Here is a 124,409-nt window from a genome sequence, read left to right on the forward strand (position 1 = left end):
CATCTTTTATTTTTTAAGAAAGATTATTGGAAACATGAATCCAAACACGAAGAGTCAACCTGGAATTGCACGAAGGCACCCCAGAGTACCATACAATTGTAAAAATTAAGAATGGAAAAGCCATCTAAATCCATCCTGCTGCCAATGCTGAATAGCTCCCTACAGGATATTTACAAGTTTTTAGTGCCTTGGCCTTGTGCCTCACGTGCACTAGAGACATACTTCCAGGGCAATAAATCATCTCTTGTCATGGCTTAATGCTGTAAAAATTAATTTATCACTAATTATTTCCTCTTTTAAAGCCCTGCTCTTTGGATAGCTGGGGTGTAATTCTTGAAAATCACGCTAGTTGGAGAGTAGAAACGCACCATCCCCTCCAGCTCCCTGCCCATAAAGGCCAGCTCTTCAAATGCTTTTCTTTTCCCCGTTTAGTTTCAGCTCTTGTAGTTGATGGGCCACCCTTGGGACCCACCTGGCAGCCTCAGGGACAGAAAACAATGATCACTAGGGTGCTGGTGGACAACAACTTGGCTCCTCTCACTGCTCCTGCTTGGGCACCTCCAGGCCAAGGGTTCAAGGTGCCCATGGGAAGGACATTTCCTTTGTGCTCGTGCAGTCTAGGTTAGAGAAGGGTGCACCTCTTCAGGTTTATCGTGGAGCTAAGCCTGAATTCTGACAAAATGAGGCCTGACAAAGTAAAGATGAAGTATTGACTTAAGTGAGACCTACGGAAATATGATTTCACTTTAAATAAGTCTCTATTCGTCTCTCTCTCTCACGTACGCACAATCCCAGCCTAAGTGATTTCATCTTTCATAGTTGAAGGTCAGCCATCTCAACCCCGTATTTTTTCCATAGTGAGTCACAGTTACCATCCTCCTGTCAGATCTGCACAATCGACATCCTAAATAAAAACCACAAAAGCGAGAGAATTTGAAGTTATTGGACATTTTTATTTTAATGTAGCACCCAGTTCCATATCACATACATTTTCCAAAATTAGATGGGCAGAGTATAGAGCACTATACATTTTGCAGCTTACCACATGGACGTTCTGCAGCTGTGAAAACAAATTGCTTAAATCTGGCTATCTACTTTATAAGTTAAAATTCAAATATATAATAGCCTCAGGGTATTTTTTTTTAGATTAACAATGATAATGCTCGCAATACGATTTTTACATCAAAAAAATCAATAACAGAGCAAAACATTATGCGTGTGTCCATAGCACATTATCAAGAAGATAACTGGAAAAAGCTTCAAAATACATTTCTTCTCAGAGGTACTACATCATTTGGAATTTTGTTTGCTGAAAAAATACTTCTACTCTTTAGTCAATAAAATATGTCTTCACTAGGGCCTCTTTCCCGTCTGACTTTCGTAACACCGCGTATTTTCTTGTCAAGGACTGTGTGCGCTGAGGGCCAAAGGGCTGACGGTGCTGGAAAACTGACACCCCTCCGCCCCTGGCTAGAAGCTTCTCGACTGTCTTTCTCCTGTCCTGGAAGCCCATGTGGGAGGAAAGCCGCTCACGTACCACCGAAAGGTGATTTCCATATCATGTCCATCCCAAATGCTTCCTGTGAAGGCTTCCAACCCCAGCCATCCTGGTGGGGCCATTTTACGACGCGAGTTGTCATCGCCCTGGCTGGTCAGCCCTGACAGCATCAGGCGGTGTATGCCTGGATGAAAGCTGAACGAGTTCCTCTCCCCAGCGTGGCTGCTCAACTCCCAGCAGCAAAACCACTGCCTCGCACACAGGAACACTTTGGAGACAATCTGGTAAGTTAAGAAGGGTATTTGCTGACTTAACGACAGGGCTGGGTCCACTACATCACTCACATTTCTGCTACATCAGCAGAACTCTCTGGAAGAGAGAATGGAAAACTCTCTGGGAAGAGGTGGTGATGTTTCCTCTGCATCGAGTATTAATTTAATAACTCGGAGAAGGACACTGATCGTTAAGGATTAACGTTTGTTCATAGGCCGTTTGTTTAAACAAATGGAAACTGCTCACCTCACGTAATTACCAGGTTATTGTTCATATTTAAAGGCTCAAGTAAAGATGGCTTGATCTACAAAGGCAACCATTCACGGCACTTAGCTGGGCATTTTTCTTCTTTCAGCACTGAACTACCACGTATTGAAACAAATCTCTCATAGAAAGGTATCAGATGTAACAAACATGAACAGATCTATAAAGAAATGCCTGATCAAAAGGAAGATATATGAGTGCACACATATACATACACAGTCTCACGCTGTGGAAAATCCTTATCTGGGCTGTAAGCAAGAGCCTGTTTAAGACCCTGCTCTACCTAGTCTTGTCTTGTGGACAAAAATATTTGATTGTCCAAACAAATAGCTGCAGGAAAGTGAAGACTTAGAAAGGGACACCAGGCTCACAGCCAGCACATCCTCTCAGACACGAGGAAGCCAAGTTCTAGCTTCTGTTCCCAGTTACCATCCCTTGCTGGAGATGCTCTGCACAAATGCTTGCAGAAACTGTGAATTAAGGAAAGCAAGCTTGATGCATGGGATAGTGCTCTTGCTCCCTGGCCGGGCTCCCAGGTCTTAGTTGCTGTTCTGGGCCAGGCATGTCAGGGCTTAAAGTTGATCATTCTCCCAGAGCCCACTGAAGTGCCCTAAACCTTGAGGAATCTCCTTCTGCCAGGTGTTCTGCCTTAGGTTTAGGAGCATCTCCCACCCAAAGTTTCACAAAGTAAAGTTTCCTGCAAGAAGTGATGATTTCTCTGTACTCACATTTTTTTCCAAAGGATTTTTGTTTGTTTGTTTTGAGAAAATTTCTTAATACTGGATTTAGATGTGAATTTTGACCTGTCAGGCCCTGTTAATAGTTGCTATGTACATGGCCACATGGAGCATCTGCCAGAAAGAGAGCTTCCTTATGCCTTCTCCTCTCCTTCTCAAGATGTTAACAGCTTCCCAAGAGCAGACACTTTATCATTTTGGATAGGATATGCACGAATGCTTAAGCACTGAGACATACAGAAGAACAATTTCATGCAGGATATGTATAACACAGCACTTCTCCATGAATGTCTTGATTTAGTCTCTGTGTCAGCTGTTGTATCATCATCACAGCCAATACTACATCAAACAGATTACAAATTAACTCACTTTCTAGGCCTTGAAGCTAAGTATGGAATTTGATTACACCCCTCAAAGTACAACCTCAATGATAGTTACATTTTAAATTTATTAACTCCAGTGGCAGACTAACCACTAAGCATTCCTTTGTTGGTAACCAGGTATTTTAAGGTTGAACGAACACCTGTATCTTAAAAAGGAAACATCTGAAAAGGACATATAGAACAGTCTTTTCCACTCTTTCTTTCAATGCCATCTATTCAATGAATAACCTGAGTGAAATAAACAGGGTCTTCCTCTAGTGTGGTCTTCCATCACACATAAGAAAGTCACTCACTGCCGTAAAAATACATACATGCATATTTCTTTGTCATCATTGAAAAGCATTCCTTAAAAATCACACAGAAAAAACAGAAGGTGCCAGATGATTATTTCCAATTTGAGTAGCAGACGTTTATTAACCAAATGACAATGCAATAACTAAAAAGCAAACAAAGAAAGAGCACTTAGCATCCTTAAAAACTCAGGAACAACTCAGTGTTAAGGGCACATGAAATAAATGACGACAACTTCTGAACAGCACCACTGATAGCACAAGGACAGTAGCTCTTCTGCAGCTTCCTGGAAGTTCGAAGCTTTCACATTTTGTCATTGACAAGGAACGATCATCTGACTCCAGCTACGCCAACAGTCACACCAAAAAAAAGTTCCAAATCCAGAGAAATGTCTGTTGCTCATTCACATAGTGACATTTAGATGAATTGAAAGCAATGTATTACAAAAACAGATTTTTTTTTCTTTTTTTTTTTTTTTCCTGAAAAAAAAAAATGCTTCTTTTCACCTTTAGACCTCTGGATCCATATCCCACATCCATATCCCTTTCAGCAAAAGTAACCTCTTTCCTCATCACTTTAAACATTCCTGTTGAAGTCTTTCCTACTTATCACCCAACAAAACTTTTGGCTGCTCCCATGTCCTCTGATACCTCACTGCAGCCATGCCATGACACAGCCTGAATGGAGGCCAACTAGCTATTTTAAACCTATTTCTCCTTCTGCTCTACCCCAGAGACATCCTAAAGCTACTGTGAGGAAGCATCAGACAAAAAAAAAAAAAAGGTAAAAACAACCAAAAAAACAACAACAAAAAAACCCTGCTGCACAGTTTTTGCATGCTGTGTACTCAGGTCATCGAGCAACAGGATACAACAGGATACGAAACATGCAGCATCATGTTTAAGACGAATAACAAGTAGGTGAACTTGCCCAGCAGTGAAGCAAACATCATCTCTGTGAAGGCAGCAGGGCTGATAGTATGTCTGAGGCTGTCCAGCATAACAGTATTGGCCCAAGAAATAAATCAATGTTGCTTAGCCAGCTTCCATTGCAAGAACTGAGACCGAAGCCAATGACCACTGTCTCCACGGAAAAAAAAATCCCAAAGAGTTCAGTTTGCCTTGAAACAGACCCAGGTTAAAAAAAATAGAAATAAAAAAAATCTGTGCTTCTTCACTTAGAAAACAGATGAGCATTAGCAGCTTCATCCTATCAATATCATCTCCAGTGAGGTGCAAAGGAACCTTAATGAAAGCCTGCTTTAGAAGGCAATTATTTCCTTCAAATGTTTTATAACCTCATATGTAGCAGTTTTGCTATCTTGCTTCTATTGGAAATACAGTTCTTGTACACATCCTTAAAACAAATCAGCAGCCATTAAGACAACAAAGCAGACTAATATAAATATACTTAGAACAGCCTTTACAAAAATGCCCGGAATGCATTTTTAACACCTTGTTAGAAATATGCTGTTGGTTTAAAAAAAAAAAAAAAAAAAAAGTTATGCAGAGAAACTGGCAATTGCAAGCAAGTGATAGGAAAGAGTTATAGCTCAAAAAACAGTTTTTTTTTTGTAATTTCCAAAATAATACAATTTTAATATTTTTTACTGTTCTCTCTTATGATATGTAATCTATAAAATACAACTCTAACATTAAAATACATCCGTGATTGAATAATAAACAGTGCTAAGAAAATAATTATCTTACACATGATTGCTGATAAAGATTGCATGTCTGGTGAGTTTTATTCCTCTTGTACGTTCAATCCACAGGTCCTTTACCATCTTACAGGAATCGGTGACAACCAGGAACCCATCTCAAAGGATGAGTTTTAAATTTAAGCAAGACTTCTGGAATGATGTACCTCTCAAGAATCGGGACAGGAAGCGTTGCAAGAGTGTGTATCAGTGGGGAATTCTTTACATAAATAAAATACTCTTAGGTTACTCATTTCAGTGGTAAACCGCATTTACATGTCAGGCTGGGAAGAGGGAGTGGAGAGGGCAGACACCCACATCCGACAGTTTGGTGTTTGCTTTCTGTACCTTCTTCATCTGCAAAGGCAAGCAGGCGCAGCAGGGTGCGGAGGAGATGCGAGAAGCCAGCCACCTCACCACGGTCCCCTCAGCGGATGCTCCACGCAGCTGCTCCGTGCCGTGGTCGTAGCAAGGCTCTTGGTGCACGAGCTCTGCTGCTGCTGCACGCCCCGCCGGGGGTCACAAGACAGTTACGGGACGAAGCTGCTCCAGCTGCGTTTCCAAGGCAATTCGCTCCTTGTGGACCTCCTGGAGGATGGAGAGAGACGTGCCCTCACTTTTTTTGGCACTTGCATGCACCACACTGCACCAGTGAATGGCAAACCACTGGTGCTGAGCTGCCCAGGGGCATGGGGCTCTGCTGTTTCAGTAACTCTCCTTGCTGTCCTGAAACATTACCACACAGCCACCCCCCACAGCAGTCCTTGTAGCAGGGCGACATGGAGGCTCAACTACGTGCTCAGGCAGTCACGGAGAGGAGAGGTCCTACATCAGCCAGTGGAATGGCCTGGGATGCAGTGAAACAGCTAGAACTCAGCACTTTTACCAAAGAAAACCAACCAGTTCATTTTCAAATCACATTTCCCTCAAAATTACTTTCTGAGAATTCTTGGTTCATACAACCAAACTCTTTCATTTTGCAAATGTACAAGATCTGGCCACTCTGAGATGAAACGGGCCTTGCAGTCTGCCTCTTTGGCAGCCCTGGCAGGGAGAACATCAGCCTGGGTGATGAGCCGGCTGTGATGGCTTTGGGGAAAGCCTCTCCTGGCCTCAAGGCTGCCCCTGCACTGAGGCCTGGCTCTCGCTGATGTCCCATCAAAGAGCTGTGCTGATTCCCCAAGACGTCAGTGCCCTCAGCAGCGGGCAGGCCTCCACCCCTGTACTCTTCCCCGCCTCAGGGCAAGCTCACAAAGCCTGAGACATGCCCATAATGTCTGCTGGTTCCTGTAAGAACAAGGCCCTGCTTCAGCAGAAAGTTTCCAGGCAGCAATATGACTTGAAGGACAAGCTCAGTTTTCTGCTCTTCTATGAACCTAAATCTCTCCATCTTTCCATGGTCCTGCAGGTAAAATGCAGGGAATAGCAGAGGTCTATTTTGTGAAGGGACTGGAAATTAAGCACACTGAAGATAGCATATGGAAGAAAATCAGACTATAGATACACTGAACTAACTAATGATGGCAATGGGCTGTCATCAAAAGCTTTCATCTCCATGCTTATTCCAATTGCTGTCCTATATTTTGCTATGATTTCAGAACAGAGCATCCACTCTGCATTACTCTTGGGAGACCCCTGAAAGCTAGTTAAAAAGTAATATATATTAAAGTTGAACATAAACAGACTTTCATCTTGACTGGAGAAGAAGTGTAACTGAGGGTTCACCTCCCTTTTCAGTCAAGCGTGTTCATAACATGCTAGATAGAAAAAGCTGTAGCAGATGAAAAGCTGAAGTTGGTACTATCTTTGAACTGAGACAACAGAAAAAACAGATCTGGTATTTATAAGAAAGTAGCTCCTTGAGAACACGCTTAAAGAGAAGTCAACAGACAACACTAAAAATCAGTATTAGATGTTCACAAAAAGAGCATGGCTTAGCCAGTTCGTGTACACCAGAAGACAGCTACGTAGCACAACCGATCAGCAGACAAGGAAGCTACACCTTGAGTTGCTCTCTTGCACTGGGTGATACCATCAGATTGCCCAAACTTTTCAGAAAGACAAGATTCCTCCTTTAGACCTTAAGTGCCAATGGAGCTGTATGCACATAGGTTGTAACTCTTCCCAGAAAGTCTCACTCTAGCCACCCATACAGTGTAGTTATTCTCTTCCAGAAACCGACTGCAGGGAGGTTTGTCACTGACTTTCAATGTGTTCCTTACCTTCAGCTGCTGCTGGAGCTCACTGTTCAACCTGGCGAGCACAGCATTGGCTTCTTTGTTTTTTCGTATAGCAGTCTGAATAGCCCTTTTCTGCTTGGAAGACTGTCTGCCAGACAGATAAATACAAAACATTTCAATTAAGAGCCTCAATGGTGGCTGATGCCAGAAGACCAGTCACCCATTTTGTGTGTCTATACCCTATACACACTAGACTACATGTCAAAGACAAGGTACAAACTACACATTTAAGAAAAGAAAAACGTAACACTAAAATAAGATGACTGAACCAGGTGGGCTATTTGAAAGTAAAATGGCCACGCTTGTTAATCTGAATGACAGAAACCTTTTAGGCTGTCTCAATTATTTTAAAATCACTGCAGTTGGATTCAGCTTAAGAATAATCCTTGCATAGCTGTCCTTATTGCAGTATCTGTCCTTCAGCTGTTTTCAGACACTTGTAGAATTTAAAATTCAGGAGTGGCTAAAAGAAAATATAAAAATCACTCTATTCAGAAAGAAACGACATCTGCATGAAAATGCTGTCTCAGATTTTTCAAGGCTCTGCTGATTCTGATATTGCTTCACTTAAAAATAATATTAATTTTCTTTCTCAAAACAGTCACTTTTACTGAAGCTACCTGATATCACAAACAGAAACAGGCAGATGACTTACGGAATTGCCTCATCTCTTTTGCTGCTTAAATAAAAGATTTCTCTCTTATTATTATTATGACTCTATAGCCCATGGTGACTGGTGTGGAGGAAACTGCAGTCAGGCAGATGGGTACAGAAAGTGCCAACTTCGTACATAAGGACCAACTGCTCTAAGAGATAGAGGTAGCGAGAGCATAAAAGGAAAAAAGAAATACAGAAAATACTGGCTAGATATCCAAGCCCTTTTTCACAGAGATTATTTTAAAGTTTTACATGAGGCATCAAAAGCTATTTAGTGACAAATTTAACATAAACCAGATGTCCTATTCAAATAAGGTCCATAATGGTACACAGTCCCCGTTCTTTCTCTTGACAGAGCTAATGGCACTGATCTTTGCAACAGGGTCTACTTCACAACACAGTCTGGTCTTTATGCTATTATCTTCCAGTGAACTGTCAGGTTTTGCTTCAAACCACTCTCTGTAGACTATAAAGTAATAATTACAGGAGGAAAAAAAAAACAAAAAAAAAAAAACAAAAAACAACACAAGGAATTACAACCCCATGGTCATTTAAACATTTCAGGAAAGATACAGACAAGACGGGATTAAGTTGAGATGTTAACAAATGCTATTATCTGTTCTTTGAACCTCTATGGAATATGCACTCCCAAAGCACAAAATAGCTCTTTAAGGGCATCCTAGGAGTCTTATGATTTATTCTAATCTCCATTTATGCAGCACAGATTCAGTCTGCTGACAAACAGTTTGCCAAAAACTGCTCAACTGATTTGGGCATCTCGGTTTTGCTTCAGATTGAACCAGGTGCCATTGCAAGGCTTTGGGCAAAGGCAGGCTGTAATGTTTGCACAGTGTTTTGATTGAGGGAGATGTATAGACCCAAAAGAGCTTCAAGTACCTTCACTTACCATTTGTGCAGCCCCTTCAACACTGCTATTAAATAAATATATATAATGAAATCCTCCAGGTCTTTGCTGTTGAGAGCTTCAACAGCTGTACTTATGAGTACTTATTAACAAACAACACATGTTGTGTTTGGCAATTATTGGATTGTTACAAGTGGCCTATGGCTTACACCAGTGGTAAGCTCATTTCTAACCTTCCTTGTGATGAAGAAATATCACACGGGTATGACCAATATCAAGTATTTCATGACTCAGTTTCCTGGGCATTTAATTGGTTCTATCCATCCAAACAAATGAGCAAAATTCCAGAAGATTTGTGCAAGGTAAAAACATATACCCATGGAGTTAAAATGAGTTGTGTTAGAGATGCTGACTGAACAAGGCTTGCTCTTCAGATGTCTACTAGGTAGGGCAAAGCAGTAACTTTTCAAGAGGCTTACTGACTTACAGTCACTATAAACTTAGCCTGCACTGGATTGGACAGATGTAGATTTCAGAGACCTGCATCTTTTGAATGTTCTCAAAACAAGAACTATTAAGCACAAAATTATGCAAAGAGCAAGCCCTGCCACATCAGATCTCACAGTGCATTTTGGCGTGTGTGGAACAAGTTGTTTACTTTTGGACTGGGAGGTGAGGCTTGACTGCTTGCATGGAAGAAGTCACATTTATAGTGGGAGAAAGCTCGGGGGTCTCCAGCCCTTGTGTCTCCGTCCGAAGCTTCCTGCGGGCAGGTTTGGAGGGCGGCTGAACGAGAACAACCTCCTGCAAGGGAGAAGCACAGCAAAGTTAAGTCAGGCCATATGTGTCCAGTCACTAGGCTGGGGAGTGCTTGTGGCACAGAAATTGCTGACATCTGGCCTAAGGTTTCATAATTTAAAGTGGTACAGGGCTTAATTTAAATTTGGTAATAGCCTCTTGGGTTTTTGACTTTGTTCGAAGAAACAATAACTCCTACAAACCCTTACCGAATGAAACAATTACGCTAGCTAGATGAATTTTGTCTTCATCTGGATGACAGGCTCCTCAGAACTGGATTGTATAGGTCTGCATTTGGGGAGGGGGTATGAACGGATGTACTAGCACCCAGTTGGCTCAAAAATATTAGGACCACTGCAAGACTTATTTTTAATTATGCTCCCAGTTGGTAAGGATCAATCACTAGCATAACAGCTTCTACCTCAGTCCCTTGGCACACAGCCCCTCTCTTCTTATCCCCTACTCTCTTACATGAAGCAACACAGAAATGAGCTTAGAAAGGTGCATGTTTAAAATCATCAATGCAAAACTAACATGTTGAAAGTGTAGAAGTCCGGTTATTTCTCTTGGTAAGTTACATCGAAAAGAGTCTGGACTGCAGGTAAAACAAAAAGTCTTAATGCCTTTAATGAAGAAGTGTTTTCACTCTTTTAAATTAAGACATCTTTTCTTTTGCAATGAGAAGTGGTTTTAATGTTTTATATCTGTTTTAATACTGAAAGATAAACGTGCAGTTTTCAGTGCATTTTATTATTAGGTCTCTTCTACAAGTGACATAACTATTACTGCCCCATTTCAGGAATGGGAAAGTTAAACATTTTGTTTGAAACAAAGTGATATGACAAAGGTTACACATTTAGTGTCACAGCCAAGACCAGAGATCAAGTTTTACTGTCACTCGCGGAGTGTATATTACTGGGTCAGACTATCTTTCTCACTATGTTTTGGCCAACTGTTAATAAAACAAGAAAAAAAATAAATAAGGAAGCATTTAATGACTGAGCAATCATAAGAAAAAGAACTGTAGTAAACAGCCTGACCCATCAGAAGAGGTTACTATGACTGACACAGTATGAAGAAAAACATAAGACCATCAATAGTTAGAATTAGAAGGATTAAAATTATTAGAGGAATTAGAATTATAAGGACACAAGGGGGTTAGATGTTACAAACACTTCTGCCATTACTTTAAACGCAAATTAAAATATCAGAAGATCTTTTAATCAGGACATCAGCAGTGCACAGACCTCAGATAATACTGTGCTCTGAAATCCTATAGCTCCCTGCAAACTCACAATGCAAGGTACTTGTGTATGCATTCAACACCTACAAACTGGTGGGATTCCAAATACGCAATCCCAGCTGACCTTAAACTGCCAAAACACTACAAAATCCATAGGAGTAATCCCTTTTCCATTTCAAGCACAGTACTGGAAGAAATACCCAGTACCTAAAAGCAGACCCCTCCACAGGGGGCTCTTTGGCTGGCTGTCGTTGCACCAGCCCTTCAAAAGGGAGTCAGCACTGTGCCAACAGCCTTGCCATGGAGCAGGGAAACACTCAGAGGCGCTGCCAGGGCTGCTCTATCCATAAGCCAGGCTCTGTGAAGAGCACCACTGCACCTTCGGTGATTGCTTCATACAAAGTATGTGTTCACACAGAAAGAAGTTAGAAATCATACCTCCTAAGCAAATGTTTTGAGCAAATCTTTCCCATTCTGTGTACATTTCGAAGCAGACCCTGACCTCACAGCAAACAGGTGTGTTTACATCAAAACCAAACCCTTAATAACTGGAAGCAAGAACCGCATCACAACTTGGAAGGCTTACAGTGAGGCAGGGGTCAAGTACAACCAAACTCCTTTTTTGTGTCCCTTAAGGCTCCACAAGCCCCCGTTGATTTGAAACAAATGGGAAGCTGCCTTTCTTAAAGCACATGCACTGATGTGTGCATACTAAAAGCCTTCTCAATGATTTATCGGAGCTGATGTCACGCACCATCCCGGTTCCCTCTGGTGTCTTGACCTCCCGAGAAAGCAAACATGTAAAAATGTAACCCTAACCCCCCAGTTTAATTGCTTTAAAACTTGAAACAACTACATTTGTTGATGAGGGCAAATCACTCAACAATGGCACAACATACGCAGGTCTCACCTTTTTTGCTGAGCTGTTTTCTTCTGCCTGCGACGGGGGTCTGTTCATCTGAGGGTGTAACTCAACCTCAGATACTTGCTCTGTCTGTAACAACAAATCAGTCACTGCTACACCCAGAAAGTGACTAGCAGTCACATACAATAACGTCAATGAGAGGAAACATTATACACAAAAGAAAAGTTACTTTAACAATTCAACAGTAGGAGAAATAGAGGTCTAGGATGACAGCTGAATGGATGACATATGTCTTTTCGAGACTTAACAAAACTCTTTTCTTGCATTTTATTGTGCTAGGAAAACAAGAGAAAAGTTTTTCTGCGAAAAGTTAGGGATCGTGTCTCTGAATATAAATGACCTGGTAACCAGAGTTTCTTCCAAAGCTATCCTTATGGCCTAAGCGCTCAAAGGAAAAACCAAGGTGGGGTGGATAAAAGCTGAAAAGACCTTGGTTGTGCCCTGTCACCTTATCATCTCCTGAAACTGATGAAAATGCATTGGGGTAAGCTTCTGTCTTTGAAGCTGGCAAGGCTGGAGTGAGAAAAGTATGAATTATACCAAAAATTCCAATAAAGGCACTGAAAACACAAGTCATAAAAAGAAGCCAAACAATCTTCTTCCTTCCTTTCCCCCTTCTCCTGTTGCAAACAGAAACCGAGCTGAACCCTCAAAACACAGCTCTACACGGCAGCAAACCACAACGCCCTCCCCCTGGAGCATCTGACACAAGAGAAAACGAGCAGAGAGGGCTAACCCTTGGCTCTGCCTTGGAGGATCTTGCCCCGAGATCCTCCAGCACCTTCCCGTTTGCCCCAGCAGGACGTGGCAAAGCACATCTGCTACGGGAGGGCAGCGGGCTTCGGAGCTGCCTGTCCCCGGGCATGCTGCAGCAAACACGGTGTAAACAGGGCACGGCTGTTTTCTGTCTAGAAAGCATCAGCTGGCTTTTGAAGACGGGGAAAGCAGGCAGCAGCAGGGAGGCTGAGGGCACTTGGCACTCGCAGGCTGCCTCCTCTCCTCTCTCCCAGCTCCTGTCAAGTCGGAGCCAAGCTGACAGCGGCCCCCAGGCAGGGCAGGCAGCCTGCCATCCTGCTCGCTCCTCACAAAAAAAAAAAAAAAAAAAGGCTCGCTTCTACCCAGGTGAAAGCTCAGGTTTAAAAATAAAAAGTTCAAGGCAAGCCTCAGACTTTAAAGGGGCCAGGATTTTAGCCAAAATAATAACCTGTCACACACTGAAGAACCGGATTTGCTCTTGCCAGGAGGTTTCTGCCTAGACCCATCAAGTTGTGGAGTGGTCACAAGTTTCACAGGGCTTAACCACAGGTTAAAAAATGACAGAATGGACACAATGTAGTATATTTTAAAATATACTTTTTTTTTTTTTCCCCCCCTCATAGCACTTCCGTTTCTTTTGTAACAACCAGTAAGAGCTCTACAGAGAGCTGCAGGGGAAGAGCAGTTCTGTCAGGTTACTGCTGCTCTTCAACCATACAATGTTGAACATCTATACAGAGCAGCGAGATTTGTGATTTTTTATTTTATTTTTTATTTTTTAAATGCGTGTGAAATTCCACTGGAAAGGAGGAGAATGTGTCTTGGCTGATAAGATCTCTCTCCCCCTCTTCCAAGTGTGCTACATCTGTAGTGTTATCTGATGGCATAATAAAAATAAACACGCTGTGACTTTCCAGTAGTATTTGAATATTAATGACTTAAGTATTTGGATTTCAAATAGCTATTAGATACTAACATTTCAATTCTGGAAACCTTTTTTCACGGATTGAAGAGCTTCTTTTATATCTGTTGATTTCTGGTACAAATAGGAGAGCAAAATGGAAAAAGCAATCTTTTTTTTTTTTTTTTTCTGTCTACACAAATCAAAGACCTTTAAAATGCATTTAATGTAACATAGCATTTCTTTATCAGCAATGTGAATAGCCCATAACCTCTCTGATTTGTACAACCACTTTTGATATATCTGAAAGAAATCAAGGGTCTGGGCACTGTTAACAGTAGCATGGGAAGATCTATGGGGCTTTCATGAATGATTTGGGGATAGCAAAGCTCAAATACCCAGCAGAGCCACACAATAAATTTGGTCCCAAATCACATCACTTTGATAAATCACTTATTTAGGGGCAGCAAGAGTAAAGACAGTCTTTCAGAGAGCTGTGTAATATGTACACTATGAAGCCTTCATGGTATAGCTTTGCTGCAAAACGAGTGTGATGACAAGGACATGTGAGAGCCAGCTCTGAATGACCTTCCTTGGACTGGGGGCTCCAAACACCCCCTAACCTGGCCAGACCAGCAGCTTCTGGTGCTCATACTCTTGTTGGAGTCTGCATTAAACCCTGCATCAAAAGCAAGAATACAGCACCTTATTCTACAGCGTGGAAAAAAAATAGCAGAGGTTTGGTCTCCTTTCATGTGTAGATAAAATGCAGCTTTCAAAAACTGATGTGTTCGAGCAGCGTAGAAGTAACTAAACAGAGATGTACTCTACAATGTCAATTGCAAATATGAATGAAAATTGAAGTTAGAATAAGATAAATGACCTGCAGGGAAAAAAAGGTGGGAAAAAAAATAAAAAGCTAAAACTGCTTCAGAAAAACTGATCTTAAAAAGTGGCCTCATTGCAGGAGAACACTGTTTTAACCTGTAGAAAACTGAAGGGAGAAAAAAAGAGTGAACTTTTTGTTCTAGTGAGAGCAAATATAAATTGGAGTACTGATGCCAAAAGGGTGAGTTTTCAAAATTTCCAACAGTTTGATAAAGCAGTTCCCAACGATACATCATCCATATTTTTTTTCAGCAGCTGAGTGCTGCGATGTGGCTGTCAGCCTAGCAGCTCTGGCAGCTCCTGGTCTGCAGAGCAGTGGCTGGGCCACCGGGCTGGCGCAGGGACTGCAGGCAGGCTGGCGTGCAAAGCTCAGCAGGCAGCAGGGCAGGGGCTGGCTGGAGAAGGCAGATGGTAAAAATAAATACATAAGTACATTTGACCAAAAAATTAAAAAAAGAACTAGTTCTGGTGATGCAGCTCATGCATAATGAATAAAACCAAGTGACTGCCATGTCCCTCAAGTGCCACCTAGTGGCACGTGGAACAGGACATTTCTGAATGCTTGGCTTAAAGAAAAAAAAAATAATAAAAAAAAATAGCTGTCCAAATTATTCAGGGCCTGCAGAGTGATCCTGCCCTGTGAGGTGTGCAGACAGCTAGTGCTGGGCAAGGTAGGCCTCGGTGCTTTGGAGTGTGTCTTGTTTGCTGGTCACACAGGAAAAGTTCCCAGTCCTCAAAGTGATGGGCCTCTGACACAAGTGCCCGAGCATAAAAAATCCTATTATGTTGCTGCAGTGGGTTTTGTTCAGAGACTGACACCACTTAACCCAGGCAGAAGTATTTCGTGCAACTGCAACTTGCATCGATGCAAAGAAGGTTTGCTGATTCAACAACCAACAGAGTCCCCTAGGCGAGGTTTGAGATGCTTTACAAATATGTTTGCAAGCTGGTTCCTCCCCACTCACATTTTAAAAGAAAAAGTCCTCCAAGCAGACATGGGAGGTTTCCAACTGCAGTACAAGATTTGGGAGCCTGAACTTTCTCCTTGCAGAGTGTTAACTCCTGCCTCTCTGACTACCGAGAGATCATGGAGAATATTCCAAAGGAGGAAGCTTAGTCCTCTGCAGGGAAACAGTCCAGTAATTTTGGACAAAACATGGCACTGACAATGGCATCTGACTCCTGGTTTTTGTTTTGGCAGAGGGATTCTTCACAGATTTCCTCTCCTTCACTGATTTGGACACAGGGTGAAAGCCAGTCCCTGTAGCCTTCTGGTCACAGGTCAAGTGAGACTGGCTCCAGGATACACCAATCTGAGTTCCTTTAAGTATAAGGAAAAGGTGATCCATCAGGATCAATTAAGGTGGATTCCCTTTATTTTTGTACTGGTTTTATACCATGCTTAATATAGTATTTGGGCAACTCATTTCTCATTCAAAAAGTCAGCAATAAACTGCCTCCCTCCATCACGGTAACAAACGCCTTAAAGCTTTCCCACATCTTGGAATCTTCTCGCTGTTATATTATTGTTTAAAATTATTCAGCAGTGCTTTAAATAATTCAGGTTTCTAAAGTCTTATCTACCCAGAGAGATTATGCTGCTTATGCAATATGGTCTTCCAAGGGAAAATTCAGTTACAATAGGGTGAAGGTGCTTAGATGGAAGTGTCTCAATTCATGGCCACAGAATGGAACAAGCTGGCTGACATAGGAAGGGTTGATATGGTTGGGTCCACATCCAGGGTTATAGCAGCTGGGTAAAGAAAATCCCGTTCATGTGCACTACCAGCAGCGCAAAAGATAATTTCCAGAACATGCCTGAGAATATCTTGATTATGGGAAGAAGAGTATATGATCACAGATAAGAGCAACACCGGGTGTTCTTCCAAATCTCCTGAAGAGCTTCCCTTTGTAAAGACCAACATCCAGATATTAATAGGTGATATCTCCTTTGCCCCCACTCATATATTCCCCCACTGCTGCATCTAAGAAGAGTCTTATCCTCCTCATTCTTCCTAGCAGAAGATAAAAATGGCCAACAAAGTCTCTGTAGAATGGCCTCAGCCAGAGACCAACCCATGGCCTACGACCAATATTGAGCAGTAGGACAGACAATCCCTCATCGTTAGGGTGAGTATTAGGAACTGCAAATGCTTACAATCTTGTGGTCTGATCCTGGAGCAGCCACTCAGTCTTCTAACTGCTCCATGTGACAATACTTAACAGGACCTTTCTAAAAGAATATGTAATGCTCGCTTAAGCATTAAGTGCTTTGAAAGAATCAGATGAAAGATTTTCATAACTGTAAAAGAATGCACTACTTTACAACTAATTATTTTTTTTTTTGCTTACATTTCCAGTTCTTTTGATTAGCAATGCTGGATTATATGTAGACTTCACACCCACTTCTCAAGACAATCTGTAACTGGTCTCCCAGAACAGAAAGTCTTCATGGATCTTTCATATTTCTGTTACCTGAGAGCCTTTTAGCAAGAGTTAAAGTATGTTCAGTCTTCCCCACAATTCAGTCTCATCCACGCTTATGCTCCAGGCTAACTTTACACGTGGAAATAGTTCCATTGTAGTCAATAGCACCACTCACAGAAATGAAATTATCAGTCTGCATTAATTGGAATAGCCCATAATAATTACCTATACAGTGCCACTGCTTAGCTTTGCGAAAAAGCATTGAGAAGAGCTTATCTGTATAAAAAAGTAGGATACTAAATATGCTTAACGCTCAGTATGCGCCCACTGCAATCTTCTATCATCTCTACGTAAGTTCATTTAAGAGGCATTTTTCCTTTTTCTAAACATTCTTATTTTTGTGCTTAACGGCAATTCTGAAGAAGTCAAGATGTCTCAATTCCAGTTTTTGTGAGTCTAGTCTACCCAACACTGAATCATCAATTCTTTTTATTGCTTGTTACAGAAACTGAAAACGATAAGACAGAGAGAAAACCCATAGGGATGCAAATGCAACAAGCTGCCAGGGTCTCAGCGTGCTGACTGCTTCCTCAGCACTGTGCAGCTCTGAAGTTTTGATAAGCTCTTTCTCTCCCTGAGCTATCTGAGGGCTGGCGATAAGGTTTAGGAAAAAGGCAGTAAATACAAACAAATTGCTGCAGCATTCAGCCCATTCGCCAGGAAAGAACAGGACCCAGATGGAAGCATTAGCAATCTGTTTTAATACTCCACTTCTACAAAACCAGATTACCATAAGCTAGAAAGAGGTATGTGCCTTCCACTACAGATACAGGCACTGGATTCTTGGCTTGTTTTGTTGTTGTTTTTACAATGAATGTTCAAAAATTACTACAACACGTTTTAATTAAGATACTTGCCCTGCTTCCGCTCTCCCAGAAACCTCTTTAGAATGGATTTTATGGCATCCATCAACTACTCCCCAAATTCAATTCTAACTGTGCTAGTTTCTGCCACTTCTTAAACCATAATTTACTTTGTCTGGCCGTTTTAGATTTAATATATAATTTTCACGACAGAAGAGGATAATCCGTTTGTATTATATTAAGTGGCAGATGGCAAAGTCTTTCATGTTACAGAAGACTTTCAGTTTTATTATTTAGAGGCTTCTTCAGTACCTAATGCACCGATTATACAACATATGTTAATCTGTGGCCAAAACTGCAAAGATGATCAACCCCCCCAACCATTTTCTTGCACAGCAGTTGTAAATGCAAGCTAAAAGAGTATTCCTTCGGTTTAATATAATATGGTTGCCTGGGAGAATACAATCATGTACACGAATTGCAGGCTGCCAAAAGCAAAATCTTTTTTTTTTTTTCTTTCTTTCTTCTATAACAACAAAGTTCCTTCCCATAAAGGTCCAGGTGTCCCGCCAGCACTTGAAATTCCTCACATAATTTTGCAGTAAGAAGGCACTTCAGCTGGCTGAACATTTTCTCCAAACAACACTGAACCCTCTCACCAAACCCTCTCTCATCCTCCATACAACTCAGGCTTTACCCAGATGCCATACAAAGAGCTAAGACAATACGAGGCAACCTGGGAACCAGCAAGTACGGGGTGTTCCAGTCAAAGAGGGGGGAAAAAATTCAAGACCCACAGGAGATATACCAGGATCTGCCTGTCAGGACTCCCAGTTTTAACTAGGCAAAGTTAGACTTTGGCAGAGGGGAGATGTCAGGACCAGCTCCCAGCACGGAGCCGGCACGTGGCCATCCCACGCAGGAGACGGAGAGGTCTCAGCAGGATGGATGGGAGCCTCTCCCCTCCCCACCCCTCGGCCTCGGTGCCGCAGATCAGCATGGGCACGCTTAATTTGCTGTTACAGACACATTTCTTGAACTGGGTCCCAGTTTTCACTTGCAAGTCTTGATGATGAATGGCCAAAGGGCTTGAAGGAATTATGAAGTATCAAGTAACATTTCGAGAGCGGAACATTCGATATATTAAGAAGAATATTATCTCAGCTTTCCAGCAACGCCAGGTGCTTGTAACTGGGAAGGGTGACCCACCTATCATCCCTCACAGCACTTTGTTTCCGTGATTTCACCAAATCATTAATAACTAACGCTAACGATGGCCATTAAACCGACAGCTTAACTCTGAGCTCATATAACACAGCAAGATTTTAATCTTTGGAGCTGCAAGGTGATCAGGATACTTCAGTTTGACTATCTTAACAATCACCTACCCACTCCGACTTCACTTGACCACTTTGCCTTAGTCTGTAATTGTTTTCAGGGCCCATCAAAACCGCCAGCATGGAACCAGTGGGGAAAACAGGTTCCAAGGTCTCTAGGAAATAAAAATCCAGCACAAACCAGTGCTAATTTACAAAACCAACAGGCTTAAAATTTAGACTCTGGGAAAAAAAGACTCAGAACATCAGATTTTTCAGCCAAGATATACAAGGTTTTCTTCCAGTCCCGCTGTTTTCAAATCCCCTTATATAGTACAAACAGGATACCCCATTAAAGGACAGGAAGGTACCGAAATAGAGTAACTTAAATAAAGGAGTGTTGATCCAATTGGGCAATGTTGCAGATAGTGAGCTATGCTGGAAAAAATCCTAAACCCATATTTGCTCTTCAGTGTTCATCCATAATTCCTATTAACATAAATATGTCACTAAATCTCCCATAGTAAGCAGCAGCAGTAAATGGCTTCTGTAGGCTTAAAGGCCAACAGTAAAAACTATTATTTTGTTTTCCATTAAAAAAAATAATAATAGAGGCTCACACAAGATGTGCATACACATGTTCGGTTCCAGCTCAGCTCTGGTGGAATGTTATTCATGAGCACCCAAAGTTATTTCCTGTTTGAAATTTGTGTCACTGAAAATCAGTCATGTGTGCTGCTGGCTTCCGAACACAATTCTTAGCACCTCTAAAAGTTACACTGATTTTCTGTGTACACCCTGGATCAGCACAGAAGTTCTGGGACCACTGTTATTTCATTTCTCTTTGATGAGTAGTGTTTAATTGATGACTTGTGTTCCATTAAGTTATGAACGCAGGATCAGGTCCGGGGCCACTGAATCCAGTCCTCTACAAGCCCAGGAAATAAATAAATAAATAAATAAATAAATAAATATATACACACACACTGGATATTTCAACAAGCTGTAGGTTGTCTGGTTTACATACCATCATCTGGGGAGTCCAAAACCCCTGATAATTTGTGCCTCAAAAAAACAAGAGCAGAAAAGCCATAACTGTAGCATGCCATGTGAAGTGAACAAGAGAGGTATAAGGACATTGCCAGTGTTCAAAGGCTGTTCAATAGCTTGCAGCATATTGTTTTTAATCTGAAGATGAAGGAAAACTGATACAAATAAAATTATTCTGAAAACCAAGCAGCTACTACAGATTTGCTAAGTGTAAGACATGCTACTAGGGATTACAGAAGGTGTCAGTTAAGTTACACACAGGAAAACACTTCAGAATAACATATTAACCAAAACAAAGCTCTAGCCTTTATATGAGCCTGCTTCCATACAGTCTTTCCAATTCCAAGTGCCCTTCACAGAATTTAGGCAAAACCTGAATTATTTTTTTCCACAATAGAAAAACAATATGAATCGAGGATTCTAATAAAGCATTTCATACCACATTTCACAACATCTTATTGGAAACCTCAATTCAAAACAGCTTGCAGAGCAGAGAGATATGAGTTGGAATTTGAATTAGAGGATCATAAATCAGGTATAATGACCTGCTGCAGTACATCTCCACACTACGTAAACTTACCTTTTACCCATCTTTATTTATTAAACTTATTCAGTCACCTCAGGGACTTCAGATGATATATTTCTCCTTTAAAGAAATGTCTGGTGAATGGTCTGAGGATAACCTGGGTATAGTTTCTGGACTGATGCAGATGTAAGTCTACAAAATGCTGACTTTGGCAATGAAGAAAAATATGGAGGAGATGGATTTACCACAGCCTTTTAGTGACCATCAAGAAGAAAGAAACACGTAATCAATCCACCAACCTTCACAGCTGGTGTAGAGGTAAGAACAGCCATAGCTGCACCTGTAAAGGTGTCTGCCTAGTAACGATGTGAAACAGCATGGGCTGGCAGCAGCAATCCAGAACAGTGAAGCCAGCCCCACTGCTACTTCCCTGTGAACTGGTCAATTTATCACAGGATCACAAGTTTGGAGCCTCTCACAGTAAGTTTGTGTACCCACTGAGCTACAGAGTCAGTGCCACATCAATAGTATCTCTAAGCTTCTGCTTGTGGTCCTCTCTCCCAGTGACCCAGCTCTTCTCCCCCACTATTTAGCTGGCTGCGCTGTAGAGGCAGAGTTGGATGTGGTCATAATTTAAGAAGGTTTTGATCCAACTGGAGACATTTGGCATGCTGTGACTAACCAGTGTTTCAGTAATTTGCTGAGCTTGATGACCTTGGAGGGTGTGACAGGAAAAATAATGCCTTCTGAAAAGTTGACACAAATTCTACTAAAAGCTACAACAACCTTTGACCAAAGTCAAGACACCATTTCTCTATCACTATTGATTAAGCTCACAGGAAGACTCCTGCTCCATTGAAATGTACTACCTATCCCTTGGTACCCCTCTTTTATGCACCTTGGCTTTTGCATCCCATGAGCCCTTTAATCTTGCTCTGAAGAGCCAACAGGTCCATGCTGCTCCTCAATCATCCATACAAAACTGTAGTCCTCAGAAGAAATTGTTTCCCTCTCCTCTTCCATCAACTGATTTCCAAACCTGAGCCAAACCAACCACAGCACAAGCATAGATAAATGGTGCACAGCCCCTGAAGTATGTGGGCCTTGCTTCATTTCCAAGCTATATTTATCATTGGCAGTATTTAGCTGCAGGCATATAATAAAATGTTAAGGCAATAAAATAGGATTTTCAATGACACTGTTGAAAAATAAGTTAAGATGGAAATTTGAGAAGAGTTTGGTAGATTCAGAAACAGGAAAAGCTGAATGCGTCATTTCAGCATCATGGTTTTTCTTCAGATTTTGATCCTCTGTTTTGAAAGCAGATCTTCCCTCCTACTTCATGCTCTTTAAACCAAGGGCCCCATTGGACTAACGTAATCCATATGCTTACTATTGCTTACATGCTATTTGTAAGGGTCAGCTAAACTGAATTATGACCCCACCGCACATACTTTTCCTACTTTCTATTACTTGTGTCGCAGAAAGGAACGTTTAGAGATAAATAAAGCAGAATGTAACAAACAAGAAGTTTATTACTTTTTCAAGAACTGGTTTTATGTATATTTTTGCTGGGTCAAAACAAGAATATTTTGAGGAGATATTTGATTATGTACCCTTTTTAATCATCAAAAATGAGTAAAGGTAAGTGATGCATGTAAGCAAAGCACCAGCTATATATTAAATAATGACCAGACATATAAACCACTCAAATTAATTAATTATTCGGAAAACAGACTTTTGTATTGGAGAGAAGTAGATCGAGAAAGGTCCTATACCACAGATGACACAGTAATAGTGGATACAAGCAGCTCAGGATGCTCTCCAGGGAATACCAGACAAAGCAGAAATGTGATGGGTGCACTCAGGAGCACGTCGTGTTAGCAGTATGGCTATGCCACACTGTCTTGGGGGAAGCATGCAAGTTCAAACCAGAGCATCCTACAGTCCTCAAGACAAACACCAGCTGTGCTCAGCTAAAAGGGGCTAGGGCGAGGAAGAGAGTAACGAGCTGCTGGTACAGCTGGGGGTAGCAGCAAGGCCTTTATCATTTCCATCATAAGCTCAGTGCAGCAGGAGGTGTTCACCAGCAGCCTTGTGTGAGTAGTTCCAAAACTCAAGTGATGACTGTTTCTGGCCCAAAGAAAGTGCCTTGCCAAGTTTTTATGTGTAATGGGCTGTTAGCTCCCCCGTGGCCCTGTCTTCTATTAAACACCTCACCTAAAGGAGTAATATGTGAAGCAGACTGCTGCCTAAGACTTCACAGAGCCAACAACATCACACTGCCTAAAATATGAAGCAGTATCTGGATGCAGACACGCACAAGTTCTCCAGTTTGCATTGGGCTGTGATTGTGTGACGCTCTAAATGCAAACACACAAAAATCATCTAGAAAGGAAAACGAAATGCACCGGTAATGGTTTCAAACTTAATAATGTAACTGGCAGGGAACTGAATTCCTTTCAGCATTGTTTTTCAAACCCATGGGTGAAGCATACTCTTGCATGCTATAGCTCCCTTAACAGATGCCCTCCGAGCATTTGATGCTTGAGAAGCAAATAGCAGGTATCAAGCCCATGCCTTTCAGGCATCAAGCTCTTATTAGGAGACCAGCCTTACTAGCTTTGAATTTACAGCTTTGTCTAGTGGGTGCATGTCAGCTCCACTACAAAGAGACTTAATTAGCCTGTAATTTGACGCTAAAACACGCTGGCTAGACAGACCGATGAAGGACGTGTACGGAACTGCAGAGCAAACTGTGGAGTTGCGCTAACTTGGAAGCAAGAATGGCTATGATGTCCACGCCAGCAACACAACTAAGCACATAACGCACAGCAAAATGCTCAAACTTTGTCCATACCTGAGATACAGAAGGTCGCGGGGGCAGTGCAGGTGGTGGTGGGGGCAGCCAGCCAGACCTCACAGCTGAACAGGGAGAAAGAAAAACAAACACATTCACTTAATTACAAATAAAACCAGATTTTATTTCCATGATAATCCATTGTGATGAGGCAGTATTCAACATTTTAATAACAGAAACCATACTTGATCTTTATTGAGCAAACCCTGTTTGAAATAACTTTCTCCAGTGCTTACCATTCCATAAAATGAGCAGTGATTTAATTGCTGTAAAAAACCACAATGTTATGATAAAAAGCAGAGATGGAAGCCAGTCAGCCACAAAAGCTGTAGCTAAAGAAATCCAATTCTAGTTAAGAACAGAAAGAGCACATACTTATCCTTAGTACTTTGTTCTCTGTCCTTAACACCACTGCCTTTTTTAAAAAGTAGTGCTTAGCATTTAATATAGATATTAGAGTTCACAGAATCACGGAATAGTTTGGGTTGGCAGAGTCCTTAAAGATCACCTGGTTCCAACCCCCCTGCCATGGGCAGGGACACCTCCCACCAGACCAGGTTGCCCAAAGCCCCATCCAGCCTGGCCTTGAGCACCTCCAGGGATGGGGCATCCACAGCTTCTCTTGGCAGCCTTTTCCAATGCCTCACCACTGTCATATTACAGAATTTCTTGCTTATATCCAATCTAAATCTACCCTCTTTTATTTCACAGTCATTACTCCTTGTTCTATCACTACCAACCCTACTAAAAAGTCTCTCCCCATCTTTCTTATAAGCCCCCTTTACTTATTGGAAGTCCACAATAAGGTCTTCCTGGAGCCTTCTCTTCTCAGGCTGAACAACCCCAGCTCTCAGCCTTTCTTTGCAGGAGAGGTGTTTCATCCCTCTGATCATTTTTATGGCCCTCAGTTCACTCCAGATACCACACACTACACAACAGAACACAGCCTGTAAAGAAAAAATCTGCCATAGAATTAGAAATACAAAAGCTTAAACAAACCCCGAAGAAATCACTTTATGTGTTGTATCTGCATGTTATTACTCACTGGTGGTATTTTAGAGGGAAGAAGAGAAATAAAGGGACGAAGACAAACCCTAATAATCAGTTCAGGCCTCTTTAGCATAACATGATTTCATCTTTTATCTTGAGCTAGCATAAAGGGAGGGTAACAATAACACAGGTCCAGCTGCTATAGTTCTCTGTTTCTTTAAAATATTTAAACCCAATCTTAGGACACAACTGCAGGACAGATGAGGTTTTCCAAAGGCAGCTGCAGAGGAGAGGAGGGCAAGGCTAACACAGAGACATCACCAAGGACTGATGGGACTCCTTAGGTGGGTTACCCTCCCTGGGTTCCTGTGGCATTGAGTGCTCAGCACTTGTACTGCTGAAGAGATGAGATAGTCCATCTTGCACTGTTGGTTATCTCTATAGCCCCAAAAATGCAATATTAAACTTAGAAATGCCTTTTACCACAATAATACTAAGCAAGCAATTACATTTATACACTTTTTATTCCTATGCATATTTTAGAAAGCCACAAAGACCATTATGTGCCTTGTTACAGCTTAGCCATTTACATATTTTATACACCAAGCCTAAAAATCTCTTCATGGTTGAAAATTCAAAGACAAAAAATATTAACCATTAAGTCAGCGACATGAGAGTAAAAACGTGTGGGTGAAATTAATGGGAACAGTCACATTGACTATATACAGCTCCAAATAGGCTTATAATATGTTGGTTTTTACATCTTTTGTATCATCATCTCTTGAATCAGAATGAAGCCTAGTATCACTGCAGACAATGCCAAAGAGCAGACAATTAAAACCCAGCCTAGGTTAAGGATCTATTAACATATCTACAGGCATAAGAGAAATATGAAAAAAAATAAGTGATTGCAATCCTTTCCCCTGTGTTAATTAGCTCCATTTATAAGGTCACTGCAATACTAGCATGGTGTCCTCTCCACAACACTCTCCATCTTTTCCACGCAACTGGTCTACAGAGTTGAACAGTGGACTATGAAGGCTTCCCTTCTACAAATTTCAGTGTTATTTCATTTATCTGAGCACTGGCTTTGGCAATTACAGCTAATAACAACACTTGAAAACACAATCTAACTCAAACACAAGTGCTCCGTAGGTCACTCAGCTGCATGCTTTAATAGCAGACAAGTATGTGTACTCAGTGAGATACGTTTATCTTTGGGAAACCCAGGGGGAGCCTCACTGCAATGCTCGCTGGAAATATCTGGGGGCACCTCACCTTCCTGCCACCACCAGTGGCTGTCGCTGCGAGATCATCTGTGCTTGCCCAACAGCTGAGGCAGGGAGCACAAGCCATGCAGACCTCCTGCTGAGCCTAAGCATGATGCCATGGAGTGTGCTGCAGCCACGAGTGTGAGGATCTGAAAGGCAAAGCCCCAGGCACCGACCCCAGCTGCTGCTCTGGCCATGGTGCACATACGCAGCCCCCTCCCAGAGCCCATCTTTTCACATTTGCTGGCTTATGCTTCAGCAGGCCCTCAAAAGCAGTACTACAGGAGCTGTGTCCATTGAGAAATGGCCCAAATGTCAGCACTGCTCTAGAGATACAGCACCTATTGTCCTGCTCCCCAGCTCTTTCAACTCTCTAAGAAAGCAGCAGGGGATTCTTTATGCAGAAAGATGCTGGTTTAGCTGGAAAAACACATCCTGATGTGGTTGCAAAACCCCATGCTATAAAGCTCCAAAAGACTCCTGGGATTTGCTCCCAACAAAATTCCAAAGGGAAAAGTCTTATTTTCCTGTAAGATGGTCAAAATAACAAAAAATCTTCTTCAGCTTTCAAAATAGGACATGCATTAATTTAGCATTAAAGAAGTTTGATGCTTACACCACGAGATTTGACCCAGTTTCCTCTTTTTAATCCTGCAAATTCTAACTTAAGCTACTCATGAAATATTCATAAAATTCCTGCTGTTGCAGAACATCTTTGGCCTGTTGTTAGAAAGAAATCATGCTTATGTGAGCACAATTGCTAGACAAGACCAACTTGGTTGACTTTTGGGGACTAATAGCAACTTATAAAGAAAAAAAAAGTCACTTTTTCCCCACAGGGCAATGAAAAAAAAGAATAACTGACAGATGATACAGGCTTCAGCCTTCTCTGGTAACACTACTCTAAAAAAGGGGCAATATTCAGAGACACTCATACATTTTTATGTGTACCAGCAGGTGACTTGTACTATTAGGCTACTTTATAATGCCTCCCCTCCTGGGAGACCGTCCCACACAGACTGGTTCTTGCTGTTAGTGGTGGTGCCACAATAGCTTTGAAAGCAAAAATAAATACAGGGGGAGGTCTGTTCCCAAAATGAAAGCAAAGTGACTTGGGATTGAGCAGCAAACAGACAGATGTCACATTTTGAGGTGCATGCCCCAGAGCTTGGGTAAGCTGCACATCATCGCTCTTTGAAGACGTCTTCACACGTTGCACAAAAGCAGAGAGAACTGGGGGGAAGTGGGCACACACAAAGGGACCATAGCGTAAGATGGGGTAATTTCCCTTCATACAGTTATCCATGCTTGGTTTGTTGCTGTCCTTATGTACTGCCCTACAACTTACACCAGGAAAACGTGGTAATCCTTCCTTTCAGCTGCTCTGAAAGCAGCAGGGCCCCCGCAGCAGCTGTGCTCCCCATGCCAATTCCACCAGCGGTGATGGGATCAAAAAGGCCTGGAAGCTGCGAGCTAGACGCACAAGCCCCATTTCCCCAGGCTTCTGAAACACCTCCTTGCATCAAACAGAATGAGCAATGACAGAAAAGCAGGGAATTGTGCTGGGTGAGCACACCGCTCAGTGGTGTAGGGAGCAAGGGATACCTACAGGTTTTCCTCGCTGAAGGATGGGCATTCACAGTCCAAGTTCTCGCACAGGTCGCCTCGTTACTGTGCAGCTTGGTGGTATTCACGCCAGAGTAAGCAACGTAAACCCAATCTTACAGATAGCACAGTGGAAGGACTGTTCAGGTACCAGTAAAATAGATTTAAGTACACCCAGTGTCTGCCTCGCACATATTACTGAAAATGATAGCATTTTCACGCCCTAGTTACTCCCACAAGGGCAGCGATAAAGCTTTCAGGACAATAACCATGGCTCTTTACTCAGTGTGTTTACACTTGATGGTGGACTATCAGCAGGGCAAGCTGCCAGGACCATTTTCCTGCCCTATTTTGGCAATTGCGAAGGTCTAATAGCACTAGCAGGACACCACACTAGATAAAAAAGCAGGTTTTCCAATCTGAAGCTAGATAAACATTTTCAAGCAAACATCAGGATGTAATTCCACAATCTGAGAACAGGCCATGCCATCCTATCCGGCCACGCCACTCTGCCTCCAGCCTCCCTGGTGGGGGAGACAAATCCTCAGCGCTTTTGTTACCTATGGGAGTGGAAAAAGACCAATTACAGTTTTCAAGTGGATGCTACTGATCAGCCCACAACCTGACTACCATTGCTGGATTGAGGGAGGGAGATTGATGTGAACCCATGATGCAGCCAGTTTACGCTGCTTCAGAGTGCTGAGTTCCCAAACCAGGTTTAACAGAAGAACGACCAATTAATTTTGTGAAGAGGCATAATCTGCAATACAGAAACACTTCCAAAAAGATATGCCAAAAGAATGAATTACTCATATTATACTGAAAAAGAAAGGGTTCTCACCAGTTGCTTCAGTGCCTTAGGTAGTTTGGGAAGCTGGCTATTTTGGCCTTCCACTCTGAGGCTAGCTTGTTTGGGATACTTTTTCCTCTTCTGTTGCCAAAGGCAGGTCACAGAAGAAAGTTCCGTGTCTATGCTTGAAATCCAATTCCTGTTTACTTGTTTTATAAACTTTCCTCTTGTTCACTGAAATTTGACTACTTGGATCCTTCTCTGCAACCCTTCATTTATTTACATTCCTATACTTTAAGCACAGTGATTGTGAAATAACTTCAAGAGACCTGATTTATCAATTCCCACTAATATGCCTTAAGAAAGCTGCAACAGGAAAAAAAAATCTTAGAGCCATAGCCAGGAGCCAGGCATGCAAATTTAGTGAAAGGTCCTGATGCAAAACAGTCCAGGCGTCTGTTTTAATAATTCTCACTAATGTATCTGCAGAGTGTAACAGCAATTAAAAAAAAAAAAAAAAAAAAAAAAAAAGATTACTAATAGTAATTTTGTTATCAGGTTTGTAGAAAGATCACAGAAAGCATTGCCAATGCCAGAATTGGAGCTTGACTGATAAAACCTCTCTTCTCAGTTAGTTTGGGGAAACAGTTCAGCAACAAAGTTTTGTTTTCCACAGCCAGCGATGTACACACGTACTGTCACAGACACACTCCTGCTACAGCTGTTTCACGTGCTAAACACACTGAACATCACTTCTACCCTAATTGCACGCAAAACTTTCTAAGTACTTTCCAGGTGATTACAAATAGAGAGAGCCAGCCATGAAGCACTGTTGTTTCTGTACTATGAACTCTCAGGTGTGCGACTTCATGTAGGACACTGGCGTCCTTACAGGTTTCATGAGCCACTTTCACATCAAACAAGGAAGACACCATTAAAGGTTTTTTATTTTTGCGTTTTTTTTTTTTTTTTTTGTGATGCCTTTTTTCTTTAATGCCCAATCTATGCAATTTAGCATGTTTTCACTGTAAAGCAGATATTTTTTTTCCAACGTCCGTCCCGTCTTCTGTTTTGTCATATATCCACAGCCTCTGTATTTTTAACTTCCAGTCCCTCATCTTCCCTAAACCATTTCATTTTCTGGTTACTCTTTTCTCTACCCTTTTCTTTTCCGTATGTTTTTGTCTGGAGACTGCATCTCCCTCCCCCCTGCTCCGTGAAAAAGAGCTATTTGTGATTTTGCTCTCTCCCATCACGTTTAGCTTCATTCTCCACCCACAGGGAGGCAGAGTCCCTCCACCGAGCTCCGACAGATCCACGCTGACAGTTCTCTCACCCCGAGGGTTTCCAGTGGGACTTCTGGATGCTCCAAGAGAGGCATCATCTGCACTTGCTGCCTGTGACCATGTCTAGCAGAGATCAACCCTGGCACGTGGGAGCCAGGAAAAGCAATGGGCTGCCTCCCACCATCCCCATCCCCCAGACTTTTGGCAGTATTTGCATCCGCAGTCTTCCTCACATGGGAGGCAACTTGCCCCCCTTTTCCACATGAGAAACAAGAGATCCTTTCCTGCAAATAGACCTTGAGCTCTTCTAGGATGGATCAACTTTTTTTTTTTTTTTTTTCCCATGGGATATAGCATGCCAATCAGAACTATGCAAATAGGTCAGCCAAGGTCACTGGGGCTGGTAGGGCAGTCAAGAACTTTTCAACTCTAATCCCCGAAACTCTTTTCTAGTGAAAGTTGTTAAGAGTTTCATAAAAATATTTCACATTTCTGAAAACCTGCAACAGAATGAAAACAGCACAAACCATTCCTCAATCCCAGAAATGCAAGTGCTACAAGTAGCAAAATGGAAAATGTCACGTAGAAGAATTTCAATTTACACAAATTGTCAAGAAACAGTTAGACTTGAAAGGCCGGCAAGATTTACCCCATTTTGCACACAAGTGCTTTCTGGACTAAGCCCTTAGAGATAAATGTAGACATTTAAATACCTAGAGATGCTGAAATAAGTTACCCCATCAGATTCCTAATGTTTAATAACGATAAACGATAGGAATAACGTTTAACCATTCATCCATTTACGTCCTATTTTCTTCAGCCCATTCAATCTTGATTATGTCCTTGTCCATCTGGACAAAGAAATTAGCTACATAGCTGTAAACACATATATCCTTCACAAAAAAATCTAAAAGGCTGAAAGGCATAAAACTCTTCCATGCAAATCAGAGGACAACTTTCATATTTTATTCACAATATGCTCAGTTCAGTAACACATATATTCTTAAAGGGAACAGGACTGCAAGGAAACAGCAGCTTCAGTGAAAGAATGAAAAAGCTATTCTCTGCTTTAAAAAAAAAAAAAAAAAAAAAAAAAAGGCAAAATTTATGTTAAGAAAGCATTTCCACATATTTTCTTTGCAGTGGGTCAGTGGCTGAGAAAAAAGTATTATGAGTATCAGCTCAGTTTTGGCTTTTCTGTGCTTTGGTTTAAGCGTAACAGGCATTTTTTTTAATTTTAATTGTTACAACCCTTACAATTGAACATGTTAACTGGACTCTGCACTCTTAACTCTACAAAGCTGACATCAGAACTCTTGTATATTGTGCAAACAATATTCAGCAAAAGGCAATATTATGCTGATGATCGTAGGCATTATTGCTCTGCTAAAATAAAGGTCGTCCAGAATTGTCACCTTCCTAATTTAATCTTTTGGACCGATTAACAAACACAGGACAGCAATATGAAAGACAGCACAGTACTACAACATGAATAAATTTCTGCCCTATTTATTACCCAAGAAAGTAGTTGGATTTTACTAAATAGAGAGCAATATAAGCATGATGAGAGGAAGGACTCATGACAAGTAATTACTTAATTAAATTCACTGTGATTTAAATTCAGCATTAAAAGTGCGTTATTATTCTGGATTCCTCTTGTCACTTCAACTTTGAACCAAAAAGTTAATTGGGAAATTGTTATTTATGGTAACATAAACAACATGACTCCATAATTCCTTAAGAGCTTGTCTTTGGTAGCTAAGACTTACAGCTAACCTTAATAGATACAGATATTTCCTAGAAAATACCAATAAGCATAAATAATACAAAAAATAATGCAATAACCGTAGCTATGTTAACTTTGTCAGGTGTTTTAGTACCCAGTTCTATGTGCCCAAAGGAGAGTCACCTGCATTTGCTCCCTGAGCTACAAATATGATGTAGCTGCAAACAGCTGAAAACAGTATTTGGGTATGTATTTGGATCAGTTTCCATAAAAATGTGTATAATAGCGCAGCAGCATTTTAGTTCTCCACATCCTCTCTCCTACACAATTACTGAACTATTTTATTTGATACCTGGACTAAAACCATACAGAAATAAACAAAAGTTGTCTGTGGTTGGGCAAATCTGAAAAACATCTCAACAGATTCCTGCTCTTCAGAAAACTCCACGCTTAGAAAATAAACACCCTAAGGCCATACATTCAAGGAAAGGTTGTGCTGGTTGAACGAAATAAGGAGCGCTCGATGAAGTAATGGAAGCATCAAAGAGAGGACCCTTGCTCTTCAAAGGTATCAAAAAAAGGACTTTTTTTTCATACACTAGGGTGTTCCCTCTTTACTGAGTATGTGTGGTACTTAACACCTCACACGGTGAAAGAGAGAAAGAAGTAAATGTATTAGCCCTATGTTACAGGCTGAAACCCACATCCCCCATGGATCAAACCCAAGTTACACCAAGTGTTTGCTTACATGCCCACGTATGAAACGGTGCCTGTGCTGCACGTGTTCCTTACTGCAGGGCAGCCTCCGCAGGAGATAAGGTTCATAAGCAGACGAGGACTGAAAAAATCCAGTCTAGAATTCATTCATAAATAGTTACAGGGCTGTTTTGAAAAATTACAGAGAGACGTTCAGCCTGCTTCCACATCAACATGAAACTACGCTGCCTATGACAACTATGTTGTTTCATCAAAGCAAATCCTCTTTTCCAAACACGTTTCTTTTGTTCTACAGAACTGTTAATTAAAAGAAGTTACAAAATTCAAGAATGGAACTAAGTGGGAAATAAAACGTCTTCTACTCTTTGATATATTTTATTTTATTTCAGAGGCATCAGTGTCACCCTAACAAGCCCCAGACTGCTGTCACCACCCAGAATTAAATTCTTTAGTAGTTGTCATGGGCAGAAAATTTAATTGAGCAAAATGCCTGAAGACATCTTTTGGTTTTAATCGTAAAGCTGGGACTTGCCCCAGCCCCTCTTACCCTGAGGCAGACCCTGGCTTTCTGCTGCTGGAGAGGGCGAAGTGTGGCTATGTGGCGGACCCCGCAGGCACCATGCTGCAGCAATGCTGGCTCCCTCAGTGCCTGATCCCTCACCTCATCAGTGGGACAGGCAGCGGGGGGCCCAAGGAACCCCCAGAGGAGCTAATTCTGCAAACACCTCTGTGACCAGTGCAGAAAAGCTTTGCCGGCCACAGGCTCTCAGTGTTCACGCTAGGAGCTCTCGGCTTGTATCTGGCTAGACAGCAGGCTAGAGGAGAAATGAAGATGTAAACCAGGTCACGCACGTATTTAAACTGACATTTTTTTTTGTACTTAAAACCTGCTGTTGTCTTTCCAGGAATGCATAAAACCCAGCCAAATATTTTCTTCATGTGTACATAGGACAAATGCCAGAGATTATACATTCAACAAGAAGAAATACACCGAGAATCTAGCTGTGCTGAATTTTTGTCAGATGCTAACACGGAGACTACATGATAAAAAAAATAGAAAATTTTAATGAGTCTTAACAGAAATCATTGTGCACTCACACGATAGGCTGGTATGCAGTGATTTTGCCCTAGTTAAATTCAGTAACAGCCTCGTTCATGGATACTGTGGGAAAAACTCTTCAGGGACTAGTGGGGTTTTAGAAATCCTCTGTCTCAAGACAGTGAAACTTTCACTGAGGCAATTTGTTTGTGCAATGCTTGAGAAAACATGCATCACCCTTCAAAGCTAAGCAAAAACCAGGGGTATCCCAGGACAGTTTGGGGGAGAAAAAACTGTTAGCAATAGCCATGATGCTTCACTGATGCCAGTAATTAATAACCCTAATGTTGAACTTCCTGAGGTTTCTTTAACGTAAAATAAGGTCATTCTACTATACATGTTTTCTCAACTATGCCAGATCACCTGAGGAATTATTCTTCAGGTCACAACTGAGAAAAACCAGCACAGTAAATGATAAAATACACTCCTATAGCTTGCCACACACACATTATCTTCTAAAATTACTGTCATCTTGACTCGTGGCCTTGACGAACACAAACAGAAGGGTTTTTATATATATACATATATATATATACTTATTTATACATATATATATACACACACATGCACACTTTTTCTTTTTTGCACACCCACATCCACACACACACACAGATAGATAGAACAACAATACTCTTGTGTATACAACTCAAATGCCTATCTAGAGCAGTTCAGTAATTATAGGAAATTTGAAAAGTTAGGGTTTTAGGTTATCATAATATGGGTGGTAAGCATGATATAGCACATGCAGTAAATGAAGCAAAACACAAACAAAACAGAAGAGGGATCTGCCACAGTCATTGGCTGAATTTACCTGAAGAGAAGAGACTTTTCTTCTTCTGCCCTTTAAAAATGAAATACACCCAAAAATGCTCCAAACCACAGATGGCTTTACAATTAAAGACACGATAACCATAGGTCAACATGACCAATGAGGAACTGAAAGCAAAACTTAATACTACTGAGCACTCTTGCCAGAGCAGATTATTCACCAAACTCACACAATTGTGATCATTTCTGAACAAAAATTAATAGGACAAAATCCAATGTACCAGAACAGAATTATTCTAATCACATAGGATGCACCCTGAAAGCTGTTAAAATGGCCAATTGTACTGTCTGTACTGACACTAGGCAACACAGTGGTGCTAGAGGTGCTAAAAGGGATGGCCATTCCAGCTGCTAATTTATGTGGCTCAGCTTTAACAACGAGACTGTTTTTTAAAACCTAGGAAGAAAGGAAAGCAGATAGAAAACATAAAGCAAAAAATCAGTCAAGAGTACATTAGGACAGAAGGTAATTAACTAACTTGCTGATAGACACTCATCAGGTTCGATATTTATGCCAGGATATATTATCCCAATCACCAAGAAACCTAAATAGTACATTGCCACCACATGATCTATATAATTGTATCTTCTGATTGCAGATGGAAACTATTCTAAATTCATCCTTTATACTGTCAGCAGAAATAAGAATACAGCTCGTTATTATACAAGTGTCAGCAATTTACTTGACATGAGCATGTACACTCACTTGCTTTTCCAGGGCTCTTTGGTTTAAGGTGACAGCTCTCAATTTCTCTGCTGTCTTGCAAACTCTGTTTTTAGAAATTGCACCTCATTAGAGCATTTGGCTATTAAACAATGACCACCCCATGAGGAAGAACTGTCTTTAGATGACAAAGGTTATCTGAATACACAAAATAAGACTGGAACTTCTCATGAAAAGCAAGTCTAATAGAGAAAGAATGAAAAAAAGGGAGGTGGTGAAAATAAGATATGTAGAAGAAAATAAAGCAACTGTATAAAGTCTTATTATCAATAGGATGTTACAGAATAACAAACGTTCGGGACTTAATGATGGAAAAGAGCATGCTCACCTTTCTCCGTAGAATAAAGACCTTAAAATAGCATTTCCAATGCAGACATTTTTAATGAAACAAAATAAGGCAAGGTAAATGCACCACAGTACCTGGGGGTGCTGGGATGGCTTGATTTAATTCCTCCTCTTTCTGAGGATGCAGACTTTGAACTGGAACCCTTATTAGCGGAAGGCTACAAATTGTTTAAGAAATTCTTCCTTAAATCCTCTAAGGCAACAAATTTCTCCTTATTCTTCCACAATGAGTATTTACATTTTTGATACAAAATAGAAGAGCTCCATTAGAAGAGACTGAAACAAGGCCACCCCAAACATTTAGTATCGCCACCAAGGCACATTCAAGAGTGCAGAAAATTGTAGGCCAAGACCCTGCAGGCAAAGAAGGAAGCTGAACTTCTGGAAGACTTTTCACATTTCTGCAATTTGGTAGCACACAATATTTCAGGTTTTGTCAACCTAGAGCCAATTCTCATTCCAGCTATAAATATCTATAATTTTGAACTGAGTATGATGAATAGTTTTAGGGTATCGAATGTACTTTATTTTCTTTTTTCCTGGTTCCCAAATGAGCAATTGCCTATCCCCTATTACTTGTCCCATTTCCAGTGATGAAGTCCTACAAAATGTATCGATAAATTATCCTTTCTCTGTCGCTCATATTTTATAACACTTTCAGTTTGTTAAGTTACCCAGAAGAATTCACTTTACATCAAAAGTAATGGTGACTTTCAAGAAGATCCATTTCAAAGCAAGATGTTACTTCTCATTCACAGATTGATTTCTTAGAAAATTTACATTCTCCTTTCATTCGTGTTCCAAGAGAAACTTAAATCCAAGTTTATTTCTTTCCAGCTATGCTTTTTATCTGGATTCTGAGAATATTTGCTGCCTTAGGAAATGTGTACTTGGCTCCATTTGTTTTCTTTTTGATGTTAACGAAATCAAAATTGGGGGCAATAGATCCCTGCACAGGAACCACAGTCAAAGATTGAGAATTGCTTCTCTGTGTAAGGAAAAAACAAAATTTGTTTATTCCTAGTGAGTTTCAGGGTTCAGCACATATAACAGGACTCTTGAATTCTGCCTGGTGTTTGCACAAAAGAATGTCTTATATAGCAAGAGGTGAAACTCTTTCCTTTCAACTCCAACAACCACATAAGAGAACCCAGTTAAAACATTCCTTGACACAGTCAGACCTTGGCGTTCCTCTGAAGCATAAACATGACCATGTTTAACCTAGTCCTTGAATCAGATGATTGGTGTGTGCTGCATAAACCTCTGGCCTGGTTCAAGGACACTGGCAGAGCACAGCAACGCTGGGTGCCTGCTCTCCTGAACAAACAGCTCCTCTTTCCACCGCTCGCTGTGCAACACAAAAGCAACGCTCCAACACTAAAGCACTGGAGAATGGTTTCCCTTCATTTCCCTCCAGCCAGTATTCTATGTCTTTCTCTCCCCTCATCATGTACCCATGTCAAAAGAAATTTCCCTTTCTTTTTAGTCAAAGAATGGTTTCTGATTGCCCCCATGCATATGGAAGACTTTAACATCGTAAACGTTTGCACACGACAAATTACACTTTCTCCCAGTTTAAACATTCAGGGTTTTCTTCCTGCTTCTGAACTACAAAAAAATAAATAGTAATAAAAATCAAATGTATTGTAGTTACTGATGAGAACTGTTTAAACAGCAAGGCTAGTTATAAACAGTCAGTGATGACAGACTACCATATGTTAGGCTTCCTGTTATCGTGCCAGAAAACATTATAATCACCTTAATTATGGCAACAGAGTGATTTTTCCCCTCACTGGTGATGTAATGCAGTAAAGTGCAACTTCTTCTGTTCCACAGTATATTACTGTCTATAGCACAGACAAGCATATGTACATATTGTCAAGCATTCGTGCAAACAGATCAATTTGCCAAATACTCAACTAACCTAAATGGTCTCAAAAGAAGGAAAGAAAGCAAACTTTACCTTGTGTGTTTTGTTGAAATATTTTGTTCAGGTCCAAAGAGGAAGCTCTGGAATGTGATTTCTGTGGCCTTGGAGGTGGAGTGGGGGGCTCTTCTCCCTTTTTCATGGCGTCTTCTATTGATGTGCTAGAATAAGACCTAAGGAGGGAAAGATTTAAAAGCAGAAAATATTTTATTTCAGAAATTCATCTTAAACAACTACAGTGAACAGTATCTAAAAATACACTGACCAGAACTCAAGTTCATGGTGGAAATCCCTCGCCCTACTGACTTAAGTTCCCCTTATAACAAGGCAGATTTATTTGGCAACAGAGGGAACCATGCATCTTGGGAAATGGATGGGTCACACTGATGGCTAATATTTTTTAAGGCTTTTTTATACCACAGTTTCAGGCTCTTCTTGTGTATCTTTAACTGCCACTATGATAATTGCAGCAACTATTTTGAATAAATGCAGGTATAAAATAATTTTCTTTACAGCTTCTTTTGCTTGCCTTTCACAACTGAGAGTAGTGTTTATAGAGGTATAGCTTCAACTTGCCTCTTGCAAGTACATATTTTGCAAACTGTGATATTCTAACTACCAGAGTAAATTTTTTCAGAGCAAACTGTCACCAAATTCCAAAAAATCCAGAAAAATGAGTGAATCCAAAGCAACCCCCATACTGTTCAAGTATGTATCTCAGTACACCTTCCTAGGCCGCTCCAGGTAAGTCCATATCATGCTAATCCCAGCGCAGTGCATTTGCTAAGAACTCTGATTTTGCTGAGTAGTGTCCAATATTTTTCAGTGGTTGCAGTTACCATTTTTTTCTGCACGACCGAGAGCTTTGTTCAAAATGAGCATTGACAACGTGAGATGTTATACTTACTGTAATACATTATGCATGACAGGCAAGACCAAAAACACATTCGAGGAGAACAGAAATAACTCCCACTAATGGGAAACGGATCTTTTCTTGCCAAGCAGGCTGTTGTTAGAACACAGCTATTTAGCGGGACAGACATTTGGCAATGCTGATCCTGTATTTCTGATGTAAACTTTAATAAATACAGGAGTGAAAGCTGCAATTGCTTCAAAATTTACATGTGACACAAAAACCTCTGCTGATGCTGAATTTTTCAATCTTGGTAGAGCTCTGAATTCCATGGCCCTATCATTTAAGACCTAATCCAACCCCTCTGAAATAAATGGGAATGTTTTTTGTTGGTTTTGTTTGCCTGTTTTTTACTGTCTTATACTTTTATTTTCCATAATATGTGGTGTATATTTTACTTGCCTTACAATTGTACAACCTAACAGTTTGAGATTTTTTTTTTAAAGAAAGAATAAGACAGCAACTACTAGATAAAAATATGCCTGCTGCAGCACTGCCAACACATCGCCCTATGACAGTGAATCGCTGCTTACAACAGGCAGACCTGGGCACCTACGAGTAAGCAGCTAAGAGTCTGCACAGCTCACACTAGAGAGCCAGCCTCCTGAGCTGGGAGCTCTAAGAGACTTGAATTGTAGCCTCTGGTGGTGAGACACGCATGAAGACAGACAGCCCAGAGGCTGTAGAGCCCTCCAGGCTGTACCAGGCTGAAGGTCTGGGTGCAAGGATGTGCCTAGGGAACTTTTGCCCCAACTTCTGCATTGACACAGTGAGATACAGTCACATGTGAGACAGTCATGTGTGACACAGTAGTCACATTCAAGTGACTTGTTCAAATGTTTAAACAATGCTTGCTATTTTATGCATTTTTTTTTGTTTAAATGTCTTTGTGTGTGTCTTACATAAAATATTTTTATGTATATTTTGCATATTTGCACTTCACGATTCAGTAATCATCAAGAGAATTTAGAACAGTGTGACAACAAAAAAGCTTTGGCTAGGAGCAGAAAAATGACAGAAGGCAGTTCAGCCTTTCTGGATGTGGGTCCTAAGCACAGAGGATTTCCACCTTCATTCATTATGTGGATTGCTCATCCTCTCTTATTAGCAGCCCTTGACAAGCTTAGGAGAGAGCTCTTGCTATACTCTTATAGCCTAAGAAAAAGAAATCAAGCTCCCCAACCAGCTCAAAAAAAAAAGCTTTAAGGTGAATGAATGATAGGGCTGTACAACAGAAGAGACAAAAACAATACATAATATATACTTTATACATAACATAATACTTTTATACACAGTATTTCTTTGCACAGGTCTCCCTCTTCTTTAAAATACCCAAATTCAGCAGGTGCCATTTCCCTCAAACAGCAGCGTTGATTCCATAAGCCTCTTCCACCACAACCAACCAGCCCCAGTCACGCACACACACACCAACAAAAGGATGCACTCACCCACACCTGAGAGCTGAGCTGCTGCTGCTGCAGCGGGAGCGTGAGGCATCTCCCTCCATACGCAGCCACTGCCCCGACTTCCACAGGAACACCACCCCGAGGAGGCAGCCGGGATGGGCAGGTGGGCAAAAATGCCAGTGTCTTGTGACCCAAGACCACAGGGTGCTAGGCAGTGCTCCTGGGGCATCCAGAGCTTACAGATCCCTCCTGGTAAATCTCTCAGGTCTGAGCAGTGCTTCCAGCACGGCACCAGTAAAACATCGCGACACCAGTTATCGTGTCTAACATCAGAGGAATGTATGTCTTATCCCGAAACTGAAATGAAAGTGGTACCTGGATCTGGGTCTGGCTTTAAGTGCATTAGGTTCCTGAGGAGCTGAAAGAGAAAAGAAAATATCACCTGCTAAAACAAATCATGCTAAATAAGAGCTGTGGGATCGGTGTTTATTAAAACTGGGAGTGTGGCAAATGTGGATGTGAGAGCTTGCTCATCCCACATGAGCAATGAGGATTTGTTTTCACTTCTCCTTCCCCTTTCCTTCTGTAGTGTGTAAATGCCCTAAGAATTCAAAAGCTCAAACACAGTCAAAACCTCACCTTCTACTTTGGTTAACACAAAACAGGGAAAGCAATAAGTCTGATGCTATTGTGACAAAGAAGTGCTGGCAAGCAACACAGAAATAGCATAAGCTGTCCATAGAAAACACCTTCCTCCTGGTCCAGACATCTATGTGTTGTCCTGCATACCGAAGCACAAAGGTTTATGTCCTTCCTAAATTCTTCAACTAATTAGTATAAAAGCCCATGTTCTTGCCACCCACAAAAACTTTTGACACATCAGGTTGAGGTTACTTTGACACTGGGGTGGAATGATATTCAAGGTAGAAAGTTTTCCAGGCTAAGCGTTGGTAAAAAACATTTTTATCAATGTAAATATCTATTTTACTTGGGTTAATCCTGAATATCCTGCCACCCCCAACCAGGCTTTATGTGATAGAAAAACAACAGCACTGAATCACCTTCTCTGGGTTATTCCTCGAAGCTGTTCCTTGGTTTACACTGTTCATAGAATCATAGAACACCCTGAGTTGGAAGGGACCCACAAGGATCATCGAGTCCAACTCCTGGGTCCCCAAAGGACCACCAAAAAAATCAGACCATGTGTCTGAGAGCGTTGTCCAAATGCCTCTTGAACTCCAGCAGGCTCGGTGCTGTGTCCACATCCCTGGGCAGCCTGTCCAAGGGCCGACCCCCCTCTGGGTGCAGACCCTTTCCCTAACCCCCAGCCTGACCCTCCCCTGTCCCAGCTCCATGCCATCCCCTCGGGTCCTGTCACTGTCCCCAGAGAACTATTACTCTCCTTGCTCCTTGCTGACATAAAATATTCTTGACAAAATATATCTCTGTGATTGCTTTCAAATTCAGCCCACTGAGATACCCTCAAGGTACTGCAGCAGCATAAGTGATCCCAACGCACAAAGTCGCTGTACAGCACTCCCTGAGAATACAGCAGACTCCCCCAAACAGAGCAGGAGCTAGCTGTGGTAGCAGCTGGCAAATACTGACCTTCCAATGGCTGGCACTGTGTCACTGCATAGACCCTACACAAGAGGCTTGAGGCATACAGAATGCAAGAAATAGCATATGACACGTGCAGAGCCACACACTATTTCTTCATAAAGGAAATACGCTTTCAGGGTCATGCAGTACCACACTGATACAAAAAAAAAAAAAAACAAAAAAAAAACACACACTCATAAATCAAGTTCTAGTAGATTATTGTCACCAGCAAACTGGCCCACAGTCATTCCAGCCTTCTGTGCAACAAACTCTTAGTAAAGAAGAGAGAGGGAATTACTTTTAAAATATGCAGTGGTGATAATCCCCCTCTCTGCATCAGACTCCCAGAGAGCACAACTTTAGAAACTGCTTCCCTACAGCCAAGCCATATGACCCAATTTTTCCGATGTTGAATTGCTGATTATTAAATTACATGCACAATTATTAAATAAATGTCATTTAGAAACAGGAAGTATAAATTCTCTCCAAGCTAAGAAATGCTTAAGAACCATCAAGTTTTTCTTCTTTTAGAGACAGTAATTCTGTTCATACTTCTTTTAGAAAACCTTACTTCTAAAAAACTACAGGTAAAATTGAACTCTTTGAACTGAATGAGAACTCTCTGAGGACATCTTGTTGAGGTAAACAGGAAAACACAAAAGGAAGAGAGAGACCTGATATGACTACTAATAAAAAATTATGGCAATATAATATTACTGCCAAGGATTTTCTTATAAGCTTTTGAAAATCAGGAAATTTGAGGCTACAGTTACACAATACCCAGACCTAGCCTTAGTGTGAACCTTTCATAAAATGAAATATAATGCTATTATAAAACAGGTAGTTCATTATTAGGGCATGCAAACAAGAATTGTGGCAGCATTTCTGTACAGCCTGCAGACATTTTGGTGCACTCTGTGCACGGTTCATGTGTGAGCTGCAGGTTTACACATACGCACAACATAAGCATTCAAGATGATACAAAAATATTTAGCCAGTTCACAAGTTTTCCCTATTTCTATGGCTATGAATAGAGACGCTTACGTTACATGAGACTAATAAAAAAAATAAAGCTGTTGAGTAAATTGAGTACAGTTAGTATTTAGAAGTTTGTATTATTCCTGGCAAAGTCTGATGAATTGAACAGCCCCATCTGGACCAATTAAAATCATATATGATGATGAACTTATTTATTCTCACACACCAGAGGAGAGTGTGAAGGTTGCCAGTTTAGGCGTTTAACTGCTCCCAGCCCCTCTCCCAGCACATGTTCACTGTAACATTCCCAAGGATGCTGACTCCGTGACTTCTGGCTGGAGCCTAGTGGACTATACATATCTGGTGCCTCCCTGCTTTACAGGATGGAACCTTGAGTGGAAAATTGTGCTTTAAAAGGTGCAAGTATGCTACACTGATAAGGAAAAGAAAAGAATTCCCCAGTTTAAATCACATGTAGTGACTCACTTTTTATCTCTTATTAGTGGCCTATGCAGAAATACAAAATTTAAATGTTCACAAATTTGGCTCTTAATTCCTTAAAGTCTAAGGCCAACAATGATCTTACACTTAGGAGCCTAAATAAAATAGATTTGCAGAGATGTTGAGCACGTGAAGGTTTTACTGACTTCAAATTTCTAGTCTGATGGCAAAGAAAACTTTTCCTTAATGAACCGCAGCAGTATCATCTTTCCTGAATTTACATAAATAGCCCAAATGAAGGATGTAAATTTTCTCTTGCTTCATCCCAACTGAATCTGCATCCTGAAGTGTAATAATTATGATGACATTTCAGAATGATGACTGATTCTGAAATAAGCACTCAGTTGTGCTTTATCTAGCACACTGGATAGATAAATATTTTGACTTCTAACATCAGTCTTACTGTGCAACCTCAGAATGTGCTTGATCAGATCCTTAATGTGCAGGACCACACAGGTGAAACTCCCAAAGCAACAGGAGTCAGGGCAATGGGGTGGAAATCTGCCACTGCTTCCCTTGGTATGCAAACACAGCAGCATTGATAAAAGAATACAGTTGGCACCCAGAACAGCTCCCTTACAAGGAAATAAAGGACACAGGGCAAAAAAAAACAATAGTGGCAAAGGTGATGTGCAGGTGACAATTTTTTATTTTTTTTTCCCTAAGCATACCAAAGATGGAAATGCTGAAGTGAAAATAAAACTGCTTGGGGTGCTCCTGGGCAAAAAGTGGTGGGCAGAGATGGGGGAGAACAGAACTGAAAGTGTCACTGGCCCCCCTTTCCCCTTTAGAGGGGGTGCTGTGTGTGTGGCTTGCTGGCTGTAGGAGAAGCAGCAATTGTTCAAGAATAGGAGCTGAAGATAGGACATCTGGTAGCTGCCAAGTGTTTGGGAAGAAGCCAGGAAAAAAAAAAAAAAAAAAAAAAAGGTTGGGAAATGAGGCATGCAGCTGTTGAGCAGCCATGAATAAATCGAGCTATAAGGCAAAACTGCTGTGACAGACATTTGGGGTCAGTTTTCTTAATCAAGGATATCTTCACGAGTAAAAACATTTATGCAAAAGAAAAAGAAAGCAAGTCCAAAGTTTAGCTTCCCTGGGACCTTGCCAACACTCTTACCGCTTTAGGGAAGAGGTTAACAGAGAAGAGGGACAAGGAGACCTGATGAACTGAACTGAATGTATGGAGAGTTTCTGGAACAGCTAAATAATTTTCACATATGACATTCCAGAAATACATTTTTCCAGTATGACAAGAACACGGATGGTATGTTGGAGTTGAAGAAAGAAAAAACATTGGTGGTTTCACAAGAGAAACACCCTTGAATCAAAAGGATGTGTCAATGCTTTATGTGCCACAAGATCTGTTTCCAAAACTCCTATAGGAAAACACAAAAGCTCATTTCTTTTCAAAAGTAACAAGCCACTTCAGAACAGTCACCAAAACATTACATTCTTGTTTAATACTGGAGAAGACCTTTTTATCAACAAAACACTATTGCATTTCATTTGTAGTATTGAAAAGCTAAAAACACAGTCCTTTCAAAATGCTACGCCATAAATATTTCCCACATGTGAAGAACACTCATACAGTAAAAACAAGAGAAAGAAAGCAAGAGAACCTTTTGACATCCTGAAGTACTAAGATTACGTGTGCAAATTGTAATCATTATGAGGTAAAAGCTAATTTCAGTAGTATAATATTACAAGAGGAAAAAGGGTCTCAAAAAATTACATCAAAATACATTAATTTAGGTTCACTGTGATACAGAAACATTTGATTGAAATTCTAATGGCAGTAAGAAGTGAATGGTTTTCTTCTTACCTGTTTTCACAGTCAAGTGCTGAAAATCCTTTGGTATTGTCTTGACAGCGGTGCTTACTTTAAGAGCTTATTAAAACAAACAAAACGAAAATTTCTTTAAATATGTGCAGGTAATATCTGTAGACATAGCTCTGAGAAAGCAACATCTAAAACAGTATCAGTTGGAATGTCTAATAAAGCCAAGCGTACATGAAAAGAAACCAAAGGTAGCAAAATATCCTCAGAACACCAAACACCCAAAAGCAGTAACTACTCTTAGTAGCACAAAAGTCAAGAACAGAAAGGCCTATGCCCAAATTGCCAAATAATCCCAAATTTTGAGAACTCGGGGTTTGAATGCACAAAAGGAAGGACCTGTGTTTCAGCAATGCAGCAGTCCTGCACAGACGGCAGCCAGCAACACCTGGCAGAGCTGGGATGCATCTCTCTGAACCTACAAACCTCGAAACCCAAGGCACAACAGAGACAACAGCTTTTGGTAGTTGAAGCCTCGCCAGCTTGCTCCAGGGGATGTCAAATGGCACTGACAGAGCCGAGGCTAAAATTTAGGAGATCACAATGCTTTGCACTTACTCCCGTTCCATCCATGTCTACGCATCTTTTATTAATTACTTTCTTAAGACATCCTTGTAGCATATTTTAATGCAGTGTAATACACCGTATTATAAATGACCACTCGGAATGAAATCTCTCATCTCCATCTGCCTTCATCAAATAAAACATATGTGGGAAAAGTCTGGTTCTTGGATCCAGTTCTGTTTGCACTATCTCCCCCACTTAACAGTATTAGCTCACAGAGTCGAGCTAATTTACTTGTATCGTTTTGAAAATGCAGGGAAATTTGCTTCTACAGTCCTGAACTACAGATTCTTGATGTCTGGGAACTTCTTCCCAGCCAGGACAGCAATCTGCTCTTCATTTGCCAGAATAGCAATAAGTAGTAGAACGAGAGCATTTGTTCTTTGGCTGAAAAGGCAGGAATCTCTGTCACAAATACAGCAGATCCTCAGCCGTGAAGGACTGCATGCACCAAAGCAGCTTCCCATCTGATTTCACATGTCACCTATCCAGAACAAAGCACAAGTTCTTCGCCTAAACAGGGAAGAAAACAAATTCCTCAGGTAAAAAGTGAATCTTCCCTCAGCATTTGAAAGCAATAACCTTCATGGTTCAAGTCCTGCTTTCACACTTCATGATTTACAACAAAACACACCTTATCAACAAAACACAATTTTTGTGGAATATGCTGACTTACCCAAACGTCTTACAAACTCTGACAACCTTTCTTTGACCCAGAGATACTGGGAATCTGCCAAACTTGGTCACACCTGTAACTGGAAGGAATGTGGACTACCTGGTCTCACAGTTCCTTATCATGGGGACAAATGGGAGGTCAGGATCTACACCAACCCCCTTTTTTAATTATTATTATTATTATTTTATGAATGTATAATCCAGTTCTGAGAATCAGACAAGAAAATACCCACAACTGTTTTAGTCCCACAGCTGAGGGAGAGGGACAACAAGTGAGAACCTGAAAGGTCAATGAAAAGAGAATATAAAAGGCAATGACTATGCTATGATCCAGTGCTAATTCTGGAAGCCCTAGTAGCTGCTGATTGCAAAAACGAAAAGATCACTTCAATTTCACATGGCTTGCTGTTCCCATATTTCAAGTGGCATAAATGAATCAAGTATTTTCAGTCCTGTTTGTCTAAAACCTTTGTTTTGCAAGAAAATATAGGGTTGGTAGTGGTTCCTTTTTTTTTTTTTTTAATGGAATCAAAACTAATTCTGAAATGTTGCTATTTGACGAAAAAAGGGAAATCCCAAATTTGGCACAATCTAGCTTTTATTCTTACAAAACTCCTGATAATGACAATTGAAACTTTGTTGAAATATGAAGTAAAAATATTATTTGCCTTTGGACTAAGCCTGTTTTAGAAGGTGTACTGCATATCATCCACATGTGATAAAACTGATTTTGAAGCAAACCCATCCATATATTTTTCTTCAACTCAGCTGCTGTCAATAGCTGTCTCTTTAAACCTACAGCAACATACAGCTAGCTTAGAAATTAAACATACCGTTTCTTCTATCAGCTGAAATATGGAATTACGAATTATCACACAAAATTTAAGCTAAAAAGAAAAAAAAAGGAAAAAAAAACATTTGAATACCTTGTTTGTCATCTTTCTTTGTATCTTGTAACAGGGCAGAGTTATCAGGCACCTCTTCAGCTGATGTCTTCTAAAGACAGAAGATTGGTTATTACAGTGATTGACATAGCAGACCCATGCATTTCCATAGTCAAATAGCTAAGAACACAGACCAACACAAATAAAGGTGATATTCTCTCTTGTACCAAGACTTGCTTTATATGATAAAGAAGCACAGAAGAGCTTTAAAAAGACAGCTATACCTCTCTGCTTTTAAAGGTACACCAGTTTCACTCCTGAAATTAGTTAAAGAAGCAATTCAACAATGAATCACAAAGAACTAAGGACTACATGCAAAGAGATACTTCCCAAAACAGAGCAATGACATTCTGTGTTTTCTTTTTTTCTCTGGGTCTAACACCTGTACTAGGGTTGAAGAAACCTTTCCAGCCTCTTCACGCAAGTTAGTCTCCATGAGAAAACTCTTTTCAGCGAAACCTCAAGCTGTACTGCACTGTCAGTAGTTCTGCATCTAAAGTCTGCAGGCTGAGGTAGCTGACTTGGACTGCTCTCTTCTTTCTGCATGCATTCACAGAAATGGGGAAAAAAATTTCATCAGCATGTCAGCATTCATTAGCAGTCCCATTCAGGCCTCTGATGGGAAAATGGGGAACTTCACACCAGTCTTATTCCTAACTGTTCTTTATTTCAGCAGCAACTTACACTATAAGCATTTGTGGTTCTTGTAACCTCTGCTGCATAGCTTACCAAGACGGAAAGAGGAACAAATTCTACTACCATTATCTATAAGAACAATTCTGTGGCAAAAAAAACAACAATAAATCAAACAGCAGAAACCTCAAGCTTCTCTAAATGTTAAGCAATGCTGTTTGTTGTTGTTTTTTGTTTGTTTGTTTTGTTTTGTTTTTTTTTAAGACCCACTGGAAAAAAAAGAATCCAGAAACATAGAACTTGCAGACATTTTCAAAAAACCTCAGGTCAGGGCCAAGTCCAGAGTAAAGGGCAATGAAATTTGTTTTATAAAGTTGCCCGTGGGATTCCCTAATGCTTTTGAGGAAGGAACATACCCTAACCATAGCTTTTGGATCATGAAAATGTTTGAGCAAAACACTTAACATCCCTAGTTAGCCATGACACTATATATTACAATCAAGGCTACAAGGAAGGAAAACAAAAAGGTCACCAATTGGCTTAGCTACAGAGCTTGCCACATCTGAAAGAACCAAGGGTTCTGGACCAGGTGGCTCTTCACAGACTACTTCAAGCTGATCAAACAAAAAAAAAAAAAAAGAAAAAATTTTGGGAGGAAGAGGCACAGAAGCAATCCAGATTTGAATGTCTCAAAATTGCCGGATCCTATTATGATTCACACTCATCTTTTGACGTTAAGGATTCATGTTTCAAGCGCACAATAAATAGCAACTCTTGGTGCTGCTATAGCATGGGAGTGGATGAGACGTGACGCTATTTTCTGTCTTGGTTTCATCAGCTGTTAAGAAAAGAGTGTCAAGACTAAAGACCTAATTCACTGCATGCCTGAATCGATGGAATGACTCACAAATTTAAATGAACTGTGAGTATGACATTACTGAGAGAGTTTAGAGCAACCCCAGACAGTCATTTTATGCATATAGTGAGAAATCTTGTGTCTTATCTTTAAGCGTTTGGCGGTGAGAAGGCTTGTGGAAAGGAGCCAAAAAAAAAAAAAGACCAGAATCAGAGTGGGAGACAAAAACTTGAGAAAAAAAAAAAAAAAAAAAACAAAAAGACAAAACTCTAGTTAACAAAAAGCAGTCGCTCTTGTCATTCTTGAGCATACCATTACCAGAATTTGTGTGCTTTTTAAGTTTAACAAAGCCTACTATTTGGTGACTCGTCTCCTGCCATTAATTTCTTTATAGGCATTCAGGAATTGTCTCCACTGTACTGTAGTACTGTAGTTCAGCAGTCACAGTAAAAATGGTCTTCTGAAATTAAATTAAACAGTCTGAATTGATGAGACATGGAAAGACACAAAGGCACAGAGATAATGCATAACCGATTGCATTGATAATACAGTATTTCTAATGGAGTGATCAGGTATCTAAACTGCATTTCCTCAAATAGCCAAGCTACAAATTAAATTGCAACAGTGAATTACTGCGCTTCCCACAGAGTGAGATGAATGGGAGGTGAATCGCTGACCTTCCAAGTGAAACTCTTTCAGGGCATTTATTCTGATTATAGAAACATCAGCTGAACAACAGCAACAGAAATTAAATCAAAATCATTCTCAACTCAGGTTTCAGATGAGATTTTGTGCTCCACTAATTTTGGATAACAAAGGACCAAAATAGCAAGGCCCTGCAACAAACTGAGAGCTTTGCTCAACACCTCTAGGTCCCAGACAGTAAAGAAACAGAGCAAAGACAGGCAAATAACCATGATTTACTCAGGTAACACTATCTATTCTCAGCCAACAGGCAATCACGTAACAGTTTCTTCTTTATTTTCAAGCTACCCATAAAAAAATTGATTTTGCAGAACAGAAATGGAGTAGCAGAACACCCAGCTGTTCCCCCCAAGAACATTATCTGACTGTAAACGCAGCACAGTAATCTGCAAGTTATTGGCATTTATGGACAGAACACCTTCAGAAGAAGAGAGCAGAGATAAGGCACAGGAGGTTTGAAAGCCTTAAATTTTGGAAATCAAATGAAAAATTAAATGCAAAATGGAGGATTTGTTACTCTTTTTTTTGTTATTTTATTTTTAATATTTTGTGCTGTATAGCCTGTGAAACTATTTAGTTCTTACTATGATGTGCCTGCTATTATTATCTCCACTGCAGCAGAAAAATCTAAAAAGCAAAAAAAAAAAAAAGACACAATTTAACTGCTTAGATGATCTCCTTTTAGATTTATCCCTACTCTGCGCTTATATTGAAGGACCACAAACAAACAGAGCCTAAAAAACGGACATTTAATAAGATTATGGAATTGTACTGGTTAGGTTACTGAAATGACATCTTATAACTAAGAAACACAAGATGACTCTGAAAGCAGGACTTCTGAACTTTCTGAAATATACACATGAACGCTGTAATCTCACAGTCCCAAGGGTTGCGCTACTGAAGAACAAACTTCTGCATAACTCTGCACTAACAGAAGACTATTTTGCATATCTGGGTGATCATTTATGAAGCCAGCATCCTAACTGGAATGAGGATGCCCTAGGCCACAGAATACCAGGATAACAGCACTGCTGTCAAAACCCAATACAACTGCTGTGCTTTGGTCGAGCTGCTGTACAAAAGCAATACCCAGCAAGCGCACTGGGGAGACCCAGGCGTATTTTAACAGTTTCAGAAGATAGCGTGGATGTTAAAAGCACTGACTGCAATATTACCAAGCATACATAACAGTCAGATGTGCAGTTCAGGAGAGCCTGCCTGGTGGGGCTATCAGCCGAGTTGAATTTGTTGACAGGGGATCTGGGTTCTGACCCAGTAACACCCCAGAACCAGACACGAGGATGAAATAACTGGAGAGACGCCTTACTGAGCTGAGCTGGCATGACACGCCACAACTTTTTAACTTGGCAGCAGCATCAGAAGGACTTTCTATTCAATCACGGCAGCAATCCACAGCAATTTTCAGAGTCTTAACAATTCTGAGCTGAAAGCCTGTTCTTGCAGTCAGCTTGCCACTTGATTCACTGCCTTAAATGCTAAACCCTTAAATCCCTCGGCGCGTATATTCACAGCTACAATATCCAAGCACAACTCAGTGGCCATGGTTAGTTCAACATGCAGCATCTTTAAAGCCTCATTTTTTAACCTCAAGAATAAACTCTTCTCATTAACTTAGTTTTGCTTGCAGCAGTCTTTCATTACAAGGCTGACATCCATAGTTACGTTGTTTACAATGGATCCCTAAGAATCCTTCCCCCTTCCTACACCTCAAAACACTCTTTCCAGCTCCTTACAATTGCTACATAAACCCTTAGATGCTAGTTCCTTAAACTATTAGAAGGCTGGCCATGAAAATGGGGACTGAACCACCTAGACCTGAGCTATGCATGTCTGTACTGCATAAAACCAGGCACAGTTTCAGTCCCCATAGAAGCAAGGTAGAAAGAACCAGGATAAGCCAAGACAGTTTTCATCTGCATGTGTGTAAATGGAGCTCTGGAAATGGAAGAAAGACTCAAAAGCTAGGTGGTCAGGAAACCTAGGACAAGGTCTGCACGTGAAACGTAGTATTTCTTACCCACTCAGACTCATGAGAAATCTCCCCTAAGCATTGCCCTTGTGCCAGAACAGTCCCCCTCCATCACGGGCTCTGCTCCGCACTCCTGGATCCCTGCACAGGAGGGCCAAATGCTGCCCAGCAGGACACCAACAGTAAGCTTTATTTCCACAGACAGACTCCAGCATCAAGACAGGCTGGAGTCCATAGATGCCTACTGCAAGCTGGATTCTGTGGGTTATCTCTTTCGAAAAAAATCTGCCTGCCCTTTCCATACACAGAGGGAATGGCTGAGAGAGGAGTGTAAGATGGCTTAACGCTAAACTTGGACACTCTGTAAGTCCTCTTGAAGACTCACAGCTCTTGTTATGCATACCACAGCAACCGTGAGGCTGTCCTATTGCTCTGTGCTCTACAGGTAGCTGCCCTGCTCACACCTCCTCACCTCTGTCCGGCTGAAGTCCCGAGTCTGTTGGCTGCCCGGCAGTGACTCAGAGTAAGAATCAAACAGTGCGCAGTCACGTAGAGGCTTCAAAGAAGCTAGAGGAGAAAGGAAAACCCAAAAACAAAAGAAGGAAAAAAAATCAACCAGAGCCACGACAAGTATTTGGTTAATACCCTCTTCTAAAAACCTGTTCTGACATCATTTTGCCCTTCATTTCTACACATCAGAATTGATATACTAATGACAGATGACAAAAGTATGAAGAAAATCTTTCCATCCTGAATCTTGAAAAACACAATGTCCTGAAAGTGTTAACAAGTATGATTTCTGTTGCAGAAGGTATCAACTTAGTTGGCCTTATAGTTTATATCCTGCTGTCTTAGTAAGGTTAAAGGTACATGTATTTGCCAAATGTTCAACTCTAATTTTTGGTATTTTAAATAATGAAAAGTGTAGTAAAATCTACATTACACACTAAAATTGAAGGCCAGTAAAAAACAAGCACACACTACTATGTACAAATGTACTAATGACAGTCATTGCTGCAGTATATATCATCTTCAGTATTTCTTAACTAAACAGCACTGAGAGGAGGAAAAAAAAAAAAATCAACAAAATCAACCCTGCAACTTTTCATGGCGATATTCACAAGAATCACAGTTCTAATCTGTAGGCTCAACTCCTTCCATGGTACCACCACAAGACTACTAATTCTTACATGAATCTGCTTAAAAAGCTGGAAAACCTTTTTTCTTTAAGATCAATATATTGAAAGACAGAATAACCAGTTCTCAGGTCAAATTCCTAGTCTCTGGGTAGCATCTAGTTCAGACGAACAAATTAAGCTCTTGCAAATCTGTCTTAATTTAAAATACAGTGGGTTACATACAGGGCAAATAGTTTTATGGATTTTCTTTAATTTGTTTTAATAAAAACTTTCAGAAAAGAAGGCGGTGGGTCAAATTGTCAGTGGAGCTGTGCCAGGACAGAATTTGGCCTTGCACTTGTAGTTTATAGAACAAGCCGTAAAACTAGCAAGATTAATTTGTTCTAAAAGTCTTATGCTCCAAGCCACTTTATTTGAAGCTTTAACAGTCTTATCAGATGTGAACATTTTGCTCCAATCAAACCAGGAATGAAACAGCCTGTTTTATTCTGAACTTAATACAACCTAATTAAGAACAGTTTCCAGAAATCTTTATCATGTTCCTAACCAGACAAATAAAACCTAAGTTTCAGAGAAATAAATACTATGAAAACACGAAAACAAACAAACATATATTTTGACATTTTAGGTAAGTATATAATGATTTGCTTATTTATCAATGCTTTTATTTCAGAAGTTGATACAAACAGGTCTGTATTCTTTCTTGTGATTCACTGTGCTTCAATGTGTTGAGATGTGGCACTTCTTATTATGCAAGTCTTCAGATTTCTGAATAGGCAGCAAAATACCGTAAGACATTTTCTGATCCTCAAACTAACAGCATTAGCTTATTACCCATGGTATTTAGAGTGCCTGGAACAAATAGTCCTTTCCACTCTTTCACATAAATCGGTCTGAAATGCTTGGTTGTGTCCAACACAATAATCACAACAATCATCTACAGAAGTGATAAGGGCTCAATGCTAAAAGGCACAAATTATGGAAAAGAAAGAAAAGGAAAGGCTGAGAGACCTGGGTCTGTTCAGCCTTGAGAAGAGAAGTCTGAGAGGGGATCTTATCAATGTTTATAAATACCTGAGATATGGGAGACAGAAGGATTTGGCCAACCTCTTTTCAGTGGTTTGCGGGGACAGGACAAGGGGCAATGGCCACAAGATGGAGCCCAGGAAGTTCCGCACCAACACGCGAAAGAACTTCTTCACGGTGAAGGTGACGGAGCACTGGGACAGGCTGCCCAGGGAGGCTGTGGAGTCTCCTTCTCTGGAGATATTCAAGGCCCGTCTGAACACCTACCTGGGCAGCCTGATCTAGGGAACCTGCTTTGGCAGAGGGGTTGGACCCGATGATCTCTTGAGGTCCCTTCCAACCCCTACAGTTCTGTGATTCTGTGAAAAAAGAACTCCCAGAGAACAACCACAGCTTAACACCTTCCTTCCCTGATGCAATGATTTGATACCACCGTAGACAGTTATTTCCATTGCAGAGTTACCCAAAAACGTTTAATGTGAAGACATGCCAACAAGAAGCATGAAGAAGCTTACAAGCTATTTTATGATGAGATCAGGAGTGAGGCTAGCAAGCAAAGTGGTGGTCCTGGTGGGAGAAGGGTAGCTGTAATTACGACAAGAGAATGTCATAATTAGAGAGACTAAAAGTGATGAAGACCTGAAGGTGCAGGTTTTACAGAAGCTTCTTCCCTTGGATATGAAGTAACATGGACTCCATCAGAAATTATTTCACAAATCTGATACAGGGTGAACATTTAATTTTCCTAACTGCAGCTTGATTTGCTCTTTTCCTGCCTTTTAATACATTCAGTGTCATCAAATTTAATGGAGATTTTATTAGGTCTTAAATATTATCCCTTAGCACTATAATTATCATCTGTGATTAATCCTCCTTGCCCTAGAAAGTCATGCACATTTTTCAGATGGAACAGTATATATTTCAACGTTCATTTATAATTACAAGAGACATAACTGAAGAGAAGAAACGAAAGGGCATGTCTCTCGCTGCACTTTGTTACTGAGGTATGTTGTATTTTGGATTAATTTATCCTCGTTCTAGACAAACCGCTGTAATCCCTCTGTCACTAGTGCAAATTATTTATAGCAGAAGATATATATATGCATATATATATATAAAACGTGAATTACAACAAAATTCATCCTTTGGTACAACTGATGACTGCATCCAATATACGTATTAGCACAGTAAGTTCCAAACCAGTCCAGCACCATTTTCAGCATGTCTTCAAAAGACAGATACGTAAGGGAAAATCACCAGGAGTTAAAAGCCATACACCTCTTGCTACAGGTAATCATCTGCCACTTTAGCTGTAATGGCACCTGAAGCACACGGGAGCAGAGTGACAGGCATTAAGAGGCAGACAACTGGTACATTTCGCATCTCTGTTTTGTGCTTTCAGGAATTCCCTCTTCAGCAATCGACTCATAAACAGAATTAAAACCTCATGATTTAAAAAGCAACTGGGGAGCCATTAAGCAACGAACTCAGCTCTACCTGTGACATGGAAAACGAAGCCTGCTTTAGAGGCATGTCGAGTGTCTGAGGTGGCCACAGGACCACTGCCTGCCACAGGGACATTACCTGCTTGGAGATAATCCGGCAGCAGCGTGTCGGGCAGCGTCTCGGGCAGCTGGTAACCATTCTTCCTCGCAACCACCAGGTGGAAAGCAGCACAGAACTCGGGGAGCGTCAGCGCCCCGTCGCAGTCCACGTCGCTCAGCTCCCTGCAGGGACGAGAGCCGCACGTTTCCCCAGCCGCTGCCTCAGGGAAGCGTGCTCGTGCAGTCACAGGAGACACAGAGATGGAGCTTTTTGAGGACGGCTATTTTGATAAAGGACAAGCACCTCTATTATTTCTACTTGATCACAGCTACTACAACTCCCACCCACATGGGAGTGTCTATTTCTGAGTCCTGAGGAAAATGGAGCTAATTTTCTAATACTGATTTGCAGCTTTTCTTTTTTAAGGCGGTGTATTTTTGTTATACATCTTACCATACAATATAATGCTATGTTTATGTTATGACATGAAATACATACCCTGTGGTTCTAAGGACGAAATTAACTTTCCAGTGGTTGAAAGCAGTTTTAGATAATCCATGCAGGATCTTTAGCCAATTCGAGCAGACAAAGTTAAAAGCGGACTTCGGCAAATGTTTAATTAGCAACATTGACTAGCTTCAAGAATATTAAGGTAAATTAATGTTCTTGACATGTTCAAATGTTAGTGTTGAGTGTTTGTTAATTAAATCTGTTGTCTCTTTAATTCCTGCATTCTTCTCAAACAATAAAACCAGACTTCTGATACTCATACTGAATAATTTGGTTTTATAAATCAACTCCTCTGCCAGAAATAACTATTACATTACTATTATATTAGCACAGTGACTAAAATACATAAATACATAACTTCCTACTCTTTGAAAGTAATGAGTATTTTTCAAGCTGTTGAGGTTATAGTGGCAAAGTCTGAAACATCCCATGTGTTTAACGCAGTGACATGACCTGATAAATTATATCATTACAAAATTATAATCATCTACTAGAAAATAATGCTTTTCTTTGATTATTTTTTTTGCAGAGAACTGCTTATGTCAGCAACACAAACAGAGTGTTTTGTTACATATTGGGTTAATCCATTCTTCATATATAATCTTTCATTTAAATTCTAATATTCACTTCCCCCAGTATAATGCTTCTTCAGTTGTGTTGTTTTTTTTTCATTATTTCATGACTGACAATCCGCTTTGAAAAGATTCCAGACATATTCTTTGACCCCAACAGATGTTTAGGCTCTTGGAAGCTTTTCCTCACATCTATCCTCATAAAAGCATATATAAAAGTAAAAACTCTATCAGCGTTTTTAATCAACATTTTAAACTGTTTGCTTTTCCTATCTATATGGAAGGATGACGCTGAATTACAAAGTGCCATGTTGTTTATGAAAATGTAATAGAATTCTTGTCAAATTTTATCATGTACAGTTCCATCTGCAATCATTTCTAAATAAGTTCATTAAAAGTAAGTGTACTGGTTCATTAGAAAAGCACTGATGAATTATGCAGTTGCACTTACTAAAAATTAGGTATTAATTAGGCTTCATCTGACAAAACACAGCCAGAAACATAAAGCCAACAACACAGCTAAAACACTCCAAATGTGCTTTTCCTCCACATCATTTCATGAAAAATGTCAGTTTGTTGAGCTAATGATGTTGCTTACAACACTCTTAAGAACAGCTCTCGGTTACGTAGCTGTTCAAACCTTCCCCGTCCTGCTGAGTAGGCGAACATCTCTACAGAAAACAAGCGTGTCGGGAAGATCAATGAGCACCCTGCTGCTTGGGTCTGAAAGTGATTCTGGAGATAAGAGCAATAATTACAACTGAAGACACTTTTTAAAATTTAACAAGAACTCTTGAATTAGGTATCTTCTGAAAAACAGGATACACATCCCAAACGCTATTACAGTACTTACCAGATGTGAGAAAGCTCTGGGATGGGCAGCTTTGATTTCGTGAAGAAATTCTTTGCCACGGAACCTGTTGGGAAACTGTGCCTTATCAACTGTTTGAAATTAAATCTCCAATTATTTACATTTGGCCAGGGCTGCTTCACCAGAAGCAGCTGGGTACTTTACGTTCAACAGACACTCAGATTAACTGAGACCTAATAGAGCTGTTGGACCATTTGTCTCTTGGTGAATAAGTGACTAAGTCAGACAGAGCTGTTGACCTCATTTCCCCATTCCCTCCAAATGGGAAAAATAAATAGAGGACAGCAGCCCTGAGTACAAGTGATTCTAACCAGCACATTACCATGACACCAGTAATGAAATATCAGACACGAATGTCTCTGCTTCACCCAGAAGCCACGTGTGTGGCAGAGTCATGCTTCTCCTAGCTAGCAAATCCACTATTTCACCATCCCGCGCACACAGGCTACTGAGGCAGCACAAGTTCCCCGTGTCCTGGAAGCCCTGCCAGTATATAGGCTTATAAAATATATGGCAATATTTTACATAATGTAAGGTAACACAGACTTCTTGGTCAACACCCCTCTCTCCTTTGTGCATTCAGGTCAGATCACCCACTGCAGCGCATGAGGAAGGCTGTAACAAGGACGGGTACAAAATTCATCTACTGCAGCATGTCCTCTCCTACGCCAGATGCCAAGGGAGGAGTACAAGACCATGACAAAGCCACATAACAATACAGCTCCAGAATATCCCCTCAGCCTCTGACCAGCAGTAGGATTGAAATATTCAGTAACTTCTGATGGATTTTCCTATCATGGATTTCTTAAATAACTTCCTAAGCCTGGACAAACTCCTAGCGCTTGTATCACCCTGCAGCAAGGATTTATACAGTTTAATTATTTTAGGATGTTGTGTGAAGCTCGAATTTATCATTCATAAAAAGTAATTCTGGATGTGCAAGGACTGCCTGAGAGTCTCACACAATATAAAGGCAAACGCAAAGCTCCCTGAAAGGTTGTACATGAATATACACACACAGTCACAGACCTATATAGGTGTGTAAAGAAATACAGTGTTGTTGAACAACCATTTCCTCTCTCAAGCAAATTATACAAAAGAGACTTAACTGAGGTAAAGAACTGCTAAAGCACTGATTTATGTCAACACCAGATATTCCTTTAAACCTTTGGCTGCATCTGAGCCTCCTGAATCCCAGATGCTGCTGAAGAGCAGCAATATGTAGCAGGACTCGGTAAAATGTAAACCTGCGACTTCTTCCTTGCCAGACTGTCAGTACCTGTGGGGATGCCTCTCCCAGGCAGCCTGATCCTCCCATTCACGATGAAAATGCAATCTCAGTACACTCTTACAACACTTTCACCATGTGTATGCTCTCCAGCATTTGCTTTTAACCACCTGGAGGTCGAAATCTCAGTCCCTCAAAGCCATAAACACTCAGGTTTAACCACCCAGGAGAGTTAAACACATGCTTAACTTTCATCACACAGATGCTGCCACTTTTCTGTTGGGAAAGTAAGCCCAAGACTAGGGCTTTTTCAGCTCAATACACACTGCAGGTTTGATCTACGAATACAGTCCCTTAGAATAAGAGTCCTTTTTAATTTTTTACTGAACCCCAACACTTCTCCTTACAAGTAAGCATTTTCCCAAAACCAGGACCAGTTCAGTGCTGCCTCAAGTCTGAGCAGTGCTCGTCCTCTCAGCAGTTTCAAATCATGCACTGGAAATAGATAACCACTTTGTTTTAGTGTGAAGTCACAATTTTTCATGTCATTTTCCCATAAGCTCTGCAGTCAGCTTAACCACGGGCAAAAACCTGATCCTCATTATTACTGCTGCCTTTTTTTTTTTTTTTTTCGGTTTTAACTGCCAACAATTACACCTGTGTAAGAGGACAACAGGACTGCGGATGTGTAACAAAAAGCAGCATTGGGATTTCTGAGCATGATGCACAAGGGAGAGGAAAAAAACACCTTGGCCTGATTCTCAGATGGCAGAGTAAACCTGCAGGGACTGACATGAAAAGGAAAAAGATCTGCAATATTAAAGTGTATCTGCAAAATTGAAGTACGTGTGATGTATTTTCAAATGGTCAGCTTTTAAAACAGAACCACTTCTGAAAGAATTAATGCTCATATTTAGGCAAAAAAACATAATGCCCAAAGAATTGGTTTGTTCTTTCAGTTGCTTGCCTTTGAAAATAAAACACAATCAACTCATTCACAAATACACTCTAGGGAAAAGGAAATAATTAAGTTATCTACTTAATACTTCATGTCTCTCAGCCTGGCTCCTCTACTTGACACAGACATTTCTGGTAACACTTACCTGAAATAAAGGAGTTCAGGTCAGGCTGCAGGGACCTGAACTGGTTGACATAGTAGTCTCGCTGCTCCTCAGTTATCCTCCAAGGGTCATCTGAGTAATGGGCATTGCTGTCTGGCTGCTCCCGCTCCACTGAAAGAGACTGAGAGGAGGGCCACTGGCACCAGCCAGAAGGTCCAGACTGGGCTCTGGAAACCTCAATGGACCAGATTCATGCTGTTCTGGTAGCAGACATTTTAGAAAGATGAGAAGCAGGAATGGCCATGTGATTACTGCCTCTTTACTTTTAAAACTGACCTAGCAATATATATACCTAAAATGGGACTAATAAAGGACCTACAGCTATATATATGCAGCACAGTCCATGACATATTTAGTTCTGCTAGGAAACAACATATTTAGCCTTAGAGAGATGCTGTAACTACGGAGCTAGACTGCTTCTGGATCCATAGCTCACCCAGGTAACTCAGCACGCATTTTGCTCAAACAGACTTGCAAGTCCCAAGGGATCTCCTTGACTTTCTGTTGTTCCACACGTTTTCAGTAAAATAAAAAAAAAAAAAAGCTGAGGTTTGGGAAAAAGAATATTCTAGAGGAGGACATTTTATCAATTTATTTATATGCTTTTCTGATTGACTCACTTAAGATAGGTCGCCGTTTTAGTTAGGTTGGTGGTGGTGCCTAGAAGAGGTCTGCCAATATAACTAGTGTCTTTGTTAAACTGCAATAACTTGGTGTTTAAGATGCTTTAGGCCTGGACAACAGCACTCTTAAAGAGGGAGGGGGCAAGTATGAACAATAAGTAGGCTCTAACCAACTCCAACTCTGACATCCATCTCTCAATTTCTTAAGAATCAAAGCAAAACACCAGTTCTGAAATACATCAAAAGATCCCTGAAACAGGTAACATCATAAAGTTGTAAATTAATTTTCATTTCAAAGCACTGAACAAATGCACTCAATTTCATTTCAAGTTAGCACAAATTACGTGACATTATCTGTAGAACCTTTCCTGAGCTTCAGGTGACATTTTAATATGGGTGTGGATTGCTGCATGTAACAGAAGAAGTATGGATCCCCTGCCCTGAGTCATATTTATTTAGGAAAAGCTCTCCCTTAGGAGAGCTCTGACCCCCCTTAGGGCAAACTACCTGTTTGCATAATACACAGCAGGCACATTGGAACATTAGAAAGATATGCTTTTCCAGCCAGCAGGAGAACATAGGACTCATATAATAAAAGCATACAAATGGCCAGAGATTTGTTTATTCTGTTTGAGATGCCATCTTATAAGCTGGGGTAAAAACAGTAATACAGAGAATATTAGAACATAAATTTTGTGTATGTGTTACAGATGACATTCTAAATCAAGCAGGAACCTCAGTGAAACCTCATGTATTTCAAATGAAAATATTTTACTTTTGCTAGAATAACCTCAACAATTTTTTTTTTAATTTTTGAACTAAAGATTCTCAGTCCAGTCTTCCTATCTGTGCTATTTGCTGCTTCTCATTTTACTTAGCTTCAGCAATGTAATTATACTATTCATTTTAATTTCTTCTTCCTATCATCTTTGCTTTTTTATTTTTCATATACTAAAAGGCACACTTCAGTTTCTTGTCTAAAAATACCATGGAGAATTCTTTTGCTTTTTTTGATTTTTTGTTTTGTTTTCATTTATCTGTAATTTTAGAAGTAACATTGCTGAAGAAAAAAACACATGCAATTCATTACCCGACCAAGAGTTGCACATGCGTGTGCAGGTTTGGCTCCATAATTCCCTGATGACGATCCATCTTGCTGGTGAGTTGAGTGTCTGACTTCATAAGGAGCTATAGACATTTAAAATAAGTATATAAATGAGAAAATAATCCAAAAGGTTCTACTAGCCTAAAGCAAAAAGTTAAATACTGCAAGGTCAAGCAACAGTGACCCCACATCATAGTATCAAAGTAGATTTTGTCTTCAACAACAAAATTCCAGCCACACACTTGTCTTTCCTGTTACATCATTCTTCCTCAGACATTACTGATAGGAATTGTCATTGCATATTATTAGATAACAGAAAGCATTGTTCGCAATGTGGAAGTAGCTATCTATATAACTTGCTTATATCTTTATACATTTTATGTACTTACAGCCTTATATAGCAGAAGGCATTACATGAAGCAAGAAATAGTAAACTGAGATGTAAAAACACATGCTTTGACAACACTATCTAACAGTGAAATCACAAATCTTCTATATATTAATCTTCCATATGCTCTTCTCCTCCCCCTCCCTAATGTCTGTTGAAAATCAAAAAATGTGACTCACCACTTCACATTTTTTGGAGTAAAGTTAGTAAAGAAAATTACTCCTTTTGCTAAGTCGCTTGCATTCTACGGCAGTAAATATAGTAAGCAGTGACATAAGGGCACATTTAAGAACAATGTTTTAGAAACAGGTCAAGTATGCAAACACAAAGGCAACTCACTTGCAAACTTTTACAGAGTGAAAACTTCTGCTGCCAGCACATTTAAAATGTGCCACAACAAAGACAGTCTGCGTTAGATAGACAGCATTTAAAGGAATCTTGATGAGAAGACTTGGCATTTTTGAGCTCAGGAAGACCTTAAAAATTACATCCCGAAACCCCTCGCTTTCCTAAGTGGTCTTATCCTGGTCCCTATTTTTGTTCCTGTACAAGTTCTAATTTCAGAAGAAAAAAAATACACAGGAAGGAAGTTGGAAAATATACAGAAGCACTTCAAGAGGAGATCTAAGTGCAAGGTCATACTGCTATGTGTTTGCTAGCAAGAAAAACATAAAAACTAACAAGAAAAAAGTAAACTCCACTGGTATATAGCCATAGTTGCAGTGCAAAAGGCTGACCTTAGAGACACTTTGTCCCAGTTTCAGAATCATGCTTTCAGTACAAACTAAGTCTAGCAAGATCAGTTCTGTGAAGTTATCACCTCAGACACATATGCAAGTGCTGTTGTTTTCAAGCCTAGCCTTTTGCATACTCATCAAGAAACTGGAAGGTTCTTAATCTTAAAGGCCAGAAGGAATCAGCAGGTCATCTAGCCTGGCACTTGGTACAGCACAGGTCATAACATGTTATTCAGTTACTTCCACTGAGAAGACGTTTGGCTGAAGAATTTCTTCTGGAAAGGCATTAGGGGCTGAGCTGAAAAATTCTATGCCCTTATTTTAATTTCCAGTGATTCCTGGGAAGTAAGAATAGTGTTCTACACCTCCAAGATTTTATCACCTCAAGCAGCTGCATGATTAATTTCAGAAGAAGTTGATACCTGAGCTGGAGGCTGCTGTCTACGCACTACACAGCTACCAATTCAACGAGAAACACTGAAGTTACCACTGCATGCAAATTCAGATACACCTTATCCCTACTCTCTCAAAAAAAGCAAGTCACTGACAGAGCCTGAAAAAATTCCCAGAAAAGAGTAGAGCACACTACAGGTAAACATGGGCAGCTGTTCCCAATGGCATCCTCACTCCTAGTGCACTGGTCTTCAGGGTATATGCTGTCTGCTGCAGGTCTTATTCACTAGAGCAGAACATGTGTCGTACAAGAAGACAATCTCACTAATATTGCTTTTTTCAGAAATCAGCCATCACTCAGCTGTGTTAAGAGTGGGATGGGAAAAAAAAAAAAAAAACCTCAAGCTCCTCAAGCCTTTGTAAGAACTGGCTTCTGTCCCACTACCCTCTGACTAAAACCAGAACATTTTGCCACCTACTCTAAAGGCAGTAAGATCAAGGACACAGCATCATTGTAGTGCCTTATTTTTATCTGTTTTGTCCGTGTTACACTGTGGGACTGCGTTTACATTCATGTCCTATTGTTATTTCCGTTATGAAAGTGGAGAGCTTATCATCCTTTCCTGCAAAGGAAGGTTCATTGTCAATTCAAATAGTAGTAGACCAGCTACTGAAATCAGGAGTGGGTTTTTCTTCTAACTATACCAAAAGCACCATACGCTCTGAAAATACTCACAAATGCTCAATCATCGAGATACATTGCACGTAACCTTGTCAGAGACTGGGTATTAGCATTTATCTGTGAGCAGTGACACATAAATCTAACTAATTTACCAGAAAGCAAACAGGAAGACAGGAGTGAACAATCAAAGAAAAGCTTTTAGGCAAAATAAAATGACATGATTGGATCATTTTCCAAAACTCAGATATAATTACATTTTAAAAACACTAGGCTGACTGCTAGTTCCATTTGAAATTTTGATGCTTCTATGAAAAAAAATATGAATAATTGAATACAGTGTGCACATTCCAACTTTTACCCTACCTCCATGCTGCTGCTCCAGCCCACTTCTTGATTTACTGTATCCATAAGTCAAGGGTATTCTCTGGTAAGTAGACGGAGAAGCAGGAGGTGAACAGATTGGAGACATCGGTGGAGACTTGGGTTCCTGTTCCAAAAACACATCAACGCAGAAAGGAACTCAGAGATGACAACAAAACAGCCAAGTAATTCTGCACCACAATCCAAGCAAATGCAACATGATGGACAAAGAAGAGGAAAACACTGCGATTCCCTCAGGCTCTCTCTATATCCAAGAAAATTCTCATTAAAAAAAAAAACAAAAGAGGGTAAAGACAGAATTTGGTATTGAGCCTTCTAGGGATAAAGCGTGGCAACGGCATAGCGAAGCTTTACAACAAACAGCTTAAGATATCCCACTTCCAAATATGCCTGAAGGAGTGAGTGCAGAAGGCTTAATGTGAGTGGGTATCTTTGGATTTACATAACGCGTTTACTCAGTGTGAAGGCATTATTTCTGAGAGAGCATTCTTTGTACTAAAACACATACCAAGTATTTAAAATAAACCTCTGAATTGATATTTTAAGCACCTGGTGGATTTGTAGGCGTTATTGGCTCTCTCGCTCACTCTCTTGATTTTACAGAAAGTGTTTAAGGGGATGCGATCCTGAAGCAATTTACTGTACGAAAGGAAAACGCAACACAACAAAGACAACCCAGATGGAGCCAGAGGTCTGAGGGCAGTGCTCTGCTTCAGTGTCAATGCACACAGACAGGAGATGAACGCACTCCTCTTCCTCATCCTGCTACACCAGCTGTGCGTCTTGCAGCAGCTTGTTGCTGCAGGTTAACCTCTGGCTGGGAACGCCATCACCCAGGCTGACACAGCGCTGTCATGCTGTGTCACACGTGTGTGAACAGTGCAAGGAGGTGACATGTCTGCCATGGGGCAACCATGGTATGACCCCAAGCATTACCCTAAGAGAAGGCATTATGCCTTGGGAAAATTGTGCAAATACTGCTTGCTCTGTGAAGTTGCATGTCTCTGAACGAGCACTCTCAACTCTCCCAAATGCAAGAAACACAAACCTCCCTTGGCCAGCCTTGTTATGCTAGCAGTTGAGAGCATGAGAAGCTGGAATGGTGTTTCACTGAGGACAAGATAAAGAGCTTTCTTCTGGACTACCCCTGGGGGAGATTAGTAAGGAGGGAAGCACGGTGGCCTTATCCCACCCAGAAACAGTGGCTCGCGACCAGCTCTCCCCCTTTCAGCACCTCTTATCCAGCTAAGTATTTCTGGAGCGACAAAGGATCACGCTTGCCATGAGAAATCGCTCACTTTCCTCCTTATTCCCCCTTGAGCAGACAGATTTCTTTCTGTCCCCCCTCCTCTTGTACTCTCCAAGAAATAGCACTGCACAAAGGAGGACTACAACACTGCAAGAACTTACACAGAAGACTACAGGGCTGAGTTTTAAACATGCTCATATAAATAAATTCCCTTCAGGGATGTGACTGGTATGAGAGATCTTCAAAACAAGAGCACAGTCCCGATGGGGATTATTTTTCACCTAAGGAGCTCATCTTCAGCACTGTGCTGAAAAACTGTGTAAGCTCACATGAGTGTCATCACTTCCAGGGCCGGACCCAGAAGGAGAAAGCACAATGACAGCAATGAAAGCACTGGCCTGAAGGAGACAGGCCTGTTACCTGTTTGTCCCCTTCATCTGTTCTCTTGTAGGAGTTTTTTTCCAGAGTTGCGTGTGGAACCTGAAACTTAACTCCATGGAGCTCTGCTGGAGTCCCATAGCGTACGTCACTGTCATTTTTCAGCGCCACGAACCGCGGCAGAGGCAGTTCTTCATTGAAAGAGAGAGAAATTCAGTTGGGACTTCAGAACATTAACAGTCTTTGAAGCAGCACCGTACTGTGAAACCAATGAAAAGTTCGTCTCAAAGAGCACTATTTATATTTTGTTACATTTATAAGTGTGGAACTCCTGTAATTATTTTAGATCTTATTATTTTAGGTCTTAATAAAGATGTGAATGTTACAGAAAGCCACATTTGCTAGCCTTACAGATTATCTCTTAATGCACAGAGAAAGAAATAAGCCTTATGCACATTATTAAAGCAAGCAGCAAACTCATTTCCTGCCTTGAAAACGTTGTCTGTAGTAAAAAGAATAGTTTCTCATAGAAACTGTGGGACTGATGAATTCATTAGGTCAGGGTGACAGTATTCTCAGTGCTGCCATCATACACGGAGCAAGTTATAAAGGTGGGGCTCAGAGAGAGCCCTCTCAGGGCCTGGTGAGACGGCTCCGCCGAAAGGTCCCATTTTGCTTCTCCTTTGCAGAGCAGAAGAGTGACACTTTTAAGCAAATGCATCTTTAGGGTAATTTGCAATTAGTTTGAGGGAATATTCACTATAAATCATTATTTCTTTTGTACATAGTCACCCCCAAAGATCAATAATGATAGAATTAACAGAGCATAGCCTTCAAAATTGAGCCACGCATCACCTCTGTAATCATTTACACCTACAACTGCTACCAGGAAGAAAATGAAATCAATTTAGGTTTGCTGCACGCTACTCATCCCACTCTGAAAGCACCAATATATTTCAAGGGAAGATGTAATTAGCACTGGAAGTGTTTCAGGCTGAGTAAGTAAGCAGGATACCAATACAAGGACCCTCGTTTGCTCAGACTGGTGGATGATGTGCAACTGCTGTACTTGTGAAATGTGCACAGTAAATCTCACTTCAGTTCAGGTTTCTAATTTAGCTTGATTTTTCTCAGACTAACAGTGGCATCCTTAGAAAGATGCGCAACGCAAGACATCACAGACAAGCCATCTGCAAGGAAAACAGACGGACAATCCCTGATGCGATCTAAGCCCTGCTCCCATTGTGCCAGGATCTGACCCTTCTGCCTCACCAGCAGCTGGGGTGAGGGGCTTGGCACACGTGGGTCTGTGGGTGCTTTCACTTGGGAAGGGGCAGATCTGGAAACTTTGCAACTCATTGCCCTCAGCAGAGGCAGCTGAGCTGAAGCTGTGCCAGCACTGCTGCCCCGATCTGCATGTTTAATAACATTGTCATTCTTTGCAGAGAACAAAGCTGCTTTAAATTACACCTACCATACGTTTCCCTATCTAACGTCAGGGAGCATTATTTTAGCACAGCTCCCAAAGCACCTCTCCATCCCAGCAGCTATCAGCCCCCGCTGCAGACAGCCGTCAAGATCAGGGGCTGAAGGTGACAGGGAAACGCATCCACAGCACCGACCAGCTGCCACCTGGCAATGCCTTTAGAGAGGGGCTGTAGGAGTTGGACTCGATGATCCTTGTGGGTCCCTTCCAACTCGGGATATTCTATGATTTCTGATGCTAATCTCAGCTCTGCCACACGTGTCATTCAGTGCAGTTTTCTACCAGTCGCTTCCAGAAAGTAACACTGCCTTCTGCCTTCTTCTGTTCCACAAAATACAATGCTTTCACAGACGAGCTAGAAGGAAAGTTTACCAGCACAGAGAGCTTGCAAGCATTAAAGAAAGCAAAAAAACAAGTGCAAAGTGCTGCAGGCAAAATTTACTGCTTACCATTCTTAATGCTCTCAATCCGTACTGGGAACCCCGACTGTGCCGCTGCAATTAACTTCAAAGCAATGTAAAATTGAGCAGGACCAAAATAACCCACGCGCTTGGCTCCACAAACTTCCGTAATCTAGGAGAGAAAAGACGCATTGCTGGTAAAACGCATTTCACTTTTTCAGGGAACGCAAGCAGCTCTGTGCAAACAAGCAAAGCAAAAAGTCCTTACAAAGGCAGAACGCGTGTTGTGTTTACAGTTAGCTAGCAGAAGTGTTTGTTCCAATTCGGGATGTCGCTGTTTGATCACAGTCCCCTTAGAACATCAGAGAGAAGTTGTTATTTATTACCATTTTTAGGAGCAGCGCTACCCTAAAATGATTCGTGTACTTTCACACGAGGTATGATTCCAACAGCAGGTGAAAGGATGGCTTGTCACATACACTGTCCAGTCAAACCTTTTCACTGCAGAAGCTATGGCACTCATAGAAAATCCTGCTTACAGTTAGTCCTTCCAACAGCTCAGACGACTGCTGTCACCAGAACCTAAATGCAACACGGGCAATTCCCCATCCCGTCGCTTCAGCAGAACACGCTTTGGGGAAAATTAACTCTTGGTGCCGAAGCTCTGTTACCACACATCCTTGACCAGGCTTCGGCCACCTCCTCCATGAAGCACACAGCTCCACTTCTACACGCTCAGACACCAGCTACATGAGCAGCAGCTGCCGGCAGGCTTGCAGCACAGGCCCTATTCCCCACCACACTGAGGTGATCACAGGCCGGCTTCATCAGGCCCTGCAGTTGGAGCAAGCCCCCCCATGCTGCCCTCAGACACAGAGGGAAGCCCCAGGTTGTTTTGCTGTGAACGAGCATGGATCAGCAATGCCTCCCAGCTGGGGGGGGAAATGGCAATTCTTAATCATCTAAGAAAATTATCTTCAAGCAAAGGTATCTCTGGATGTGGCTTCTGCTGGATGAGCTCTGGTTTTGTTCTCTTCCTGAGAGTTTCTGAGATGCACGGCTCCATTCCTCGACCACGAGATGCATCAAGCAGCTTGCTTTTCTCTGACTGCTTGATGTAAAGGGAGGTTGGTTCTCTGGACGAGTACAGCTTCAGTAAACCAGCAGGATGTGCCATTCCTTTTCCTCTATGCATTTTTTTTTCCTTGAAGCCACTCTGATATTATTATTTTTTTTAATTTTATCCCTGTAGCTGGCCTTACTGCTTATTTTACATCCAGGTGGGAGCCAGGGTCCTGCAGCAGGACCCAAACCCACACCATCAGCTTGCCATGAGTTACCGGGGCACTCTTACCAGCAAGAGGCAATGCTGAGCAGCAAGTGGGGCTTCAGCACAGGGACCAGCATTGTGGGGAGCCACCCGAAAAGAAGCTAAGAGTCGCTTCTGCACCCGTGTTTCTGTACCTTGAAATATTAAGGCTGCTGGATGTTGTAAATGATCTGCTCCCCTCCTGATACAGAAACAGGGGCATTTTGTTCTGATAAAGCAGACTTAAAATAAAAATAATAATAATTCTTTTTATCAAGGGTACACCATCTTTCAAAAATACCATGCTTTTTCAAACTATCTGCCTGGAACCGCCTCTTCGTATAATTTCCATCTTCAGTAGTAACAGAAGAAAAATGTTTTGTAGGCACAACCTCCTCTGTGTTATTTCTGCAACTAAGCCCTGATCTCTTGCTAATGGCCCGGAGCAACAGATGGAAGCTGCCACAGTAGCCCCATTTATGACACAAGTAATTGCAGCTATTCACATAGATTAATTGTAGGTACAGGCATTTGTTTTTATTAGTGTCCCCGTGCAGCTAAGGCAGAGGGATGCTCGCTCCCTTCCAGCCAGCAGCTCACACCACCTAAACGAGGACCCTGCTTAGGGCTGCGGGCTGGAGCAGCCTCTCTCTGCAGCAGCAGCAGAGGTAGGTGGCAGATTAGCCTTCACCCAAAATTAAATCCTCAGAATATGCTGCTCACATTCCCATAGCAGTTTAAAGTGAATACTGTCTTTTTTATTTCCTGATTTTACCTTTAGCAGGGTCAGTGCACGTAGTCTCTTGCTGGGCAGATTACATTTAGTGATATTCCTGAAGTTAAGCTAGTTTGTGCCAAGTGCTATTAGGACTCTCCAAGATCCATCTGAATTAAAATCACCGTATATGACAATGCAAGATGGCATTTTTTTCAGACTAGACTCTCTCCAAAATAAAACAGAGTACTTTGGAACTAAGATATATGAAAATATCCCCTGTAAGACAGGGAAACATCAGGACTGCTTTCCTTCAACTGATATTTAAAAACAAATTCTTTTTATCCTCTCCTGTTGTCAGTTTAGGTTATGTTGTTTTCAGTGAGAGGGCAAGGAAAGAACTGGGATTTTCTATACACAGACTGCCAAACAGACACAGATGTAAAACAAAATAAACTGCACACCTCGATACCGCATGGGATCTTAATACAGAACTATCGACAGTCACTTTTCATTGCTTTTTTTTTTTAGATTCTTCAGCAGAAAACTGCAATCCCCCAGTGACAGCTGAATGTGGAAGAGAAGTTTAATGCAGAACATGTTGGAAATGCTTTTTCGTGGTGGTAGTTACCGCTGTGTCTTGCCAAATCTAACCTCAGGGTGATAAACAGAATTAGTCAAAGACTCATCTATTAAATGTTGTTTTTTTTTGAGGCAAGAACATGATGCTGAGTGGACCAGAACTGAGTTTAAATTTCTGCAAGGTGCAACTGCTTAAATGGAACAAATTCATGGGTCACTTGCCAATTGTGAAAAAAAAGCTCATTTCACACAGCACGCGAAAACATTTCTCGGAGAAGGATGGAGAGCCACAATACCTAACCTTGTGCTCGTTCTAAGTCAGTCCTGGAACAATGCCTGTATATTCAATGGCATTTCAGCAAAAAGCCTTAAAACACATGTTCTCTACAAGAATCACACCACCTTCCCTATCACGCAACCGTGAATGATGGGGAGAAAGATCGAGATCTATACACCTGCACGCCCTTCTGATGGGCCAGAAGTTCTTCTACAGTTGTAAAAATAAATAACATTTCTTCTGTCTTCTCTTTAAAATAACAATAAATAAATAAAAAAAACATCTCTAACTTATCAACATTAAAATTTAAGACACAGCTATTGAGCTGTTTGGAAGAGTGGCTGTTTTAAATTACTGTTCTCCATGTGAACTCCTATTAGGAAGGCTTTACATCTTGAAACGCTGGAACAAAAAGCAGATTTTTGTGTTTACTATCCACTCACTGCTCTGCTCTATCGGCTGACAGCAAGTGTTACTTTTGTAATTGCTCCTTGAAGACATCCCACGTGAAGCTGCTTTTCCCAGCACAATCTGACATTGTTCCAGCCCTCCCCGGTTCTCTCCAAACAAGTTTCCACCACAGCCTCCAAGAGCGCTGACCTCTCAAACACCCTGGGCAGGACTAATTCAGATTGCAAGAGCTAAACTTCAGGAACCGAGCCTAGAACTGAAGTTTGTTTGCTGTACATAGGGAAAGAGGTATAATCAGCAACAGCTATTCAGCAACCCTAGAGCAGGTGGGCAGGCTGAAGTGGTCATCCTCCAGCTTCAAGGGAAAGTTTTTCACCTGTAAGCATAGGTAAAGCTGGGATTTTTGCTTTTTTACTTCATCATTAACAATGCTATGTTGTCCTCTGTATCTTGCTGGCATCCAGTTTTTGTCTGTTCTGCTTCCTTGTCACAATCTGCCGTGGTCACTGCCTGTCATTTGTGGGTAAACCCAGCCCAGGAAGGTGAAAGCCCCTGTGAGTGCTGTGATGCTCTGAGAGGAACGTGTATAAGCTGAACGAATGTCCTCTGAAAGAAAAAGGAAATAAGCAACCACTTTGCCTACAGGATGACCAGCTGTGCTGACGCAGCTCCAGGCTCAGCCCTCCACACCAGCTGCCCCGTGATAACTTCTACAAAGACAAATATTTGCAGCAGTTCCTTATCAACAACTTATCTCAAAACCATATCATGCCTCTGACCCACTTCGCTCTTTTTTTTTGTTGTTGTTGTTTAATTTTCTGTTTACAGATTCTTTGATCTGCTGGTCGTGGACAAGTTTCGCTGCATTCTTAAACAGGTAATTCTTTCTGAATGGATCATTGTTCAAATACCTGTACCACTGCCTGGAGCCCACGGCTACGTGTCTCTTATTTATCTAAAGCGAAGTAAGGAACAACATGTTGTGGACATAGGAGGTGTGCTGCCCAGGAAGGCAGCAGGAACGTGCTGGAGCAGCTTCCAGCCACCCGGAGGAAGAGGCTCTGCTGTGGACTGGGGGTTGTTAGCCTTGCTCTTCTGCCTCCAAGGTATTTCTGTAACCATACATTTACTCCGCAGCCTTGTCTTTTAAAAATTGACGCTTTAGCCGGTTTAGGCTCTTTTAAACAGCACCTGAGAAGCTCACTAAAATTTGGCTGTGTTGAGCAAACAGGGTTCTAGCATCTAAAATGAAAGGAAATAGAAATGGCTTACTTTATGACACACAAGTTAACACATACATAGGGCACTTTTGAAGACCTAGCTACAAAATCTGACCGTCTGTGTGACCCCAGTTTAAAATTACAGTGTCCTTTAAGCCAAAGTTGTAAGGCAAGCTACTGATAAGCTACTGTAGCTCAGTTACCGCAGTTGTAAAAGCAGCAGGAAGCAACCACATCTGCTGCATAAAACGTGCCGACAGCCCCACCAGAGCTTCCCCAGACCCCACTATGCTGGCAGGAGGCAGAATCACACACGTCTGCATACACAAGTGCTCCACGCACCTCCCCACCTGGGCGCTTCAGCAGGACGAGCTCTTCCCTCAGGACGGGCAAAGCACTTGCCAGGCAGCCCCAGGCAGAGCATTTGGTGCCGACCCCAAGAACTGCAAAGTTTATGGTGCAGAGCACGTTTGTGCACACATACACATGCACTCACGGACTAAATCACATGTGAACACTAAAAACGTTTTCAAATTACTCTAAGTCTCATGTTAACTTGGTCAAGGCAAGGGTCTAGGGAATCCCCTATCCTGTATCAGCTGCAGACACCTGGAGAAACTGAAGCACACAAATCTCACAGTTCTTCTCTTCACAGAGCAGGAGCGGCAATGCCAGCACACTGCAAGTTACAGAAAGTATTGATCTGAATTGTGCAGCTACTGGGACGTGTGAGTCAGCATTGTTAATCAAAAGACTTCTGCGTTGGCTAGAAAAACTGCCCGGGAATAAAAGCTGCTGATGCAGCCTAACACTTATAAGCACAGATCTGCACCTGAAGGAAATCCAGTCTCCTCTGCTCAACCTTTGGTATTTAACGCACAAACACTAATGAATCTTTTTGCTTTATCTGTGTGTGATGTGGAAAAAGGAATCACTTTCATCTGATGTCACTCTTACTGGGAAGTTTAAGAATCACCATTCCAGAGAAATCTGGATGCCACATAAACAAAATTCTTTTCACAATAGCAGAATAAGGTCAGAGGCTGCTATGCTTATTGGCTGATACTTCATTCTGTCTTCTCTTTGAAAGGAAAATCTACCATCATCCTCACAAAACACATGCCTTTAGGAGCGTGTAGAAAGCCTGCAGGGGTGAAAGAGATGAAGCGAATACTTTTCAAAACTTGCTTGCATTTTTCGTCCTCCCATTTGGCAAATGAATACTGTATCTGAGAATTCATCCATCTAGAAGTGTTCAAGCTGTGCTTCATATTCACTAGCTTGTATCAAATTCATACACGCATCGATCCAGGTCAATAAACACAGCTTGTGCCAATAAATTTGTATAGGATATGTGAAATTTTAATAATGCTTATTACTCCGGAACACAAAAATAAAGAGCCTGAAAACTGGTTACCGTGGATTTAAGAACTCATCATAAGCATACCAAAAAGCAGTACAGATTTTTGTAAAAGTATAATTCCACTTACTCACTGAACTGTTTCACGTTTTTTGTAGGCAATCGTTCCTAAGCATTTGGCTATGGAAATGCACATATTCATCAAGCCACTCCCTGAGATGCTGTACACATAGCCTTACTAAAATCACTATTAAATCCCCAAATCCCCTGGAAATCTGCAGAGCATGCAGAATTTGGTTACAGATGCTTTATCTGCTTTTCAAATCTTACTGCGGAAACAAGGCAATAAGGGCAACATCCCAAGCACGATGACAAGTAGAGAGCTGTCACACCGCCCCATCCACACAAGTAGATTGCAGGAAGCTTCCAGAGAGCTTATCCGAATTTCTTCTGATACTAGGCACTGCCAGGAATGTTTCATTCTCCTGGACGTGAGACATGAATTTCATGGATCCCATCCTGCAGATGTTTAATAACATACACTGTATACGTTATAAATAAGGCACTAGTCACTCCAAGGACTTCTGTTCATTTTCCTGCTCACCTCTTCTCTTCCAAAAACTTATCTACAGAAATAATCCCGAGAAGGCTCAGGACACGAGAGAGGGGAGCCCAGACCCTCCAACTCTTGCTAACTCAGCCGAGACGTGATGCTAATAACCCCTGTACCCATGAGCAATAAAATGCACCAGGGGAACTTGACGTAGACTTAACTATCCACACGGGACCTGGGCCAGCACTGGCCCAACTGAAATACGCATCAGTTTGTAAAACTTTCATTTTCTGGAGGCTGACCCAAAAATCGTATACCATTCTTATTAGTAGTGAGAGTGAATGGAGAGTTGCACTTGAGCTCAAGTAGAATTGCCACGTTTTGCAAAGAAGCTGCACTGGCGACCTTTTTGGAATGAAAAAACAGGGCAATCACATGCACATTAAAGGACATTATTTTTTAACAAGGACACATTTTAAGTACAGGTAGCATTTCCTTGAATTTTTGTAATTTTTGACCACTTCACCAACCAAGTTGTTAATATTTCAAAGAGAATTTTGCATAAACATCATTTTCATTAGCATATGTTCATCTTGAGAATACATTTTCACTGATTTAAAATATAACAATCATTGAAAACTTGAATTCATTATCTAGAATGGCAATTATTATGAACTCCAATGTATTTCAATATGGCTAAAAAAAAAAATAAACTCAAAAACACTCTATATATGTACACAATTGAAACTAAATTTAATTTGAAGCATGGTCTTAACAATCCCACACTAATAGGAAAAGTTTCTGCAATCTGTCCAAGGCTTTTTTTATACAAGAGCAGTCTCTCCATTTCTGCAGTTTAGATATGGATTAAAACATATAAAAGAAATTGATAATTCTGAAATTTTATAACGGAGAATGAAGGCATTTATAATGCAAGACTCCTCAATCGTACAAAAGAACATTTGACTGACCTTTGCAGTGTGTTATTCGCACAGACAATCCTTATCCTACCTGTTGTCAAATTTCAGTCTCTTAATAACACTCCACAGACTGCGAAGTCAATGATTGTTTTTTCAGAAAAAAATCCCCACTGATTTGGGTTGAAGTAACTTTATTTGCTGAAGTCAAAATTCAGTCAGATGCATGAGTATTAGTCATACAATACAAATGTTTATTACAGAAACATCCACTTCATTTTTACCGTTTCACCATAACATGTTTCTAGACATGATTTACCTTCCTCTCCAAAGAATCAAACATCAGTTCTTTGTTGCAGCTTACACTTCAGTAAATAAGCTGCCCTGCAAAGCTTAGCAGTGCAATTCCATTTTGTTCTCGGGTTGAAATAGCATCATAAAAAGCCTCAGTGTAAGTAACACTCAGTTTGTGAAAATACCTCCCTGCCATCAGTGAAGCAACTAGCCAAGCTCACCTAATGCACAAATGGAACTTGCAGCTGCTGAAAAACTGAAAATCTTTGAACCAAGCCTAAGGAGATGCCTCCTGCAGATGTTCCACATTTTCTGAACAGACCACCAAAATACCCTCTCAAATTCTGAGCTTCTTCCAGCACAAGAGCAAAAACAAGGGAAGCACTTGCTAGATAAATCCTAAAATCAAATGAAGATAACGGGCAGAAAGGCACATAATCTTTTTGCATCTACAAAAATTAACTGCTCTCATAGGTCTTTTGATACTTCTATTGGTAGAGTTAAGGCAAAGCTACCCAGTATACGGACCTCCTCTGTTAGATGTCCCTTTATTTTCGCATTTGGTGGCAATGTTTAAAGATTTCCCTCTGTCAGAGCACATCATGTCAGTACGGGCAAATCCAGGCAAACAAAGCTAATTTAATTTTAGCGTATTATCGCATCCAAGAGACCTACACGACCGTCCACAGGCAGGACCACAGTGTGCTTCGCTTGCCTCCCCAACAGCTGCCTTATTATTTCCACGTTTCTTCGCAACTACAGAAAAGAAATATTTCAAGAGTTTAGCTCTCAGATGCTATGCCAGAATAACTTTACGATCTGTTCCATTTGGATGCTTTTTCACAGCTGAAATTACACCAAGGGCAGCTGACAGCATACCTCATGGCAATTACCGTTATCTTTACAGATTCAGGCAAAAACATTTCCCGACTTATTTTGGAAAGCGAGTCGCCTTTTCTTCTCAGCCAGTGCACTCCTACTCCTTGATGGGATGCAAACCTCAAGCCCCACCACCATCCTGGTGCACCCTGCCGTACCTCTCAGCTGAATAACAGGTATATCAGTCCTTAATCTCAGGTGATAATGAAGCAATGCACTTGGCATTCCCTCTGCACCTAGCCGAGCCACTTGAATACAAGACTCATGGGGCCACAATTCAGCTCACAGGACTCCTGGGGGATGCACCACTTGCAGGAGATGACAGAACCACCTGAAGTTAGCTGGAAAGATTATAGAAAGATATCTGAAGTTTACATCTTCGTATTTCAGTGTCAGCTTAAATAGTTAGAGTACAATGTCTGTGAAGAAATTGAGTCTTCAGGCTTGAAAGTTTCTGCATACAAATGAGTTTCTGCTGTTTGAGATCTATCATACATGATTTTACCTCGACAAGTGAGGTGGTCAGAGAAATGAAAAAGCCACAAGGAATAACAGCTTGGAGGTGGCCATTCATATCACTGTCCAAGGCAGCACTCACAACCATTCCCTCTGCCGCTGCCAGGTTTTTACCCCATTTTGGCAGAGCTTCTTCCATTCACAAGTGGCAGTAGCACTGCTGACTATACAGCTGCATCTGCTCCAGTATGCTGCTCCATCCTTCAGCTTTCCTCCAGTAACGCCTCAAACAGGAAGCAGCAACCATTATACATATTTCAGGTGTAAAATCCAGAGTTCTAGAGCAGTATAAATATTTTACTTGCTTTTTTCTTGGTTTTGTGGTGATTTTTTTCTTACATTTAGCTGCTTTTGCCTCTATTTTACTTCTAGACAGAGTTAAAGCAAGCATTGCTCAATGCTGCTCTTAAAAAAAATTAAAAAGGACTGATTTTCTTTCCCAAGACACTCAGGACAAATCTTTTAAAAACAGAAAGAGAGCATCCTTCAACAACCAGCCAAAGGAATGGGAGCAGTCTTTAAAAATAAGCAGAGGTGGCCAACCAAAACTGAACTGAAATCTGAATTTTCCACAGCCGCACCACGGATAAGTTGCATTGCCACCATTAGCTCCAGCTACTCCCAAAAACCTGCCCACATTGCCACGGCTCCTGCTGGCTTTCCCAGCACCAGCTCCTTACTGGGAAGCATTCCCAGCCCCATTGAAACACCACGACCCCAACCTTAGTGGTGACTGATACGGTGCAGAACCAGCCAAAAAATATAGCAGCAATGTGATTAACCCCAGGTTAGAGGTTCTGTGCAGAAAGCCTGGCACAGGGATCAAAACAGGATGTCCCCTCCCATGCACAATTCAGTTCACAGCAAGATATTCCTACAAAACAGCATGCAAGTTAATCCCTCTGTATCTGTTTGTCTTCAGCGTGCCTTCGTTCCAATAAAGAAAAACACGAATAAAACATATGTGACACATCGATGTGTCACATATAACTTGCATCACCCACCTTTTAGCACCAGATATTTTTTAACTTTGGCCAGCCTAATACAGACGAGAACCTAAACAATCAGTCCAACAACACCTTTACGTTTATTTCCATTTGACTTTCCTCCCTCATCTTTAATGGCCTAGGACAATTGTAGGATCCAAATAGCACGACATGCACAAACAAACAATACACCACTTAAGAATCACAGCTCTCTTGCAAAATCTTCATAGCATTACACTAAGAGATTATCCAACATTAACATTTAGTAACATGAGTTAACATTCAGAAAACTATTCAGCAAAACTAATCTACCTTTTTTAAAAAAAATCCAAAACCCCTCAGAAAATGATTTTCTGTACATTAAAAAAGGAGGAAAAACATCACGTGGAGTGCTTTAAATTGTATCTATTCTGAAGTCCCAGAGGGAGCAATTGATGAAGCTTGTTTCCCAAGCCTTTCCTTCTCGGTAGCAGCCTGAAGATTTGTGCAATTTAAAATTAATTGAGACATTATAAAGAGTGTCGCACTCAACTGAAACGGGCATAAATCGCTGACAGAGAGGTAACTCTGGAGTGAGATCCTGTAGAAGGATTATTCTAGCCACCAGGATGGTGGCAGTTTGGGCGAGCAGCCGAGGTGGGCTCCCTCAGGAAAGCCAGGAGCTGCCCCAGGCCTAGCTGACTTCTCCATCACCGATGCTGCGTCATATCACCACATATCACCACTGTAGACACCCTGACAAGCCCCTCTCCGGCCTTTGGATAAAGATAAGGACAGCACAACTTGCACTTGTGAGACAGACCACCAAAAAGTGCTTTGGATTTCTAAGACCTTGACCAAATAGTGCAAGCCCTCTCACAGCAGCCTGTCCCCACATCAATCTTCATGGCTTCACACAGCTGAGGGGAGCAGCCCAGTGGCCAGATGCCAATCTCCATTTAACCTCTAATTCCTCCCCACAACTTTCAGCAAACACTGATGGCACAAAGTAGAATAAAGAATGATTTAACACATCGGGTAGAGAAAAGAGTGATGATGTGTTTGGCTGTGAACAGATGGCTGAGGTGGAGAGTGATCCATGGCTGGTATCACATGGTGATTTTTGGAGCTCCTAAGGCACTAGTGATCACTGCAGGAGAAATAATACTGTCTGAAGAACAAAAAGAAAATATCCAATAAAACCTTATCCATTTTCTTCAAGTAGTGGAATCCTCTCCCTCTGCCCCAACACAAATTTTAGGAAAGATTTTGACTTCATTTCTCCAAAAATATTGCAATCATTTCAAAAATACTTCCTACGCCTGCGCTTCCTCCTGCTACGCGTTCACAAATAGCACAAAAAATGTCAAAATGTTAAGTAAATGAAGGCTTCACTCCCTGCCTTTCATTCCCCTATGAACATTTTCTAGGGATCTGAGAAGTGTATGTGACCTAGGTCCCGTTTCACACAGGGTCCACGAGCCAGAGTTTACCTGCAAGCCTGCCTGTCCTTCAAAAGGAGCTCTGTGGGGATGCACCAGGGACGTGTGGCTACTTCTCACACCACCAGCCTCTCATGACAGACAGGCAAACAGACACAAGAAACTGAGGCCATGCCGGCACCCATCCCAGCTCTCGGCGTGGCTGTGAGTGCAGAAGTTGTTCACAAAACATGTGAAATGCTAAATTGCTCAGAGCTTCTAGTTTGTTTGGTCTTAATGCAACCACTAAGAGCATGCTTATTGTAATAGACCTGTGTTAGTAGGGTGAAACATCGCAGCAGCCAAGGTATTAAAAAACATCAGCTGTGAGGCTCTGATGACTCTTTGACAGGACTTTCTGGAATTAATCTAGAAAAACAAAAAGACATCTGTACACATTACTACATACTACAATAAAAAGGATTTGTAAAAGCTTATCGCGTGCAGCTTTTCCAAGTATCTGCTCATTTTTAGCATTTCTTTCTTTCAGCATTGAAAATCAAGCATATGCACCAGTACAGCAAATAAACTATTTACCAGTCATTTTTTTCCTTTTAATTGCTTTAGTTTCTTTCCTGTTACTTAATATTGGTAAGTTTTACATTTAAGACTGAAACCGTTAGGTGAATTGTTGCTTAAAACAAATGAAAACTGGATACCAAAACCCGTGTTGTGTGCCAATCTGCATCTTACAGGCAGCAGCCTCTTTTCCTTCTCATAAGCCTCTGCCTTGCACTTTGTACGAGATTTCTGCACTAAATGGAAAGGAATCGTGTGAAGCAAATGGTTTACCGTGCAATTAAAGCCCCAAAACATGTTCACGAAAGGGGGCCAAAGTGCAGCAGCTTTAAAAAGGTGAAGCCACAGAAGACTTAATAAATTTATATTTTAGTAACAGCGTACTCCATATGGCCAAGCTGGAAATCCTTTTCTTACATAAGAGCTGTACAATTCAAAGGATTTCTCTCCGAGATCCGTATGAAATAGTCCCATGTGAATTCACTAGGAATGCTCATGGGCTGGAAACCCCTAAGTTTCTTAACTGCTTTCTTAGTTCGGAGCCTGACTGAGAATAAGCAAAAGCATTCGTACTTAACAAACATACACTCTTTCCCCTATTTTCCATGTCTAAATCATTTGAACTCCTGAGAGCACAGGGGCTGATTAAGCTTTTAATTCCCTCAATGCTTTTGCACAGGAATCTGTTGGCTTAGCAGACTTAACAACAGCTACTTTGTTAAGCACAGGGAGCAAGATTGCATGGAAAGTCCTGTTTCTGACACTCCCATTCCCCCTGGTCCTACCTAGCAAGCATTGCTCTACCTGCCTTTTGCTGCACAGCAAGAGTGTTATTGCAGAAAATCAAGCTTGCTATGTCCTAAGCTTGATTTGGCACTGGAAGGTTAACTTTCAGATATTATTATTCCTATCCGCTTACAGAAAGTAAGTTTAAATATAGAAACAACTTGAAAACAAAATCATTGCTTCATTTCTTCACTTGAAGTCTTTCAACTGTGGTTTAGTTTTATTTTGCTGTTGAAACTGGGTCTTCAGTCAAGAAGTGGGAGTGATTTCTCCACATGTGTGAGTACTTAAAATAAATCTAGATTGCATTTCATCACTGTTTTTGGGGGGTAGGTCAAGGGTAGGAATGAGGAGATGAAGACATGATGGATCTTTTTTTGCCTTACAAACTGCTGGAACTTGCATGGGGCAGGCGAGAAATGCCAGTTTTACATCTGCACTCCTATATGACCCATCCCCAATATAACCAAAGAAGCCCATCCATCCATGCCACACTTCTCACCACAGTTGTGGGCTGACTGCTGAGTACTGCAGAATGGAGTTCCTCCCCCAGCTTTTAGTCACACTCACTTTCTAAGAAAATTATTATATAATACACAAATGAACGATTTTCAGCCTCTAGAAACAACAATTATTTTGAGCAGAAAACAACTCCACACTTCTCCTCATAAGTACTTTTTCTTCAAAAAGAAACAAAACACTACATGCACATTTTGAAACAACTTTTTAATCCGACTCTCAGATTTTATAGGAAATGATGTATTAAGGTAAGATGTTTTTTAAAATAACCTCTGATTAGTTCTGAATAACCTATGTTAGTTCTGAATTAAAACAACTTCCCTTTAACTAGAAACAAGAAAATTAAATACACCACTGAGTATGAAACAATAAAAATGTAAATTTCCTCAATTCCTGAAAAATTTCTGGTCGGTATAAGATGCATTTGGAAAACAAACAAACAAACAAACAAACAAACAAAACAAACAAACAAACAAAAAAACTCTATTCTCAACATGTATGGCAGGTACAAATGAATGAATAAATTCATTACAGTTTCAAAACTCCATTTAGTATTGATGTGTCAAATGATTCTGAATCTGTACGCTGTTTGTATCTTATTAACACAAAAAAGAGTTATTTGTTACTGGTGGATAAAGTACAACTCTGAAGAATAGTATGACTGCATGCAGACCTTGAGGTATGCACAAAACCAGGACGATTTTAATTTTGATAAATGAAGACAAACTGTGCTACCTTTTTCTCCTAAATGGAGAGAAATACATGAATCTACTGTTTACTTCTATCTTCCTAGGCAAATGATCACGGAAAAATTGTGACAATTGCAATCACTCCATTGAGCAGCAAAAACAAGCAAAACACCACCAAAACAATATCACACATTTTTGGAACAATAAAAAAAAAAAAAAAAAAGATTTTTCCCCAAAATATCTGCAATTCCTTGAAAAAGCCACAGACTTATAGAAACCTACTGGTTAACCTGCCCATTTCATGCTTCCAGATTCAGATACACGGAAAAATTCTGGTTCACAAAGTCATGTGAAAAGGATCCAAATAAACTAGTCTACAACAGAATATTGTATTTTGTACCCTTCTTGTTAACATCACAGTATTTGGGCACCATACCATGGCCTCTCATATTTTTTAAATCCCTCAGAATTGCTTTCTCCAAAATGATTCTCACAACACTGAAAATTTTTGGCTCCACACTTCAATGTCAAAAGGAATTAACTCAGACTGAAAGAATACAAATACTTTTGTCCTCACACTTTTGTATAAGAAATTTTAACAAGGTATGTAATTGAATTTATAGCATATCAAAAGCACAAAATTTGTATTGCATAACAATACCGGATTTTTTCCGGCTTGGTAAAAAATAAATAAAAAAAAAATATTGGAGGCATTTCCGTGGAGTATTAACCATAAAATCTTGACACTCCTCACAGGAAATTGATTTTCTACAAAAACTTTGGGAAGGATTCGACTTGGGATTCCCGTGCAAGATATTTACATTCCACTTACGTCCAATCTACAACACGGCCTACAGATGAGAGCACAGCACATAAAAAAAAAATAGACACATTGAACAAGTTGGAGTCAAATGAAACTTCAAGAATAAAAGTCTCAGAGGAACAAAACATTGTAAAAAAAAAAAAAAAAAAAGTTAAACTCTGTTTTTTGTGTGTCTGTGTTTTAAATCTTGTTATTAAGCATTCTACAATAAAATTGTTTTCAGGTTAGTTGCTGGTCTTCTGAAAGTTTTGACAGGAGTGTAAAACGGCCAGCATTCAACTTAGCTTGCCCCCATGGCTCATTTTTCAAGGAATGAATAAGAAACATTTCCTACTCAACAGGATATTTACTGTGAATTCATTCCACCAGAAAAGGTCTAGATATTACAGGGTGGTGCCAGTATTTCCAACAAAATTGAAAACTGGCCTCTGATAAATACGTCTTTTTTTTCTGGTCCTCGGCCAAGGTTGGTTTCAGGGGCAAAGAGTTTGTGACCACAGGACAAAGTCGTGGCACTAGAAATGATGTTTTTAAAAACTAGAATTTAAATGGGAAAAAAAAAAAAAAGATACTGGCAAACACATTAGGCAATATTAGAATCATTAAGGTTGGAAAAGACCTTCGAGACCATCTGGTCCAACCACCACCCTACTACCAATGTCACCCACTACACCATGTTCCCAAGCACCATACAATCTACTGTCTCAACTGCATCTAAGGAAGATAGGACCGGTGCCTTCAGAGCATGCATGGAGCTCGCTCTAGGCTGGGCAAGCTGGTTGAGCACAGGATATATGACAGTTTTCAAAGAGACCAACAACAGGGATCTTATGGTGTCTGACTAACACATTGCTTTGATTTTTCATAAAATTTAAAGACTTGTTAATCTTAAGCAAAAGCATGTGTATTGAGTAATATTCATCAAAACCCCAAGAACATATAGAACATTAATAACAATATATTGTTTCAGAAATTATCTTGCATTCCCAACAGTCCTTCAAACAAACCATGTCACAAACGTTTTGTGTAGTTTAAAACCTCAAACACATTTACGAAGTCAAAATGTACATGGTCAGGTAAAATTTGATTCATTACTAGATTTTGTTAAACATTCCTTTCCAAGACTTAATACTGGCAGAAATGCTTCTGCAATGAGATGGTGTTGTTTGTTATTTTTAAACGCCATTGGAAATAGTTACACATTTTTTCTGCAAGGAAGCATTTCCCTGTAACACTTATACCTAAACATTTCTGTAACGAAATTTGGAAAATAAGACAAACTTTCCTTATATGCTAGGAAAAAACAGACAGCAGAGACATAGTAGGAAGTTAAAGAAAATCTATTACTGATTTCTATACGTAATTACAAAAAAAAAAAAAGAAAAAGAAACATACATTAAAAAAATGTAAATGCTTTTAAAAGGTGACTTGATGCTCTTAAGGGAAAATGAAAGAGATGTAGAGATAAATAATGAGATATACCCATGACAATAGAAATACTGTGCATTAAGACTTAAGCTTACTGCCAAGGAAATTCAGGCAGGCAGCCTGTCCTACACAGCAGACAGTGCCACGAAGCCAGCTCTTACACCAGAAGAAGTGAAACTTCTTGAAGGGAAACCACTGGAGAAGTTGCTGATGAATGATCTAGGTGTGCTGAAAAAAGGACTGGAGAAATCAATGTCTCCTTTGGAAAAAAAAAATACAGGAATGAGAATGGGGTGACAAATCTAGGTATTTAATTCAGAAGTAGCTTTAATTGCAACACACTGAGATGGCACGTTATTCACATGAAAGGTTCACCTGCTTGTGGTGTCTCACACAACCTCGCTGTTCATCTGAACCCCAGTCACAGGATGAGGCATCTCGTGGGGTACCAGGGAACCCTGAGTCCACGAACAACAAGAAGGGCAATGGGCGCACTCTCTCCAATGCCCAGGCAGATTCCAGTAGGCTGGAAACACCAGGAGAAAATATAGGCACAGAAGGAGCAGGAATAGTGCCACCACGTAACATTCAGCTTCCAGAGAGAGAGTTAGAGGGAATTTATAAAACTGAAAGCAAACAACTTCCAAAGCAACACCGAGAACAAATTCGGGCTGCCCACCTACACGCGTAGGACACCTTACAGAGTGCTGCATGACGGAGGGGTGTATGCGAACAAAGCACAACCCCTGGGAAGCCTTTAGGGGACTGCATCAAACCTCTCAACAGCAACGGTGTATTTAACAGTGGTTAAAATGAGAATCCAGCTCCAGTGCATCCCTGTTGAAGCCCTTGTGTTTTTCTCAATGCCAAAAAACTAAGGAAGCCAAGGCAGCGACAGGATCCAGCTCCAGTCTCAAGGAAATTTTCTCACAGTGGTACATTTTTGCGAGACGTACAATTAAAAAAAAAGCCCTAAGCAGAGCCGACAAAAAGAGCAAGAAGGCATCCCTTCCGTTTCTCTTCCCGCTCTTTATGTATTTCCTGGCAGATGCCGAGAAGCGCTGAAGCAGCAGCTCTCTTGGCTCCCGTAGGTCGCCAGCTGGAGCGGAGGGGAACAAAGAGCAGTGCAGGTGGAGCCGTGCGGGGAGGGAGGCACCAAAATAGCATCCCCAAGCAGACACGGAGAGACTCGCCTTCCACTTTTGCACCTCTTTACTCACCAGCTCAGCGGCTTTTAAATCATTATTCTGCAACCTTTCTCTTAGCTCATGCCCAAACTACTATTCACATCTACATCACGTCCAAGCAAGAACCACCCATGAGCAGCAAGAGCAATGAATCCCAATTTCCTTGGGATTCCTGCCTTGAAGTGACATTCCTAAACAAATTCTTTAACGTGTCTTCAGTTCACTCTGAGAGCTTTCCTCTACCAGATGAGTTGTCTTTCATATAACTTAGGAACTTTACCTCTTCAAAGTCTCTTAATTTTCCGTGAAGTTTTGTTGACAGTGAACAGATTCAGAAGTTATTACTGGGCTGAATTAACAGTATTATTGCTCAAGCCTAATCTTATTTCAAAACCAGGCCAAAATAATCCGAACCCATGACATGGGAAATTGGCAAATTTTAGATTACATTACGAAAGGTGAAGTGGAATAAGCAGCAATAAAGGAAGCTGTAAGTTATTTCTGTGATCGTTTTTGAGCTGAAACCATGCAATTACGTAGGAAATGGCAAGACCTTTCAGGAGGACGTGCCCATGGGTAGTGATGTAATGGTAACAGGAAGACCACTAGCTGCAGGTCATTCTCAGCAGCAGATGAAACCCCACGTTGCATAAAGAGCTGGGTGGCATGTTAAGCAAGATCCTTGTGGAGAACCAGAGGAAAGACGCTTTCCCCACAGTGTACATTACATGTTCAGAAACTCAAGTGTGTTGTCAGCCTTTTAAGCAGTTAAAAAACAGATGTGAAATGCTGACAGCCTACCTTGGTATCTAATGAGACCGATGGGTGCACACACAAGTATATAAATAACATTCATATTCTGCTCGCAACCTCGGCAATAAATGAAGTACTCTTGCTGTGAAGAAAAGATCTGAGCATTCCCGCTGCAGAGGAATACTTCTAGTACGATGCTCGTAGCAATTCTCCCAGGTGGACCACAAGGAAAGGCTAAGTCAACAGAGTGAAATATATCATAACAAGGTATAAACAGCACGGACAGGCACGTGTCTAACAGAACAGAAACATCAGCAGCAAGCCAAAATAAACAATTTTTATTTCATATTTCATGGGAAGAAAAAGTCATATTAGATTAAAATCCATTAAGCTTTAATGTGGGGAAGCGGTTCACTATGATAACGTGTATTATTAGTTAATGATACAAAACTGCTTTTCCTTGGAACTACACAACTCTGGTACGCTCTTTCATTACAAAACTATTGCCTCACCTGTTTTATAGCAACAGTGACCTGTTTTTGAAATGCCTTAATGTTCTTCTACATAAGAAAATTGCTGTACAGTGTTGCTTGGAAGAAGTGTTGTCTTGCAAAATTATTCAAATATTTATCATTGGCTCAAATGACTTAATTTCTTGGGACAAACTTAGTGCTTCTCTGAGCTCTGTAGAGTCACATACTGATTATTTCACACGACTAGAAAGTGCTGTGGAAACTGCAGAAACACTGTTTTAGCCAATTTGACCACAGAAAGGTCCTACAACTACTTAAGGCACCATACTTTACCAGAATTCCTATATCCTGGTTTAGAAACCCTATACAGTATCAATCCAGATCATGGAAAACTAGATAGCACTTCTAATCCATTACTTTAAAAGTGTCTACAGTCCTTGACACATTGTTCCTCACTAAAATATGTCAAACACTCTCCTATTTTGAAACTTAACTTACACTTGGGTGTCTAGAAGGTTACTAGGACCCAAATACTGCTGTGCTTGTCTCAGTATAAATTTGGCTGTTACCGACATTTGTATTTAAACACTACCAAATACTTTAACCTATATGGTGCATTAAAAAAAATAGCTTAACACACTTAATCTCCACTTTTGCTCTTTTAGATGTTTCTTCTACTAAGAGATATTCACTTTAAGACCTGTTCTTCAGTAACTGAGTGCCCTGTTCTGCTGTAGGGTTTAAATTCAGTGATTATACTGACACAAAGTGCCTTGCTAGACTGAACTCAAGAGTCTTTCCTCTCACACACATCCCCTGCAATCAAATATGTATACAGTAAATAATGCAGTCTTTAAAAAAAAAAAAAAAAAAAAAAAAAAAAAAAAAACAGTTAATGAGTATTTGTAAAGAGAAATAATCCTTTGGAGAATAACCGCCTCAAGGAGGGTCCAGACTTTGATTAGTTCAAATAAAAGGTATAATTACTATGATACAGCTGAGAACAGAGAGAGAGAAGAAAAATAAGTGATGGATAACTCAATATAAATAACATTAAGAATTATTTTCCTGCTGACATCAGTATTGGCTGGTGCTGCTCCTTCTTGTCCTGAGACAATATTTGCCCTGACCAGTTGCACTGTGCAGTGCCAGGTGCTGAAGACTGTGACATCCAAGCTGCCATTCAGGTTCCTTCCTCTCCAAACACTCAAAACACTTTTTGAAAGGCATGACTTCATAGATGTATTACTTTACAAGTACAATACATCTCCAGAATACGAACGTGGTGCTGTTCTTTTTAAAAAGTCCCCACTTAAGCATGGGTAGCAGCAGGTTTACAAGTGCAATAAAAAAAAAAAAATCCAAGCATGCTTTTTGTTGAAGTGGTATAACACATGGGGTGTGGAAAACAGAAACAAATAGACCCTCAGCTTTCTAACTCCGGTGCTACAACATGAGATTGCATTAACATAAACAGGATAAGATGTGTGATTTTTTTTTTTATTTTGCCTTCTATTTTTTATTTTTAAACTACTGATAGGCTTTTTATGGCACTTCTCTCAAGGACTCCTTGGGAAGCTTCAGCCATCAGCATAATTTTAAACTTTACGTTACCCCCTTTTTACAGGTTACCAGGTTCCAGTCCGTTTCATGCTGTATCTGCAGCCAACATTTATATTTATAACCTGCTCATCACCATGGTATCTACAGCATCTAATAAAAACCAGAAACAAGCAGCTTCCTGGTCTCTGCCTTTCATTATTCAACAACAGAGAACAGCAGTTAACAATGAAATTGGGATTTATTTATTTTTGCCTTCTGGTCTCCTCCCAAACCAGATATTCTTCAACATGCACCTGGCTGACTCTTCCAAGCCTCCCTCCTCTCCAGCCTCTTCCACAGCCACAGCTTTGAACGAGTTTCACTGCTGTCCTTCTACATCCTAGCACTCTCATACTTGGGTAATGTCTCCACTTACATTCTTATAATGGGAAAAAGTTTCAGTCTACCTGTTCTTTACACTTCAAGTAGCTAAAAATCACAACAGTTAGTATTCAAGAAGTGATGACAAATGGATAAATACTCTTCAGATAGATGGCAGCGACCAGATCTAGTTATCTTGAACTAAACTAACTGAAAATACTGGAAAATCTTGAGTTTCATCCTGAAAGAACATTCAAATTTCAATGAGATTTTCAAGTTTCTCCTTGAAATATTTTGTTCCAGGATGCATTAATATAAAAGTACCACAGAATCTCGTGGAAGCTGTAGTTTTGACAGTTCACACCCTTGCTCTCACAGTTCCTCAGCAGATCACATCCAGGAGCTGCCTGGCCACCACCACAGCTCCACCTAACAGCAGAATCAGTCTAACCAACAAGAAGGACCAATGATGTACGTAAATGATTTCCTTCCCAAAACTTACCCATTTAAGATGCCACAGTGCTTTAACACCTAAGCAGTTCAAAACAATGTGCTTTGATTTGGTTCAGTAAATTATAGGTTTTTAAACATTTCCAAATCAACTTCTTTTGTGACCATTTCTCACATTTAACTCTGCTTCAGAAAGTCTGGCTTTTTACATGGAAATGTAACTCTGGGTTTTATTCCACTTTGCAGAGAAAATGAGACTCTACTAATATAGAGGAAAACAGAGACTGATGCATTTTTGCCACAAAGAGAAACCACATAAAGCCTGTTATCTCCTGTTATGATCTCCCATCATAATCTTTTTTTTTTTTTTTTTTTTTCCTAGAGTAAGCCTTTTTCTTCTGAATTTGCTGTGATGTGATTTTCTAGACGGGCAGCCCCAAAAAATCTTGATGCTCCCTGCACCAATCCCGTTTTATCACATTTGGCACATTTCCTGAGTTCATTTCCTTAGTGCTTACAGCAGGTACTTTTTAAAGCAACACAGCAAGTATCTAAACACTACTCTCTTCAGTTGTGCATTTATCTTAATCCATACCACAAAAATTAAAATCGTCTTTCATTGAAATGTATGTATTGTTTTTATATGACTGAAAAGTTGTCAAAAGACTTAACTGGAAGCATACCATTTTAGCTGATAACTTCATTGCATATAGTAGTGCATTCAGAGGACCCTTCCTGCCCTTTCTTGATCTTACACCTTATTTACCTACAGTTTGAATCAAGACATCACTTGGAAAAGCAGAATAACTTTCTCTCTTCCACATCACTAAACTAAAACCTAAAATTATCATCATGTCAACCAACATGCTTGCACTTAATGTGTTGAAATGCATCATTCAGTCAGCAAGAGCCTACTTGGTTTGTGTCTAAACCAAGTGTTCATCCTCAATTCTGCTAAAGAACGCAGGACTCTATAGCAGCCACATTGCACAGAGTCAAAGATTACATCATCTCCACTGCTCGTGCACAGTACGAGAGCATTTAATAGCACATTTAGTATCATGGCTTGTATTTGCACTTCTATCCGTAGATAGTAAAGGAAAGGCAGCCTACATCTATTAAAACAGAAAGATGTTCTTATAAGGGCAGCAGTTATTCCAAGGGGAGGGAAAGCAAAATAAACGTATACATAAATCACACTATTGAGTTGTTTTTGTCTCCCTCCCCATTTACTTTTATTTTGGGCCTTTGAAACTTCTAAGTACTTCACCTTTTACTCTTCCACTGCCGTTACTGTTGGTAACGAAATAATTCTGACTGTATTTGTCAGCCCAGAGTTCTCATCTTGTTTTGCAGAAGACTAGACACATTGTTTTATTCTGAAAGAGCATCATATTGGCTTTCCATAGGCCATCATTGTGTAAATTATGCCATAAGCAAAGAATGCATGAAACGTGAAACATTACCTATGCCAAAGCTGATCTAATGTTCCCTGGTATGGAAAGAGAGACTTTCAGAAGAGGGAAAAATAATAATAATAATATGAAAGGCTGATGCCAAAACCACTTGAAATTTATAACAATAATACAGCAACACTACAGACATTTGCGACTGAAGGTAGAACTCAGCTTCATGATTCATACGGTAATGAGCAAGCAGACACTACAGGCCATGTACAGACAGCTTAAATTCAGGCTCAGCCACATGTTTCCCATTAGCAGACTCTGAATTTTCAGTGCCACCACGCCAATGGGAATTTTAAGTTCTGGATCCAGCATTTCAAGTATGACCCTGCTCAAAGGACTGGTTCTTTGCTATCTCCTGGTGCAGAAGAGGACCGGCTGAGTTGCACATGAAGATTACAGGACTATGCAGATACAAACAGGAGATACTGGAAGAACCATCTGCAAGTTTTTTGGATGGGGGAGGCTGCTCAGGGCATTGGAAGGAAAAATAAAGGAGAAGAACACAGCAACTAAAAACACGCTTTGGAAGCCAAGCTGTTCAAAGCTTCTCAAGACCCTTTCTTAAAAGGCAATCCCTAGCCACCTTGCTCCATGCAGGGCACCCTTGCAGCTGTGCACAGAAATTTATATTCATTAGGAAGACCACTGAATGACTCATGCAGGGACAAGAGACCATTTAACAAGCAGCATGTAACTTGGGGCAGTATAAGCAGGCCTCGATCCAGCTGGCGAGACCTCACACCCAACTGCAGGCCTCGCCACCGCCAAGTGAACCTCGGGCCTTCCTCCCACTCACGAACAGGCTGGACACACTCAGAAGGTTGTTAACACCTTCCACTGGCCTACTCTAATCCCCTGCCCCTCAGTTAACGCACATCATGCCGTTTATAGAGTGGTTTTAGGCTAGCACAGCACTGCAGAGCCAGCCTGCTCAGAAGTGAGAGCCACACACACATGGCTGCCATCCCCAACAGCACCTGCCAGCCCTCGCCCAGGCAAGGGGACACCAGGGCATAATTCTTTTTTGTTGTTTTTAATGTATGATAACATTTTTGTTTTTATTAATAAGTAGTATATTTAATCAAATCTAAGCCGCTACGTACCTTACTATGAATCTTAATTTTTATTTCACAAGCAATTTGATTTTTTATGTTCTTTAATAAGAGATACACCTGTGATTTATGCAAAGATAAATCTAGATGAAAACTGGAATTCACTTAAAAATAAACAGACTATTTTCATCTGCTAGAAAAACTATGTATTTCTTATGTTTACAAACACTTGGAAGTTTATAAAAACATATTTTCTGTTTTAAGTATTTTCCTAAATAAATTAAGTGTAATCTGTAGTTAGTGCTTTAGCTGATTATTTCTGGTCACTGCGTCCTACAAGTCACAGCACTAATAGATCTCATCCTCCCACATGCTTCCACCTCATTATCATATCTGAACTGCATAAAAACAACCAAGTTCTTCCCAACAGAGTTTTCAGCTTGTATGCAGTGGTCACTAAACAATGCTGCTGAAATACACTGGAAAGGGGAAAGTCTTCCCTCTGTTCAGGAAGAGGAGGTTGTTATTGTCCAACAGTTGGTTTTCTACTCCAGCAACCTTTTGTAGTCAATTATGCACTAGCTCATCCGCTGAACTTCTGAAGACAAACAAATGAACTAGTATGCATTGCTTATTAATTTTTTATTTTTCTACACTGTCAGTATGTTCAGATGTTAATACATCAAAGAATCTTGCTTTACAGATGTCATACCAAACGTATTTCTCAATTCATCGTATTTTAAATTTAAATAGGTTATTTATCGTGATTTTTTTGTCACAGAAATGCTTACTCTGTCTTTCATGAATCTGTCTCTGCTAAGTTTTTCGGCTCTCCTAAATTCATGCTTTGAGTTCACACCAACCCTGTTTTATGGGGGTGTCTGCACTATATTCCCCCACTGAAGCAGGTGAGTTGCAACACATTGTGAACACCAAGTCAGTCTGCAGGCAAACATCAGAATAATGACAGGATGTTGCTGCAGATAAATGCAAAAAAGTAAGAGGTTATATTCAACTGTTTAGTGAAACCACTGCATTTACACAAGTATCATGACAAAAGCACTCATTTAAAAAAAAAAATAAAAAATTCTTCATCATCATTGCTTTATTCTGCAGCACTCTCTCGTAGAATGAAAGTTATTCATTTTCATCCCAATGGACCTTTTTCCTCCATCCCTCCTGTGCAGTTATTTTAAATCACTCGTGGAGCAAAGCATTATTGTACTGGAAAATAAAATAATGAATCCATACTTAGTTGTAACGAAGGTCAATTAATGAAGGCTACAGGTCTTGACCAGGCTATTTGTAACCATCAGCGGGAAGTCTATGTCAAGCAGGTTCAGAAGTCTCTGGTTTTACAGCGTGACTTGAAACACACTTGAGAAGAACCAGCTTATACTTTTTTTTTTTTTTTACTGTACATCTCAACACTGAGGCACTCTGAACTAAGCTGTAAGCAGTGACTGCTAAGTGACAGTTTAAACTGTCCAACAACAGTTGAAAGATGTACCAGGAACTCTGAATGTTTTTTAATGGAATATATCGTTAAGACTGCTTCAGGTGGAATTTTGCCCTTTACCTTGGTACAATTTAGATTTTTTAATTACTTGTTTTTAAATACTACTACTATGTTTTTTACATCTGGGTTTTGGATGTTCTTACACATCTGCTTGTGACTCTTGAAAGGCAATGACAGTCTGGGGGATTGTGGCCAGAAGTCCTGATACTGAAATGTCAAGCTTTCTTTTCTTGCTGTATCACTTACATAAAATTGTACCTCCCTCTTGTTTCTTCCTGACTCAAAGATGTCAGCTGGATGTAATTTCTCCATGTGCCCTCCTAGCTAACACAGCTTCTTCGATGTGCTTGCTGTTCATCGTTCAGCTCAATTGTATTTCCAGCACTGAGAACAGCTTAATGCCAAATTCTGTACAGGGGCACAACAGAGTGAATTTTACCTTTTGTGAAGTAACAATAACTCCAGACTTTCCTCACTTGAAAAGCTCATATTTTAACTGCCATCAGTTCTTATTCTTTTCTGCCTAGAGAAACTGTTTTAAGCTAACACCGCCCCAGCTATCATGCAGGTAGTAATTTATGCTTATGAAAAATAAATGATAGAAAAGCCAACCCTTTACTGGCACTTTTCCAATGAAACAGAATCTTAGCAACTTTTTTCTTTTTTTTTTTTTTTTTTTTAATCTATTCACACTTCTGCTTTTGAACACAACAGGACGGTTAAACAATTCATAGTAACTATAGAGACAAGTCACCAAAATAACTCATGGACCATGCAGAGGAAAAGCAAGACTGAATTCCCTATTCACACAGAACTGGAAGGAGAGGTCCAACTAAAAAAAAGCAGTGTCTGTGTAGCTCCAGAGTCATACAATTAGTACTTGTCAACCTCGGAGCTCGAAATAACTCAGTTTGTTCGTTTGTAGAGGAAAGAATGCATTTTCTTAATAAAATTGGATCTCTGTGCTGATACTGCAAGTCCGCAAGTAAAATTAAGGTTTGTAAAACCAGGAATTAAAGATACCATCACACAACCAAGTGAGAATTAATTAAATACGCGAAAAACTAATCAAAAAGATAAGGAGTTCAGTGTACAACTTGAGCCCCATCCTTAGTTAAAATCTTCAGAGATCCACAGTAATACTGGCAAACAGCAGAATTACCACAAGGCACCTCCTCTTTGCAGACCAGTGGGTAATAACTGTATAAAGCACTCTTTTATCTGAAATCCATGCAAACATCAGTCCATTGGCACTTGGCATACCTAACGACAGCACTTTGGGATCACAGAGTCAATAAGCAGAGGCTGTCCTCACTGACGGCTAGCTTTAAAATTGGATCACGCCTCATTGCCACAGTTGAAACAAGGCTAAATGGCCACTGCTGCCACTTGTGGCACGGGGGTTACTACGGAGAGACTCATCCCTTATCCCCAGAGAGAGTTTTCCCTTGCAGGCATGCGAATCTTGCTGTCATCTCCTCATGGTCATCAGTGGTGCCGTGCCTCCTGCCTGAGATGCAATCCTGCAAACATTTATTTTTCATGCATGTTTTTTTCTTTGCGCAAATTCTTTTTCCTTCTATTATGAGTCAAAACATAGGGAACATCCCTTCCAACTGGACCAACGCTAAATTTATACGTGGCTGATGCCATTCAGTTTCCTCTATTTCTGAGCCTATGTAACAGCATGGCACATGACTAGCCTGTTCCTTCCTCCCCTGACATAAATATTAAAAATAAACAATCCTAGCGTGGATCTTTCAGGCAAGAGACTGTAGACATTTCACAGAGTTATTTTAAAAGACCCTGGTGAAAGATTCGCTCCAGGCTCTGTGCAAGCCTAAATAAAACCTTCGTGGTGCTGCCTTTCAGCACACCAAAGGCTTCCTCTACACAGGGAGGAATGGACGTGGTCCTGGGCAGCCTGCTCTGCATGTCCCTGCCTGAGCAAGGGGTTGGACCCAGTGACCTCCAGAGGTCCCTGCCAGCCTCTGCCATGAGTCTGTATGATTACACAGCCCACAAAAATCACGCTGCCCTGTCCCTGCTGTGCCCTTCCCAGACCTGTCAAGCGTCTTACATTTTTAATTCCAGTTATAACTCCAACCATTTTTCCAGAACTGAAATAACTCCTGCTGAGTTCGCTCCCTGGCCCCTTCTCTAAAGCAAGTTAAATTGCTACAGTCTCTGCTGTACTCTATGGTCCTGCAGAATAGCTGATTTTAATGAGTCTGTATGTAATGAATCTGTGTTCAAGCATTTCATTCTCAGCAAGACTCAGGGCTCTCGGGTGCACACCATCTGCTCCTTCTGACCTGGCCACTCTTGGATTTTTTTCCTATTTAAAACAGCATTTCCTCTTCTGGAATGTACTCTGATGTTACCTGCTCCCTGCTACCTAGACTATTTCATCTAAATTATCTCCCGGATCGAGCCATTGAACCTTCAACCAAACAAAACCATGCCTCTTCACTGTTTGGGAGCACACGTCCTTGTTTTTCCCCACAGGAATTGCCATATCCAACAGCAGGGCTCCCACCTCGCTGCACCCGAAACACCTTTGTCGGGACTGCAAACCCTGACGCTGCATTCAAGGAAGGTGGAAAGAGATTTCCCATAGCTCCTGTGAGCATCCTCCCGACCAACAAGAAACCTCCATCAAACACTGTATCACGAAAGGCTCCCTCCTTCTCACAGGTTTATCCCACTTATTGCACAAGCACAAAACATTGAAGGCAACAGCGCAGGTTCAGCACTTTGCCATGGCACCAAATGCCAGTTCTGGAAGCACAGCTTTTAGTAAAACCACTCCTCGTGAATACCTCGAGGACAAAAATGCTTAAGTCACGCAGAGCTTACAAAATGGTCCACGGCCACCTCGTGCTGTAGCCCATGTAAGGGCCGGGGAATGGTGCTCAGTACCTTCTGTACTGCACGGGCTCAGCTCACTTGAAATCCAGAGTCATTTTCCAATCCAAATCTCCACATTTCCGACACGACAAAACCCAGCACGAACATTTCTTGATGGCTCTGTAGAGATGCCAGCTTACGAAGCACTAATTGTGACAGATGGGGATTTTGAAAGGATATGTTTTGTTTTGAGAAAACTTCATGGTCAACAGTCATTTCAAAGAAAACATGTTATCTTAACCCAAAGGAGTTACCTCTGCCTAAAACGGGTGTTCCCAGCAGTAGCAGAAAACAGCTACCATGAACTGCGATGCCTCGTTTCCACAATTATTAGAATGGTACTTTTTATTTTTTAAACAAAAACTATGAAGTTTCGTTTTTGGAGGATAACAAAAGACCAAGTGTCAGCACATATCCCAGGAAAATCAATGTCGTGGTTTTTCCCATATCAGAAGATCCACGTTTCCATTTTTTTTTCATCATGGCAACTCATTTTTTTCTTCAGTTCCAGTAAACGTTAGTAAGAATATCTGACAGCAGTGGGCTTGGTGGATAGGAGCTCCAGCCACAGACCACAGCTTCACCGTGATTAGTGCCATACAAACAAGAGGGGCAGGGCAGGAAGGAAGAAGAGAAACAACCCCAGATCCCAAAGGTCTTATTATCCTGAAGATTCCTGAAGCCAATTACAAAGTTGTTTCCCAGTAACGTTCTCCCCACATCATAAATATACCTGGAAATAATTTAAAATATTAAAAAAAAAAACAAAAAAAAACAAAAAAAAAAACAAACATTTCCAGGCTTAAGTCGCATGTTACAATCCAAACAAACTCCAAAGAAACCCCCAGAACAGACTGTGATAATATGACAACCAAATTCATTTAAATGATAGGATAAGGATCTACGTAATAAAACTAAGTTTTTTTTCTGTAACTCTTTGGAAAATGAAATGGCTAATACCAAAGCCACAGAACTTTACCAATAGGGCTTTAATACACTTCTTCAGTATGCTGTTATTTGAAATTAGATGCCCTCTCCTTCCTCTTTGCAAGGACCTGCTCTTGGTGCTGGATCTGTGATACCTTTGCCTTCCCATGAACTCCCCTGCAGGTCAAAGGCCACGGCGTGACTGCAAACAAAGCACTGTGGTGCCTGGTCAGCTGTGGTTTGTATGTCTGGTAAACAGTGCAAGTAAGAGAGGAAAAGCATCCTCTCAGTATCACCTTTTTCATTCAGAATCACCTAGGTAATACGGATTTATACAAAATAAAGTTGTTGAGAGACGACCTGACAGTCAGGAAAGAGAGTGGAGGAGCAGTCCTGTTCCCTCAGGCTAGCCGTAACTACACTTCAGCCCCACTTTGACATGATTTTTTTCTGCTTGAAAATTTCCATCTGTGGGTCAAATCGCCCACCTGCAGGCAGGGAAAAGCAGAAGCCCATGCCTTCAGGGTGGCAGGGAGCAGCACAGCCCTGGCTGCTCCTTGCAGTTGGGAAGGGTTTCATGGGAGCCCCATCACCTCCGTGGGGAATCACTGCTGGAGCTCTGCTGCTTGCAGGGGCGAGAGTCCCCTGCTTCCCACCTGAACGCATTCAAGTACAGGCGTACTGATGCGACCCCATCGCTTGGTGTCCAGCTGCACTGAAACACCCCTCGAAAATCACGGTGAGGGCAAACTTCCACACGCTGCATGCCCTCTGCAGCCCGGCCGGCTCTTTGGAGGCAGCTCATGGCATTGCCGAGCTGCCCTGCCTGGGAGGCTGCATGCAGGCACGGGGAGCTGCGAACAGCACTGCGCGTACCCCAGGGGCTCGACATGGGGGCGAGGGGCGCAGCGGCCACCCCTAAGGCACCTGGGCACGGGGGGGGGGGGGGAGAAAGGTGGGTGTGTGCAGCAGCAACAGCTTGACTGGAGAGAAGGCAAAATAAAAAGAAGAATAAAAATAAAAAAGAATAAAAATAAAAAGAATAAAAAAAAATAAAAAGAATAAAAAATAAAAAAGAATAAAATAAAAAAGAATAAAATAAAAAGAATAAAATAAAAAGAATAAAATAAAAAGAATAAAATAAAAAGAATAAAATAAAAAGAATAAAATAAAAAGAATAAAATAAAAAGAATAAAATAAAAAGAATAAAAACAATAAAATAAAAAAATTAAAAATAAAAAATTAAAAAATAAAAAAATTTAAAAAAAAAGAATAAAATAATAAAGCAGTAAAACAAAACAAAATAAATTAGAGTAAAATGAACCAAACCGCAACGAAATGAAAGAAAACGAAAAGAAACGAAGCAGACCGGCCGGGAGCCGCAGCCCCGAGCCGCCGTGCCCTCCTCCCGCAGCGCCCGGCCCCGGGGGGGGCCGCCCCGCGCCCCGCGCCCCGCTCGCCCCCCGGCCGCCCGGAGCCCCCCGACCCACCTGGTGCAGCGTGTCCGGGGGCAGCTGCGAGGCCCGGAACAGCTCGCCCACGCTGCTGCCCCCGGCGGCCGCCTCGGGGGGCGGGCAGCAGCGGGAGAAGAGCTCGGAGTAGCGCTGCTGCTCGCTCTCGCTCAGCGGCAGCCCGGCGGGGGCGGCGGCGGAGGTGGCGGAGGCGGCAGCGGGGCCCCCCGGCGGCCCCGGCTCCATGTCGGGTCGGGGCGCTGCGGGGCGGTGCGGGCTGAGCCGCTCGGCGGGCGGCGGGGCCCGAGCCGCCGGGGGAGGCGGGGCGGCGGGAGGGAGGGAGGCGGCGCTGAGGAGGGGAAGGTGCGGCCCTCGCCTCAAGCACCCGGGCGGGTTTGGGGTGTCTGCGGAGAGGAAGAGTCCGCAGCCTCTCTGTCCAGTGCTCTGTCACCCTCACAGTAAAGAAGTGCTGCCTCATATGGCGGTGAAACCTGTGGTTCAGTTCATACCCATGACCCCTTGTCCTATTGCTGGCCACCACTGCGAAGACTTTGGCCCCATCCTCTTTACATTGTCCCCTCAGGTATTTGTAGAGGTTGATCAGATCCCCTCTCAATCTCCTCTAGGCTAAGCAGCCCCAGCTTGCTCAGTCTTCCCTCCTAGGACAGATGCTCCAATCCCTTAAACACCTCCGTGGCTCTGCACTGGACCAACTACTCCTGCAGCTCTATGAATGGTCCTGTTTAGGCCAAGCACCTCCCTAAAAGCCTGTCAGATCACAAAATCCCAGCAGAGAGGCTGCCTGTGGGCTTATGTTGCCTGCCAGGCTCGCCTCTCTTCCCGACACTTCAGCAGACAAAGTAATTCAGGGTAAGGTCACTCAGGGTAAGGTAATTCAGCAGACAAGGCATAAGGTAACCAACCTTCACCTTTCACTGAAGGTTGCCTTCGTGAGTGCCAGCAACCCTCTGAAGGGCGAGCATTTCTCTTCCTGAAGGCTCTGGTGCTGACAAGAGGCCTGGCCCCCAAGAAACCAGCTGGCCCCGTATCCACTCGCGCTCTCGTATCTTTGACAACACATGGCTAAAGCCATTGGTTGTGCTCCTGAAATAAAAAATGCTTGGGAAATAAACATGTTTTAGTTTTTATGTGCTCGTTTACTATTCATTCTGGAAAAATATATGTATATGTATAATTAAAATAATTTCATATAATGTTTTGACTGGAAAATATTAGGTTAGGGTTACTTCAATTAAAGTTGTTATCAATTAATTTGTCTATAAAGCCAAAAAAAAAAATTCCACTTGCTAGCACATCACCAGTGTCTTCATAAACAAGAACTATTGTTTCCTTTCAAAATTACTTGATCCTCTCCACACAACGTAACCATGCCTCCTTCTCAGCACAGAACAGGAGAACCTTTAATTCCTCTAATCCATGACGAACATACGTGCCGGTCTTCTCACTGTCCGCAGTGCTGCACAGGCTGGGATTTGCAGTTACTGTGGGGAGCGCAGCTGGTGATCCCGATAAAAGATAGAGGGTGAGGGAGCCAATGGTGAAGAAAGCTTTGTTCCTCTAGGGACAGAGGATTGCCGTGGTATTTTGTCATTGTAAGACACATAATTTGGAGAGGAGGGTGGTTATATCTCAGAAAGTGAATCTTGAAGCCTGACTTGGAAAACTCAGAAAAATTACGCGAGTCCTCTCCAGAAGGCATTGCAGAGCAAAGAGTGAGCTGCACCAGGACTGCCCGGTCCTGGAAAGCCCAAAGATGTTGTTCGCCTTCTCTGTGCCTTCAGTCAGGTGCAAGGTACAGGTCAGGAAAAGGTAGCCGCACAATGGAGATGACATGGGTCATTTTTACCTAACCATAGGCATTTTGAATTATACGGCTCTTGTGAAAATAGGATAATATCTTCAGATTAGTGTGTGGAACTACAGCTGTCTTACAGCTGAACTTGAACACGAGAGATGTTATTCTGACAGGAAAAAAAAAATGCTGTCAACATCTTGTGCTAATTTTGCATTTTGCTGTGACTGAAGATGCTCGATGAAATTTGACCAGCTCAGTACTTGTGCTACTAACATCTCACCCTGACAAATTCTCCCTTCTCCGATGCCCCACCAGGCACCACTTGACGTTTTGTGATGCGTTGGCCTCAATTTTTCTGTTTTTCTACGGCGGGCATGGCAAGGAGATACTGGAAACACCCATTTCCCCTGAACACAACAGTCTGTCTTACCAGCCACACTGCAAACACAAACACAGTTTACAGAGGGTCTAGTGTTCAAAACCAGCCTGCCCTGCTACTGTAACCTCCAAGACTGCAAAGGACCAAATGAGCTGAAGGCAGGGCAACCAGCACTGCTCCTCTCTGCACACAGCAGAGGGGATGGTGCCATCCCTTGGTGCCAGCTGTGAGCTGAGCACCCCGTGGGGCTGAGCACACCCTCAGGTCTGCCTGACACTGATTGTAAGAACTGGAGCACCCCAAGAAACCATGTGTGTGTGCCAAGGACGTGCAAAGCATAACGGCAGTGGAAATATTTGCCTGCAGTACGTGGTAGTCTGCCAGTACAACCTTTCAATAGTAGCCTCATCCTCCTCTCTGTACGCTGGTATTGACAGACATCGCATGTCTGAAGTTCTTGTGAGGGCACATTAGTTCAGGCTGAGAGGCACCCAGTGGTAATAGAAGCCCTGCAAGTACCGTAGGAAGATGGTTTAAACCTTCCTGTTTACAGGGAAGTTGTGATGTCATTATAGGCTACACGTGTTTCTTGCAGCTAAGAACCTCTACCTATCAGTAAATCAAAACAATGTAAGTATTTATTGTTTGCTGGAAAGAAAAATAATGGCAGTAATGTAAACTGGATTGAAATCCGACTTATCAAAGCATGCTTTAGATCTGTGTGTGGTCCTCCTTTCCTCCCTGCCTCCCCACCCAAATAACAACACAGTGACTTATTCTAAAAACAGCCAGCAGCAGTCCTACAAACAATTCCTTGATCAAGTGTGGGAGGGAGATGAAAGTGTTACTGAAAAAAAAAAAAAAAAAAGAAATGTTCCTTCCAAAGATTTGCTAATAGGAATTATACTAATATGTATAATGGGTTTTTTCATAATGAAATTGTCAGTATAGTCAGTCATATATAGGACATGTAATATGCAATTAACGGTAAAAAATCCCTTCTAATATGGTAGTATTTAGGGGATCCTGGGAATATATATATATATATATATATATTTTTTTTTTTTTTTTTTTTTTGAGCAGTACGACCCAAAGATCAGTCACTGGAACGTGTACATTATTTCACTTATCATAGGGCTCAGACCGTGTTAAGCCTGCCCTGGCCCAGAAGACCCAGCTGACAGCTGCGTCCTGTTGACAGTGACAACACCCCGCGTATCACTAGGCGAAGCTTCAGAAACGCAGGCAAATGTTTGGCTGGAAAACTGTCATCTAGATTTTCCCAAATCATTCTGAGTGAATCACACCCCCGGCTACTAATGACATGTTGGGGTTTTTTTATTTGCTTTCTCTGGAAAAGGAGAAAAGGCTTTGGTGACAAGTAGCTGGTTGCGCAGGTTTCGTACCCAGGGCATCAAGCATGCTTGGAATGCAGCTGACAGCCTCGTAGAGCCATGTAGCAATTTAGCGTGCAAATACTCTTGCCGAGAGTACAGGTCCCTCATTATTCACATTGCTGCTTGCACGAAGATGTTCCATCTCCAGGAAAAACAGCAGAAATGTTCAGTGAGCTGCAAAATTCGGTTCCTTGTCTTCCACCTTGTTGATGCCTCTAATGCATGAAGAACACCTAAGCAAGAGTAGCAATTTCCTAGCTCTGACCTATTCGTTTTCCAAAATCGGATGGCATCGTAGGTGAAAACTGCCTCCTCTGAGCAGACTGGGGAAGATACAGCTCATGACAGTTTTTTGTCTGTAAGCAGCCGAATCCATAGTAGAGAATAACAACTGAAGCCATAAAATATTTGACAAATATCCACATATTTATTATTTCAGTAGGGAGGAAACAAGGAAAGACGACCACACACAGCTTTAAAACATACTTTGATAAATCAAATTTCTATCTAGTTTACGTAAGTGGCATTTTTTTTTTTTTCCCAGCAAATAATAAATACTTACATTGTTTTGATTTACTGGTATGTAGAGTTTCTTAGTTACAAGAAAGTTTTGAAAGCTTACAATGATATCACAACTAGCTGTGTTTAGAACAGTCTTCATAAAAGTCAAAGTCTTTGTACAAACACTTAGACATGTAGTATGAGCTCGGAGGCATAAGGCTAGGCCCATGCACACATCTTTATAAGATGAAGGCAAAAAATAGTAGACTGCTTTTTCAGTAATTTTCCAGGAAAGTACAGGCTCATTTCCATTAATTTCCATCAAAGTCCCTGGTAGTTTGTTTCTTTTAAAATATTGGCTTCACATAAAATTGAAAAACATAATATTTTAGGTGCACATTTGCTGTATTTTTAGTTTTATTTTGAGAGATTATCCACTTCCTTTTTTGGTCTATAGATGTGAAAGGTCACTCAGCACACCAAATACTAAAACGTGGTTCCTCTATCATTTGTGCTTTGATTTAGGGAATTCATGGAGCCTTGAGCTGCAGTCAGTGCATCTGGTTTCAACCAGAACACACTAAACCTTACCACATAGCAGGGCAACACTTCCTAAAGATCTTATCACCATCACCACACCTGAAATCCTGAGCCAAGAAATGCTGCTCAAGGAAGACCTGCACAATCCTGAGAGTCGCATGCAGAAAAACGTAGATTGGTGAGGACATAGGACTGTCTTCTCCCACAGACGTGAGTTAAAAGAGGGGTCTTGCAGCACAGCCTGAATGTTAACCGCGTTCTCATGGACAAGGAGGGAGATGTGTGTCACGCAGAAGGGCGATAACGAGAACATAGATAATAATTAAAGAAAATTTCTTAGTGCTTGGTGGGGTGGCTAACGTTCCCTCGCTTGTTAAGTCTAATGAACTGCTACTGGCAGCCACGCTCCTAAGTGCATAATCACCACAGAAAGGCAGAGAGACTTTACTCATTGCAGGGGAGCCACTAATGCAAAGCAAATGTGTATTTTCCAATTGAAGAGGTAACAATTAAATAAAAAAACACACTGCACATTCACTTTTCTGTGTGTTTTTCAGCTAATTTTCCTCTCAAAAACTTTGTCTTAAGACCTGGAAAAAAAACCACCTCTAAGTATTCAGTTACAAGATAACCTGCTGACCAAAAAGGGCTTTCAATGCTGCTACTGCGGTCTCATGCTTCGTATGCAGTTTTGACCTAAACGAGTTTCCTTTGGGAAAATAGTACGCCCTTATGCCATTTTCATGGTTACATTTTAACAGAGAAAATAGTCCACCTCGTCCTCTAGGTTAATTCATCAACTTGATATAAAGCACAAACAAATCAGCTGCAAAGTGCTACGGATTCTTCTATCACCACTGATAGCGGAGATAGCAGCAACAATAAATTATTTTTACTACTAATTTTCCCAGACCAAATACAGCTACAACAGTGTCATTGCACTTGCAGTATCATCGCAGGCATTTTCTGCAGGAACGTGCAGCGTGCCATAACGCTTGTACCCGGGGCATGACACATCTTTTTGTCCGCCAGGTTGAGAAAGGGTGCACTTGCACTGCATCGCTTGTTATGCCAAAGCTGCCGTAACTGAAACCCAGCCTGCAACGTGAGAGCAAACTCTACCTCCCAGACCTTGCATGCAGAGAGAGAGAAATGCGCAGCTGGCCCGCAGCCACCAGCAGCCGGAGCTGCAGCTCCCTCCTTCGCAGCACTGCACCGTGCCCTCTTTACCTCTCCTAACCCAGCCTGCAAGGCAGGGTTTGCCTGCGAGCAGTGCCAGGAGCCGTGCGGCTGTGTCTGCTGCAGGGCTGGCCAAGTAAATGCTCAGTGCCCTCAGTAAAGCTCAGCCAGCGCTGCTTAGGGACACACCAGCTGCAGCCTGGTTGCAGAGCTGCTACTGCATCATGTGAGCAGCTCCTCTCCCTGCCTAGCTCCCAACAGGTACTTGAGACATTGCTGTGGAAGGAAAGAAACCTGAGAGTCCCGAGTTGCCTTAGTTTGGATCTGGCATTGCTTCTCAGCAGTGCAGGAGAAATTCTTGTCGTTTTCTGCAGCAGGGACAGCCTCTGACCGTCAGAGCCACAAACAGGAGGCAGCACAGGAAAGATAACACTGACCACAGCTGGGCTCGTACAGCCCCTGCTAGCCCAAATGACCTTCATTCATCTCCTGCCTGCTCATGGTCAGCAATCTGCAAGCAGGGGAAGGTAAATCATTGCCCCTCTCCATCCAAAAGGCAGAGCTGCAGAGCTGCACACAGGAGATCCCACACAGATCTGGGAGCTTGACCCTGGCCATAGCGAAGGCAGAGCACAAAGCAGTTTGCAGCATGTCCTCAGGGACTCTTCTCCCACTGAAGGCTCTCACAGTGGAGGGCAAGAAGATCTTCCCAGACCCCTCTTCAAGGTTTGTTTCCTGCTTCCAGAGTTCAGGAGGGAGCACGGCTATCTGGTCAGCTCATCAGAGTACTGCCAGCCTGCTTCCTCACTCACCTTTGCAGCAGCCCCAACAGCTTCTCTGAAATTATTCTTCATTTACAGCAGTATGAGAAAAGAAAGGGCTGGTACTCCTTGCCATTCCTTGTGCTGAAAATCCTTTATAGATTTTCTGTTCAGGTATCTAAAGCCAGGATTTAAAATAGGAATGGGACTGGGTTTAAAATATAGGCTAGTCTGTGCATATGTACATACACTGTATGTCATTGAGCCAACCCTGTGTTGGTTTTATAGAAAATCTTATTTTTCTGTTTTTTAGTTATGTGTTCTCATTGTCAGTACTGAGTAGCAAAGACTAAATATTGTTAAAATCTCCTTCACCGTTCACATGTATTCTTCATTTTTCCCCAACGTAAGAATTGCAGGCAGCTGACAGGTGACATTCAGTACAGAAATTAGATATTAAATCTCCTCGTGGTGAAGAGGGAAGGTGCATGTAAGGAAGATAAATTACAATCTTGTGACTAAGGACTTCATCTTAGTGAGATTCACAAAAACCTGGTGCCCTTCCTGTCTTTGTTATATTTGCCACACAATCCTGCAAACATTCTTCAATAGTAGCACAAAGAAAGTATTTTATAGTCTTACAGCAATCTTGAGAGGTACAGGAGAGGTTTTTAGGGCATTCAGATGCTCTGAAAGGGTAATGGGGAGCAAATAAACACAGTGAGGGACTAGCAGTCAGATTATTCCTGACATGAACTCTGGGGTGACCCGAGGTGTGATGACAGCGACTAACAGGAGATGAGTTGGTGAGATGCAGAGTCTGATTACGTGGCTCAGGAGTAATTCTGTGCAGATGACCAGGCTCTGCCATACAGCCAAGTTCAGAGACCCCAGGCAGCAGCCAGCTCCCAAATCAAAGCGGTACAGCTGCCCGTGCCTAGGCTGACAAGCTCAGGTGAAGGACGATGGCAAAGTTGCTTTTCTGGAGTCCAAACCATCACCTGTGAACGGCACTGGGCCAGGCCGTGGTGACACACCGGTGGGTTGGTGCCAGCCACAGGATTTGCAGTGTTGCTCAGCACTGTGTTTTGTGGCCATGCATCAGGAGTGGACTGCAGAAGAGAAACCCAACACCCTCAAGAAGAACTTTAGGTGGGAGAATAGTCAGCAGCACAGGGGAGACCTTATTTCACTTTACAATTACCTTAAAAGAGGTTGTAGTGAGGTGGGGATCAGGCTTTTCTACCAAGCACCATGTGACAAAACGAGGGGAAACAGCCTCAAGTTGCACCTGGGGAGGTTTAGGTTGGATATTAGGAGAAATTTCTTTACTGAAAGGCTTGTAGGGCATTGGAACAGGCTGCCCAGGGAAGTGGTTGAGTCACCATCCCTGGAAGTCTTCAGGAAATGTGTAGATGTAGAACTTAGTATTATGGTTTAGTGGTGGACTTGTCAGTACTAGGTTACAGGTTGGACCAGATGATCTTAGAGGTCTTTTCCAACCTGGGTGATTCTGTGATTCTGTGATCTCACAGGTCCCTGCCCTGGCTGCGTGTGACCTGGGACCTTTGCTATCATCCCTCCCTCATCCTCCTCTCCAGGGACTTACCACTGTCATCCCCACCTTCCCTTGCTGTATACCTCCCTCTGCAAGCCTTATGGGAACCTTCATGTTATTTCCCCTCCTCTTCCCCCTCTTTGTGGCTGCTGGAGGACTCTCTTCACCCCATTTCTCAGAGGACTCAGCCCCTTGGTCTAGGAAACCCTGCTCCTGTGCCTGCGGGTATCCTCTGGAACCTATGGCTGATGCCACCTCGTAATATTCTGCCCTAAACTGCAGCAGATCTGCCACAGTAGAGACCAGCCGGGCAAGAAGAAGAAAGGAAGAAAGAAGCTCTGTCTCAAAGGATGCCCACACAGACCTGAGGCTGCAGCGAGCTGGGGAGCTCAGGTGTGCTGGAGCAGCAGAGCATTGCGCAGCTCGGGGCTGCCTGCTGTGCTGCTGGGACGCATCCTGCGCCTCTCCTCGTCACGCACCGCTGCAGAACAAAGCGATGGATGCAGCCTTTCCTGTTTGCTCATCGGGGTGTGGTAAATCAGCCGTTCCTGGCCCTAATATTAGAAGAAACAATTGGAGCTCGGCCACAGGATGTGCAGCTACTCTCCTGCACGGGGTCAGCTAGACGTTTTACAAACGCTTCCTCCAACAATGCTCCGATTGTCCTCGTAAATGATATCGCCAGCCCCGCTGTTCCGGTGCGAGAGCACTGCGGGGGAACTCGGGATCATTCTGTCCTAAAAGAGCTCTGCACATAGCTAGGGGTGGAAGGTTGTACAAAACACTGCCATTTTAAACTAAAACTCCTAGGGATGTCTGGTGGTTTGGCTTTAACATCTGGACCAGTTAAGCACTGTCTGTGCCTAGTAGCCTTGCAGAAACTGTAAAGGGACCTGAGAAAGCCACAAAAGAACCATACTGAACTAGAAGTGCTGAGAAGTGAAGCCCTCCTTACTAGGGTCCCTGGACTCGTAGTGAATATGCACTCTCTTTTTCTAGCACAAGTTTCTGAGCATTTGTATTTTTAAACGTTGTACTTTCCACGTTATTTAAATAATATACATTTAGCAAGCCTTGACCTCTCAAAAACTATGGTTAGTTTAAGGGAAGAACTCGTAATTTAAAGAGTGCATTTGCTCAGAGAAGGTTTTTTGTTGTTGTTATTGATAATTTATTTTTCATTTTGATCATTCAATGTATAAAAGGTAATACAAGGTAATTTTCTTAATTTCTTTTGAAGTCTGTATCCCAGTACAGTTACAGAAGTTTGTTCGTTCCTATGAATGCTTACGCCATCTGCGTCACATTTATTAACTTGTAATATTGGGATTAAACAATATGAAAAAGCTTATAAATTATGAAGATCCACAGTCAAAACCAGAATGTGGCTATACTGAGTTTTGGGGGTAATTTTACTACTTTCTTGTGCCAACTCTTGCTGTGATTTCACTTTAATTATTAGCTATGTGCCCAGGAAATGAAGTCTGTATGTACGCAGTCAGGGAACTCCATACCTTGAGGGCCAGATCTCTTTGTACTTCCTTAACTTTAAAACCCATGAAGGAATACTGAATTACCACAGGGCTGCCCACAGTTGAGAAGCTGAGCACGTGCAAGATAATGGCCTATGAATTTACTGTAAGATAGACAGCACTGTAAAGATTTGCAATAAATGAGTGTGCCAGATGAGGCCCAATCTCAAACATTAGAGTATAATTTTCTACTCTAGTAAACTGTCATTGAAGCTTTAATGGCAGAGCGAATCCTGAGCAGGGACCTAAATGAAAAGTCATCATCATCTAAAAAGTCAAACAGCTCGACCAGTTACAGGAAATGCCATGGAAAGAAAATTAAATAAAAAGAAAAGAGAAAGCTAAAAGGAATAGCTAAACTGGATGACTGGGTGTGAGTATTGCAAAATCCTTCAAAACTCAAAAAATTTATCAGTTTTCAGACCAATTTATTTTTTCTAAGTTACCCACAGTAAAAACATCTCAGCAAGAGGAGCAGTGATGGTCTTGCATAGTAATATTAGAGATGCTTGAGCTCTGCAGTTCAAAACCAATCTCTCTGGGACATTCAGTGAACAGATGTTCAGAGGCAGTCTGCTGCCTGGAGTACTTACAAACCAAAACCGCATGAGAAATGTCATAGCTGCTGATGTTCTCAAGAAGCACAGACTATATTCTGTGGATGTTTTAAAAGTCGGCTCTAGTAATCCTTGATGATCCCACAGATTCAGAAAAACCCTAACATCTTATTCTGAGAAAACGCAACGGAGAGATGCAGATGAAAAGTAATTGGGTTATCGGCATTCCTAACTAAAAATAGTAATGATTTTGTGAGAAGCAGGGCTTATGAAGTGTGGTTTTCCCACACTTATCTTGTCTGGATGTTTGGGTGCCCACAGGGGGGTGAGGGAACACCACAAACTTTCCCCAGCATGAACATTGCCTTGGTCTGTCTCTGCCCTCCCAGCAGTGGCAGGAAGCCGTGGCTGAGAGCATCCTTCTGTTCTGAAGAGCTGAAGGAAGCATTTGCTTGTAGCTTCTCCTGATCAGCCGTGAAATTTAGTGTCAGATGTAACAAGGGTAAAAAAAAACACTGTAGCTGCCATAGGAAATCCTATGTTATCAGTTAAATTAAAGCTGAGAGAAAAAACTTCACACTCAGAAGGAAGAAATTAGCATCCAGTTGGCAAGGCATCTATATGAAACCAGATACTGATCTCAGCAGCACCAGAATTAATTAGGAATAATTACAAACCACTTCTGCACTGAAGAGAGTAATTTATTTATTTTTTTTAATGATTATGTATTTTCTTATCTCTATGCTTGAGCCTTTAAGATTATAATCACATTTTTAAACGATACTTTGGTTTGGTAACTGACGATGGTATCTGAGGATAGACGGCACGTGTTAGGACTGTTCTAGGCAAAACATCCTACACAAAAATAAACACTGAGATAAAAAAAAATAAAGCACCACAAAATTAGGAAATGTCACAAGTAAGATGGTCTATATCATGTTATTTCTGTCCCATTATGGGCACAGAGGCCATAATATAAATGCAAGGTAAAAATGAATTCTGTGAAGTTCGGCTATATTTGCTAAACGGTGATGGAACCTAGCAGGTCATCTGCTGCTGGGGAGACATGACCGCACTAATTTCTGAGTAAGGACACCTCCTAGCAGCGAACAAGATAATTATATTGTGAATTGTAGTTCACAAGCCTTGAAAGAGGCGATGTTGAGTAGCACGGGGGGCTGAACAAGCCGGAGTTCGGCTTGAGCGGGGTCCAAGGAGTTAGGGCAGGTCAGGGAGAGCTGTGGGAGTGGTCTGTGATATTTCTCTTTCAAACTCACTCAGGTTTGCAGGGTTGGCTATGTGTACCACAGCTGCAAATGAGCAGACCAGCAGCATCCTTTCCTTATGATTAAATGATTATGAGAAAATACTTAGTGATACGATTGCAGAATAGAGGAGGTGAAACTATAAATCACGGTGACTTGTCCTTCGCACTAGAACTCCCTACACAAGGTCAAAGGATACAGCGGGTGAAATAAAGGACAAAAGCTCACAGTGTGCCTGCTCTGACAAACCTCTAGGATGCTATAATAAGTTCAGCAAGCTGCTTATGTGTAGTCTGCTCCCACTTCTAAAGATATGGATTTTTTAACCATATTTCTCACTACACTTGGTTTTTACTTCAACAGCAATAAAATACCATCAAGGAAAAAAAAAAATCATAACCTTTTCTTGTGCAGCCCTTTCGCTATTCTGTGCAAATCTAAGTAACCGTGTAGCCAGAGAGGTAGTAATAAGGCCAACAGTTGCTGCAGTGAATTAGACTCCATAACTGAATCAGTGTATGTGCATCTCAGCTCTGAAATTAGATGAAATGCAATGCCTGTTGTGCTCGTGTGTAGCCGTGCTGACTATACTGGGTTCCTCGTGAGTAAAGATATATGTAGACGTCCTGCACTAATGACAGTCCTGGTCTGTGATGAAATACTTCACAGGATAGAACAGCCATATGTTAAAGAAAGGGGAATAAAGAGGGGGAAAAGGCTCAGCCTCTCCATTTTTTTTTCAGCACCGCTCAAGACATTAATTGCAGAAAATGAGGCTACTAAAAATATCTGAATGTAGATTTCCTCGCAGCACTGATGAGCAGTTAGGCTTGTTTCCTCTAGTGTATGTTTGCCCGGTTTTGCTGGTCTTGTACTTCTGCTGCCTGACGGCAGAAGCTGAGGATGGTGCTGTCTCACAATTTTAGTTGGTAAACAGATGCTTTTCAAAGCAACAGCTGCACTCCAACAAGAAAACTTTAATTTTCTTTTACAGTTTTACAGGGAGATAAAGCAGCTGGAATGCTCTGGAGATAAAAGGAGCTCATGAATAATTCAGTCGACACCTTTATCCCAACATATGGGTGTCTTCATTAAATAAAATTGCCTCCTGTCACGGGCAGTGAGAGGTTTTTGGCAGGAAGGCAAAATAGATTCCACTTGAGACCACAGGTAATGACAGCTGGAAATCAGTGTCGGTATCATTTTGCAACTTTTTATTTATTATTGCCCTTTAGATCATCTCCATATAAAAATCACTTGGGCTGAATGCTCTGGAAAGCACTGCAGCCAAAGAAAAGACATCAGCGGGTCTGTAGATTGCAAACACCCCATGGCCAGCTAACAAGAACAGATTATATATGTTATACATAGCCCAGGAAGGACGAGGGCCTGGCCAGATCCTGAGGCTGCCCTGAGCAACCTGCTCTAGTGGGTGGCATCCCTGCCCATGGCAGGGGGTTGGGACTGGGTGATCTTTGAGGTCCCTTCCAACCCAAACCATTCTGTGGTTCTGTGATCTGAAGTGAGACAAGAGCCTGCTGCTCTCCTCCAGAACACCTGCCTGCTTGCACCTAGACACACATTACAGCCCTCAAGCAGGCTTGAGAGCTCATACTGCACAGAAAAGTTACTAAAAGCACATACAGCACAGAAAACTTACTGCTGGTAGGCATAAGGGAGCAGGCAGATGTCTTAATGAGGCAGCCGGTGATTAATTTAATATATTACAGAGAGAAAAGATGGGAAAAGGCCATCAGCAAAGAACGGTCCTGAATTGCCAACAGAAGTGGAACAGCCTTTCGGTCAGGGTCTGCTGGGAGGGAGATGTAAGGAGGGAAGCCGTACAAGAATATTTATGAATTAACAGATAGGGAGTCTGGGAGAGCTCGTTGGGAAGTAACAGCGAGCTACCTCCTTCCGACCTGGGAACCTGAAAAAAAGACAGGATTAAAACAGGATGATAACCCTCCGAACAGGTCTTCACCATTACTCCACCAGTGGATGACAGCCACTGCAGAATTATGGATGCCTTATAATGTGGTACCACAGAATAATCCTGTGTCACTAGAAGCCCTTGGGGAGAGGACATAAAATAGTACCACTAAAAGTCCCTCACTGAATATTTTTTCCTGTTTCCACCCTTGAAGGTGTGTGCTTTTACACAAAGCTATTGCATTGTGAAGTGACCCGTGCTATCTACCCCAGTCATAAGCAAGAAGCGGAGCTGTTCACACAAGGCAGCTTTTGGTCAGCTTCGATTCTCTCTCTTACTTTCAGACACTTTTTGATGGCAGCACATCACTGCTATTTCCAGTCCTCTCGAGCCCTGTGCACAGCACAGAATTTTGCTCATGGTGATTCAGCTGCACTGTTGTCTGCAGCTTTAGCACGGGCAGAGCTGCCAGCAGAAACCTCAGGAGCAAGGAGATTGGACATGATACTGAGAGCAACGCAAAGCTGCCGACAAATACAGCTCTTAGTGCCTCTGACGGCGCTAAGCAAGGGTGGAAAGCTTCCTGCTGCTTTCTTGGTACAAACACGAGTGCAAAGTCATTCCTTGGGCTTTCAGATTGCTAGGGCAGGCTGCTGAGTGAGGCTGCCCGGCAATGTTCCCATGCTAAAAATACAGTGGAAGATAACTGCTGTTTCTGGGGGAAAAGTTTTCCTCCTCAGTTTTGCCTGTGGTTTTTATGCTGTACATATATACTGCTGTATGGGAAGTATGGCACCTCTTCTTTTACTCAGGCTCATATTTCTTTGGTCTGGTGCCTTTTTTGCTGGTGAATGTTTTTGCTCCTATCTATGTTTCTGTGAAGGCATTTCACATCCTCACCATTTTGCCTATTGCAATTCATTACACATTCTGTTACCTCTCATTGAGAAGAACTGACAGTTTAGAGCGGAAAAAATAGCACCCATTAAATATGGGGATCTGTGAACTTCTACCTTTGCCTTCTTCACACACATTTTGTGATTCAGCAGTTTGGAAGCTGCATTGCAAGGCAAAAATCAAATAGCATCTCCTTTTTTATGCAGTGGCAAAGCCAAACTTTTTCTTAAACCATCTCAGCAGTGACTGATTGCCATTTCTCTGGAACAAATGTGAGCAAGCAGCCAATTTATGCTGAACGCTCTCATTAGCTCTTCCAAGGGATTTGTAAAATCAAAAAATGCTTTTTTTTCAGACAACAGAAAGCAGTGGTGCAATAATTATTGTGATGGCAAACTGCAATTCTAGGGCTTATGTGCTTTTTCATTTAAGAGGCAGTTGCAGTGATTTAAGATGTTGTCATTCCTTACTCTCCTCTTTGTCCAGCCCCACTCATCTTTTCCAAGCCTCTTGCAAGTATTGTTACAGTGTTTGCAAGCCAGCACCATACACAATCTGAAAGTTTGGCATCAGCTGCTTCTCACAGCAATTTAAGTTTGGTTACTAGACTACTAGATTTCACATCAAACTGGCTGAAGGACCACTTTGCTTTACTTATTTGAGGATGTGGTTGTATTCATCTCTGGCAGAAGGACAACAAAGATTTGGTCAATAACAATATATATTGTTGCAGCTCTTACTTTACTGAAATTAGCATCCAAGTCCTAAACTATGATTTTGCAAAGTAAATGGAAGAAATCCGGAGTTAAATTTTGCAGATGATCACCAAACTAATTGCTGCACCAACATTTTTGAAGTGCTACATAATTTTAGTGACTGTTAACAGGTTGCAAGGCACTTTAATAAACCTAATCAAATAAACCAATCACTTGTGAGAGCCATAAAAGAAAAACTATTCCCCTTGGCAATGCAGTCCTCTGTTATTTGGCTAGATACATTTACTGGAGACAGAGCTTTACTAGGCTGATTCAAGCCAGGAGGACAAATTCCATATTCCAGATAGAAGAAAAAAAAAAATCCATCAGGCAAAGAAATTCAGGGGAAAAAATAAAATGGAGAAAAAAATAAAATGGAGAGAGAGAATGATTATTGGATCATTATTGGATCATCATTGGAGAATGATTATTGGATCAAATGGAGAGAGAGACTGATTTATTTTTTTCAGGGGAAAAAAATAAAATGGAGAGAGAGAATGATTATTTTTCCAAGATAGATCTCTTTCATATTGATGATTTTAGTCCTGTGACTGCAATTCATTGGCATTTGAAATGAATACTGTTTATTCTCAGTGATAACAAACGTTGTTTTGAGCTTGTCAGTAACCTGTAATAACTGAAAACGTGTCAAAGCCTACTGTGCTTAATCAAACGAGAAAATAATAAAGGACAAATTTTGAAAGGTTGTTGTCAACAGTTTTTCACATGCACTAAAAATGTACGACTTGAAAAAAAGGTTAAAAAAAAAAAAAAAGAAAAAAGTGGATTTTATTCTATAAATGGCCTGACATAGCACATCTGCAGCTCTGAATATATGCAGCAAGAAGAAACAGTTTGCCATACATAAGTGTTTGGAGAACTTGTGTTAATAATTGTTAAAGTGGTTTGTTAAAGTGGTCACCCCAAGTGACCTGCTGAAAGAACTTTGTACTTCAATGTCTTTTTTTTTCCCCCCTCCAGTTCCAGTCATAAATAAATAAATAATCAAAGCATTGCTTCTTCATATAAGCTTTGTATTTTTCAAGGAATGCAAGGCATTCCCCCACTTTCTTCTTTGCGATATTGGGAGGAATATGGATTGGAAAGGAGGAGTCAAAGGAAAGTGTCCAGGCATGGAGAGGGGCTTGGCAACTCCATCAGCCAGTTCCCTCAGGACCCTGGGATTCATGTCATCAGCTCCCATAGACTTGTACCTGTTTAGATTTATCAGGTGGTCTCGAACCCCCTGTTCACTTACAGTGGGTGGGATTTTGATCCCCCAGCCTCTGTCTGTGGGTTCAGGGAAATGAAAGACTTGGGAAGCCCGTCTACCAGCGCAGACGGAGGTGAAGAAGTTGCCGAGTACCTCAGCCTTCTCCATGTCTGTCATTACCAATTACGCAGATACAGAAACTCACTCCTAAGATAAGAAATTACCCACCCATAATCGCTTACACACTACTGTTTTTACCCCTCAGTCTGTTTTCACACATGTTAAAGGCGCATGGTGGCACTCGGGGACTCCTCCTGTCACCCCAGCGCAGCAGCCCGAAGGGAGCTGTGTCCTCTCTTGTGCTCCTCCTCGAGGCTCTGTGCAGGAAGGCTGAAGGCTCTGTGCAGAAGGGCTGCCGCCTCTCGCACAAGGGCTGGAGATGGGAAAGAAGCACTCACACAGCCCTGAGAATTGGCAACACAGTTCTTTATTGCCAGGACATCCTGCAGGATGTCCGTGGTGTTCGGTGGCTCCAGGCTAATGCTGGGGATGGAGCCTGTGCGACGAGCAGGGAGCTCGCCGGGCACTGCTGCAACGCTGCTGGTGTGCTCGGATGGCAGGGAGCAGAGGCAGGCCGGGGGCGTCGCGGGTCTGACCTGGCCGAGGTGGATCCAACCCCATCGGTTCCTCCACATCTTTTGGTGCATCCATCTCCATGGGCTCCACGGTGTCTAGCAGAAGGACAAGCCCGTCCTTGCCCGGGACTGCCCACACAGGATTCCTTCCATCTGGAATGTTTTCGGGCCAGGGTGCCGAACCAGGGAGTCGTCCAGTCCCACGCTGAGGTCCCATGCCACTCACTGGTACCGCCTGTGAGTGTCTGTGGGCTGCGCGCCAGAGGTCCCTCAGGCACTGGTGTCTTTTGTGCCACGGGTGCTATCCCTCTGCCCTCGACACGTCTCCTTGTTGGGTGCACTCCTTCTCGGTGCTTCCTCAGACTGCATCGCTGTCCTCACACCGAGGGGGCCTGCCGCTCGCCTTGCTGCTTCGGCTCTCCTTCCTGCCACACAAGGTGGCCGTCAGAGGGCCTGGAAGCTCACCGAGTGGTGGCCCACCCGCAGGGGTCCTGTTTTATAGGGCCCGCAGCAAAGGCGCGGCAGTGGCGGCCACTGCAACCTCAGCAAGCCCCTGTGATGGAGCGGCCCATGTGTGGCCAAAGGCGGCTGTGTTGGGGGCAGCCTAGAAGATGCCCTCAGATGGAAGAAGGAGGAGGGTTGGGGAGCTGAGGGCCCCATTTCTGGGGCTGGTTTCCCCAAGCCATTTGACTTATCTGCCTTGGCTTATCAGCCTTATCTACCTTGTTTCTCATGCTCCACAGGACATTTTCCAGCTCAGGCTGTAGCCTTTCACCAGTGTAACACAGAATCACAGAATTCAGGTTGGAAAAGCCCTCCAAGATCACCTGGTCCAACCATCCCTCTACCACCAGTCACCCACTAAACCATGTCCCTAAGCACCACGTCCAACCTTTCCTTGAACACCCCCAGGGACGGTGTCTACCAGGTATCCCCAGTACCTTTTCTGCAAACATCACTTCCAGCCATCTGGCTTCCAGTACACAAGATTTCTCCTCTCCAGGTGCAGGTCTCAGCATTTGTTTGGCAGATGGCTTGTTTGGCAGGGTTTGGCATAGGAAAGTACTGTTGATGTCTTTCTGCAATTTAGATACCTTAACATTGCCTTCTAGGCAGAATTTCACTGATACCTTCCAGACAGGCATATCATGTTCAGACTGTGTGTTTCTGGGTAGCGCTGCAGGTGGTACCATACCCTTGCAGACCGCATCTAGTAGATGGCAAGGACCCTAAACAACCGCGCTCTGTTCTCTTCTTATCTGTTTTGCCTGCTTCACCACTCGCACTAGGGACAGCGAGTTGTTTTCAGGATCTGAACATCTCATTTCAGTGTCACTGAAAGAGTGGGAGCCAGACTCTACTAGTCTCTCTGGTTCTTCTCGTCCCTTTTGCCAGAGATCCCAATAGGAACCATGCTCACCAAATCACATTCTACATGGATAGGTTTGGTTGGGTGTCAGAGACCTGGCTGTTGAAAATAAAAGGAAAAAGAACTCAGTAAATAAAAGTGCAGAACCTCAGTAAATAAAAAGAAAAAGAACCTCAGTATAAAAGTAAAAGAAACTCAATTCTTTTAATAACTCTAATGCATCCTCGTGCTGTTTATCCCAGACCCATGATTTCCCTTTTCTAAGCATATTGTATAAGGGACAGACAATGATAGCAAAAACAGCGATAAGTTTATGTCAGTAACCTAAAGCTCCTTGTTGTAACTCCTTTGTGCTAGAAAGACTCATGCTCTGTTTTCATGCCCATGGTCTATTTTCCCCATGGTGGCTGGAGGAACAGAAATGGATCCTTTAATCCACCAGATTCCCAAGAACTTGAGCTCTTGACATTTTGATGGAGGGATGTCTAATCCCAAAACTATCAATTCTCCTCATACAGCTTCCATTGCATGTCTGACTCCCTCTGCATTTTTCCCTCCTATCAATACGTCATCAATCTATCATATATTACGATGCCTGGCAGGCTGGTGCTTTCTGTTAAAACCTTTGCCAAGGCATTGTGAGCAATACTAGGGGAGTGTTTGTATCCCTGAGGCAGCGTATTCGAAGGCATACTGTATCCCCTTCCAAGCAAAAATGAATTGAGCCTTATCATATTCCTGGAGAGGAATCAAGGAAAACATGTATGTAACATCTAAAGCTGCCATCCATGGGTGTGATGCTCCCTGAATTTGGGTTACCAATTCCACGATATTTGGCACAGTGGCAGTTAAAGGTGTAGTGTTGGCGATCAATCACCTATAATCAATCATAAGCCACCACTGTCCATTTGGATTTTTCACTGTCCAAACAGTAGAATTTTAAAGGGAATGTACACAAGCAATAATACCTCTTTTTTTTTTTTTTTTTTTTTTTTTTACAAGTCTGATACCACCCTGTCACTGCCCAAATGAGAAGATGCTAGCACAGGGTACTGCTTTGCATTGGTAATTTTTGATGGGAGTAGAGGTACAGAAATCTGTAAAAAGATCACAGATTTAGGTTTATCCTCTTCAAAGCATACTATTTCCCATTCAGCTCATCCCATGAAATGCCAGACTGATCCATCAGGGAATCAGTTCCCATGTTCTGCCACACACCAAATCAAACCCTAAAACATTGGTATTAGCAGCACTGACCAATACTTTAGCATGGGTCGATTTCTCTTCACCTGGGAGCCACAAGGTGATTTTTTTCTCTAGGCCATTCCTTTATAACTCCATCCATCCCTGTAAATTTTACCTTGTGTCTACCTGGCTTTATATTTAGCTCTGTATTGGGTTTACATGGCAAGGTTGTGGTAGCAGGGGGCTGCAGGGGTGGCCTCTGTGAGCAGAACCCAGCAGCTGCCCCATGTCAGACCAGAGCCAGCTCCAGGCAGCTCCAAAAGGGACCCACCACTGGCCAGAGCTGAGCCAGGGAGTGATGCTGGGTGGGCCTCTGGGAGAGCAGAGTTAAGAAAGGGAAAAAAAACTGCTGGGCAACAGCAGCTGGGAGAGTAAGGAGTGAGAAGCAGCCCTGCAGACCCCAAGGTGAGTGCAGCCGGAGGGCAGGAGGTGCTCCAGGCAGGCAGCAGCAGTTCCCCTGCAGCCTGTGGAGAGGCCCCTGGTGGAGCAGGCTGTCCCCCTGCAGCCCATGGGTCCCCCATGGAGCAGATCTCCACGCTGCAGTCCCCCCATGGGTGGAGGAGCCCCTGTGGAGCAGGTGGATGTGGCCTGGAGGAGGCTGCGGTCCATGGAGAGCCCCCGCAGGAGCAGGCCCCAGGCTGGAGCTGCAGCCCGTGGAGAGGAGCCCCCGCAGGAGCAGGAGGTCTGGGGGGAGCTGCCGCCCACCCGTGGGGGACCCATGCTGGAGCAGTTTGCTCCTGGGGGATGGACCCCGTGGGACAGAGCCGTGTGGGAGCAGTGCTTGAAGAGCTGCTGCCTGTGGGCAGCCCCCGCAGGCACGGAGGGACCGTGAAGGGGCAGCGGAGACGAAGCATTAGGGACTGACCGCAGCCCCGTTCCCCATTCCCCTGCGCTGCTCAGGGGGAGGATTTGGAAGAGTGTGGACGGAGGGGAAGGTGGTTTTGTTTTTCCTTCAGTTCTTTCTGCTCTAGTCCACTAGTGATAGGCAATAAATTACATTAATCTCCTTATGCTGAGTCTGTTTTACCCATGATGATAATTGCTGAGTGATCTTTTTGTCCTTATCTCAGCCCCTGAGCCATTTTCATCCTATTTTTGCCATTTTTCTTCGAGAAGGGTGAGTGAGAGAGCGGTTGTGGTGGAGTTCAGCTCTGTAGCAGAGTAAAACCACCACAGGCCACACATGGGAAAGAGGGAAAAGTGTTTCCAAATGTTTTGCTGAACACAGAAGATATTTTTTTAACGTCTAGCATTTCAAGTCAAAATCCTTTGAGGCAGAATTCTGACCTTCACTATCTTTAACTCTTCTTTTCCGTATAACCTGTGCCACTACCAAAATGCTAAGCAGTCATTTGAAATGTATCGTCAATACACCATTTCACCTAACAAGATACTTGCTGTGCATCTAGAAACTTTGTCCTGAAATGGGTGCAACTTCAGTGCTAATATAGAACAAATCATATGATACTACCTGAGCAAATGCCAGAGGTGTTACAGAAGAAAGCATATCAGCATATTTAAGAAATAAAACCAAAAAGCACTTAAAACACTATCAAAAATATAAAAAATAATTCGTTTCAAAAATATATAAAAGAAACAAGATAATGTATGTCTACATTACCAAGTAGTATCATGCAATAGGAGTGGATATTTAAGAGCAAAGCAATTGATTTTGAGGACCTTGACTCCATACTAAACATGGTGGGTTTGTTTGTTTGTTTGTTTTTGTTTGTTTTGTTTTTTACTTTACGATTATCTCTTGTTTGATCCTATAGGCCTGATTACCCGTTGGCAGTAGGAACACACTTCTGATTAGTTTCCCTCAAAAGGAATCCAATTCACGTGCGCAGGGACCTCTCTGCAGTGTAAAGCGATGTGCAGTAAGAAGGGACAATCAGAAGGTTTGCTACAAAAACTTGCTCCTGATCCAACCTAAAATGTTACTGTTAACCCCAGAAGACTTACAATCAAGGTCCGGGAGCAACTCTCTTGGGAGGTAACCTAAATAAATAGCTTCTCCATAAGCACTCACTACTAAGCCGTTTTGTGTCTTCTAAGTTCTCATTATGTATTTTTTCAGCTACCAAGGAGGCTGTAACCATGACGAGAAAAGAAATGCTTATTTTGCTACCTATTATTGTTGCCTTGGGCAGCTCTATCTTCCTGTATCCAACTGCCTTTGTCTCAAAATCTAAGAATAAGACAGACCTTCAAGTCAACAGCTGACGTCTTCGTATAGTGTCTGTAGAGTGCTGACAGAATCTGATTCTGACCTGTGACTGTGGTATACAGATGTATTGATAAAAGATAACAAATAACAGAGCCATCCCAGGATCCAACATACTGCATGTGAGTCACTCTCAAAAAAGAAACCAGGTTATTCGCACCCTCCTTAATCTTGCATGTACGAACTTTTTTAAAAGTGAGGTTATAGCCAAAAATGACTTTTCACACAGAAATACATCATCATGTAGTCCATCTTGCCTCCCTAGGTCTCAGCAAAAGAGAGGTCCTTCTAAAGAAAGAGGGCAGAGGTGTGATGTTCACTGTCTTCACCACAGGATTGTCCCACAATGTACCTCACTGCAGGAACTAAAAGGAAAACACAAAACAATAACCCCAAACGTTAGCATTCTCAGCATGTGGCTAGAAACTTGAGCTAGGATTAGCAGTCAGCAGTTCTGAATCCCTAAATTACTCTGGCCAAGCCACTTAGGCCCTGTTTACGTTACATTTCCAGCTGTATGGAAATATGAAAGCTCAGATTTTTCTAAAGCCCCCAGTGTTAGGGATTTCCTCAGCTGATGGATGTGTAGTGTCCGACACCTCTTAGACTGGCTTTCTGCAGTATCTCAAATCACAAGGTGCTTTTAAAATTCAGGCTTTATTTAATCTGACCCAGTTGTGCTACCTCTCAGCAAAGCATTGATTTTGTGAAATCTTTTTTTTTTTTTCTTGAAAGAAAATGAAGGAAGGAAGGAAGGAAGGAAGGAAGGAAGGAAGGAAGGAAGGAAGGAAGGAAGGAAGGAAGGAAGGAAGGAAGGAAGGAAGGAAGGAAGGAAGGAAAAGAAAGAAAGAAAGAAAGAAAGAAAGAAAGAAAGAAAGAAAGAAAGAAAGAAAGAAAGAAAGAAAGAAAGAAAGAAAGAAAGAAAGAAAGAAAGACTGTGAAGAATATTTTAAATGCATGTCAAGTCAGGTCTCAGCAGTATCTCATGAAACTGAGAGTCCTTGTACTCATATTTAGCTCAGTTGTCTCCTGCTTCAGTCCTAGTTATATATTCCCTTTATAGCAGTAACTAAGCAGAAAATGTAAAGCTTTCCTTCCACGCTAGAAAAATGAAAGCACGTGAGTGGAGTTTTCACCTTTCTCAATTTCCTTATCTGCAGAAGATGGACAAGTGGCAGAGAGACTGCACTGCTGGCTGCTGAGGGAGCTGAACACTCTGGACACTGCAGTGATGCAGCAATGACTGCTGACGTTTCTGACTTGCAGGGTCTATGTGCACAACCTCACAACCGATATAAAATATCTAAAACCAGGGCCTGAATGGAGCCATCTCTTCTCTTGCCCTTGCCCATGTGCTCCCCGCTGTGCCAGGGTCAGAGACCAGGCAGTCATGCAGTGAGTATGCTCAGCTTGGTGATCTGGCTGAAAACCAGCTCTGCTTAAAAAATAAAAATAAAAAAAAGAAAGAAAAAAGAAAGAAAATATCATCTAGACTGAAAAAATCTAGACCATATGAATGTCAGGCCTACCAAGAGGGGAGATCAGGCCTACTCCTTGCAGCTTTATTATGTACTTAGGTTGGTTTAAGCTGCTTCCAAAAGCACGCTCTGAAATGTAATGCAAAATGCATTAACAGCATGATGAACTTTAGGTCACTTTAAGGTCTTTAGAGCTTCTGAAGACTGCACCTGAGAGTGATCTGCCAGAACAACTGAGCAAATCAAACAGAACAAACAAAAATCTTCCTTGCCACAGAAGGTGATTGGTGAGCTAAAAGAGCCTGGCACAGTTCCTTTCTCAGTGGACCCACCTCTGAGATACCCAGAACCCTGAAGATAATGCCATGATTAATTGCTTCAAGTCTCAGAAGGATGAGGGTGAAGAACAAAGAAAGGAACCATATGGTGACCTCACGGAAGTCTGAAAAAAAGAGGCCAGGGAGCCCAGGTAGGGAGAGATTCCCAAAGATTAGAAGGAACGTGCAGAGATCACTTTTGTTCATTGAACACTGTAGAAGTCCTCAAGTGGAGGATGAGGAGGAAGCAGGTGATGATAAACATCTCCCCTTCACCTTCTTTGGCACCTCTTGTTACAGAAGGTTTACACTTTCCTCTGCTTCACTCTGCTTCAGTGCATTGTGGAGAGCAGCAGTTTGCCTTCACTCCTTCCAATACAACTGCAAACAGCAGCTTCTGGATTAGTCTTCCAAGTCCTGTGACCCAGACATAGGCTTGGAACTAACCCACCCCTGCTCCCCAAATTCCCCTGAGATCAGGAGGGGAAAGACCAAGACTACAAGTGGTGAGGAACTTCACTGTGCTGAGCTGAATGCTGCAAGCTTCAGAAGACAGATGTGTCCCTCCTTTTATTGCAAATCCCCCCATTTGCGCTCATTTAAGCATCTGTACTTCTAGGAAAATAAATTGGTTTTGTACAAATTCTCACATCTGTTACTTCTATCTAAAAGCCAAAGCATATTGTGCAGAGCAAAATATTCTCTTCCTGTCTTCTAATACCCCTACAGGTCCACACACTCTGCTTATGAGCAGTCATCTGTGCAGACCAGCAGGCAGCAGAACTACAGCAGACTATACAACAAAAGCACACCCTTTTGGAAATGCATTGCATGCAAAACAGCACATAGTGCAGTTAGTTTCAACAAAAAAGTGTTCAGCAGGGTTGGATTTATACGTCTAGGCTCTGTGCCATAATAATGGTGTTTTGGGGGGACTGGGGTAAAGAAGGGAGACTTGCTATATGAGAAGAAGCTCTGTTTGTGTTTGTTACTTCCAGCATAAGCATATTCTACACCAAAGGTAAAACATTAGGTAAAAAGGTAAAAGGTCAAATCTTGAATACTGGGGGAATGCACAAGACGGGCAGAAGATTCCTTCTTGTTTGCAGCACGAAGTTCAATACAATCTATGAAAGTCCACTGGCAGTGTGAAAACAGTGCTAGTTATCCAAAGCATGCAGCCCAGGAGTTCCTCCTGCAGTATCCTGATACTTGGGAACAACCCCACCTAGAAGCTGCAAGTGGAGGATTGGTCTCCAGTGCTGGATGTAATCTCAGGGTGAGTTGTGCCATCCCCTTAACACCGATGTTCCTACAAACGTACTTTATCCACTGTAAAGCAAAAGCTATCGTTTGCACATGGCCACGCGGGGTATGTATACTGCATATCAGGATGAAACACAGCCAGGCCCGTGTAGAAGTGAAGTGCCAGAAACATGCTGTCACTAGACAGATCCCAAACTTCACGTCACATAGGACAAGAACAAGTCCAGGTCACTGCTGCAGCTCAAGATCTTCTGTGATGGCCGGGTATTGATGAGATTAGGTGAGACTTTTTAATGAGAAGGTAATAGCTGTTGAGTAAATACAAAGAAATAGTAGATGAGCAATGGGAAAAAGAATGCCATCACACTTCAGGAAATTCTGAACAGAGGTTTGCATCGATTAATCTGTGGTGTGCTTTTCTTACCAGCATGTTTGATGAAAACGATGCTTTATTCCAAACAGGCTCCCAAGACCATGCAACGGTAGCAAATATATTTGAGAATAATAAGTCATGGGGCTGCTACTTTACTTTTCCAATGACTATTTTGAGGTTTTGTACAAGCCCACTTCTCGTTAACCAATGTTCTAACCGAGATAGTTATTCACAGTAAGGCCTACACCTACTTGCTGAGTTGTTGCTATGAGCATCCATCAGCTCCACATAATGTATAAGAGACATAAGCACTGGCAAGCCAGCTCATTCTTTGCAGACTAATAAATCAGCACACGTCTCCAAGCTGAAAATTAATAAGTGCAGATAATTCTCTGTAAGTGTATCTGGCAATTTGAATCACGATGCAGCACATACAGTTGAGGATGCAGAAGACAGATTCTTTTTTTACTGAAATGAAAATGCAGTATTTCACGCTTAGGCTTGAAAGGAGTATAGCTTAATAAAATAAAGCTTATGATTCAAGTCACTGTTTTACTTCAAAACTAATTTATCGTACCTTTTACACATGCTGCATATGATGAACAATGGCCTTGGATAATTACTTTCCTCACAAAGTGTGGGATCAAAGGATATGTTTTAGATGTGTGGCCACAGATACGACCGTGCTGATGAATTGCAAATAACCAGCTTGAGAGCTGGTGATGTGATACAGCTTTGATAGCTGTACGGTTTATAAACTGTCTTTCCCATGACAGTCCCAATGTGAGAAAAGCACTAGGATTTGGGTGTTGTGTGGGTTTAAATTAAAAGCAAATTTGGCTGTGTGCAAATATAATTGCTAACAAGGAAAAGAGAACTGCACAGGTCATTTTTGATATATAGGTGTGGCAGATTTTGTTCATCAAAACTAGCACTGCTCCTTGCACCCCATTAGAATCCAGCTTGATTTGCAGATCCTAAACAGAGTCTATAAAAATTGTGGAGGGTTGAGGAGCAATTCTGTCTAAATCTATAGTTCAGCTAAGCCTTACATGACATCATTGAATCATTGAAAGATAATTTTGTTTACTATTCCAAACACAAATCGCATTTTTCCCACCACATTCCAGGTAAGCTGTGGCAGAAAGTACTGCTATCCACAGCAAAAGGCACAAACAGCATCCCACCCCACACTCATGTGGGGTTGATCCTTCAAGGGGCCCTGTAATCACACTTCAGCGAGAGCTAACAGAGGTCACTTGCAGCCAGGAAACCCAACAGAGATTTCCTTTATCCTGTATCTGTGCTTTAAGTGATCAACACTCTGCAACAACACACAGCCTCTGAAAGGCTCAGTCTTCACTCTAACATATTAGGAAGGCCTCGGCACTTTGTAGGATTAGACACATACTTGGCAGCAAATCCCAAAACAATGAGTAAGCGTCGCCAAAGTCAAGCTGGTAACACATCTTACATGATCAGGGCTCTGTGTCTGCGCTAACACATTCACCCATGCTCTCCTATGTAGCAGATTAGTTTACAGCTTCCAGTTAACAACATTTGTGTTTTGAGTATACCATGCATGGCTTTAATTCCAGTTTGTGCAGGTATAAGAGGAAGACTAGTTTATAGTTATTCAGCTTTTTCACCGGAATATTTCTCTTTTTTGACACCCTGGCCAAAAAGGCAGCGGTTCCTTACAGAAGGCTCCCTGCTGGGGAGGCGGCTGGCTGCCTACCTCTGACTTCTTCCCCAGTTCCCGTGCTGCAACCTTTGGCTGCTATTCCCACCCTCGGTGCCCGCCGGCCTCTCCTATAAACATTTCCTATAACTGGGTTCCTTGCTGGAAGGACTGGAGGCCGGGCGGTGGGAGGCTCAGCCCACCAGGACTCCTTTCACAGCGGGAAATTAAAAAGCACTGCCTCTTGTTCGCCCTGTTCCCATTTCATTATTCTGCTGGAAGGTGTTATTATCTGCTCTGGTTAAGGGTGACACCTGCGGCAAGCACTGTAGATTCAAGCTGAATAGAAAGCAAGTTATTATTTTTTTTTTTTTTGGTTAGTAGCAGCCGAAACGAGAGGAGAACAGAACAGCTGCGTGGGCACCGCGGCAAAACCACCATTCTGCCTTGTATGTGACAGCTTGGAAGAAGCCGTGTCCCCACAGCAGTCCGACAGCACTACTGCCCCCGTTTAAACAACAAAAGGACTTAAAACTTGAGTAACTCGAGTAACGCTGAGTGAGGGGACCACCACACCCCCGGCCCCGCCACACGGCCCTGCCGCTCCCGCCCGCCCGGTGGCACCGCGGCGCCCCCTGCCGACCGCGGCCCCGCACGGCAGCCTGCAGCCGGCTCCGTGCCCCAAAGGCTTGATCTTGATAAAATCGTCTTTTAAACTGATGTTAAATACATATATATATATATATATATATATATATTAATTCCAAGCCGTTAGGATATGTAATTGTTGGAAAGCGGTCTTTACATTTTTATTTTTTTTTTTTGGGGGGGGGAGGAGAAAGAGCGCGTTTGTTTTCATTCTCCTCTCGTCGACAGCACTGCCCCTCCTTCCCGAATTTACCCGGGGTGCCGTTCATAAAAACTTATAAACGTGCCAATAAATAGCAGCACCGCTCCTCTCCACGCCCAGCGCC

General features: G+C 41.8%; 1 protein-coding gene across 1 annotated transcript; it reads right to left on the reverse strand.

Moving 5' to 3' along the window:
* Window positions 1-932: 932 nt before the first annotated feature.
* On the reverse strand, window positions 933-96,807 carry REPS2 (RALBP1 associated Eps domain containing 2). The gene is made up of 18 exons (XM_032194880.1): window positions 96,601-96,807; window positions 66,256-66,379; window positions 64,363-64,511; window positions 62,676-62,799; window positions 60,098-60,195; window positions 58,367-58,505; window positions 56,018-56,081; window positions 54,122-54,264; window positions 50,845-50,939; window positions 46,171-46,240; window positions 43,991-44,056; window positions 39,463-39,505; window positions 36,805-36,941; window positions 23,461-23,525; window positions 11,859-11,942; window positions 9,566-9,711; window positions 7,368-7,473; window positions 933-5,733 (listed from the first exon to the last, which is right to left on the reverse strand). The coding sequence occupies exons 1-18, from the start codon at window positions 96,805-96,807 to the stop codon at window positions 5,665-5,667; spliced, it is 1,929 nt and encodes a 642-aa protein (XP_032050771.1). The 3' UTR covers window positions 933-5,664.
* Between the last annotated feature and the right edge of the window lie 27,602 nt (window positions 96,808-124,409).

The sequence above is a fragment of the Aythya fuligula genome, chromosome 1, assembly GCF_009819795.1.
Source record: "Aythya fuligula isolate bAytFul2 chromosome 1, bAytFul2.pri, whole genome shotgun sequence".
Classification (NCBI taxonomy): domain Eukaryota; kingdom Metazoa; phylum Chordata; class Aves; order Anseriformes; family Anatidae; genus Aythya; species Aythya fuligula.

Excerpts from the sequence above, each read along its gene's own strand:
- REPS2 (XM_032194880.1), bottom strand. The coding sequence starts at position 96,807 with ATGGAGCCGGGGCCGCCGGGGGGCCCCGCTGCCGCCTCCGCCACCTCC. Across the intron at positions 60,196-62,675 it reads GCTGGAGCAGCAGCATGGAG|CTCCTTATGAAGTCAGACAC; the intron begins GTAGGGTAAAAG and ends AAATGTCTATAG. Across the intron at positions 23,526-36,804 it reads ATTTCAACAAAACACACAAG|CTGTGAGGTCTGGCTGGCTG; the intron begins GTAAAGTTTGCT and ends CTCCCTGTTCAG.